Genomic DNA, 144,179 nt, shown 5'->3' with positions numbered 1-144,179 from the left:
CATAGCTCACCTTGTTGTCATCTGAGTGTATACGACATGGGAGTGTCCATTCTGCCCTGTGGGGACACCCAGCACAGCCTGCTGGGCTCCACACTGTCGACAGGGGACCCCTGAGTCTGTCTGTCCTGCTTGGTGGGTGGAGTCACCTCATGCAAGTGTGACTCCTCTCCAACCCCTGGTGTGACTTTGGCTTGACAGAGGACCCCCTTGGGTGGAAAAGGAAGAGATGGCCTGAGTTTCCCACGGGCTGAGGGAAGCCCATGCACCGAGTGTCTCCGTGGCTAGATCTGTCCCCCCTGCAGGAGAGTCACACATGTGTGGGGTCATCACACCCAGTCCCACAAGAGGAAGCTCAGCCATTTGTCCAGGAGGACTCAATGGGCTCCCCCCACTCTCTCACATCAGACCCGCAGCGCCCCCTGCTGGCCACAGCCTCACACGCTCTGCGCATGTGCACTGCACAGCTGAGCCCTCCTGGCAGATGAACCTGCTTCTGGCCCTTTTCCCACCTGGGAAAGGTAGTGGGGTGCCCTGGAGCGTTTGCTCCCTAGGGGCCCTCGTGTGGGGTCACCATGGACTGCAGGGATGCACGAGTGGCCTTCTGAACCCCAACCCTTGGACTCACCACCCCCTGCAGGGACACAGTGACCCCACGGTGGCAGGTCATGGTTTCTACTCTCAATTAGGCTTTCCACACACTCTGCTCACACTTTCAAAATGTCCGTCTTTATTGAATTTGTGTGTAATTACCTGATTTTGAGTGCGCCAGCCTTTCCTGCAGGACACGTAACTAACACTCCCAATCATGTTTGGATCACAGACACATTAATTTGTGCATATAAACTAACTGTACCATGCAAGAGTCATAACTGTCAACACACTTGTTTCCACTGGAAAGATTCTGTGTCCTGAGCAAGGAACAGCTGTCCACACACAGGTGACAAGACTCAGGATGTCCTCTTAGCCATGGTGCTGACGTCCTCCAAGTGATCGAGGTTCCATGGAAGGGCTGCGCCTCTCACAACGGGGCATAATGGCCGAAGTTTCACCACAGATTCTGCCACGAGCAGTGAGGGCCCAGCGACCTCCTGGGATGGTCCTCGGGCTCCGACCCTGATGTCAGCTAGAAAGGGACAACTTTACTTGTTTTCTTGTCTAGAGACAGGTCAGCTCTAGACTCTCCGGATTTAGGACACTTGAATAAACAGCCAACAGATCAAAGTCATCAGGAGGATTGATTTTTCCATTTCTGAGAATTCAGAAATATTAAATGGAAAATTGACAGTAGAGTCTTTTTGAAACTGAAAGTGTTTGCAAGATGAATGCACCTTTATCACAGTTATTGTAAAATTTGAAAATTATCATCAGATGAGACTCTGCACAGGCTGGGGTTTTTGTCCCACTTCCCCATCCGCCTGTGTCACTGTGACAAGCACTGTTGTGCCACACGGCACAGTAATAGTCAGCCTCGTCCTCAGGCTGCAGCCCAGAGACGTGCAGAATCCCTGCGTTGGCCGAGGCGTCTTTGGAGCCAGAGAAGCGGCTGGGGACCCCGGAGCCCTGGTGCTTATCCGAGTCTGAGTAGTATCTCAGGAGATAGGGGGGCGGGCTCCCTGGCTTCTGCTGGTACCAGTACATGTTTTTACCACCAACACTGATGTCACTTCTCAAGGTGCAGGTGAGTCTGGCTGATGCCCCAGGAGATGCAGAGAGGGAGGGCGGCTGAATCACCACAGGCTGGGACAGGGAACCTGCAAACAGACACACATGGATATGGGGCCGTGATCAGGGTTAAGCCTGGACTTAAGCCAGAAGAGACAGAGTGGACTTGGGGCTGCCCTGAGTCTCCCAGGCCTGTCCCAACCTGTGCAGTGAGAGAGGAGCACGAGCAGGACAGGAGCCCAGGCCATGGTGCACACAGTCCCTGGTCCCCACAGTGGGGCTGGGCTGCCCAGGCCTCCTTTTGTCCCCACCCTCTGCAGAGGAGGGGCTGCTCATGCAAACGTGTTTCCATCCAGGGACTGCCCAGCCCCTCCCTGAGCCCTGGGCTGGAGCTCAGCTCTCACTGCACACTGAGGAGGGGGCTTTGCTTTGCCCCTTGGGGGAGCCCTGGGAGGAAGCAGCTGCTGGGACCATAAAAGGGCCCTGCTCAGGGGACTGTGCCAGGCCAGAGAGGACACAGCTGCTTAGTCCCCATCAGTGAGCACAGGGCCCACCCCCAGACCAAGGCTCCTTGGAGTGACTGGTCCTCCCTGAGCAGCTGTGTAGGGACCACAGGGAAGTCCCCCAGCGCCCCCTGCTGATCACAGGCACAAACCTCCCCATGGCCCAGAGACCTGAGTGCCCAGCTGGTCTCTGCAGCTCCCCAGTCACTGTCTCTGGTCACACACCCATGTGCTGACTCCCTGGTGGAGTGACCCCAGTATACTGTGAGTGATCACTGGGGTTTCTCACTCCCAGAAGGAACCCTGGACTATGAGAGGTGCGACCATGTGCATATATAACTGTTTACCATGAAGCACCCCAGAGTACACTCTAGAAAATCCTAAATGACCCTCATGTGCCATCATGGTAAGCACCACAAGTACTAGAACATCTGAGCGGGTTTGTATGGCATGAATGTGTGTTGAGGGTGATGGTGTAGAAGAGAAATGTTCAAGGAACTGGCTCAGTGACATGCTTAAAATTCAGCAATACAGAGCATTATTCAACAGTGACACTTTTTAAAATGTTGATACTGACTAGACTTGATATGTGAAAAATTAGTAGTTGGGTACTTAACATTTAATAGTTTATAGTGCAAAACATTTTTTAATTTTGTGAAGTGAGATTTATCTTCCTAATTTGTATTTTCTGTTTATCTGTGTATTATATTTCATACCAGTAGTTTGTGTGTATTTTTTTGTTTTCTTTTTCTTTTTTTTATAAAGGATTTTCTGCTTATCCTTCTACCTACCAATATTTTCTTATAGATTTCCTAAATATAACTTCCCTATTTGTATTTTTTAATTTATAGTTTCCTAGGAAAATATATGTGACATTTTAATGTTTCTGCAGAAACGTTGACTGCGTGGACAGGTGAATTCAGAGACCATCCCTTCCTCACTGCATCCTGGGTGCGAATCTGCTTTAACTGTGTGAATATCCCCAGATCCTGGACTCAGAGGCTCTTTCCGTAACTGAGCTATGAGCAGGATCCCCTGCTGCCCGCTGGCCTCTCCCTGAAGCCATCCAGACAGATCCCTCCCATTTAGGTCCAGCAGGCCACCCTGGGATTAAACTGCATCTGTGACTCCCCAGGGCTGTTTGCATGAACCCCACAGTCCTCACCCCTCAGCCCCTTCCTGGTCTGGCCCCGCCCAGCCCACAGCCCTGCAGCCCCTCCCCTGGCTCTGGGGCTCCAGCCACACCCACTGCTCTGTCCTGGGCCCCCCTGAGCTCCTGCACCTGCCATGGCTGCAGCAGCCCCTGCCCTGTCTGTGGGGAGAGACGGCTCCAGCAGGAGGTCAGAGTGGGAGCCAACACTTTGGGAATTTGGGGAATTTACTAAAGTTAGGACATATAATCTTCATCACAGATATGAATGCAGATTTGGTGTTCCATATTTGCCATTGTGGACATTTTGGAAGTTACACAGATCTATTCCCCAGTGAGTTCCCTGCATCTGTCATCCAACCTCAGCTGTCTTCAATATGATTCATCTTGTTTGAATTTCTACCCTCTTTCATGGCTGAAGTATATTATAGCAAATCCAAATATTATATCACTTATTAAACTCTCCTCTCTCTCTCTGTCTCTCTCTCTATATATATATATTTATGTTATATATTAAATTAATATATATATGTTATTTAATATATGTTATATATTAAATTAATATATATATTAAATGTCTCTATTTATATATATATATAAATGTTTAAATTTCTATAACTGTTGTACATTAAGGAAATAGATTCTAACTGCTCTCACATAATATGATTTCTATTTTACTCACTAAAATAGAGTTCTCAGCTTATTTGTTGTTCTGACTGAGAGAATATAGGACATGGAATGGATCCTGTCTCACAGCTGTGAGGTTAGTGCAATGACATATTAGATTAGAATTAAGTACAGACTGGCACATAAGTTCTTTCAAAATCATTTATTGACTTCTTTCACCCACTTTTCCCAGTGCATAAGTCTCTCATCTGTGCTCAAAACCCATCATTCTAACTTCATGAGTTTTCCCCTCCAGTCTTTTGTAGGATTTTGAGATGAGGATTTGGGTATTAGCATCTCCTTGAGCAAATGGTAGATCTGAAAATTTTTCTCTAATCCCCATTGGCAGATGATCACACTGCAGGCTCTAACTTAAGTTAAATATCGGCAGTATGATTTCAATGTCCTGCTTTTACTTGCGCCATAATTGTCTTTCCAGGTTGCCAGCAAGAAACGTGGGAGTCATCCTAGTCGCATCCACACCCCTCCCATGCAACATGCAAGCAACCGCTGGTGCGTTCTGCAACCAAAGCGCATCCTGACCCTGCTCTCTCCTCTCCATCCCACTCTAACTGACCTTGATTTACCCCCCAGCATCTCCCCAGCCTGGCACCAGCCGCCCCATCCTGTTTTCTGCCCCAGGTTTCGTTCCCTCTGACTCTCCTTGCAGAGTCGCTGCCCAAATGCCCAGGTGACTCCAGTCCCCAATCGCAGTCCTCCAGCGACGCTCCTGCCCTTCTCAGGGGGGTCACCATGATCCTCCTCCTCGACCTGCCACCAGCCCTGCGGCCTCCCTTCAAGGAGCTCCCCCTGGACGCGCCCCTGCCCCAGTGACCCAGTGTTCAGGTCAGGGATAACTCTTCTCAGTTGCTCAAATGACCCATGTCTCTTTCTGTGGATGTCACCTCTGATTGGAACATTTGGACCCCACCCTCCACCCACCTCCCTCCTGCTGATGCAGCCGCTGCCCTGCGATCAGGCCTCTTTGGCCCAACTCCCCACCCACCCTCACCCACACACCACGCGGACCCTTCCCCGCGGGGGTCTCCGGTTCCACTCGTCTCCGCTCTCTCACTCCTCTCAGTGGCTGGTGAAAAGGAACTGAGTTAGACCTTTCAGGGCACAGTTAGATCTTTAAGTTAGATCTTTAGGACTGAGATTTAGTTTTGTTTCTAATTGGGAAAATATTCATAATTCCATCAGATGAAAATCACTTGCACAATGTCCTGGGGCCTCTAAACTTATTCTCTGCTTGGAGACCTCCAGCCCTCTCCACCTCAGCACACAGCACAGCGCCCCCTGCTGTCCCATGGCCACAGTCCCTCGGGGCCTATGACCCACTGAGGACAGTGGTACTGGATCCAGGACTGTGCTGATCACCTTGCATCGTCCTGGTTGGGGGCCATAATTTGGGGCCACACAGAAGACAGAAGGGACCATTCTTTGTCCTCCAGGAGGGATCTTATCAAAACACTCTTGTTGGAGAAAGGAGAAATCTTCAAGTGATGGGACAGAGGGCACGACAAACACAAGTTATTTAAACAGAGTAGCCCTCTTGACTCTCCGGGACGAGGGCTAGGGTTTGAGGCAAGAGACAACAGAAACTAAATGTGCAACCACACCACCGGCTCTTTAGGGACCCATGGTGGCCCATAGGATGGAGTGGGGAGTCCAGGTGCAAGGAGGACACTCCCATCTACGGCCTGCCCCACCCTTCTTCTACAAGTCTCTCACAGACGTTGGAATTTGGTGAACTTTTGGGGCCGGGTTTCCTGAGAGCTGACCTCCTGCCAGTGCACATCCGCCTAAGCCAGAGTGGCTGGCAGTGGGGGGCTACTGTGGGTGCAGAGCCTGCTTTATGATCCCAACCTCCCGCACTTTCTGCCCTGCCCACAGCCTGCCCCAGCCTCCAGGCCTTTGCACCTGCTGGTCCCTCTGCTGGGATGTCCCCACCCCACACCAGCGTGGCTCCCTCCACCTCTTCTGCACTGTAATTTTTGTCTAGTCGTATTTTCCCTTTTGAGTGTCCTGTTTATACTGTTGGGTTCATTCTACTCTTACTGTTGTTGATTTCCATATTTTTTTATGTGTGCTAGGTGTCACTCACGCCATCACAGGGCAATAATTGTTTATTGTTCTGCTGTGTCTTGAGAATTTTTCCCCTAGTACTGTGCTTTGAATGCTAACTAATCTGGTTTTTTTGAATATGTTTATTTGTTTTGGTGTTTTCAGCGACATAAACTCCAACTGTGAAGTAACGTAAATATTCTCGAATATTTACTGTTAGGACCTAATGATGATTTCTCTCATTAGATTTTTTTAAGACTTTATTTTACACAAATTTTAGGTTTATAGAAAAACCCATCATAAAGTACAGAGAGAGCTCATGTACCCCTCGCATCCACCCCCAAGCTCCCCTGTTTTTATATCTTCCATTGTTGTCGTACATTTGATAAAATTGTATAAATCAATATTGACAAACTAAAGCCGATGCATCATCAAGAAGTTATGTCTATGGTTTATGTCAGGGTCCAGTTCTTGCGTGGTGTCGTTGTATTTGTTTTGCCCGATGCATACTGTCACCTACCCACCCTACGACAGCGTGCTGGACAGCGTCACTGCCCTCAGAGTCTCCTGTGCTCCGCCTGTTGATCCTCCCTTCCCTACCCCACCTCCTGGGGAGCACTGGTCCTTTTACCATCTCTGTATTTTTTTACATTTCCAGAACATCTTATTGCCGCAATTATACAGTGTGTGCCCTGCTCATCTTGCCTTCCTTCTCTCAGCAGAATACATTTCAGTCCCCTCCACGCCTTCTGTGGCCCAATATCGCATTTATTTTTAATCACTGAATAATATTCCATTGTAGGATATGTCAAAGTCTGCATGCCTGTAAACCTATCGAAAAACATTTGGTTGCTGACACGTTTTAGAAATTATTAGCAAAGCTGCTATAAACATATATGTGAAACTTTTTGTGTGGACATGTTTTCAACTGGTTTGGGTGAATACCTAATGCCATTGCTGGATTAAATGTAAGAATATGTTGAACATCTCAAGCGTCACCCGGGCCGCATTGTAAAGCGGCTGTAGCATTTTGGATTCTCGCAGACAAGGAAGAAGAGTTATTCTACGGCTGGTTTAGCATCATCACTAGGTTAGCACATGTGTTCAACAGGAACTCTCTACTCTGGCAGGTTCAACTCCGATATCCAAAAAAATGTTCATCAACATCTTAACGTCAGATCTAGTTACTCAACCTCTCTAACGTATTTAATCCACTACAGCTCTGCTATTTCCTATGGGCTGGACAGTGGCTCTCTGATGGCACAAACACATCATTCAGAAATGACTACAGTGAGTAAGGACGTGGAGCCATCATTTAAAACTCTTTCCCTTCCAACTCCTACTCCATTCTCTTTCATTATTTCAACAGCTTTCTGGTGTCCTATATAAGATGATAATATAATTGGCAATTATAATTTACTAATTGTAACTTGTAATAATTCACCTATGATATAAATCTCAACAGAGAAAATATTTTACCATATGCAAGTAGAATTTCAGGAAGGTTATTGTAAAAATATGTTTCAGCCTTGGATGAAAATCTGGTCCACCTTTCTGGTCACTTGTCGCTTGGGCAAAGAATATGGAGCCCCTGAAGTCTGTCCCGTTCCCCCCCCGCATTACCCTCAGACTGATGCACAAAGTCAGGACTTCCTCCATAGGTGTCAACTCCACCTGCATTTCCTCAGTCCAGGGCAAGGGCTGACATGGAAGGAACTGTCCCCTCCCGAGCAGGAGAGCAATACCAGCCTACACAAGTAAGTGTTGAAAAATGGTGACAGCCACCAGGGGTGCTGCAGTTTACATTGAGTCTCCAGAAAAGTCCCTTCCATGACTGAACAAAAGCGCAACACACCCACAGTGCTCCCCTGAGCAGGAAATGGCCTGATAACTGGCTTCAGATCAGAAGGGCCAGACTGCTCCAGGCCTGGGGATGGTGCCCTGCAGGGCGTGTGAAGGAACTTCCACAGTACTGAGTAGGATCAAGGAGAAGACATCTGATCTCCTAACCCAAGATCCCCCGCAAACCTGAGGGTCCAGGGCATCTGTGATACTGAACATAACCCCATTGCCACATGGACAGCGACAATCCCACCCAAGCAGCTCTCCACCAAGACAAGGATGTGCCTCCCCACCCAACTCATCAGGCCAGCGGGTCCATGCTCCACAAAATCCATATTCAGGAGGCCCATCGTCCTCACTGGGCACTGCCTGCAAATGCAACAGCACAAGGCCCTGTGGTGTCAGCACCAATCAGGCTTTATTGGTGACACTTCCAAGAACGGGCTCAGCAAGGCTCATGGCTCTTCCGCCTCTAATGTACCTCCCAAGGGGCAGAGCTGGGCTGGGCTCTGCTGCTGGGTGAGATTGGTGTCGCATTCCAGGATGAGTACCCTCTGAAAGCTCTATCCTTTTATACATTGAGAGGGAATAAAGTAAGAAATGAAAGGAGAGTCAGCAGGAAGTCAAGGGAGAAGCAAAGCTAAGACTGGGCCAGTGCCCATGGCTCCTGGGCAACGAAGGGGGATTTGAGGTCACTGTGGGAGGAGCAGAGGGCAGTCCAGGTTCCCCGAGGCCAGGCCATCCTCTTAGGGCCTTTGGCGTCACCCACAGACTGTCTTCCTGACAATCACTGTTATTTGAAGCCAGGGCAGAGGCCCCACCCTGCACTGGGGCTGACAGAGGGACAGTGAAGTCGCTCCTGTGGAGCCGTTTCCAATCCCCCTTCACAGGCCCCTGTGCAGAGAGGGAGGTGAGGAGGGGAGACCAGGTCAGGCAGGTGTCCCCAAAGTCACTTCCTGAAACACCACAGTAGGGACACAGCTGTCCTATGTAACTCTGCTCATTCTTCAATGCCTTCTCGGCAGTGCATCTATCTTATCTTAATATCTTCCATCCCTGGGTGTCGCCCACAACACTGAAGACAGCATGAGCAGCAGATGACTTTAGGGTACAAAGCGGGTGGCTATTACAGGACCTGACTCAGTGGGAAAGGAAGCCTGGAGCTGGGTGTCCTTTGCACACTGGGAGGTCAGAGACACAATCACCTGTCACTACGGAGAAGACTCTTAGCCCAACACCCCTGGAGCTGCAGACACCTGCTTCCTCTGAGCCTCAGGAGGGAGGAGCAGGTCCCAGGGACAGGCTGGACGAGCAGCAACAGGGGAAGGCGACCTCACTGCTGGAGCTGGTGGGTGGAGCTGGGCTTGTGGTGTTGGGCCCAGGGGCCCCGCAGAGGCTCTCTGTCCCCACATGTCTCTGAGTCGCGCCTACACCCTGTGCTGGGCACGTGCTGTCGTTTTAATGTCCACACCAAAACTCATGGTGAAACTGAACTGTCAGTGTCACAGTACCAAGGGGTGGGGCCTTTGGAGGTGGTTAGGCCACGAGGGCTCTGCCTCCGTGAATGGCCAAGCGCCTTGTTGCTGCCGAGGGATGGTTATCACAGGAGCAGGATCCTGCAAAGGGCGAAGCTCACCCTGACTTACTCTCTCCTCCTCACACTCGGATTGCCCATTGGCCACGGGATCCAGCAACAGGAAGGCCTCTCCAGATCCTGCACCGTGCCCTTGGACTTCCAGACTGCAGAACTCTGAGCAAATAAACTTGTATTCTTTATAAATAACCCACTTTGTGGTATTCTGTTACAAGAGAGGAAAGGGCACTGAGACAGCACGTGTGCGCTCAGCCATCTCCTTCCTCACCCATAATCTCCCTGGAGGGAAACTGAGCCCGGGGAACTGATTTACTCAACTACAGACAAAATAAGCTTGAGAACATATTAGCAATAGATCAAATTGACACTTTAGCCAATAAAGGCAATATAAAAATCCCACATTTTACACACATACTTGCATACATAATTGCTAGGAAAAGCAGGTGCTGGTTGAAAAGTAACACAGAAGTCAACCCCTAGCTTGATGTGGCCCTGGGCAGGGCAGGGCAGCAGTGACTGCACTTGGCAGGGAGAGCACAGGGAGGTTTTAGTGTCACTTCCCCCTAGGTCTAGAGCACTGTGTAAGTGCCACTGTTGGCATGATATGTCATACAGTAATAGTCAGCCTCGTCCTCAGGCTGCAGCCGAGAGACGTGCAGAATCCCTGCGTTGGCCGAGGCGTCTTTGGAGCCAGAGAAGTGGCTGGGGACCCCGGAGCCCTGGTGCTTGTCCGAGTCTGAGTAGTATCTCAGGAGATACCTGGGAGGGCCCCCTGGCTTCTGCTGGTACCAGGATATGTGATAGCCGCCAACAACAGTGCCACTGCTCAGGGTGCAGGTGAGCCTGGCTGATGCTCCAAGAGATGCAGAGAGGGAGGGCGGCTGGGTCAGCACAGGCTGGGACAGGGAACCTGCAGACACAGATATCCGTGGGTGAGGAATCACTGGCAAGGTCGAGCTGCTGGGAGACCTGCGACCCAGGCCCTCACTCAGGCCAGGGAGCTTCCCCAGGATGTGGGAGGCCTGACCCTACCTGACAAGTGGCAGAGGCACAGGAGGAGGAGAGGGGCCCAGGCCATGGTGGACACAGTCCTCCCGAGGTCCAGCGCTGGAGCGGCTGCCCCAGGCCCCCCTTATCCCTCCACTGGCCTCACAGGGGAGGGGCCATGCATGCAAATGTGTCCCCTGCTGCCCACCCCTCCCAGCCCCATGCACTTGCTCAGGACCTGGGGGCTGGAGCTGGGGGAGTCTGGCAGGCAGGACCCGGGAAGAGGCAGGTGCTGAGACCTCACCCGGGTCAGACACAGCTGCTGAGTGTTGTCAGGCTCCCCTGTGCCAGCCCTGGGGAGTTTGGGGGCGCTGGCACAGCTGTGAGTGGCCCCTGTGCAGACCCTGGGAGGCCCACAGCGCCCCCTGCTGCTCGCTATGCAGAGTGCAGTGTCTCAGTGGGAATCCTGAGAGTGGAGTCACCTGAGAGCCAGGCCACTGTCGCCCACAGCGTGCGCGGCCGCACCCCGCTCCGTCCTCAACCCGTGAAGCCACACGCTCTGTCCTGCATGCTAAACACTGATGGTAGGAAGCAGCCTGTCCAGGGAGGCCGCCTGGATCACGAGGAGAGGCCGTGCGGGGAGGTGACGCCGTCTGGGGCGAGGAGGCTGCAGAGAGGGGCGAGCGGAGGGCTCTGGGGCGACGCCCTGAGCAGCCCCTTCCGCGGTGACCAGGGATGGGTGACAGTGCCCTGGGTCTGAGAGGAGATGGGCTCCCGCGAGGGACACTCGCAGCAGACACTGAGTCTAGACAGAGGAGCCTTCCAGGAACAGCAGGACCTGCCAGTGTGCAGCCCCAGGGCGGAGCTGGGCGAGGGGAGCTGCTCACCTGCTGGGCGTCTCCCTCCCGCCCGCCCTGGGCGCAGGGCTGCCGCCTCCCCTGCTGCGGTGCTCTGCCCTCCTCCCCGCCCCTGCGTGGGTGAGACGGCGCAGCCGGCACGGACCCTGAGAGATGCGAGACATCCGCCCTCGTGGGATGTGCAAGGCGTCCGTCCGTCCACAATGTGTTTATGGAGCGAGTCGTGCCCGGCAGCGGCTCCAGACACGGGCTAGTTCAGGGGTCGCGGAGGCCGCTGTGGGCCCAGCGGGGGCAGGGAGTGGGTGGGGACGGGGATGCAGGGAGACGCCCCAGTGGTGGTGCCAGGCTGTGCCATGGAGGATGTGACATTAGCGTCTCCAGTTCCCTTAGTCCCTGGACTGCACGTGGGGACTCCTGAGATGTCGGGGCTCCCTAACAGCTGGGCTCTCCTCCCTTTCTCTCTCTTTGCCGCTCCAGCTGCAGCAGGGTCTCCAATGCGGCCTTCAGCAAGGAGCGAATGTGCTACTTTGTCCTCCTCATGCAGACGGTCTCGTCTCACTCACCTGGTCAGGTGTGCTGAAAGATGAACATCTCTTCTCTGTTTTCCTTGAGAAGTTGATTTCAGTCATCGGCGCTACAGAAGTTGGACCTGCTATTTTTTAATCACCTCATGTCCAATGGACAACCCTGTTTGTGCCACGCCAACTTGGTCTGGTATTTAAAGGGTCAGCAGAGCACGCAGGTGCCCCTCCCTGCTGGAAGGAACAGGGGAGCGACTGCCTCTGTGACCCTACCCTTGTTAGATTCCAGCAGGCGGACAGCAGAAACAACCAACAGGATCGGGCCCCTCGATTTGGGGAATTCAATTGTGGAAAATCAGCATTTGGAAGAAGGTGCCCATTGCACCCTTCCATTAATTTGTATTCAACCATCTACCCAAGGAACCTTGATAAAGCATAAGCAATGTGCAGAGTTCCTGTAGGATGCTAATATTTGACTCAGGGATTAGAAGAGAAGGTCGGTGCATTGCACAGTCTTGCGGAATCATGGGGGGGGGCTTCCTCCCAGGTCCCTTCGCATTTCTCTGCAGGCAGACCCCAAGGCCTAACCCTCCCCCCACACGTCACCACTCGCCTGTCTGGAAGTGTTCAGTGTCTGTTACTTCACATCCAATGCTCCAAAAGGCACCCCACTGTGTTTATCAAAGCCGTGTAAAGAGAGACGGCGGGCCAGCCTTCCTTGCCTTAGACAAAGGCTTGCTTCAAGGAGCAGATGCAAGACTGTCGCATGTGCCGTGACCGAGCATAATGACAGGTGATTGACCAAATACTTGAGACATGTCTTTATGATTAGATGCCAACAATGAGGGCGATTTGATTGGAAAAAATAAAATGAAATAGACACATAAAACTTTCATTTCATCTAATATTTTAAATTGAAATAAAACAAAATTAAACTGTAGTCATATCTACCACTGGTTAAGCAAGTTGTAAATATAAAAAATATTTTGAAAAATCATAATTTGTGTGCAAAAGTATCATTACCTCTTTTACATGTTTGCCAACAAAGTGAAGGATGAATTTGATATGAACAACAACCTAGTATTTCAAGGTCATTTACCTCTTAGTTAAACACAAGTTCAGTAATATTAATATGTCTCTGAGCACCAAAACATTTTAACAGTGATAAAATTTAATGTATAACTGATATCACTATGGAAACAAACTATATTTCTCTTTTTTTACATGGTATATTTTAATCTAAACCTTTTTTTTTTTTTTTTTTTTTTTTGAAACAGAGCCTCACTCTTCTAACCCCAGCTTGATTGCATTGTCATAAGCCTAGCTCACAGTGACCTCAAGCTCCAGGGCTCAAGCTATCCTCCTGCCTCAGCCTCCTGAGTATCTGGGACTACAGACATGCGCCACCATGCCCGGCTAATTTTTTCTATATATTTTTAGTTGGCCAATTAATTTCTATTTTTAGTAGAGACGGGGTCTCATTCTTGCTCAGGCTGGTCTCAAAATCCTGAGCTCTAACGATCCGCCTGCCTTGGCCTCCCAGAGTGCTAGGATTACAGGCGTGAGCCACCATGCGAGGCCTAAACTTTTAATATATAATGCACTTCATCAGCTTGTGATAACAGGCGGAGTGTGTACTTTGGGAGGAAGAGGGTACACATTTTTGTTACGCAAGCCTAGTAGACATGGAAGACTTGCGTGTGCAGTTGGCATCCGAGTCGAGAGTAAATCTCTTACCCTGCATTGGAATCTGCACCTGGCGGCTGACAAAATCTGGACATCGCGTCCCTCGCAGTTATTTTCCTTTCTACTTTGTTTCTCTCATGGAAGTGACCCCTTGTCCCAGGAAGCACTGCATTTCCAAGAGCCCTGGTATTGTCACTGCTGTGGGCGCTGGACGGCGGAGAAGGCGCCTCACTGGGGACAGGTGGATTCTCCGAGCCGGGAAGGAGGCCCGGGGAGCAGGACGACAGGCTGCGCACTGCCCAACAGGCAGAGTTCTGGACATTGGGCTGCGCTCGGGGTGAGGCTGGCATGCAGTGGCAAGTGTACTCTGGCAGAGGAAATTCCTCTGGAATTGTGTCTGTGGGGTAATTGTGCTGCTTGAACAATTGTTTTAGCTGTTCTCTGATTGTTTTGAGTCTTCATAATTATCTGGCAAAAAACCTAGGAAACATGTCCGGTTTGCTTAAACGACAGTAGTGTGGATCCATCATAACATAAACTAAGTGAGACTGACAGGCGGTCTTTATCCCAGTCCCCATTTACCAGTGTCACTGTGAGCAGCATCGCTGTGCCCAGTCACACAGCAACAGTCAGCCTCGTCCTCAGCTGCAGCCCAGAGACCTCCAGAATCCCTGAGGCGTCTTTGGAGCCAGAGAAGCGGCTGGGGACCCCGGAGCCCTGGTGCTTGTCTGAGTCTGTGTGGTAGCTCAGGAGGTGGCTGGGAGCGCTCTCTGGCTTCTGCTGGTGCCAGTATATGCTGTAACTGCCAATACTGATGCCACTTTCCAGGGTGCAGGTGAGCCTGGCTGATGCCCCAGGAGATGCAGAGAGGGAGGGGGCTGGGTCAGCACAGGCTGGGACAGGGAACCTGCAAACACAGACACAAACAGGAGATGGGTTGAGACCAGGGTCAAATTTCTCTTGGGCTCCTGAGACTGAGAGGCTGATACAAGCTTGAAACTAAGACCTAGTCTCTGAGGCCTGTCCCAACCTGTGCAGTGAGAGAGGAGCATGAGCAGGAGAGGAGCCCAGGCCATGGTGCACACAGCCCCTGGTCCCCACAGTGGGGCTGGGCTGCCTCAGGCCTCCTTTTGTCCCCACCCTCTGCAGAGGAAGGGCTGCTCATGCAAACGTGTTTCCATCCAGGGACTGCCCAGCCCCTCCCTGAGCCCTGGGCTGGGGCTCAGCTCTCACTGCACACTGAGGAGGGGGGCTTTGCTTTGCCCCTTGGGGGAGCCCTGGGAGGAAGCAGCTGCTGGGACCACACAAAGGGCCCTGCTCAGGGGACTGTGCCAGGCCAGAGATGACACAGCTGCTGAGTCCCCATCAGTGAGCCCAGGGCCCAGCTCCCAGGACCAGGGTCCTTCAAGTGACTGGTCCTCTCTGAGCAGCTGTGTAGGGACCACTGGACAGTCCCCCAGCGCCCCCTGCTGGTCACAGGCACACACCTCCCCGTGGCCCAGAGACCTGGTCTCTTAAGATCTCCAGTCACTGTCTCTGGTCACACACCCATGGGCTGACTCCCTGGTGGAGTGACCCCAGTACACTGTGAGTGATCACTGGGGTTTCTCACTCTCACTACGAGCCCTGCACTATGAAAGGTGCAATCATGTGTACAAATAACAGTTTTAGGTGACAGCCCCCCAGAATTTTCTATATTCTAGAAGAACGTAAATGTTTCTCATGTGCCATCATTGTAGGAAGCACAGGGGCTGGAAGAATTGAGTCAATTACAGTGGTATGGACAGGCTGTCCATGGGAGAAGAAAGTTCCAAGAATTGGCTCAGTGGTATGTTTAAAATTCAGCAATTCATAAATCATTTGAAAAGTCACACAATGATTTTAGAATGTTAGTACTTACTAGACTTGATGTGTAAAAATTAGTAGTTGGGTAGGCATAACATTTATTTGTTCACAGTGCAACACATTTCTTAATTTTATGAAGTGAGCTCTATCTTCTTAAATTTGTACTTTTCTCATTATCTGTGTATTATATTTCTTATTAGTATTTTGTTTTAGGTAGAATACAATGTGTCCTATTGTAAACATAATTTTACCTATTTGTATTTTTTCACTCTTAGTTTTTGTATTTTGCTAGGAAGGTCAGTGTGACATTTTAATGTCTCTGCAGGAGTGCTGATGCCTGGGCAGATGAATGCAGACACCATCCCTTCCTCACTGTGTCCCAGATGCAAATCTGCTTACCTGTGCAAATGGTCCCACACTCCCAGACTCTGAGGCTGTTTTATTAAATAATTTCTGAGCAGGATCCTCTGATTCCCTCAGGTTTCTCTCCCCAAGGTACCCAGAGATCCTTCCCACTTATTTCAGGCAGGTCACCCCGGGATTGAACTCCATCAGTGACTCCCCAGGGCTGTCTGCATGAACCCCACAGTCCTCACCCTCTCAGCCCCTTCCTGGTCTGGCCCCGCCCACCCCACAGCCCTGCAGCCCCTCCCCTGACTCTGGGGCTCCAGCCACACCCACTGCTCTGTCCTGGGCCCCCCTGAGCTCCTGCACCTGCCATGGCTGCAGCAGCCCCTGCCCTGTCTGTGGGGAGAGACGGCTCCAGCGGGAGGTCAGGGTGGGAGCCAACTGTTTGAAATGGTCTCATATGCACTATAGGCGCCATGCACAGTTGTATGAATTTTTACTTCATATATAGTGTTATTATGTGTTGTCGTCTGGATGGATTTCACCTTCTGTTCCACATTTCTTCTGCTAGTGGGAATCGGATAGTAATGTCAGCGTTTTTTAGTACTTGTATAAATTTTTGTGTTTGGTTTTACTTTACAGAGACTCTGTGGGCATTGTGGGCAAAAATGGCTGACAGTCGAGCAGAGGTGGCCCGTGGGGACTTCTGGTCCACAAGAGCCTGTCACCTGCTCTGGACAGGAGCACAGCGAGGGTCTCTCTGGGAGGACGGCTCAGAGGAGGGGCACTTGCTGGGGATGCTGGTGTGAGCAGGAGGTCACCAAGAGAAAAATGGGGCTCACAGAGGGGAACATAGACTGTGGGATGCTCAGCCCTGTCCAGAGCAAGGCTCAGAGAGGGGGTGGCAGACACTGGTGTGGGGCAGAGGGGGTGGGGGTGGGGCTGAGACATCCAGTGGGGACAATGCCCAGGGCCATGAGGCTGAGTCGCCTTCATTTAAGGGGAGAGGTTTACCCACAGCTGTGCCTGTCCTCTGTCACCCTATTAGAGACTCAGCTCTGGGACAGGAATTTTAGGAGACCTTGAAGCACAGAATGGGCAGGACACATTCCTGGGAGGCTGAGGGAGATGACAGCAGAGGAAATAGGGAAGGGGAGGGAGGGCATGTGCCTCTGAGGTGGGACATGGGGACAGAAGACTGAAGCCCAGGCTGTGGGAGAGGAGGTGGCAATCCAGAGCGTGCGGTGGGGGCGGGTGACCCCAGAGAGGCCGTGATGCTGCAGCTGATGCAGGGAAGGCCACAGGGAAGAGCAGGTATGAGGCTACAGTAGCATCAGTCATACATTTGTCACCGTGATGTGACAGTGTGGAAATAAATTAGCACAATTTACAGAAATTCATGTCCGGGGAACTCATTTTCCTCTTCACAGGAATAATGAGGGTGTGAAAATAATCATCAGGCAGGGAACTGGGGCTGAGTTGTTCATTCATTCTTTAAAAGAATATTCAAGGAAGGCCTGCCATGTGTTAGATGCTGGGAATGGAACAGGAGTTTTTGGGCAGGACCCAGGTCACTGGAGCAGGAAGAGCCAGCACTCGAGCAGGATCAGGATGGATCCAGAGGACACCCCAGGCCTGAGGACTTCACTTTGACCCCAGAAGAGTTGGCTGCTGTGAGTCAGGTCTTCCACAGCCCCTGTCCCTGGCATGCAGCTTGGGCAGAGGGGGCGTCTCAGTGGCTGCAGGGCCTGTGGGTGCCCAAGGCTCCCAACCCCAGGACGTCTCAGGTTTGAACTTGCGTGGGGGGTAGGTGGAGCAGGACACAGCCCTGTCCTGAGGGTGGACACAGCAGCAGAGGACAATTGTTGTGGCCATGGAAATGCCCACCTAGACCTCCGTCCAGGAGAACCTGCAGGGAGGAGCACAGGTGACTGAGCCCCTGCCCCTGGGCTGGCTCAGACAGTGATGAGCCCGGGGTCCCTGCAGCCAGCTCCCCCTGCAGGATGCAGGATCCTCCAACGGGCTCCCCATGGGCCAGGGCCCGCTCAGCCTGCTGGGGCATCCTCAGACCTGCCTGTGGTCTAAAGTTCCCTCCCACAACAGGGAATGGAGCAAAACTGTCCCAAGGCCTTCATGTCATTGCTGCTTTTATTTAATTTTTTCATTTTTTCCCTGAGATTTTTTACTACATCATTCAATGCAAACTTACTTTACCCAAATATCTTACAGTGAATCTGTAGATGAATTTGGGAGGTGTTGGTCACAGGCAGTCATGAGGGCGACCACAGGGGAGCAGCAGCAGGTTTCTGTCTCAGTTCCCCCTGTGTCTGGGGCGCTGTGTGACCACTCAGGGTTCTGTCCCATGTTGAACAGTAATAGTCAGCCTCGTCCTCAGGCTGGAGGCCCGAGATGGTCAGGGAGGCCGTGTTCCCAGACCTGGAGCCGGAGAAGCGATCAGGGATCCCCGAGGGCGGAGTTGTCCCGAGCATCACAGTTTTGGGGGCACCACGTGGAACCTGCTGGTACCAGCCCACAGCACCGGTGTGTCCAACGTTGTTGCTGTTTCCAGCGCAGGACAGGGTCACCTTGTGTCCCACAGACCCTGACAGTGAGGCTTCCTGGGTGAGTCCAGACTGTGCCCAGGACCCTGGAACAGAGGAGGGGGAGACACAGGGGGTGAGTCTGGGCTCACTGCCCACCCCGCACTCTCAGATAAATGGGGAAAATCAACCCAGGTGTCCCCCGAAGCCCTTCTGCTGTCCACAGCCCGTCACCTGAGCAGAGAGCGAGGAGAGGGACGAGGACAGGGGCCCAGGCCATGGTGGAGGCTCCTGTGAGCTCTGGTTCCTGGGGACCCACAGCTGCCTCAGAGCTGCCAGTGTCTCTTGTACCCACGTCCCCCCTGCAGGGGACTGAGGGGCCTTCCATGCAAATCAGCCCCCTCCTGGCCTCTCCCACCCTGAGCTCTGAGGCTTGTCTGCTCTGAGCCTCCCCAGGGCTGGGACGCAGCAGCCAGCGTGTCCCAGGGGGCGGTGAGCACCAGGCCCAACAGGGAGCAGGTGGCTGGTGTCCAGCTGGGCAGGCCCACAGCGCCCCCTGCTGCCCCAGGGATGGAGTCACTCAGGTCTGGGGTCCCAGCAGGGACCCTGGGACACACTGGCCTCCCACCCTCTGCTCTGCTGTCCCCTCCTCAGAGAGAGGGACCTCTCCACCGCCCCACCTGCTCCACAGGTGCAGCTGCTGCCCCTTGCTCAGCCCTGATTCCAGTGCCAGGGCCTTCCCAGCAGGTGGCGCTGTGGCCACGTCTCCACTGGGGATCGTCCTGGAGTCAGGCCAGCAGACCCGCAGGGCAGCACAGACCAGACAGGGGCTACTGGTTGGAAAGTTCTAGAATCGCTGGTTTTCTCGCTCTTCTGCCCACGTTACTCCATGACTGGGGGTTTGTCTCTTTGTTTTTCAGTCGTGGGATTTTCTTGTGTGCTTTGGTTTAGAGCTTTCTCAGAGATGCCGTCAGCACATGGCGCTCCCATCAGTCGTCGGCTTTTCATCTCTTTGTGCCCATTGCATCTTGCTTTCTAGAAATTTCCATCAAGTCAAATTTAAATCTTTTCTTGTATGTTGTGATTTGGTATCATTGCTAGCAACCCATTTCAAAATCCTTGCTTATTAAACTTTCTGTGTTTTCTTCTAAGCATTTTATAGTTTTAACTATTGAATTTAGATCTTTAATCCATTTTGAGTTAGTTTTTGCATGTCGTGTAAGTCAGGGGTCCGTGTTTGTATTTACCATGTATCTATGCAATGACTTCAGCAAGGTGTCCTGAAGATCTGAAGAATCTGTCATGTCACCTTGGATGTTCAGTGGACTGTCCGTGTGTGGATTTATTCCTGAGGCCTCATTAAGGTCCCATCAAATTGCATGGCTGTCCTTATGCCTGTTCTACGCTGTTTTGATTAATGTAGGTTTATTGTCAGTTTTGAAACTAAAGTGGAAGTTCTTTTACTTTGTTCTCCTTTATGAGACTGTTTTGACATTCAGGATACTTTGCAATTCCACCTCACTTTTAGGGTTAACTTTTCTAATCATGCAAACAGCAACATCAAGAGGAATAATACGTGGGGATTGATAGAGATCTTATTGAATCTGAGGCTTACTGTTGGGGTACAGTTGACCCTCCTTATCCAGGATTTCCCAATCCATGGAATCAGATAAGTGCCATCAAAAATGTATAGAACAAGTAAAATGCACAATAACACAAATAAAATACAGCATAATAACTATTTGCATGCCATCTACATTTTATTTGGTATTACAGGTAACCTAGAAATGAAGTGGGATGTGCACAGGTGAAATGTAAATACTATGCCATTTTATAAATGACTGGAGCATGTATGGATTTTGTTATCACGGTGTTCCTGGAACCATCCCACATAGATACAGCAGGACAACGTAACAATATTCACTCACCCAATTCATAGAACCAAGATGCCTTTCCAACTACTTATGTGATCTTTCATTTCTTTCACAAATATTTTGTAGTTTTTTTTTTTTTCAGCATAGACTCTTTGAATGGCATTGTAGTTTTACTGTACATGCATTTTGCTTCCTTGGTTAAGTTTATTTCTAAGGATTTTCAATGCTATTTTAATTTGAAATTTTCCCTTAATCTCCTATTTAAATTATATATTGCCAATGTATAGAAATAGCACTTAATTCTTCATGTATACTCTATATTCTTCAAATCTCATAAATTTATTTATTAACTGTAATATTTAATACATTGTGTAGGAATCTGTGATTCTTCATTTGTGGATAGAAATAGGCTTACCTTTTTATCCGCCACCATCAGGGAGTTTTGGTTGTTTTTCTCTTGCCTAATTTCTCTGATGATTTAACTTTGAGTAGAATGTCGAATAGATTTGGTGAAAAGAAAGAACATTTTTGTCTTGCTCCTGATTTTAGGGAGATAACTTTTAGTCTTTTATAATTGAAAACAATATTAGTTATGACTGTTACCTAAAATTTCTTTATATTTATTATATATTATATATAAAGATATATATAAATATACAGATATTTATATATACATAAATAAGGAAGATTCCTTCGTCCCTATTTTATTCTAGAAATATTTTCCGCATCAGTGCAGATGATCAGGTTCCCCCATTAATCATTCTATTAAAGTCGTGTGTTATGGGGTTTGATATTCTTATATGGATACATCTTTGCTTTCTTAGACAAGAAAGTATCCAAGAAAGTGCTTGTGTATAACGTACAGTCCTTTTAATACCCTGCTGGATTCAGTTTGCTAGTATATTCTAAGATATTTTTCATCTATATTCATAAGGGCTATTAGTATAAATATTCTTTTTCTTTTAGTGCCCTTGGCTTTGATATCAAGTAATGCTCATTTAGTAGAATAAGTTAGTATGTATTCTCACTCACCTTTGATATTTGTTAAAAGAGTTTGAGAATAGTTGGATGTTATTCTTAAACTGTTTAATAGAATTCACCATTGAAGCTGTCTGATTCTAGGCTGTGTTTTGTTGGGATATATTTGATTACTGATTTATTTCATTTACCATAGGCATATTCAGATTTTCTATGTGCATTGAGTCATTTTTTATATTATACCTTGAAGGTGTGTAGGAATTTCTTCATTACATCTAGTTTATCTAATTTGGTGATATACAGTTGATAAGTGTGTGTGTACATATATATACATATTAAATTTCTTATTGGAGATATTAATGTCCCAATTCTTATTTTACTAATTTGAATCTATTGTAATTAGCTATCATTCAGTTTAACAAAAGATTTTTGAATTTGTTGATGTTTTTACAATCTACTTAAGTTTAGTAGATTCTATTGTTTTTCTATTCCCTATTCTGCTTATTTCTCCCTTAATGTTTATTTTCTATTTCTTATGCTAGTTTGGATTTAATTGGCTCAGTTTTTATTTATTGAAGGTGCAAAGTTAGCTTATTGATTTGAGATCTTTATTTTTTTAATGTAGGTGTCTATAGCTGTAATATTGAATCTGAGCACTGCTTTCACTCCATCCCTTTAAAATCCACATGCTTGGTTTTGGAATACCAGAAAACTTAAAATTACATAAGTGTCTGACACTATGATTCCACTGGGCAGAGATGTCCTAGACAGAGTATATTCATAACTGTGTGAGACTGTTACTTTCTCAGTGGCCTCTACTAACGTGACATTCTAGGCTTTTGTGTAAATAAAGCCACAGTGAAAAACTTTAGTATTTTGCTCCCAGTTTCCCAAGAGTAGCAATGTCAACTATTCATTAAAAATAATTATTTATTAACATACATACTCTGTTCTTATTTTCTAATGTTAAAATAACAAGTAGGTATTCAATTATATTAATGTTTTATAACATCTAAAATATTTTTTTAATGACAAAGATCTTAGAAAAAAGAAAATAATCCATGTGGATAAGAGTTAGGGGCAGCATCATTAGGAAAGAATGTCTATCTGAAAAGGGCAGAGAGAGGTGCTAAACCTGAAACCTGCTGTCTACGAGTGACCACCCGGATGGGCCCAGACCCATGCGAGTCACCCTCATCTTGACAGCTGTGCACAAACCACATCGTCTTCTTCTCTCACTGCCGTTTACCCTGTAAATGTTCTCTTCTCCAGGCAAGTACTGCCTGCCTGTGCAGAGTCGAGCAGGTTTAAAGATGGCTGTTAACAGTAACTGGGGCTAGATAAGGTTTAGATACATCCACCAGTCATAGAAACCACCAAGGTTCTTGGTGCTGATGTCAGCAGTATCTCTGCGAAGGTGTAGCTGCAGGCAGTAACGGGGAACAAGGGGCTGGGCAGGAGGGGCAGATGCCGCTCTGTGTCCACGGGGAAGAACCGTGCTGCTGTCCCAAGAGAGGCCATAGTAATGAGGCAACAGCCCAGGGAGGCTCAGGGAGCCTCATGGAAAGAACTCCAAGGCCAGGATTAGTCTCAACCGCCGAGGGTTAAGCACTGTCTGCCATCATGGTTTGGTGCTTTGTCACTGAGGGATGCAGGTTCCAGGCAGCAGCACAATAAAAATCCACTCTGATGATTCCAGCCAGCACGGAGTGACCTTGTCACAGGGCCTGAGACAGCGAGGACGGCTGAGCCAGCTGAGCACACCCAGGACCTTAGAAACTTGAGTGCAGCAACAGGGAGTTATAAGCTGGCTCGCAACTCACCCCATGCCTGTGGGCCAGAAGGAAATGGGGGTCATGAGTGTCCCCAGGGACCCTCCCATGCTCCTCCAGCAGCGGCCATCCATTCACAGAAACACAACAGTAGAAATAAGAGCCCAGCCCATAGCAAGATCCACAGGCTCTGTCTCCTAGACTCCCATTTCAGGATTCTGCTGCAACATCTGGCTCGTCTTCCATCCTGGTGGCTGAGTCATTTCAGACAAAAATCTGCCTTCCCCTCACTGTCTCCAGGCCCATCAGCAATGACACCTGGGCAAGGACACCAAAACGGAGGAGGGTGATGGCTGAAAATAGACGGATTGGGGTGCGGGAGGCAGACCTGGGCGATCACGGGGCAATGATAAAGGTTGTGCTGGCACATGGCTATCTCATATTCATGACTCATTCTGGTCCACACACGAGACAAAGTTCAGTGCTTCCTCAGCTGGCCGGTCCCATCTTTGCTGTCACCTAAGAACCAGGTCCATGGTGCTCCCTGTTGGTCTCAGGGCCACGCCCTGCAGGCCCCAGTGTCTGCGGATCTCCTGGGGGAGGACCCGGTTCCTGCAGACGGTCGTTTCCAAGTCAACCTCCTGGGGAGGACTGGAGACCAGGCGCCCCACACGCCCTCGGGGACGGGACTTTACTTCTCTGCAGGCCACTAACAATCACAGTACTTAAGTTCAGGACTCAATGGTCAGTCCTTCTGTTAATGAGGATTTGGCAGCATTTGAAATCATTGATCCTATACAAGTATTGGTTTAGTTAAAAACCTCAAAAAACACAGAAAGATAACTTTGTAAATTCCTCTTCACATCTTTAATTTCTTTGAAACTTTCCCAATCATTTTTTTGCTTCTGAGTTACACACAAATCTAAGAGCCAAGTATTTGGCCAGAGAAATTAGACTCCAGTGTTGGTCTTTCACATGGGCTAAAAGAATCCACCCAATTCTCTAATGAGACACGTGGTGTCATCTTAGATGTCTTCCTTGTTCAGGCCCCACCAGATACTCAATCCCCAAGTCTTCTCAACCGTACTTCCATGTTGACCTTAAATTGTTCCTTCTCCTCCTTCTTCAATGTCACGGATGTAGTAAAAGACATCATTGTTTCCCCATGGCGTGTAGCCTCTGTCACCCAAGTCATCTCCTGGCTCAGGGATTGCTTCAGCTCACACTTCCTTCCACTCTCCCTGTGGGGATCCCATCACAAGTGCCAGGTGAGGTTGAACATCAGCGACTGCCTGTGGCCTCCAGGGACAAGTGCACACTTCTCAGGACCTGTCAGCTGAGAGATCTGTCCCCTCATTCTGTCATACCGTCTGAGCTCATCTCAAGCTGCTTCCCCTGATCCTGTCCACATGTGCGCCCAGTGTGGGTTCCATTAATTACTAGAATGAACATCTAAATTGTCTTTTCTTCTATTCTTGGCAAATGCTGTTACCAGTACCTGAAGCATCATTTCCTCATCCATCCTCCTAGTTCTCTTGCATGAACTCTAAATACAACATATTCGTTATCACCCCTTGGGGTCAGGCTTCTGTACCCCAAATCCTTCTCCAGCACAAACCCTCTCCGGGGAGTTAAGTGAGGACACGCCATCACGGGGACCTTTGATTCTCCTCCCACAGCTGGGTACGGGCCTGGGCGGGACAGGAGGAGATGGGGCTGCAGAGGCACAAGTGAGGAGACTGGTGTTGTGCAGAGCAAAGAAGGAAGCGGTGTGGGGTCATCACTGTCTCTGTCATGGGGGTGACAGGAAGGGCCAGTCCACACTGTGATGCTGGACAATCCTCGTACTCGATCAGCACATGGGGTTGATAGGTTGTGACAAAGCTGCCAGGTAAGTGAATCAACTTTTAGCTCTTCCAGGCATTATGTGTCGTTAGTTCTTCACAGAAACAAATCCTAGGTGGGTTGTGCATGTGCAGACTCTCTGTTCTTTCTCTGTGTTAGTATCAATATGTGTAATGTCTATCCTGTGACACATCCTGCCAAGATTTAGAATTCTGCTGCATATAAATATTTGTTAATTATTTGAGATGCAATCCTAAATACTCTTACCTGCATTCCTGGTGTTTTGTTGTAGTCTCAACTTAAAAGAGATGCTTTAGCTCCCACCTGGAACCCAGGCCCTGTGTCCCCACGGTGTGTTGGCCACTCCTGGGGCAGTGAATAGGCTGGAGGAAGCGCACAGGTGTGTGTCACCTCCCCTGGGCACGCCCGATGAAGTCCCCAAAGCTGCCGTCCTCTGCGGAACAGCAATGACCAGCGCCGTCCTTATGCTGGAGCCCAGAGATGACGGCAGAGGCCACACAGTCTGTCCTGGAGCCAGGGAGGCTCTCTTGGGTCCCAGCGGGTCCGTTGTCCCTGAGGACCAGAAGTCAGTGGACATGTTCTGGGTGCTTCTTCTGCCAAGCTGTGTGCTGGTTGACAATGTCTTGCTGATTGCAGTGCTGAAGACTGTGCCCATCTGTCCTGGGGACTTGGTCACTAGGGAGGCTCAGTCCACCCTGCCTGGGCCACAGGTACTGGGAGGTCGAGACACAGAGAGGACAGTGGGCCCAGTGAGTGGGAAGAGGACCAGAGTGGGATTGAGGCCCCCACGGAGACTTCCACCCAGGGCAGGTGGGTCCTCGCCAGGCCAGGTGGGGTCAGACAGCCGGGCCCTTGATGGCCAGAGGGTCCTGGGAGGTCCTGACAGCTTCAGTCACTTCCCTTGACAGCTTGGGAAACTCACTGGTGCTCAGTTAACTGCCAAACTTCTGAGGGGTCCCACCTGGCAGGGCCAGACACACTCTGAGATAGCTACACTGTGCCCCCTGCTGGACCCCTGTCACTTGGCATCAGCAAGACACACACCTGCTGAGGTCCCTGAGGATGCACAGGTGTCCTTGGTTGAGCTGCTCAGCTCGCCAGACACGGGTGCTCAGGGAGGAGTGTGGACACCGGCGGGGCCGTGGTTAGACACTATGAGACCGTGAGATGATCAGACCAGCAAGTGCAAGGGTCTTATTTATACTTAATTTTACAACAGAAATCAAAAGGTAACATTTACAAACCTCATCTGTCCCCAGTATACTTCTACATATCACTGAGAAGTTGGCAAACCATCACCTTTGTTCAAGAGGCATCCTCAGTTTATTTTTGAAATAGGTCCCTGTTTCCTATTTTCAGTGTGGTCTCTGTCACCTCCGTTATGACAGAGTTTGAAAATAATCACTATTCTTTCTGTCTGTATGAATGTCACCAATATGGTTATTTCTCATAAACACAGTCATGCAATATCTACCTCTTTCATATTTTTTTCAGTGAGCAACATTTATCAAGGGCCACCTATGTGGAGCAAGCATCACCTCTTCATACATGTTGATGGCTGAGGTCATTACCCTGCTCGGGTGCTGGATCTATTATGCTGCCCTGCACATTGAACAGTGACCAAAACAGTCGTGTGCTCCCCTGGTCATGGCTACACGTGGCACTGCAGACTCTGGTTGGGGATTCTGCCACATTAGGTAACACAGTCTTTGCTGTCATGTTGCCTAGAATATCATTAGCCATCAAAACCACCATTTGCAGTCTGCGTTGTTATTTTTATTATCACATGGGAACCAGAAACTCAGAGATAAAAAGGCCAGGCTGTGTCCAGCTGAATGGCATGAATGGGTTCAAAGTCAAGGGCTTTCCAAAGGCTGTGGACCTGCCCTGTACCAAGCTGGCTCTGCCCTCCAGGCAGGGGACATTTAGCCATGTCTGCAGGTATTTTATTGCCATAGGCAGGGAAAAGAGGTTAACAGAATCTGGTGAGTACAGGCCCCCTTTGTTGCTAAACACATTACAGCGTACAGCGCAGCCCCAAGCACAACATCAGCAGTGCTGTGCTTCTGAAAGTTGTTTTAAACTAAGTTTACCCTATGGATTGATTGTATACAATAAATAGATTAGATGATTGGACATCAAAATATGCAAGGAGACATTTTTATTTTGAGAAACAAATTGAGGATGTTGTGAGCAGACACGTTCAACTCAAGCAGGTAGTTGGAGAGACAAAAGAGCTGACACCCCAGTGGGGACAGGCTGAGGGCAGAGCCAGGGCGAGGACGCTCTGAGGGTTTTTGTCTCACTTCCCCATGGTCTGGAGCACTGTGTGATTGTAGCTGCCATCATAAGACTGACAGTAGTAGTCGGCCTCGTCCTCAGACTGCAGCCCCGAGATGGTCAGGGAGGCAGAGTTGGAGGAGCTGTCTATGGAGCCAGAGAACCGATCGGGGACTCCGGAGGGTCTTTTGTTATGCTTGTAGATCACAGTGGAGGGGGCACTGCCCGGGCGCTGCTGGTACCACTGCACATAGTAGCTCCCAATGTTGCCGCTGCTGCGGGTGCAGGAGATGGTGACCTTCTGCCCTGGAGACCCCGACACAGAGCTGGGCTGAGTCAGGACAAAGTTGGCCAAAGACCCTGCAGAGAAGGACGGACACATAGAAAGGTGAGAGTGGACCACAGCCTGTTCCCAGGGAGGAGGGAGAAAGCCATTATCCCAGGTGACTTCCAGGAGCCCCCCTGAGTTCCCTGCAGGCACCCACCTGTGCAGTGAACGAGGAGGGTGAGGAGGAGCGGGGCCCAGGCCATGGCGGGGACACCCCAGGCTCTGCTTCCTGAGCTGACAGCCAGGACGGGGCCACCAATGCTCCTTATCTGACATTCTGATCCTCAGGGGGGGAGGTCTCCATGCAAATTTCTCCCTGTTTTAGGGCTACACAAGCCCCACCTTTCACCTCACACTGGGTCTGGCTGAGAAATAGAAAGACCATACAGGGCTGGGGAGGAGCACAGCACCCGGGGACACAGGAACAGGTGTGAGTGTGTGCAGGGAGAGAGCTCCTCTCTGGGGAGCCTGAGCAGGTGCTGAGACCACAGCGCCCTCTGGTGGACGCGGGAGACGTCCGCCCTGGGCAGGGGAGGTGCTCAGGGCTCCTGCCCTCCCCACCCGGCCCCCCTCACAATTCCAGCCACTGTCTCAGGGTCTCTGCTCAGCATCCTGTGCTCCCTGCGCATTTAAACCTCCAGATCTGTGCAGATGGACCAAGGGCTACGACTCTTGTAAAGACAGCCTCATTTACTTTGTGTCATTACAGGTGATGGATGTTTATGGGAGAATGGGTTGTGCTTGCAGGAAAGAGAGGTGACAGCTCTGCCTTCCCCAGGAGGGCCCACGTGGAGCAGCGCTGTGAGCACTGCGCTGAAAGGAGATGCAGCCATTCATGCGGGGGAGAGCCTTAGACCAGAGCCCATCTCGCCACCGGCAGCCCCATGAGATCAGAAAAAACCAGGCCAGGCTGGGAGGGGAGGGCCAGGGGGTGTCAGGGGAGAATTTCAACAGAGCCCTTCATCAGTGAGTGCTATGGAGAAAACATGGAAACTTAGCAGGCAACATGCGTGTAAAAGTGATTGGAAGACAGAATCTGCACAGCTAGTGATTGCTCAGAGTTCTGGGTAAGATGAAGATGAGTCAATATAAATTTGTAGTGCCAATTTGCAGCCCAGTCGGGTGCTACTGCTGCTGTCCTAGCAGATATTCTATAGAACCTGTTTGGGGTACTGTGGTGAGAGTTTGTTTATCTATTTTGGAAAACTATTCACAGGTGACAGGCACTGAAGCAGGTGACAATATGAAAGCAAAGCTCTGCAGGTGCTAGCAGTGGGCTGTGCTGTCACAGGGTGGACCCTGTGTGCGTGACAACTTAGAGGGTGAAGATGGAACCGTGGGAGACCCCACTGCCTACAGGGATAGAAAGATATCAAAACTCATTCTAAGTTTGAGAAAACTGTCATTTATGTATTCAAAAAGTATGCAAGTATTCATGAAAATATATTTTTAACTCAGCTACTATCCTCTGCTTGGTCACAGGTGGCAAAGTATTATGTTGAGTCAGAAGAGAACCCCACCCTCAAACCAGGGGTGCATCAACCACTGGCCCCTTTAATCACGAGGATGGAAAATCCTCTTATTTCTGGTTTGTCACGTGTGCTGTTCCCTGGGTTATGGACTCAGCGTCCCCATCCCACTAGGGCTTTTGAGGTAGTTGAAGATTTTCCACATTCTCCTCCCTCCTGCAACACCTCCTCCACCTTCTCCCTCTGATGTGACCTTTATTTCTCTCTTTGTGACCATGACATGTGCCCAAGATTAAGGTCTTCAAAGGAGAACCTTCCCAGTCTTCCCCCCCCCCCCCATTTTGCTGATTATGTAATTTTGGGGTGTAGACCCAAGATTATTCAACTCCATTTTTTCAAGTTTTCCTTTATATTGTATTTGAGTTATGTAGATGTCTCCCTAGATTATGCCCACCTAGTTAGATTTCAGTTATATTTTATTAACTCTTATGCTCCTTTATGGAAACATTTTCCATCCCGTGTTCACACGTGCATAGAAAGGACCAGACCTTTATCTGGCGCAGAAAGAGGCAGGGATGTATACGGCGAGCACTTTTCCTCCACAGGAAAGAGATTCACAAAGTCGGATAATGCCTGAAATTACACTTGGAAACAATGGGAACCTGTATTAACACACAAGCCGTGGTTCGTGTTGGAAGGAAAGGTCCCTAACAGAGGGAAGGCTAAGGTGCGAAGGTCACTGTGGACGGTAGGTCCCTCCTGGTGAGTGTCCGCCCCAGCTCTGACCTCCGTGTATCAGGGAGGAAAGGAAGGAGAACATGTGGGAGAACACGCGGGACTGCGCGCAGCCCCGGTTCCCGTGGGAGGCTCCTTCTCTGTGTGCGGGGACGTCCAGCCCGTGTCTGCGCCACAGAGGAGAGCCAGCCTCCGCCTTCCGTCCCGGACACAGTCCGTGTGGCGCTGAGGTGGCAATGAGGGGAGAAGCAAAGGCAGAAAAGGGGAGGAGGTGCGTTCAGAGGGGCGCGGAGGGATGTGGTCCTGGCAGGGCTGTGCCTGGGGACCCTGACCAAGGACAGCGGCTCCTGGCCAGGCCCCAGGGGAAGTCAGGACGCTCCTCCTGTGCCTGAGAGTGACAGTGTGTTAAGGCTGGGAGGAGCCGGTTAATGACCCTGAGGGACAAGAGCTCAGAGGTTTGGGTGAATGGGGAGGCAGAAAAGGCAACATGGGGAGGAGCAGGGGAGGGAGGAGCACCCGTGGCAGAGAGGAACCACCATGGGGTCTGCACACAGAGCCCTGCCCTCCAGGGGCCGCAGGGACCTGCAGAAGGGATGGGATGATGGCTGGTGGTGTGAGGCAGCTGGACAGACACTGAGAAGCCATGGGGAAATTGACCCAGTCACAGTGCAGTCCTGAGTCAGCTCAGTGTAGCCCAGTGGCAGCTCTGTGGGCTCACATGGCTGTAACCTGTCACCTACCTTGTACTTCCAATGAGGGACAGTCCTGCCACCTCCATACTCTGAGGACACAGTGCAGTCCCCTTTGCACTGAAAGATCCCTGTGCCCCCCTGTCCTCCCTGGTGCTCTGGTCACTCTGGGCAGGGACCTGCCTGTGCTGACTGACGCTGCTGCTGCTGCTCAGGCCTCCACAGTGGGAGCAGGTGGCCTCTCAGGATCCCGCCCGGGCTGGGGTGTGGAGGGGGTCACCTCTCTGGTAGTGGGGACAGGAACCTGCCTCTGAGCTGCCCTTTCACAGCTCAGAGTGTTGTCCTGTGAGTGTATACGACATGCGAGTGTCCATGGATCCCTGTGGGGACACCCAGCACCGCCTGCTGGGCTCCACACTGTTGACAGGGGACACCTGAGTCTGCCTTGTCCTTCTTGGTGGGTGGAGTCACCTCATTCAGGTGTGACCCTGCCATGCTCCTCTCCAACCCCTGTTGGGACTCTGGCCTGGACACAGGATGGGTTTGGGTGGAGAAGGAAGAGATGGCCTGAGTCTCCCATGGGCTGAAGGAAGCCCCTACACCCAGTGTCTCCGTGGCTAGAGCTGTCCCCCTGCAGGAGAGTCACACATGTGTGGGGTCATCACACCCAGTCCCACAAGAGGAGGCTCCGCCATTTGTCCAGTGAGGACCTAATGGGCTCCCCCGACTCTCTCACATCAGAACCGCAGCGCCCTCTGCTGGCCACAGCCTCACACGCTCTGCGCATGTGCACTGCACAGCTGAGCCCTCCTGGCAGATGAACCTGCTTCTGGCCCTTTGCCCACCTGGGAAAGGTAGTGGGGTGCGCTGGAGTGTTTGCTCCCCAGGGGCCCTGGTGTGGGGTCACCATGGACTGCAGGGATCCACCGGTGGCCTTCTGCACCCCAACCCTTGGACTCACCACCCCTTGCAGGGACACAGTGACCCCGAGGTGGCAGGTCATGGTTTCTACCCTCAATTAGGCTTTCCACACACTCTGCTCACACCTTGGTAATGTCCGCCTTTATTGAATTAGTGTGTGATTACCTGATTTTGAGTGCGCCCGCCGTACCTGCAGGACACGTATCTGACACTCCCAATCATGTTTGGATCACAGACACACTAATTAGTGTAGGTCAATCAACTGTACCATGCAAGAGTCATAACTGTCAACACACTTGTTTCCACTGGAAAGATTCTGTGTCCTGAGCAAGGAACAGCTGTCCACACACAGGTGACAAGACGCAGAATGTCCTCTTAGCCGTGGTGCTGACGTCCTCCAAGTGATCCGAGCTCCATGGAAGGGCTGAGCCTCTCACATCGGGGCATAATGGCTGAAGTTTCACCACAGATTCTGCCACGAGCAGTGAGGGCCCAGCGACCTCCTGGGCTGGTCCTCGGGCTCCGACCCAGATGTCAGCTGGAAAGGGCTAATTTTTCTTGTTTCAAGAGAGAGAGAGGGCCGGGGGTGGCGGCTCCGCTTCCCACTGCGCAGCAGAGCGGGGCCCTGACCCTCGCTGCCCCAGGGCTGCCTGCCGCGCTCGGGAAGGGGAGCAGTGGCTTGCACAGACGTGTCCCTTCAGACGGGTGGGAGGCCAGCCGACCACGGGACTCTGTGGTGCCCACTGACGCCAGGCGGGAGGGGACAGCTGGACGCCAGTGACTCGACTCGCTCCCTCTGTCCAGTGTTCTCGTCACCAGGTGGGGTCAAAGCTCCGCTCCTCCTGGATGTCAGGACCCCACGTCAGGAGTCAGGGTGGGTGCTGGGGTGCTGACTAGTCGTGCCTGGTCCCATGCCATTCTTGTCATTGCCGGGATGGGGGTGGAGGTTCAGGTCTGCCATGGGCCCTCCTGAGTCGGGCGGGGAGAGGAGGTGACAGCTCCCGCCCGCGCTGCCCTGCCCAGCCTGGTTGGTGCCGGCTGGGGTGCAGGGTTGGCCTCACTGACCCCACTGCCTCCACCCAAGTGGGCCTTCAGAGCACGGCCAGCTGCTGCTGCACAGGGAGATGTTGACAAACGTGTTTTGGAGTCACCACAGCCTGGGAGCTGCTGGTACCAGAAAAAAATGAAATACCATACAATGAAGTCAGAGTCAGCATTTCTACTGCTTCTAGGGACGGAAATGGGCTGCTGTCCCCACACTGGGAGCTGCGGATGGTCAAGTCAGCACAGACTGGGTCCAGGACTCAGAACCTCAGGCCAGACAGAGTGAGGGCTGGTCAGTGGACAGAGACACATCCTGGATCCCTGGTCCTTCATCCCCAGCCTGACACCTGGCCCAAGTCCCCAAGCAGTGAATGAGAAGTGGGAGACGCAGAGGCACCAGGACACGATGAGACCCCTCAGCCCTGTGTCCTGAGGACCCTCAGCGGGCTCTGAGCCCCCAAGTACTACTTACCCCTCTGGAAGTCCAGGGGTAGACTGAGACCCTTCATGGAAACCAGCCACCCCTGGGCTGTCCTAGCCCCACCCTGGTCCCTGCCTCTGTCCCCTGCCTGGAAAGCTGACCCTGGGAGTGGTCAGTCGGGGCAGGGCTGTTCCGTGGCTCCCCAGGGACCAGTGAGGACACAGCTGCTGGCCCAGTGAGCAGGGGCACAGGGCTCAGACCAGGGCCAGGTGGGGCTCCCAGCTGGGACCCACAGCACAGGCCTCAGGGACAGGCCACAGCGCCCACTGCTGCCCTGAGCACCCCCAAACCCATGTGTCCTGTCTGCCCCACTGGGCACTTTGTCCTCCCAAAAGGTCGGAGCTGGGCAGTGTCCCTGCCCCAACGCACCTTAGTCTCAGGTCTGCACACAGCCTCCTCCCCTGCCCAGCTTCCCGTGCGGTTACAGGACAGTCCTGGGAGCTCAGGCTCACAGAGGGGCGCCCCTGGGGACACAGAGCAGGAAGCCCAGTGGGCACAGGGAGCACCTCCATCCAGGGCACCATGAGCTACTGCCTCTTCCTCCTCCCACCAGAGCAGAGCCTGGTGGCCAGATGGCCACGAGCTGTCCCTGGTCCCAGCCTCTCCCTCGGGGCCCCCTCTCCAGCAGCCTCTTGCTGACCCACATTGCAGAATGAGGAGAATAGAAATAATGAACATTTGCCAATCCCAGACGGACACTGCACAGCGGCACAGACGCTGAGTGTGAGTTTGGGGGAGAGGAGGCAGCTAAGCCCTTTGGCGGGAGCCTCCCGGGTCCTCAAATCATTGTCCCTCCTCATTGGGCACTGAGCGGGGATCAGCACCTTGTAAGTGGGGACCGGCATCCTCCGATCACACCCTGGGCACATGGAGCAAATGCTCCTGCCACCTCAGAGACAGCCCTGCAGAGTGTGGGGACAGTCCTGGGACGGGGGCCCTGGCTGTGCAGGGCACTCAGGGCGCCCTGATTCCTCTGCTGGCCTGAGCCTCCATGAGCAGAGGGAGGGAGGAGGAGAAGGGAGGAGCGCAGGCGTGGGGAGCACCTCTGAGCTCTGCTCCCCAAGGCCCCTAGTGAAGCCCCAAGACCCACCTCTCCTCGCCCAGCCACAAGCCGGCAAAGACGGGTCTTCCTGTCTGTGCTGCTCCACGGGGCTGGGCAAGCCCCGCTCAGGCAGGGTGTGACCCGCTCCTGGGAGCTGCACAGGGAGAGAGATCACTGGGAAGGCTGTGGCCTGCTCGCCTCAGAGGCTCTGGGTGGGACAGCAGGTGGGGCAGGGAGCCATGGACAGAGCACACTGACCATGGATGTCATGTGATCTTCTCCAGGGACACTCAGGGACAGGCCAGGCCCACTTCAGCTCCAGGGCCCGGGTCCTGCCAGGTCTCTTCTTTTGCATGGCTTTAGGCCCCATGTGTCCTCCCTCTTAGGGTCACAAAGGACAATGTCCTCTTCATTGTGCACCCCTGTTACCACGGGGGCCCCACGCCTGTCCTCCGACCCCGCCCCGCATCCAGCCCCTGCTCTCTGCAGTTTGCTTTCCTGCACAATCCTGGGTCTCGGCCTCCCTGAGGACGTCTCTGCAGGAAACTCAACTGCAGAGAGCTCAGCCCTGGACAGGACAGCGGGCCTGGGCCGCCAAGCCTGAGCCTTGCACTGGCTTCCCTTCTCCACTCGCCTGGGCCACGCCAGAGCCTCTCGAACGCTGAGCCTGCGTGTCCCTAAGTGTCTGACTTCACTGTCACACCAGTTCCTGAGGGGATGTGGAGATGGCGATCTCCCCTGCAAACACCATTGGAAGTGCTTTTAATATTCCCAAACGGAAACCTCTACCTATTAGACAATTGCTCCTCCCACCCCACAGCCCCTGGTCCCCCACGGAGCATGGAGGGACCGGGGACCTGGATGAGGCAGAAGAGCCCAGGTCCCAGAGACAGCACCATGCAGGAAGGAGCAGGGAAGAGAGCAGCTCCCCTGGTGGCTCTTGGCAGGCACCAGGTGACAGCTTTCTGTGGGCCGTGCTTTTATTGCTCTAGTCCCCGAGGAACTGAGGTGCATCCAGCACCATCCCAACCAAAGACCCAGAGAGGGGAAGAATTCCATTCAAGAGACTAAAGTAGGGTAGGGACGCAGTGCTGGCCCCAGAGCCATCTGCTTACAGGGAGGGTCATCCTGCACCTGGGAATCCAGGGGCTCCCTGGGGACACACTCTGAGGGTACAGAGGACCCGGCTTCCCTAAGACTCCAGAGCTCAGTGAAGATTCCACAAAGCCTTGAACAGCTGCAGGGAACATGTAGGGGGCCGGACAGAGGGGACCTGGGTCTTCCATGTCTCACAAGCTGCATTTCTATCCCCCATGATTCCCCACCCACACGTGGGCGCTCTTATCTCCTCTGGAGTTAGGTGCTCTGGGCACACTGGGAAGCCAGTGAGAGGAGCGTTATCTCATTGACCCCATGACGATGAGCCAGGTGACGGGCATCAGGCCTTCTGGGAGCACAAGCGAAAGCAGAAGCCACAACCTGAGCACGTTAGGGTCGAAGGCAGGGACAGGGAAGGGATGGGTTTGAGTGTGGGCCACGGAGGCCACATTGTTTACTACCTCACCCTGGCATGGGAGCTCCTGGTGGCACCGGGCTGGATTCAGCTGTGACAACAGTGACACCTGAGCATCAGCCTGGAGCCCGCAGGTGTCAGGGAGGCCGTGTTGACAAAGGAGAATCAGGCTGGAACTCCAAACACCCCTCACTCCTGTCCCAGTCACAACCTCAGCCTTTCTTTCTGGGACCCCTTGGAAGCAGCTCCCATAGTCACCCCCATGTGTGTGCAGCCGCCTGTACAACAGACTGTGACCTTGAGACTTGGGCCCATCCCGAGCTCCACGGGTAGAGTGACGCATGCGCAGGTTGGGTGGTTTCCGGTCCCTTATGGCCCACAGACCTCACTTCCTGGGCTGCTGGTGACAAGCCCAGTGGGGCAGGAGAGGAGAGGACACAAGTCAGTGCCCGTGGGCTCAGGGACACCCACCAGTGGGTCCCCGTGTTCCCGAGTGGGATGAGCTGGGAAAGTCACGTTCCTGGGACCTACTGCCCCCGACGGCCCTGGAGCGGGCTCAGCCTCTGGCAGCAGTGGAGGGCTGCCCTCTCCCTCCCCTCCCCCCGGGGAGCTCTGCTGGCCTCAGGCCACAGCCACCGGTGCCCAGCCCTCCGTGCTGACGTGGTGACTGAGGCTGCAGGCACACAGAGTGGGCCAGGCCAGCCCTGTGCCTGGACCCAGCCCTGACCCGTGTCCTCAGGCAGCATGTCCCACGGCACCGTCTGGTTCCCGGGCTGGAGGGGGCCCGGGCAGCCCCTGCACAGATGGCTGGGAGGGGAGGGGGGTGTCTGCTGTGACAACTGGAAGAGCACAGTCCAAGCTGCAGGACCGTCACCTGCCAGGAGTGTCCCTGGGCACAAACCAAGATGTGAGCAGGACAGGCTCATTTTCCACCTTCAAGAAAATAAACAAACAAACAAAACAACAACACAGGGGCGCTGGTTTTAGCACATTTGGGTGAACAGGAAACAATTTAGTGTCATCAGGGTTTTTTTTTTTTTTACTGATTTCAGTTTTCCTGAGACTTCAGATACACTGAATCCAAAGGTGAGACTAGAAATATTTGAAGGCAGAGGTGCTTCCAAGTAGGTTCTGTGTACATGGAAACCCTCTATAAGTTTCATTATTGTCACTGGTAAGAAAGTGAGCAGGCTGAGGTTTTGGTCCCACTTCCCCATCTCCCTGTGTCACTGTGATTAACACCACTGCTGTCCCCGGTCTGACAGTAATAGTCAGCCTCGTCCTCAGGCTGGACGTTGGAGATGGTTAAGTAGCGGTCAGCCCCGGAGCTGGAGCCCGAGAAGCGATCGGGGATCCCGTCCCCCTTGCTCTGGCTTCCATCACTGTAAACACGCATCAAGTACCGAGGGGCCTTCCCTGGCTGCTGCTGATGCCACGCAATGGTGTAGCCACTGTGCGCACTGCTCAGGGTGCAGGTGAGCTTGGCCGAGGCTCCCGGGGAGGCAGATGCAGAGGGCGGCTGGGTCAGCACAGGCTGGGAAAGGGACCCTGGAAACACAGACACACATTATGTCCTGGAGGAAGGACAGGAGGGAGGGACAGTGAGGCATGGGTTTGGGAGGGGGTGTCAGTGAGCTGGGGGTCAGGGTGCTGGGGACCGTCCTGACCTGTGCAGTGAAGGAGGAGGGTGAGGAGGAGGAGTGGGGCGCAGGCCATGGTGCAGACACCCAGAGCTCTGCCGAGGCTGCCACGCTGCAGGTGTCTCTTATCCACCCTCCAGCCCAGAGGAGGGACAGGGGCCCTGCATGCAAATGTGCTGCTCCTCCCCTGCCACCAATCCCGCCCTGGGCCTGTGTGCAGCCCGAGTGGCTTGGTGTCAGTTCGGAGAGGGGCGGCTTTGGCTTCTCCTGGCTTGAGGCTCCCCAGGGGCCCAGTGACCCTGAGCAGAGCCAAGTTCAAGTGTCTCATTTCCCAGCTGAGCCCCATAGCCCTGCCATGGCAGGCCCACAGCGCCCCCTGCTGCCCAGGCTGAGGCCCATGGTGCCTTTGACCAGATGCCAGGGGGACCTGACAGAGGCTCCTGTCCCGACCAGGGCCTTGACCACTGCCCACTCCCTGCCTAGTGACAAATTTAGGCCCCTCCTCTAGTCAGCTGCTACCTTGTCTCAGTCCTTCGTTTGCTCTTTCTGCCTTATCAGTGGGAACAGGACACACCTCTCACTCCACTTTAAAAGAGGAAGGGGTGACCCCACAACAAACTGTCCCTGAACCCACTTCCTGGGCTGCTCCTGAAGCAGATGTCTCTCCCCCCGGGATTCCTCAGGAGGTCACACACAGGACAGAGTGGGAGTGTCTGGAGGACACGTGAGCAGGTTGGTGACTCTCTGGGTTCCCTCGGATGAGGACAGACCAGGGAGGAGAAGGGGAAGGTCCTGGAGTGATGAGAAAAGGGCATCGGCTCGCTGGGGGCTTCTTCTGAAGAGCAGGGTCAGAGAAGCTGAGGAAAGATAGAGGGTGTGAGTGAATATGCCCAAGAAAAGATATTGTGAAAGTCCTGGGCATTTGTTATACAAGAAATATTTCAGTAACTAGTTGAGGAGCTCATAGGACAGGAGGGAAGCGGAAGGAAGGAGAGAGACCCGAGGGACGAGAAGGGAGGTCATGACTCAGAGACGGGAAGGGGAGGGTGAGGACGGTCCACACTGTGGAAGGGACTGGAGGAGAAGCCAGTGGGGACACTGGGCAGGAGCCGGGTGGTTGGGTCGAGGGAGGTTTGGGGCGTGTTGTTTTCATTTCTGTTTTGTTTCCTGAGGAAGGTGGTGCCTCCCCCGGCTCCTCAGCTGCCCTCTCTGGTCACCTCCCTGCCTGGACTTGGGACCTTCTTTCATCAAAGCCCTTTAGTTCTCTCTGTGACAGGTTCTCGATAGCTTCTATTTGCCAGTGGCTTTCCTTCTTCACTGTCACCATCCTTACACACTTGGTGATACTGAAGCATGCGTGCCGGTGTTGGGGTGGGTCCCCGAGAGAGTTGGGTAGCTGTGCCCCCAAGGAGGGAAACTGAGAGCCAGGCGGGCATCCAGGACTGTCTGTTGTTTCTGTCATTTATTAACATCCTGGGGACATGGCCAGACATCTGCGGGATCCCGTGTCAACAGTGACACGGCCCCAGCATTGGAGCCACAGGAAAGAGTGACTGTCCCTCCGGGAGACACTATGGGAGGGTCCTGAGTCACCGCAGACTGAGGACAGAACCTGGAACCCGAATCAGACACGAGTTAGGACTGAGAAGAGGACAGGGGACCCTCCAAAGGTCTCTGAAGTCCCTTTGTACCTGGGCAGACAGTGAGGAGGGAGAGGAGTCCAGGCCATGGTGTGGCCTTGCCAAAGGCCCTCTGGACCCACAGGTGTTCCTGGTCTCTGGGATGGTTCCCGTGTCTCCTCCTCAGCTCCCTGGGAGAAGCGTGTGTTTGCGTCATGCTTCATGCAAACATGGGCCCGTCACCAACACCACCAGTGATTCTGTGTTTTTAGCCCAGTGGGACAGCTCTGATGTCAGAATAGTTGGGGTGGTGTCAGCTCTGAGTTTGCCCCTTGGGAGGAAACACCTGCTGTCACCTCTAACTCAGTCCGGTGAACACAGGCCCAGGGACCATGAAATTTGAACCATTTGAGATTGTCACAGGCCTGGCTCAGCTCTGAGAAGACCCACAGCGCCCCCTGGTGGGCCATGATAATGATGGCTTGTACTTTCTCTAGTGTTAAATGTCTTGTCCAATGGCCCAATTTCAGTTTGTTTGTCAGTTGTACTTGAGCTTTCTCAAAGAGATTTTGTTTTTCAATTTCATTAAAAATTTTTGGTGTTATAATTTATATTTACTTTGTTTTATGACTTGTAAATTTTTCTAATATTTGCTCTTTTCTCATTTATTTCAAGAATATGAGAAATAGCTCATCAAAGGAATTTCGTGGCTGCTGACTTAAGTATGGGAGCCATATAATTTCATCACCAAGATCATCTCAGTGTCTGTGTCAGTGGATTGTCATTTTATAGTTCACGTTGTTATTTTTCTGGTTCTTGATATTCAAGTGATTTTTAAAAATTTTATGCAAGACATTTTGGGTATTATATTATGATAATCTGAAAAGGATTTGTCCATAGATTCATAACAGTGCCCGCTTTTGGTTGATTGGTTTTGTGTATTGATGTTCCTTTTGCCATTCTAAGGAGAAGTGGGACACATTCCCCTTGGTAAGCATTTAGTTTCAGATTTTGTCATCAGTCAAACCATCCTGGAAATGGGTCCCCTGCAGTCTGCTTTCCACCTGCTGAAATGGTCCTGCAGCCTCACGTCTCTCTCATCCTGTATGATCATCCTTCTCTTTGAAGCTGCCCAAATGGGTCCCAGTGCTGCTTATGACTTCAGGAAGGGAAATGCACTCTTGATCTTAAGTGACATCTGTCACCAAACCAGCTCCCCACACCCTTAGTGACCTGCATCCTGCATTTTTCTGTGGAAACTTCAGGGCTGAAGGATGAGCTACATGTGTTCTCAACATCATGCCCTGATGATCGAATTTTCCCCAAAGCTAACCCCAGCCCCGAGAACGTTTTCTTGCCTGCACAGGTGAAATGACACCACGTCTTCTTTGTGGGTGACTAGCGGGTCCTCCTCCCTCCAGCAGTGAGCCCCCTGGGAAACCCCAGAGCCGTGGCTGGGAGTGTGAAGGGACAGGGGCTTCCCCCTGGCACAGTCTGTAAACTGTGTGCAGTAGCTACAGTGGGGGACCAGGGCTGCGGGGGTGACACACAGAGTGGCTCTGCCAGGCTGGGCTGCCGACCCTCTTTCGCTCTAAGTAACCGCCAATGACCAGGGAGAGCTTCAGCGGAGCTGCCCGCTCAGAGGAGAAACAGCGTCATCGTTACAGGAAGACGCTCCTCCCAACCCCACACGCAGCAACGCAGCACACCATGCGCCTCATAACCAGAATTTTAATATGTGTATACACACACACACACACACACACACACACACACACACACACTATGTTTGAATGATTTGTTGTGAGCATCATGGAGTATGTAGAAACTCTTCATCTCTAAACTCCCCTGTGGGGCAGAAGGAGCAGGACACGTTTGTGTCTTTGCTGTAAGGGACTCTATTTTCATCCCATCCACCCATGAATGTACATTTAGTGCAATTGCTGATCCTGTGTCTAGGTCTAATTTCTCTTTCTTAATCTGGGCTTCCTTGCTCAATTCCAGCTTTCTCATCTTTTATTTTTCATGAATCAAGCATTTCCACTAAATGATTTCACACTCCATAGCTATTTAGTTTCAGATCCTACTGTTTCAGTAGCTACCCTAGATATTGCAACCCTGTCTTCTTAGAGCCCACACTAATTTAATATTTTGTCAAATTTCCCTACAATGGAGAATATTTAAAAAGTTTACACAATCCCTGTCTCTGTCATAATCACTATTGCTAGGTGTTGGACAGGTCCCCACGTATTAACTATGAAAACTATGGGAACTGTCGCTGTTGCTGGCAGTGGTGGTGATTCTGGCTTCACTGTAACTGTGTGTTCCACACATTCCCTCCCCCTGCGCTGTGAGCCTGCAGACTTTCCAGCGAGCCTCTGGCGGGTTTTTCATCCCTTCAACACCACAAAAATGCAGACATTCCCTCCATCTGGATTCCAGAGGTTTCTGTCCTCTCTTTTGCCCCTGCCACATGTGGGCTGGAAGTCGCTATCTGTTTCCACAAGGACCTTGTGGTGACTTAAAAGCGTCATTGTCCACTTTGTTTTTACACCTATAGGGACTTGCATTACAATCAAATGTCTTTTAGTTTCCTTGGGCATCATCTAGTGGCTTTTCTTTGATTAGTCTGTTCTAAAGTGAGCACCTTCTTCCTGCCTGATATTTTGTGGGGTCCTAGTCGTCCATTCGATGGAATGTTCATGTCCAATATGACGATGATCACAGGAACCTGCAGACATCAGGGAGCTGCCTTAGGTACAGCCAGAGCAGTGACATGTGTCAGTTGCCTCTTTGACTTCACAAAACTCAAACCAAAACTCAACACCTTTTCCCTGGACCACATGGTGACCACCCTCACTCCTAACCACATGCCCGTCCTGAGTCATGGACACAGACACACAGCAAGGACACGTGCCCAGACATCTGACATGGCCAAAGGCATTTCCCATCTGATCTGCCTGTCTATGGGACAATGCCGAGACTGGGGTCTTTTATTTTAATAGCTTAATATTAGCATTGGGTGGATAGATTGTCCCAGATCCAGGGATTCCTCTCAGAATCTTAGTCGTGGAGCGAGGAATGACTGTAGGAATGTTCCCTGAGTCTGGTGTTGGCCATAAAATGACAGAGTGGGTTCATGGGTCAGGATGGGGGACCAGAGAGGAGACGTGTGTCTCATTTTCCTGTGGAGCAGGTGCCCAGGGTTAGCACGGGGCTCCTTCCACATGCTGAACCGTCATCAGCACCTTCATCCTCAGACAGAAGCCCAGAGTATTGCAGGAGTCCAGGTGGCCACGCGTGAAGCAAGACATGCAACATGGGACCCTGCAGGTTGAGAACCACCAGGTATCCGCATTTGTGGTTTCTCTCGGGAGCTGGTGGGACCAGACCACACTGTCCACCCCACGCTGCTGACCCCAGTGCAGGAGGAGGTTACGTTTCTCCAGAGGATGGCTAGTGAGTGAGCACAGCCTGTGTGCAGGACCCTAGAAGGACACGTGGGGCACATCACTGGTGGCAGTGAGAAGACACGGCCACCTGTGTGGTGACGAGTGAGTGGTGTTTGTCATGTAAGAATCCCTTTCTTGAGGTCATCCCTGAAATAAAAGCAAGAGCTCTTGGGGAAGGATGGCCTGGAACCCACATGAAGAGCTGACATTCCTCGAGCACGTGATTGTTAGAAAGGGTCAAGAGTTCTGATGAGATATCCCTGATGGTAACATGACACAACCTGACCATTCCACCGAGCGCTGTTTTGTCTTCCAGGGCAGGAGGTGTCAGCCTCTCCCGAGGACCTGGTCCCTGCATGAAGCTGGACCAGCAGGGAGAAGTGCAGAGACCTGTAGCCCAGGGCAGGGTCCCCGAGGGTGGGCAGAGCTGGGGCAGTATATCAGGGGCCTCAGACACCTGGGGCTGGGTCATGTTACAGAATATTGAGGAAGAGGTGACCCAGGACAGGATGGGGACAGCCCATAACCCTGCACCTTAGAGCACAAAGTGAAGACAGAGCTGCCTTGAATCTCTTTCCCTGCCCCATTCACAGAGCAACATTAGAGGCACTTCATACAAATCGCATCATTCTCTTTGCCTTTCTAGTATTTCCTGGGTCCTTTATGTGGAACATTCTGTGCTAATTGTTGGAGGACGGGGAAGCCCGTTTCCCCAGTTCCTACAAAACGCTGAAAGGTCTGAGTCTCACATTCCCCCAATATGCGTCACACCCCAATCTACTCCCCCCACAGGACCAGGCCAGCAGCACCAATGTGGGCAGGGACACACCCTCCAATTCTGGGACAGGCCATGACAGCTATCAGACGGGGTGTATTTGGAGAGAAAGGTCTTGTATTGCCCGTCCAGAGATTATGGATGTAGGTTCTATTTCTAAATCTAGAAAATACAGCCAAAAATCTTGAATCTCCTCCAAAGAGCCTTTTGGGTGACTGTCTTCAAACAGCTGGCAGGCCATGCATTGCTTCACTGGGGTGAAGGGAGAGTCCAAACCACACCCCCTCGGGTCACACTGCAGGTGACAGCACAGTCTCAGCCCAGCAGAGCCCAGCCCCGGCCTGCTGCTCCCACACTCTGCCCAGCAGCCTCAGAGCAGCGAGTCCTGTCCTGGTCTGGGCCTCTCCCTGCCCACCTTGTCGGCCTCCCCTGACTGCAAGCCAGTCGCCCACGCCCCCCTTCCTCACACGCCAGCAGGTCACGTGCACCCAGGCAAGCGTCTGCCAGGACTGCAATCCCACTCACATCTTTTCTCACACTTTCTACTCTGAGCGAGACATCACCTGAGTGAAATATGTTTAGTCTCCTCCAAAGTCTCCACGGAGAGATTTTAAACTTACATAAGGAATTTTCAAGACAAAACACACACAGGGTGAGAAGATTTGAGCACTGGGTCAATCCAAAAGTTGAGTTGAACAGCAGGATGTAACATTGTCACATTTATTTGCCCAAGAAAAATCAGGTATTGCTAGAAGATCTGACAATAGAAGTCACCCCTGAGGTAGATGTTGTCAGGGCCACAAGCAAAGGCTGAAATCACAGGGCCAGAAGAAGAGGAGGAGATTTTTGTTTCACATCCCCGTGTGTCTAGATCACTGTGTAACTCTTAGAGCTGCCATCCCATATCATACAGTAATAGTCAGCCTCGTCCTCAGGCTGCAGCCCAGAGACGTGCAGAATCCCTGCATTGGCCGAGGCGTCTTTGGAGCCAGAGAAGCGGCTGGGGACCCCGGAGCCCTGGTGCTTGTTCGAGTCTGTGTGGTAGTACAGCAGGTACCGGGGCGGGCTCCCTGCCTTCTGCTGGTGCCAGGCTATACCATAACTGCCAACACTGAAGCCACTGCTCAGGGTGCAGGTGAGTCTGGCTGATGCTCCAGGAGATGCAGAGAGGGAGGACGGCTGGGTCAGCACAGGCTGGGACAGGGAACCTGCAAAGAGAGACATTCTTGAGTGCTGGGGCAGAATCCAGACTGAAGTACTCCATGGGTCTTAGACAAAGGGGCTGACAACTATGGAAAATGACACTGAGTTTACAAGGCCTGTCCCTACCTGTGCAGTGAGAGAGGAGCACGAGCAGGAGAGGAGCCCAGGCCATGGTGCACACTGCCCCTGGTCCCCACAGTGGGGCTGTGCTGCCCAGGCCTCCTTTTGTCCCCACCCTCTGCAGAGGAGGGGCTGCTCATGCAAACGTGTTTCCATCCAGGGACTGCCCAGCCCCGCCCTGAGCCCTGGGCTGGAGCTCAGCTCTCACTGCACACTGGGGGGGGGGGGGGGGCTTTGCTTTGCCCCTTGGGGGAGCCCTGGGAGGAAGCAGCTGCTGGGACCATACAAAGGGCCCTGCTCAGGGGACTGTGCCAGGCCAGAGAGGACACAGCTGCTGAGTCCCCATCAGGGAGCACAGGGCCCAGCCCAGATGCCAAAGCTCCTTGGAGTGACTGGTCCTCCCTGAGCAGCTGTGTGGGGACCACAGGGCAGTCCCCCAGCGCCCCCTGCTGGTCACAGGCCACACCTCCCCATGGCCCAGAGACCTGAGAGCCCAGCTGGTCTCTGCAGCTCCCCAGTCACTGTCTCTGGTCACACACCCATGGGCTGACTCCCTGGTGGAGTGACCCCAGTACACTGTGAGTGATCACTGGGGTTTCTCATTCCCAGAAGGAACCCTGGACTATGAGAGGTGCGACCATGTGCATACATAACTTTTTTAGGTATCAGCCACCCATGTTATTCTACATTCTAGAAAAACCTAAATGACTCTCATGTGCCATCATTGTAGGCTCCTCAGTTGCTGGAACATTGAACTGATCTGAATGGCAGGACAGGCTGTTCAGGCAAATGGAATGGAAGAACCACTAGGAATTGGCTCAGTGATGTATTTAAAATTCAGCAACTCAGAAAATATTTCAAAACTCACACAATGAGGATACTGATTAGATACAATTTGTGAAAAATTAGTAGGTTGGTGTGAATAACATTTAATTGTTCATAGTCCAACACATTTCTTAAGTTTTTAAAGTGAATTTTATCTTCCTAAATTTATATTTTTCTGATTATCTGTGTCTTATATTTCTTATTAGTATTTTGTTTTACAGAGAATGCAAGGTGTTTATTAATTAATTAATTCATTTTATTTCAGCATATTACAGGATACAAATGTTTAGGTTGTATCTATTTTCTTTGTCTAGCGTGAGTCAGAGCTTCAAGCTTGTCACTCTCCCAGAGGGTGTGAACTGCACCTATTAGGTGTGAATATACCCATACCCGACCCCCTCCCACCTGCTGGACACTCAGTAAATGTCACTACTCTATGTGTACATAAGTATTGATCAATTTATACACAGGTCAATGGTGAGTACATGCGGTGCTTGCATGACCATTCTTGTGAAATTTCACTTAGTAGAATGGGCTCCAGCTGTATCAGTCTAAATATAATTTCCCTATTTTTATTTTCTTACTCATATTTTTTATAGTTTACTAGGAAGGTCAGTGTGACATTTTAATGTCTCTGCAGAGACATTGATTCCTGGGCACATGAGTGCAGACACCATCCCTTCCTCACTGTCTCCCAGATGCAAATCTGCTTGACTGTGCCAATGGTCCGACACTCCTAGACTCTGAGGTTCTCTTGATAAATAACTAGAACAGGATCCTCTGATTCTCGCAGGCCTCTGTCCTCAGGAACCCGGAGAGAGCTTTGCACTCAGGTCAGGCAGGTGACCCCAGGATTAAATTGTTAGTGACTCTCCAGGACTGTTTGCATGAACCTCACAGTCCTCACCCCTCAGCCCCTTCCTGGTCTGGCCCCGCCCACCCCACAGCCCTGCAGCCCCTCCCCTGCCTCTGGGGCTCCAGCCACACCCACTGCTCTGTCCTGGGCCCCCCTGAGCTCCTGCACCTGCCATGGCTGCAGCAGCCCCTGCCCTGTCTGTGTGGAGAGACGGCTCCAGCGGGAGGTCAGGGTGGGAGTGACATTCTGAAATTGACTTATATATAGTATATGCACCATGCACAGTTTTATGAATTTCTACTTTATATATAGTGATATGTTATGTCATCTGGATACATTTCACATTCTGTTGCACATTTCTTTTATTAGTGGAAATTATTTGTATTTCTTAGTAGCTGTGTAACTGTCTATGTTTTCTTTTAACTTTTCAGAGACTCTCTGGGAATTGTTGGCAAAAATGGGTGAGAGGAGGCCCTATCACAGGAGGCCCGTGTAGACTCCTGGTCCCTGAGAGCGTGTCACCTGCTCTGGAGCAGAGCACAGCAAGGGTCTCTCTGGGAGGACGGCTCAGAGGAGGGGCACTTGCTGGGGATGCTGGTGTGAGCAGGAGGTCACCAAGAGGAAAATGGGGTTCAGAGAGGGGAACATAGACTGTGGGATGCTCAGCCCGTCCAGAGCAAGGCTCAGAGAGGGGGTGGCAGACACTGGTGTGGGGCAGAGGGGGTGGGGGTGGGGCTGAGGCATCCAGTGGGGACAATGCCCAGGGCCACGAGGCTCCTTCATTTAAGGGGAGAGGTTTACCCACAGCTGTGCCTGTCCTCTGTCACCCTATTAGAGACTCAGCTCTAGGACAGGAATTTTAGGAGACCTTGAAGCACAGAATGGGCAGGAAACATTCCTGGGAGGCTGAGGGAGATGACAGCAGAGGAAGTAGGGAAGGGGAGGAATGGCATGTGCCTCTGAGGTGGGACAGGGGGACAGAAGATTGAAGCCCAGGCTGTGGGAGAGGAGGTGACAGTCAGAGTGTGCGGTGGGCGCGAGTGACCCCAGAGAGACTGTGATGCTGCAGCTGATGCAGGGAAGGCCACAGGGTAGAACAGGTCTCAGGACTATGGTAGTGTTGTTTATGCATTTGTCACCATGGAGTGACAGTGTGAAAAGAAGTTTGCACAATTTAGAGAGATTCATGTCCAGGGAACTCATTTACCTTTTCATAGGAATAATGGTGTGAGAATAATCATCTGGCAGGGAACTGAGGCTGAGTTGTTCATTCATTCTTTAAAAGAATATTCAAGGAAGGCCTGCCATGTGTTAGATGCTGGGAATGGAACAGGAGTTTTGGGGCAGGACCCAGGTCACTGGAGCAGGAAGGGCCAGCACTCGAGCAGGATCAGGATGGCTCCAGAGGACAACCCAGGCCTGAGGACTTCACTTTGACCCCAGAAGAGTTGGCTGCTGTGAGTCAAGTCTTCCACAGCCCCTGTCCCTGGCATGCAGCTTGGGCAGAGGGGGCGTCTCAGTGGCTGCAGGGCCTGTGGGTGCCCAAGGCCCCCAACCCCAGGACATCTCAGGTTTGACCTTGCATGGGGTGGAGGTGGAGCAGGACACAGCCCTGTCCTGAGGGTGGACACAGCAGCAGAGGACAGTAGTTGTGGCCATGGAAGTGCCCACCCAGACCTCCGTCCAGGAGAACCTGCAGGGAGGAGCACAGGTGACTGAGCCCTGCCCCTGGGCTGGCTGAGGCAGTGATGAGCCCGGGGACCCTGCAGCCAGGTCCCCCTGCAGGAAGCAGGATCCTCCAATGGGCTCCCCATGGGCCAGGACCCGCTCAGCCTGCTGGGACATCCTCAGACCTGCCTGTGGTCTGAGACTCGACTGCCCGTCCTTCCTCCCTCTCTCCTTGCACAGGGGTCAGGGCTGTGGTCTGAAGCCCCCATCCCCCCCACGCCAGCCCCGTCCCCATGTGTCTTTCTCCAGGGCCCCTCCCAAAAATAAATCACTTTTTTCTCTGAGCCTTTCTTTTCACATGATTCTCAGAGGCCCCAACTCAAAACAACTTTAACTTACTGAGGAAGCCCCCTGCACGCCGTTGTGAGAAACACTGCGTGTCACGAGTGGCCTGGAGCTCAGGCTGGCCCAGAGGGGAGGCAGGCCCAGCTGGGAGGCTTCCCTGCACCCGGAGCGGGGCTGCAACCCTGAGCCCCGGTGCCCACTCGAGTCTGCGCAGGATCAGGACAGCCCAGGGAGGCTCCCTGGCTTGCCCAGTCAATGGCGGAGCCCACGTCCGTGACGTCACCTCATTCTGTTTCTCTCAAGATCCCAGCCCTGCACGGCCTGCTGTGTGGGATGGAAAATCTGAAACTCACTGTTGTCAGTTCTCAAGTAGTTCCCGAGCAGTGAAAGGCTTTCTGTGTTATTCCACCAGGGGGGCACTGCTTGTTCTTTTAAATTAAGCTAAAATACTTTTCCTACATATCATTCTCAATCTCGCTGTGTACAAAATTTGGAAGCAATGCTTTTGTTGTGATTCATGCCTCTGTTTGGTCATTGAGTCCTCGTGTTTGCTACATGGTACTTTAAATGCATCCTAGTGCATTTCATACCTAGGACTATTTCTGAACTGTTAATGAAACTTTCTTGTATTTGTTCCAGCAATAGTCTTAGACTGTTGACATTAATATTGCTTTAGTCTGTGTCTCAAAATGTAAGTGTGTGTCCACTCATTTTGTGTTCATTTGCAAAACATTTGAGGCTTTTCCTGGATTTAAATTTTCCCATATTATTATCAAAACAATCTTAAGATTCAATAAAAATTTTGACTAGCATTTATTCAAATACATTTATTCTTTTTTTATTTTAAAATTTCAGATTACTCCATGGGAAGAAATGTCTTGGTTCCATGAATTGCTTCTGTACTGCCTGAGCCCAAGTCACCTGTGCCCATCACCCAGGTAGCGTACACTGTACCTGTTAGGTCTGATTTCTTTCTTGGCATATTAAATGTATTTTTTTTTATATTTTTGTTAACAAAATTCTACCCATTGATGTAGTCTACCTCTACACTTACTTAAATCTCATTCCATCTACAGGAACTTTTATTTTTTCCTAGAATCCTGTTCTGCGTTCTTTGTCATGAGGGTGTCTGGAAGCTGATGGGCTGTTTGGCCAATGCTGTTGGCACCGTGTGAGCACAGAGAGAAGCTACTGCAGCCACGTCCCCATCCGAGTCCCGGTTCCCAGTGGCGCATGCTCTGCTGAGGCACAGGGGACACTCGCTGGACCTGCCGTGTGTCCCGTGGGGAGGGACGGTGGCTGCGCAGGAGCCGGCTCTAGCACAGGCCTGGAGCCTGGAGCTGCAGCGCCAGCAGAGGCGGGGTCCACAGGGCGCCTCGTCTTCTGGCCTGGGACGGGGGTGTCACCTGCTCTGCCGTCGCTGCCCCTGAGAGGAGTCTGTGCTGGGACAGGCGTGTCCGCTCCGTGGGGGGCAGGCTGCGTGTGGGATTCAACCCGCCTCAGTCTAGCGTGTCCTGAGGGAGAGACTCAGGAAGGGCCTCAGACCTTCGCTGCCCTGCGTGACTGGAAGCAGGTGGCACCCGAGTGGGTCCCACACCATGAGCCACCAGGGAAATGCCATCGAGTCAAAGAGATGGACCGCTGCAGACACACTGGGGTGGCCACAAACACAGTGACCCGTGATGACAAATGCTGATGAGAATGGGGAGAAATTGGAACTCTCGTGTGTTATTCATGGAAATGCGAACTGGTGCAGCCCCTTTGGAAATCAATCTGACATTTCCTGAAAGACAGTAATTACATCACCCCGAAAGTCCACTGTTACCAATCTACCCAATAAAAATACAAACATAAATCCACAGGGAAATTGGAAACTTGTTGCTTGCAGCAACCTTACTTATAAAATGAACAGGCTTAAACAAAGTAAATGTCCAACAACTCATGAATGGTTTAACAACCTGTAGGACATACATGCCATGGAATCTTTTTCTTGGCAATAAAAATGAATCAAGTACTAAATTATGTCTTGATATATTTCGTGTATGAAAATTCACCTAGTAAACATTTTCATGTATTAATATAAGTTATGTGGGAAATGAAAATTGGATACACAAGCCAAAGTTATAGTAGTACTAGCTATTAGACTAATAGCTGTTTATTAGTAGGGTGATGAAAATATTCTAAATTCATGTTATGGTGATGGTTGTACAACTCAATAAACACTAAAGAAAATTTGAAGTGTATATTTTAAAAGGGGCTATTTATGACATACATGTTATAATATACCTTAATAAAGATGTTTTAATAAATAATATGAAAGAGGGCAAGGTCACTGACTTTGGAAGGTCAGTGAGCATTTAAAGCAGGTCTGTGCGCTGAGAGTTAGATCCTCAGACGTGAGTGCCTGGGGTCGGCCACAGTCAATGTTTTGCCTGGCGTTTGTCACAGGCAGTCGTGACAGTGATCACAGGAAAGCAGGGGCAGGTTTTTGTCTCACTTCCCCCTGTGTCTGCAGCACTGTGTGACCACTCAGGCTGTCGTCCCAGGCTGAACAGTAATAGTCAGCCTCGTCCTCAGCCTGGAGTTCCGTGATGGTCAGGGAGGCCGAGCTGCCAGACTTGGAGCCAGAGAACCGGGCAGGGACCCCCGAGGGTCTATTGCTGTTAGCATAGATGAGGGTTTTGGGGGCTGTTCCTGGGAGTTGCTGGTACCAGTTCGCATAGTTACCCCCAATGTTGCTGTTGCTCCCCAAGCAGGAGATGGTGACGCTCTGCCCCGGGGCTCCAGACACCGAGGGCGGCTGCGTCAGCGCAGACTGGGCCCAGGACCCTGGAAGGGGGAAACACACACATGGTGACTCTGGGTCTGGAGACAAGAGGACAGAGCAGGGCCCCACGGTCTTCCCAGGGCCCTTCCCTGGCCCGAGTCAGCTCACCTGTGCAGTGAGCCAGGAGGGAGAGCAGGAGTGGGGCCCAGGCCATGGCGGGACTGTCCCGAGTGCTGCCTTCTGTGCCCGCAGCTGCAGCAGCTTCCCCAGGTCTGTCCTTCCCCTCTTCATACCCTGAGAGGGGAGGCTCCTCCATGCAAATGGCCCCGGCTTTCTGCCCCCCCTGGGCGCTGGTCAGGCCCCTGTGCCTGAGGGTGTCAGGGGTGCGTGGGGGTGGGGCTTGTGTGGTCCCAAGGGCTGGGGAGGTCACAGCTGTGCCCTGAGCAGAGGGCACCAGGCAGGGCAGGTGGCTGGTCCCAGCTCTGATCAACCGGAGACACTTCAGGGAACAGCCTTGAGTGCCCCCTGGTGTCCAGACCCTGACAAACCTCATGTGACATGGTGACCACAGTGTTCTAGAGCCAGCTCTGCCTCCCCACTGCTCTGTCCACTGCCCCTGCCTCCAGGCAGGACACGCAGCCGCACCTGTGGCCTGCTGATTCCCTCAGTTCAATCTTCACGCCCTGCTGTGCTCCTCAGAGTGAACCTGTCCACGGCTCCTTGTGCTGCCCTTTGGCCAGGACTGAGATGGGGTCTCCATCCACAGTCCTTGTAGGTCAGGATCAAGTGTGGAGTAGGGACTGTCCCCATGGAGTCACTTTCCTGGCAGTGGGGGACTCCAGGTCCTTTCCTCATATGTGGTCACCTCCTGGTGCCCAGACCTCTCCCTGCTGTGGATCCTACAACTGAGGAGAAAGGGAGCTCTTCTTTCTAGGGATGGGGAGTGACAGGAGAAGGGTGTTCCTAGGCAGCTTTCTGGGAAAATCTTTGTTTCCTGTCTAATTTCCACAGACTTGAAATAATAGTCATATGGGTACTGTGACCAGTGATTCTCTCCTAGGAATCTGTCTTCCAAGACTGTAAGGCAGGTGAGCAGGGGACGAGGCTCTCAGGAATGAAAATGACAAACATGCTCAGTAGGTGAAGGTGGGACGACTTAAGAATTTAAATTGCCTTTGCCACTGTCTGATCCCAGGTGATCCTGACACCTGGTCACTGTTAGATCAACCTCTGCAAACAGGATGTTTAGAGAATAAAGATAAACGGCTCATATTCAGGAATGAGCACTGTCGGGGGTGCTATGAAAATGAGAGAAGTTATTACTCCCTAAATTGTAAGATAGCTAATATATAATATACTTGAAAAACAATTAAATAAAAGAGGATTCCTTTTATCAAAACAAAAAATAAATAAACGAAACTATACACATGACTGCAAGAGTCCCCTCTCAGGGTATGAAGAGGGGAGGGACAGACCTGGGGAAGCTGCTGCAGCTGCGGGCACAGAAGGCAGCACTCGGGACAGTCCCGCCATGGCCTGGGCCCCGCTCCTGCTCTCCCTCCTGGCTCACTGCACAGGTGAGCTGACTCGGGCCAGGGAAGGGCCCTGGGAAGACCGTGGGGCCCTGCTCCGTCCTCTTGTCTCCAGACCCAGAGTCACCATGTGTGTGTCTCCCCCTTCCAGGGTCCTGGGCCCAGTCTGCCCTCAACGCTCAACATTTTTTTATTTGGAGGATTTAGCGGGGTGAGGAAGAAGAGCGGGACTGACATGTTGATATTTATGTTGGAGAGTTTATTGCTGGGCAGTTGCAATACTTAAAAAAAATGGAACAGGGATATCTACTGTTGTCACATAAATAAAACCAGCCCACATAGATAACTGAATATAAATGGGTGCCACATTTTAGGTTTGCAATTCATGGGTGTCGTTATTTTAAATGCTCTTTTTATTTGTAATCTGTGTGCTTTATCATATTTTACATTCAATTTTTAATATATTTATTGTGTTTAAAGACAACAACAAGTAATGTTGAGCTGTATTTTTATTAAGTAGAAAAAATGTTACAGCTGTGCTTGATTTTCAAGCTGTGCTTGAAAACCCGGCTGTGCTAGGTTTTTTTTGTCATTGCTTCTTCTACCATGGTGCACACATGTTCAGAGTGAATTTTGTTCCTCTTTTCCTCCGGGTTGAATGAGCAGGATTCACCCAGACTGAAATGTCTCTCACAAGGGATGAGGCTGCCTGTGCCCCCTCCCTGCTCACACTAATAGTGAATTACAAGTTTTTCTTTTCAGGTGCAGAACAGAGATGAGACAAGATCAAATACTCTTCCACCTACCCAGGGACATCTACATAATTGATGCTTCCTTTATTCCGTTTTTTCCTCTTCTAACAATATCTTTATCTTATGTAAAAAGTAGATTTCCCAGGTCTCACAAGAATGTGTGCTCTATCAGGGATAATACAAAAGGTGCTAGATCACCATTGTTTCTTGTAGCTGGGTAGTACTCCATGGACAACATCTCTAACCATCAGGAAAATGCAAATCAAAACCACAATGACATACCACTTATCCCCAGTGACAATGGCCTTTATCACAAAGTCTTATCCCCCTTAAATCCTGATGTCCCCAAATTCCTCTTTGGAGCAACAGTCACAAATTTTTCTGTGGTTTGTATTTTTTTTTCTGCACACATCCTCACATGCTGGCTTAACACACCATCATTGATTGAGATCATTTTTGGGTTGTCAACCTCCTAATCTTATTTGGATCACTAAAAAATCTTATTTGGATCACCAAAAAACAAAAACCTCATTTTCATAAATAAATCTCCTATGCCATGTACGAATCAAAACTATGCCAACATACTTTTTATTATTATTATTATTTTTGCTTTCTCCTGGAAAGATTCTGTGTCCTGAGCTAGGGGTTGTTGCCCACATAGCGATGAGGCTCAGGATGCCCTATAGGGATAGTGCAGATATTCTGTAAGTGACGGTTCCATGGGACGGCCGCAGACTCTCACAACGGGGCGTAAGTGGCTAGCTTCTTCACCACTCACGAGGGATGTTGTCACAGGCGGTGAGAGCTGACAACACAAAATGAGTGACTGAGGAAAGGATCTCAATCAATCAAGGTTTATTAAGGAAAAACACAAGGCAGAGACGCACCTGTAACTGTTTATTTCAAAGAAATTTTTAGCAGGTTTAATATTTATACATTTACATAAAGAGTGGGGCATGTGGAAAGAGGGGCAGGTAGGCAGGAAGGCAAATTATTATAGTCTAATGAGATTTTACTTAGTGTCCAAGAAATCTGTGTGTTAAATAATATAACATGAATGTTTGAAGTGAAAGAGGAAGTAAAGGAAAACTCAATTATGCCATGTCCCTGGGTAGGTGGAGGAATGATTGACCTTCTCTTGTTTCTGTTCTGCACTTGGAAAGACAAATTTGTAGCTGATACTGTCAGTGCGGTATAGAACAGACTTTAGTTTTAGGAGCTAAAGTTACAATGTGCATTTCCTTGTTTTGGGGAGGCCAGGAAAGAATCTCTTTATGAAAACCAGTGGGGACAGTCCTTCCCTGATGCCCGAGGTCTTCTACCTTCCCCTGGGGATCTGCCTAATGCATAAAGTTGGTAAGAGCTGCTCATTTGGAAGGGAGTGTGGCATGATTTAGCCTCCAGGCTTGATTTTCCTCTTTTGCATAAGTATATGGGGGGGAGGGGGCCTGAGATTTTTACTTTCCTTTGCAGGGCCTAGTTGAGAGCCCGAGCAGCACAAGTAGGGGGTTGTCTCCCTTCCTCCTTGGCCTGGAGTGTGGTGTAGGCAGCAGCTCTGCAGCCAGCTGAGAATAATAATCAGCTTTACCCTCAAGGTGAAGCTGAGAGAGAGCTGGGAACCCAGTTCGGGGCTGCCAGGACCCCCATGCATGGCAGTAAAAGAAAATCTTGAGTTTCTTCAGGAGAAATTCGGAGCACCTAGTTGTCCTTATAACAATGGCCCTCCAGGCAAACCAGAATCAGAAGGGGTGTTTATTCCCTATGAAACTGGACGTATGTTTTTTAGTTGTGTTTCAGAAACACCTGCAGGATAAAAAATTTAGATAAGGGAGGGGCTGAGGGATTGAACTCTGATCTCTGTTCCTTGTTCTAAATTTCCTCCTGAAGTACCTGCTGCACCTATCTTAATATTCCTTAATATCTTAATCTTAATATTACTTCCCACTAATCCTAGCATGTGAATCCATCTATGTTCCCAACCCAGTTCAGGTTATCCTGCCTTTTTGGCTGGGGCAATATACAGCCTCCATAAATTGATTTGCAATTTTTCTTGCCCAAAATGTACCCCTGCCTTTAAAATCCGTGACTTGTAAGCCACCGGCGACTGTGCATCTTAAGCATAAGCTGCCTGTCCCCCTTGCTAGTGCCCTGCAACAAAGACTTCTCCTTCCCCTGCAGCTCTCGGCTTCCGTGTTCAGCTTTCCTGCACTGAACCAGCAGACCCTGGTGTGGTTTGGTAACAAAGGCCAGAGACACCCAAATAACCTGAGTGTCTGGGGCCCCCGAGCTATGGTGCCTATTAGGGTCTGACAGATTCTAAGGAGATAGTGAGCAGAGCTCCCTGATACCTGCTTATACGGGAAGATACTGCCTCCAACACTGAAGCCAGTGCTCAGGGTGCAGATGAGTCTGGTCTCCTGTGTTCCCAAGGACACAAAAAGGAGAGGGCCGCTGAGTCAGCACAGGCTGGGAGAGGGAGCGTGGCAACACAGACGTTAATGGTTACTGGGTCACCTACCGGCTGGAAGCTGCCGGGAGCTCTGAACCAGAGGGGACTGGAAAAGCCTGGGGTACATGTCCTGGACATGTGAGGCTTGTCTCTGTCTGAGAAGTGAGAGGAACAGAAGCAGGAGAGGGGCCCAGGCCATGGTGGACACAGCCTTCATGTGGTCCGGAGTGGGGGGGGGGCTGCCATAGTTCTCTGATACCTGGACCACTGGCCTCACTGAGGAGGGGTTATGGATGCAAATGTGTTCCCCGCTGCCTCCCCCCATCCCCACCCCCATGCATCTATTCAGGACCTGGGGGCTGGTGGAGGGGGAGTCTGTCCGGCAGGACCTGGAAGGAGGCAGGAACTGGGGTCACACCCAGGGAGGACACAGCTGCTGAGTCTGCATCAGTGAGTACAGGCCCCACTGGCCCAGCCCTGGCAAGTGTGAGGTAGGGGTAGGGGCGCAGCTGTGGGTGCCCCCGCCGTGCAGACCCTGGGACACAGCCATAGCACCCCCTGCTGCTCACAGGCCAGACTGCAGTCTCTCAGTTAATACTATGTAAGTGGAGTCGGCTTGGTCACCCTCAGTCCACAGCACCCACAGACCGCACTCCTGCTCTGTCCCCAGGTAACTGATAGTAACAAACAGCCTTTCCAGTGAGGGCATCTGGATACTAGGAGAAGGTCATGTGGAAAATATGTCCCTCCATAGGGAACCCAGACACACCTGAAAACTGAGTTCCCAGCTATGACAAGATGGGAGGTATAAAGCACAATTACACACGTGCATGATTTCTCTTTCCATAAATAGTCACGACTCCTATACCTTGTTAAATATGTATATTTAGCCACTCGGTTCAGTAGAAAATCCTGCTTCTTATGTCTCTACCTTGAAGCACATGTTCCTGGCTTGTGGCTGAGAGCTGCGCTTCCCAGCTTGCCAGGATGGCCACTGCAAGCTCTAAAAAGACCCTTTATGAGAAATAAAGCTCTTCTTTTTCCAAAATATAAACCTCATTATTTTTTAGTTAACACTACCCACCCCCTCCTTAGATACAGTCATGTCATGTGGAACTTGAGCAGGATTAACCTAGGGCCATGTCTCCTTGATGCCTTCCTTACACTTCTTATTTCTTTGCTGAGTGGTCTACATCATCATTCACTAAAAGCATATTTTATAGGAAGACTTTGCAGTGAGTCTATCAAACAAATTGGGAAAATTACTCATTTATCTATATTGAGTATTTGGAAACACAAACTGGGAATGTAGTATTTATTCATTTATTTATTAGAATATTTCTTTAATTTATCTTGTGTTGTTTTGTCCCGCCTCAATTTATCCTTACATACTATATTTCATTTTCATTCTATATAAATGATATTGTTTTTATTTTATCATATCTGATATTTTATTGTTAGCATATAGAATGCAGCCCATTTCTGTTGCTTGGCATTGTATCACAAACCCAGATTAAATCTCTCAGACTATAAAATTTATGAGTCACTTCTCAACTCTGAGTGGGGCATGGCTGGGATCAACCTCTTTTGATTCCTCCAATATCTCTGTTGGGAAGATATATATTTTTAATTGTGAGCAAAGGATTTCTACCTGGGAAAATATGGACGAGGCGAGAAAGTAAAAGCAATGGATCAATCTGTCAGTTAAACTGAAGAGAAGCATATGACATTGTCAGGTCCACCCTTCTAAGGATAACGAGGTGTTCACACTAGAAGTCACCCTTGAGCTAGACTTGTCAGAGCCACCAGCAGGGCTGGCTGCATTAGGTCCAGAAAGCAGAGAGGATGTTTTTTTCTTACTTCCATCTAAGTCTGGAGTACCATGTAAGCATTAGAGCTGTCATGCCATGTATGACAGTAATAGTCAGCCTTGTCCTCAGGCTGCAGCCCAGAGACGTGCAGAATCCCTGCATTGGCCGAGGCGTCTTTGGAGCCAGAGAAGCGGCTGGGGACCCCGGAGCCCTGGTGCTTACTTGAGTCTGAGTTTTAGCTCAGGAGGTACCAGGGAGGGCTCCCTGGCTTCTTCTGGTTTCAGTATATCTGATAATCACCAACACAGAAGCCACTGCTCAGGATGCAAGTGAGTCTGGCTGATGCTCCAGGAGATGCAGAGAAGGAGGGCGGCTGGGTCAGCACAGGCTGGGACAGGGAAACTGCAAACACGGACATTCATGGATGACAGGGCACAGACCAAGATCAAGCGTCTTGGTGGTCTGAACCAGAGGAGCTGACACAAGCTAAGGACCTACACCTGAACACCTGAGGCCTGGTCTCACCTGTGCAGTGATTGAGGAGCTCGAGCAGGACAGAGGTCCAGGCCATGGTGGGCACAGCCCCCTATGGTCCCCGTGGGACATGTTATCCTCATTCCCTCCATATGGGCCTTGCACAGGAGAAGCTGCACATGCAGATGTGGCCCCAAGTGCTGTCTGCCCCTCCTCTCCCTGGGCACTAAATAAGCATTGTGAGTTGAGAGTCTTGTGATGGGGAGGCTGAAGGGAAGGGAGACTCTGCCTGTCCCATGGAGGAAGAGTAGGAGGAAGCAGCTGCTGGGACAGACCCCAGGCCTGTGAGCAGGTGCTCTTCCAGGACAAGGAGGGCCCTGCCCCGAGTCCCCACCACAGCCAGGCTTGCCGGCTCTAGAGCACACCCCCTCGAGAACCCTGCATGGGAGCCGCAGTGCAGTGCATGGTGTCCCCTGCCATCCACAGTCAATCTTCTCTCTTCTCAAGGGATCTAGGGCTTTCTGTCATCTCACGTGGTCACTGTCATACAATAAACAGTGATTGGAAATCCTGTGTGTCCAGGGCTGTGACCAGCTCCCATATACTTCATATTTATATATTCCACATTTTTTTGGACACAAAAACTATCAAGCCATCAAAAGAGATGGGGATAACCTTAGATGAATATTACTAAGTTAAAGAAGCCAATCTGTATCCTCTATATTGCATACTAATGTATGACTCTAATTATATTACCTTCCAGAAATGAAAAAAAGGAGGGGGGGCGCAGCGGCTCACGCCTGTAATCCTAGCACTCTGGGAGGCTTAAGGTCAGGAGTTCAGGACCAGCCTGAGCAAGACTGAGACCCCATCTGTACTATAAATAGAAAGAAATTAATTAGCCATCTAAAAGTATATATAGAAAAAATTAGCCGGGCATGGTGGCACATGCCTGCGGTCCCAGCTACTTGGGAGGCTGAGGCAGAAGGATTGCTTGAGCCCAGGAATTTGAGGTTGCTGTGAGCTAGACTGATGCCACAGCACTCTAGCCCGGGCCACAGAGTGAGACTCTGTCTCAAAAAAAAAAAAAAAAAAAAAAAAAAAAAGGCATTCATTGTCTTGGGTTTGGGGAGAGGTAGGGGTGAGTAGATAGAAGATTTTTAGGGAAGTAAAAATATGCTTTATGAGACTATAATGGTTGATATATGTCATTATAACTTTGTCCACGCCCATAGAATGTACAACTCCAAGAGTAATCTTAGAAGTAAGCTATTGATTTGTGGTGATAATGACTTTTCAATGTGGGTTCATCATGTACCACAAATGGACCTTTCTCATGGGGCCTGTATATAAGGGGGAGGCAGTGGGGTTTCTCTGTATCTTTTTATTTTGGTGTGAACCTAAAACTGCACTAAAAATAAGTACTTACACATATCAATGCAAAATTTTAAAATTAAATATTAATTAGCTGAATTCAACACCAGATATATAAATCGATACATCATTGTCAAGTGGAATATATTTCTGAAATGTAGGTTGTGCTCAATATTAATAAAGTCTTGAATAGAATACACCATGCTATTATATCACAACATAATATCATATTGAGTCAATGGATTTTCCAAAAATCTTTGTCCAATTTTAACAACTATTCCTAATGATAAAAAGCAGCTAAGAGTAGAGAAACAGAAAAAAATCTGTTCATATACGGTAATACACACGCGCGTGCACGTTAGACCTAAAGCCAGCTTCTCACTTCATGGGGAACATTTACACTTAGATCAGCAAAATGGCAAGGTAGCTCCTTCCTGTTACCTCCTTCATAATTCAACATTATGCTTAAACTATTAGATGATAAAATTAAACAAGATAAATCAATGGTTAGGTCTAAGCTTTAAGAACAGTAGAATAGACAGTGTTAAAGAGCCAAGTGAATGTACGACCTTAGACAACCAGGTTTTTGTTTCAGAAATGCAGATATCTTTCCAATGAGCTAGAGTTGGTGACAGGTAGTGAGAGGGGAGCAAAGTGCCAGACAAAGGCAACAGAGGACAGGTCTTAGGAAATTTCCTGGGGCCAAGAGCACAGCGTCACCTCTGAGACTGTCATCCAAGTCTGCAAGGATGATCAGCCTCCTGCTCAGGGTGCAGCCCAGGGAACTGCCGTCATCACCTTCACAGAGGTTCAGGACGGGGGCTGTTGGTGCCGGACTGCACCAAAGACACCCACATTTCTGAAGCATCCGTTACAGACAGTGGTAAGCTCTGACCAATGATCAATACACTGAGACCGAGGGCTGCGAGTCTGCAGTCATGGCACACCTGTGCCTTTTCAGACAGAGTGAGAAGACAGGTCCTCTGTGAGCTTGAGGGCCCCTTCCCCTAACCCTGTGGCAAATGTCCCTTTTATAAAGGACCCAGGGAGGAAGACTCCAAGGCATGGTGGAGATGCCTCAGAGCTCTGTCTCCACAATCTCCACCGCAGGAATTATGATCCCAGCTGTGTCTCATTGCCTGGCCAAGCGATCATAGGAGCACAATTGCTCCATCCACGTATGTCCTGGGTCCTCACCATCTACAAGCACTTCCTGGACCAGATGTGGGCAAAGCCATCAAAGAGGATAAAGAAGTGATGTGTCCTATCTGAAACCATGGAATGGGAGAGTCAGACTCAAGAGCAAATGGGGTAATGGGGGTCTCACAGAGGAGGAAAGTCACACGCCAGTGGGGACACCATTTGGTCAATTTCCCAAGAGCCAGCTGAGTGGTTAACCAGCTGTCTGCTCAGCACCTGCCTCTCAGGGCTTCACACAGCGCCCCCTGCTGGCCACAGGGCTCACCGCCTGCAGCCACTGTGACAGCTCTAAGTGTGTGGGACAGTGTTCTTTCCCACACAGTAGTTTCTCCTGGTGTCACAACCCAAGAAAGTGGAGAGAGAAGGGGCCTCTGTGCATCCATCGTTGGAACCCTGATGAGTCCACACTTTGATTTCCATCTCTATGGAAAGCCATCCTTGAACTAGCTATGACTTATTCTTTCTTTGCAAAATGTCAAATTATTCTCAGCTACACCCCAAAGCTCCTACCTTGCCTGCTGTTCCCACACACTGCTCGTGGTGTGTCAGAGGGCAGTGAAAGGGCGCAAGAACACACATGTGGGGACGTTGTCCTGTATAGAGGATGGGTGTAGACAGAGGAGTGGGGCCGAAGAAGCCTCGACCAAGTGTGATGTTCAAGTTTGGGTCTATAGGATGCGTCAGGGATCCTCAGGACAGAGGGGTCAGGGTGTTTTAACGAGAGGTCAGGACATATGCCCAGGCCACAGGAAGGAAGGTGGCTGCTGGTGACCCTTTTGAAGGGACTCTCAAGGACAGAGAAATGGACCATCTGAGCACTGAGTCTAGCACCTCCAAATGGAATAGAAAAGAAGAATCTGAGAAAATAATTACATAGTTAATCCCTGTATTTCTTTATACCAAATACTAGTGCATGTGTATGTTTATATATGTGCATAGCCACAGCGATGCTGCCTACACAGGTCTGCTGATAAGATAGGTTCAGTTATTTTAATGCATGGTATTATTTTTTTTTTCATTTAAGGAATGTCTTTATTGGAATTCCACCTTACTTCACACCACAACTATCTGGCCTTCATAGCAAAGAGAGTGAGCCCTAAACAAAGCATTCATAACATTTTACAACAGACAATTTACGCATATACTACAAGAAATCTTTACAATAACATATTCCAAAACAATCAAACATTTAACAAGATTATTAAGAAACATGAATTTCCTCCTCTCTTGAGTAGCTACTTAGCTTTTTAGCTCCTACAATAAAATGCCCTCCTTCCCAACATTCCTATCATAGGAATCCCTGAATCAATTGTCATATAAGGTGCAAGTTCACGCTGAAGATGTGTCCCACTGGTTATGGATTGTGTCAAGATCCTCTCCAAGGTAGAACCCTTTATTGTAGCATAAATGTGTGAATACCACCTTTCAGGTTCTCACTCATCACACATCCATCATTCACTGAGGGGGCTGATTTGAAACTTAAAAAAAAAAGTTCCATCCATTCAACTAGTATATCACACTAGTACATTCCAATCAGTTTGCCTTTTCTATGAGTGACTCTCTCCTATCTCTGTTACATTTATAACAGTCTGCTTTCTGTTTTTCCTACAAGGAAATCCAGATTTTGTTTCAGAAATCATCACTGCCCCCCTCAAGCCGTTCAATTATATCAAGTTTATACTTCAAGATCACTATTATTAAATAAATTTATATTCCCTGAAGCCTATCTCTTCCTGAATTTGTCTGTTGGAGCCCCTTTTTAGATTTTTTTTCCACACTAACTAATGTATTATTGGGATTCAAAGGTGTACCTGAATTTCTCACATTTTTATTCACAGAATTCATCCAAATATGAACTTTCTGATCATGACTATGTGACTTCTAATTGAAGTCCTTTCCTCAATTGTGTTTTCTTTTATGTCCAGAAATGTCTGCTTATTTTGAAGATTTTTTTCATATTCCATCCCTTCGATAGGTTTTATCCCCAGTATAGAGTATTTTATATTCTATAAGGGCTAAAGTACCTTGACACTGGAGCCTTCCTTGCTATGACTGAAAAATCACATAGAAAAAATTACTCCAGATCCTTTACAGTGATTTATACTATGTAAAGTATAACCCATGAACAAGGCAGGACCTCAGACACTCTCACATTCGTAAGGTTTTTCTTCTACTTGCAATCCTTGAGACTCAGTAAACCCCACCTGCTACAGAGGCATCCTCATCCTGGTCCCATCCAGAGCATTCCCTCCCTCCTCGTAGGTTCTCCTCTGGGATGTGCCATTATGACTTCCCACATTTGTCACATTTAGAAATTCCTCTCCAGTATGTGTTCTTTTATACTTGGTGAGGTTTGATCTGATATTAAAGGCCTTACCACACACATTACATCGGTATGGCTTCTTTCCAGTGTGGATCCTATTATGTTGATCAAGGACTGATCTATAATTGAAGGATTTCCCACACTCACAATTATAGGGCTGCTTCCCACGGTGGACACTTTTATGGTTGATAAGACTTGAATGTGAGATACACACCTTCCCACACAAATCGCATTGATAGGGTTTCTCACCTGTGTGGATCCTTTTATGCACGGTGGGGCCTGAGCTGTTCCTGAATGCCTTTCCACACCTATCACATACATAGGGTTTCTCCCCCGTGTGGATCCTCTTGTGACGTGAAAGGAGAGAGCTGTAACTGAAAGACTTCCCACATTCCACACTCTTGAAAGGTTTCTCCCCAAGATGGACTCTTTTATGGCTTATAAGAGTTCTGCTTGAGAAGAAAGCTTTTCCACATTCATTACATGTGTAGGGTGTCTTGCCAGGGTGAGTACTTTCATGATTAATAAGGCTTGAGTGTGAGATGTAGGCTTTTCCACAAATATCACATTCATAGGGCTTCTTTTATGGATTCTTTTATGAACTTTAAGGCTTGAGTTGTTTCTGAAGACCTTCTCACACCTGTCACATTCATAGTATTTCTCTCTAGTGTGGACTCTTTTGTGTTGAGAAAGGAGTGAGGTGTAATTAAAAGATTTCTCACACACATCACGTTGGTAGGGCTTCTCCCCAAGATGAACTCTTTTGTGGTTTATAAGGGCTCGGTATGTGATGAAGGCTTTCTCACACTCATCACACTTAAAGGGTTTCTCCCCAGGGTGTACACTTTTATGATTTATAAGGCTTGAGAGTGAGATAGATGTAGGCTTTCCCACATTCTTCACATTTGTAAGGTCTCTCCCCAGTGTGGATTCGTTTATGTACTTAAAGGCCAGAATTATTTCTGAAAGCTTTTCCACACTCATCACATCCAAGGGATTTTTCCCTTGTATGAATTCTTTTATGCTGTTCAAGAGCAGAGCTATAGTTGAAGGATTTTTCACAATAGCTACATTTATAGGGCTTCTCCCCAAGATGGATTCCTTTGTGATTTTTAAGGCTAGAGCGTGAGATATAGGCTTTCCCACACACATCACACTTATATGGTTTTTCCCCAGTATGGAGCCTCCTGTGGACTTTGAGGCCTGCATTGTTTCTGAAAGTTTTCCCACATACGTCACATACGTAAGGTCTCTCTCCAGTGTGAATCGTTTTATGTTGAAGAAGGAGCGAGTTATAACTAAAAGATTTTCCACACTCCTTACATTCATGGGCTTTCTTCCCAGGGTGAATACTTTTATGGACTGCAAGGCCTGAGCTATAGCTGAATGCTTTGCCACAGACATCACACCTGTAAGATTTCTCTCCTGTGTGGATCCTTTTATGCACTATGAGGCCTGGGCTATTCCTGAAAGCCTTGCCACACTCATCGCATTCATAAGGTTTCTCTCCAGTGTGGATGACTTTATGCTGAATGAGAAGAGAGCTATAATTAAAGATTTCTCACGCTCATCACATTTATAGGGCTTATCTCCAAAGTGGATGCTTTTATGGTTGAGAAGTGTTCTGCAAGTAATGAAGGCCTTTCCACACTCATCACATTCACAGGGCTTCTCACCAGTGTGGATCCTTTTGTGGACCCTGAGGCCAGAGCTGTTACTGAAGGTTTTCCCACAAATGTCGCATTCGTAGTGTTTCTCCCCCGTGTGGATCCTTTGCCATGTTCTTGGCCTTGCCAACTATCTCCCTTATGCCACTGTTGTCCTCCTTCATCCTTTTTCCTGCCGGCTTTTCCCATTGACTCTCTATTTTGCTATCCCAATCACATGTTTCACCAACCTTAGATTCCTGCACAGGATCCTTGTGAAGACTTTCCGTTTTTGGCCACTTACATTCTGCATTTCCCACATTTTCAGACTTTTCGGTTGGTTCCTCATCCTCAGTCCCCATCTTCAAATGTGACAGTATTAGCTCTGGCGGCGCCGCGGGAGCCCAGCCACCGGTGGAACAAAAGCGCAGGCATGGCATTATTTTTAATTGTCCTGAATATTAAACACTATTATAACTTGGAACCAGCCCTTGTCTTTTCTCAAGTCTAGTTTGGGAAAATGCCCTATTTGGTCCCCACGTGCTGGGTGAGGCCAGGGGAGCTCATGAGTTTTGTCTCACTTCCCCACTGACCTGAAGCACTGTGCAACCCGTGAGGCTTCTGTCCCATGCTGCACAGCAGTAGCCAGCCTCGTCCTCAGGCCGGAGCCCAGAGATGGTCAGGGAGGCTGTGTTCCCCAACCTGGACCCAGTGACTCTCTCTGAGGTCCCTGAGGGCCGATTGTTGTTCCTGTGCATCAGGAATTTGGGGGCTTGACCGGGATGCTGCTGCAGCCAAACTGCTCCCTGGTGGCCGACATTGTTGCCATCCCCAATGCAAGTGAGTGTGACTGTCTGTCCCAAGCCCTGGGACATTGATGGTGGCTGAGTCAGCCTGGCCTGGGCCACAGACACTGTAAGGGGGACAGAGAGGACATTGAAATCAGGATCACAGCCCACTGTGAGTGAGAGTGAGGAGTGGGGAGCAGAGTTGGGGGGATCCTTTACTCCCCCTTACCCCCCATATGGTGCACCCTCACCTGTGTAGCCAGTGAGAAGGGTGAGGAGGAGAGGAGCCCAGGTCATGCTGCGATTCACACTCTGCTTCCTGAATCTCAGATTTGGAGACTGAGCTCTACTAATCCTCCTTAAACCTCCCTTAGTCCTCATGGGGGTGGAGTCACTGCATTCAAATAAGCCCTTATCTGTCTGTTGCTGGGCCACCTGCCTGGAAACTCACATGTCAGAAGGACAAAGAGAAGGAGGAGATGAGCTGAACCTCTGCGTGGAGGTGGCCAGACTCATGATGACCCCTGCATCCCGGCAGGTCATTCAATGTCGCAGCCAAAGCCTAGTGTGGTGAACACACTGATGGCTGGACTGCCCTGGAGGCTTCCGAGAGGGTTCCTAGCTGGGAGGGGCCATCTCAGGAGTGTCCCCCCACTGCCCCTCACTGCCCTCAGACTCCAAACACTACCTGCCTCTCCGACACACCTGGGCATTCCAGGTAGAGGAACACTGGTTCTCCTGACCCTCTTTTCTGAACTGCTCATGATGTTGGTGAGGGACGCAGGGCAGCTGGGAATTCTAAGTATAGGGATGCCAGGCTAAGTGATGGCCTTGTCACTAAAGAAGAGCTACACAGAGCTTGTCTTTCAGCTGCATGAGCACAGCATACTTCATCACTTTACTTAGATAATCTGTTACAGCTCCAAAAATAAAGAATATTTTATGTTCATTTTTCTGAAGTTTAGTCACGCTTATTTTATTAGCACTCTCATCATCAGCCTCTGGAAAGCCTCTTTAGTGTTCTAAATTATCTTCTTTTTAGAACCATTATGTCTCTTCATTTGAGACCCTCCCACTCAAGTGTAAATAATAATATTCCTGTTTACTTTCCAAGTAGCCCATTATATAATCTTGTAAATTTCATAATGTGTGTTCATGTTTTAAAATAAACAACTTGCTTTTTTCTTTAGGACTTTTGCTTTTTTATTCAGTGAGGTTGGTTTTTTTTCTTATTAAATTGATAATTATACTTTGAATTTTATCCATATTGTATGTGAAATTATTTTATTATTTCCAACTGGTTAGCATTCCATCTTCTATGTGTTGGTTATAAATCCCCCAATGTCGGACAACTAGCTTGCTTCCAATACCTTGCTCATAGTAAGGACTTTCTCATAAACAGTTCCTGCATCTCTGCACAGGGTGGACATCTGCATGACACTTGCAAACACGTTCATTTTCTTTGTGCGCTGAGGAAGTTGCCTCCAGATGGCTGAGTGTGTTTATTCACCCAGTCTTGACAGTTTGTGATTTCACACATTCTCACTGGCATTTTATTATATCTTACTTTTAAGTTTTTCAATATTATTTTGCTGGTCTACACTCTCAATCTTCATGCTTCACTTAGAATTATGTCCACAATTATGAACCCACATTATCTACCTCCTTCCCTCCCCTGGCAGGTTCCTTACCCTGTCTTTAACACTCTAAAGACACTCTCTCTCTCTCTCTCTGTCTTTTTCCCCTATTCAAGGCTTACTGCTCCTCAGCCATGCTCCTGCCCCAAACTCTTTGATGTTTGCTTTTTCTGGACAACTCCTCCCACACAGACGTGCTTGGCTAAGTCCACAACTTCTTGAATATTTTGTTTCCTTCTCTTTACTTCTCGTGGAATTGGACACACATTGACTTTTATCCACTCACAATTCAACTGTGCATTGCACATTTGTGTTTTTTCAACATTTTTTAGTTTTCTTCTCTTTTCATTGTAAAGTTTCTTCTGAATTACAAATAATATTTTGTCCTTGGACATACATTCCCACTGTTTCATATCCTCCTGAGATTTCACCTATTTTATGACTCTTTCAACAAAAATCTTTCAATAATTGCAGCCAAATACTTTCAATTTTCTCCTTACGATTAGTGCTTTGCAGGTTTATTTAAGAAACAACTTCCCACTTGAGATAAAAAATATTTACCCCTATACAAACTACAACCTTTTACTTTTACTATACTTATTTCAATTTTTTTCTGTTTGGATTATGATTTTTAATAATGTGAAATAAAAATGCCACTTATTTTGATCAATGGAGTGAGCTATGTTTCCAAAATCATATAAAAATATCAATTCTACCTACTCTGATTTTTGAAGAGAATCATATAGTGATAAAAATCCATTCATGTCATTCATGCATCGTTTTAATTAATACTGCTATGTAAAATATCTTAGTATCTGGTATCCCTTCTCTATTATTATTATTGCAAATCTCCCTAGCTATTTTACCTTATTTTTTACATATAAATTTTAACTTTAAATTTAATTTTTTGACTTGGATGTGTTTATAATCTATTACTGGCATTTTAAAACACTTGCATTAAATTGAAAGATTCATCCTAAAACACTGTCATCTTTATAATGTTGATTCATGCAATCCATGAACATGGTATATATCTCATTTTGTATTGGCCTTTGATATTCTTCAACATTGTATTTATTTTTCTGATAAAGCCTTACACTTACTTTGTCATATCATGACCAAGATATTTAATGAAATTTTAGTTAATATACATTATCTGTGCTGTATTTCTTAGCATAGAAAAGGTGAAGTAGGAAGGCCTCCAGCCATCCCAAGGCCATATTCCCAGGCAGGTGTTTCTGCTGGGGATTTAGGAGTCAGTAGAAAAAGGGAGAGTTGTGGATGAGGGAAGATACTTGGGTAAACCTGAGTCATTTTTCCAGGAACTGAGCTGAAAGGTCCTGTGAGTCCTGAGTCTATTGTGTCTAGCTCAAGTGTAGTCCTGAAGTCCTTCTTGTTTTCTTTCATGACTACAATCAGCTTCCCTCTGTTTGCACAATTTTCTTTCTTTTCCTGCCCTTTTCCTTCCTTCCTTCCTTCCTTCCTTCCTTCCTTCCTTCCTTCCTTCCTTCCTTCCTTCCTTCCTTCCTTCCCTTCAGAAAAGCATCATCATTGTCTTTCAGGAGAGATTCTGTGCCCTGGACAGGAAGTTCATGTTTCTGTGGATGTGATGAGGCACAGCATGTGTCTTTAGGAATGGCTTGGCCTAAAGCTAGGATAGGATCAGGGGATGGGACATTCTCAGATCAACAGACCCAGGGGAGGTCCACTGACCCTCAGTTGCTAATGACAGAGGTGTTGATTATCACAGGGGAGTGTTGGGTCTGATCAGGAGACAAAGAGTTTGGCTTCTGTCTCACTCTCTCATGGACAAGTAACACTGTGTATACATTGATGGCTCTGCCATATGTGTGAAAGTAATAATCAGACGTCCTCAGGCCAGCGTCCATAGGTGGTGGTCAGAAAAGACATGATGCCTGGCTTGGAGCCAGAAAATTGATCTCAAAGGGGCTAGTGATGCCAAATTTTGGAATTTGGGGGGAAGCACCAGTAAGAGTTGGTAACAACACATATAGGATCCAAAGTTGCTCCCAGAGCAGGAGATGGTGACCTCCTGGTCCAAAGGCCTTCTCCAATACTGAGGATGGCTGGGTCAGCAAAGACCATGTCCAAGACCCTGAAAGTACATTGAGTCACAGAGATAGAAAGTCTAGGACCCAACACACCAGCCAGGCTGGGCACCCAGAGAGAAAGAAAGAGCCATGTTTCCTCCCAGTGGCTCCCCTGACATCTGTGCAGTGAGGGATGAGGGTGAGGAGGAAAGGGGCCAGGCCATGGTAGAGATGCCCCAGGCATCTGCTTCCTGAGACCATCTGCTAAGACAGAGAAGCCCAAAACTTTCTTATCCCTTCCCTCACTCTGATAGAAGCATGAGCCCTTCATTAAAATTATTTTCCACCCCTCTCACTTTCCCAGTCCCTCCCTGAGACATGACTTGGCCCCTCTGCCTTGGTGTTTGTTTGTGGAGGGTGTGAGGCTGGTGAACTTCTGATGTGTAGGTTCCCAGGGACTTGGGAGGAAGGATCCACTGGGCCCCAGGGAGCACTGAGCACATGGCAGGAGCTAAGGAACCAGGTGCTGGCTTCACACCTGTGGCCTCAGCATGTGTCTCAGACACAGGCCCACAGCTCCCCCTGCTGGTGCTGGTCCACATTGCATCATATCTGAAACTCAAGTGTCCGCATCCTGCCTACTGTCATTGCCTGTTGGCAGGGGTCCCTAGCTGACCATTGTCTTTGCCACAGGCCCTTCTTCACAAAGGGGGAGGGGGGATCTGTCGTCTGTCGCACCATAGTCCCTCACTAGGTTGCAACTTCCTCACCACAACTCATCTCTCAGTTTCATAGCGTGTTCTCCTCACTGGTTGGACTGGCTGACTGCTCCTTCAGTTGCTTGTGTAAGGTGCACACATTCTGCACAGCAGCATGATAAAGGGCACAGAGACCAGCCGCGGCCTCAGTGTGTCGGAGTCCTGAGGAGCCCTGTGTCTCTCTGACCACAACTTCCACTGACTCAGATTCAGGTCCCTTAAACCCCCCTTTCTTCCTCTCCTGCCCACCCAGGTGGGGATGAGGAAGGTCCCACAGTACATTTTATGAATGTAAATATGAAACAGCCCTGAATACCAGATTAAGCTACTCTGTCCTCCAGTCTGAGAGCAGTTCTGCCCACCCAGGGGCCCAGAGGGATCACACCCATCTGTGCCCAGCAATGGGGCCTTTCTACTTTCTGTTTCTATAGTATTGACTATACTGGATACTTCATATGTGTGGAATCAAAGAAGACATAACATGGACAACAGGGATATGAAAAGATGCTCAACAGTACTAATCATCAGAGAAATGCAAATTAAAACCACTATGAGATATTACCCCACATCCATAAGGACAGCTATTATCAAAAAAACAAAAGATAGCAAATGTTGGCAAGAGTGTGGAGAAAAGAGAACCTAGTACAGTGTTGATGAGAATATAAATTCATACAGCTGCTATGGAAAACCAAAAGGAAGTTCCTATATAAATTAAAGATATAACTATCATACTACCCAGCAATCCCTGCTCTAAGTATATACCCAAAAGAGATGAAATCACCGCCCTGCATAGATATCTGCAATCTCAATATTCATTGTAACATTATTGACAATTGCCAAGATATGGGGAAAAAACCCTAAATGTTCATCGAAGGATGAATGGATAGTAAACATATGGTATGATGCATATATGTATATACACACACATACACACACACACGCACATGCACATGTGTGTATGACTCAGCCTTAACAAAGGAGGAGATCCTGCCATTTCCTACACCATGGATGAACCTTAAAAACATTATGCTAAGTGAAATATGCCACATACAGTAAGAAAAACATTGCAATATCTCACTTATATATTGATTTGTTAAAACAAAGAGCTCAAATACACAGAGATAGGGAATGAAACAGTGATTACCAGAGGGAGGGTGATGTAGGCCAAAGGATACAAAATACTGGATATGTAAGATGAACAAATTTAGAGAGCTAATGTACAAGATGAGGACTAAAGTTAATAAAATTGTATTTTAGTAAGAGATTTTTGTTAAGAAAGTAGATTTTAGCTGCTCTTGTCACAGATAAAGATGGAATATATGAAATAATAGATATGTTGAAAATATCCTAATCTTATTCACTGTAACAATCATTTTACTAAGTGTATGTATCTCATAACATAATGTTGTAAATATCAAATATACACAATAACATTTTCTTTTCAAAAAATCCCAATCTGGAAATTCTAACATCTCTGCTATAAGTGAGTCTGGTGTTGATACGTCTTTGATGCTTGCTCCGTCTCTTCAAACTTTGTCTTTTTTTGCCTGCTAGTATGCTTCATTTTTCTTTTTTTCAAAGGCAGACATGATGTACTAGGGAAAAGGCTCCACTGAATAGGCCTTTTGTGATTTGGTGGTGTGGCGTGAAGGGAGGGAAGTGTTCTGTAATTCTGTTATTAAGCCTTATTTAAAAAAAAATAATTGACATAATTGTATATATTTATGGGGCAAAACATAATTGTTTTCACACATGTATATGTTGTGCAACTACCACATCAGAGTAATTGGCATATCTAGCACCTGAAACACAGATCGTTTCTTTCTGGTGGGATCACACAAAGCCTATCTCAACTATCTTGAGATACACAATACCATATTGTTGACTACAGTCACCTACTTGTCCATAGGACCCCAAAATGTGTTCGTCCTTTCTAACAGTACTTTGTACCAATTGCCCATCTTCTCCCTATCCACCCCTTCTTCCTACACTCTCCAGTCACCACCACTGTTCCATTCACTACTTCTAGTAGTGAGATCAACTTTTTAAAAAATTCCACACATAAATGAGAATATTTGGAATTTGTCTTTTTATGTCTGACTTATTTCACTTAATATAATGAACTCCAAGTTCATCCACATTGATGAAAATGGCAGGAATGTTTAATGGCTGAATAGTATTCCATCATGTATGTATACCACACCTACTTTATTCATTCATCAGTGGTTGGACACAGGTTGATTCCATCAAGTCTTGGCCAGTGCGAATGTGCTGCAATAAACATAAAAGTGCAGGCACCTCTTTGACGTATTGATTTCATTCTCTTTGGGTATATGCCCAAGAGATTGCTGGATAATATGATAGTTCTATTTTTAAGTTTTTGAGGATCCTCCATACTGTTTTCCATAATACCTCTACTAATATACTCTCACAGTGCCAGATGGCAGCAGTGGTGGCCACTGTCACCCCAGACCTGGACCTGTGAGGGCCATTCCCTGGGCCAGCTGGGGGCCTCTGGCAGGGGCCCCAACAGTGCTAGCTCAAGTGGAGCTGAGCCTACAGCATCTTCCCATGGATCGCCCAACTGCAAGAGATGCTGGCACCTGTCTGCCACATCACACGCATACCTGGGGGGACAGTTGAGTGGTGGGTGCTCCCACTGTCCTCCCCAATCCCCCTTCACTGTGCAGCAGCAGGCCATGCTTGCCAGTCCCCCTTCCAACTGGGTCTGCCCCCCAGGGGCATGGTTCTGTGCAGTGCCTCACCTTGGTGGGTGCCCAGAAGCCGACTTAGAGCTGGGGAAGACCAGGGGAATGCGACCATCCAACTAAAACAAAGCATCGTGAGAGCCAGCGGTGGAGGGGGGCAGTGCATAAAGGGCTCATGAGAGCCAACCTGATTAATACTTCCCCAGTTCTACCACCCAGCCTTTCAGCCTCTTCATTATGTGGTGGGATGAAAGATTGTACGTATGTGATCTCATCCCCTTTACCTTACCTTTGATAAAATTATTCCAGTTGCAAGATAGTATTATAATTTAAGGTTTTATTCAATAGCCACTTCTCATACTCCAAGATGTACATTACATTACAATAACACCATTCTCTTTAGACATAGACTTATAGCTATAAGTTAGCCCTTCAGCCAAGATTCTCCCCAAAGGGCTTTCAGATGGAATAGAAATGGGGCCCCTTTCATGTTAGGACAAAACTCACAAACAACAAACACAAACAATACAGGAAATTCCCAACACAAAGAATCTCAAATGCCAAGGCCTACCGGACAAACGGGAACCACACAAACAAGAACGGAATTCTCCCAAAGGAGAACCAACATCTACTCCAGAGACAAATGAATTCCCCAGGTTCCCTGGAACTGTACACATAAGCTCCAAATCTAACCCAGGTTCCCTAGCTCCACTCAACTGTGACTTCCACCCCCAAAAGGTGCCTCCAAACAAATCCAAACAAAATGCTCTGTCTCAGAGCAAGAAGGTCTGAAAACCTCCCAAATAGGTGAAATCAAGGGTCCTAGTGTAGATGCTGGGGAACTTACTCAGACAAATGGCCAAGGTGTCTGTAAACTTCCCAGATCCATTTCCTATTCCTCAACAAAGTTAAAGCTGGTTGGAGCTGCATCTAATCCAGAGGAAAGAGAGATGAGTGTTTTCTGGAACTAATCAGGTTCCAGCAGCTGCTGGGATGTTCCCTCAATCTTTCACCTGAAAAGGCAATGTTCCTACCTGCAGCTTGACCTAGGGCTGCTCCCTGCCTCTTCCAGTGGTTGTGGGGTGTCATTTCAACAGGTCACCAATAGGCCCACCCCAGGATGCCAAAGTCTGTTACCAAAAGTTTGGCACTTATCCCCAAAGCCAAATCAGATGAATGAGGACGAGTGGTTTGAGAAGAAAGAAAGGGAGGTTTATTAATTTTCCAGCAAATTAGGAGGATGGAGACGTGTGCCTCAAAGTGCCATCATTTTATCTATCAGCAGAAATACAGAGCTTTTAAAGGGAGGGTTTTTACCTTCAGGCTATTGCTATTTAACTAAAGATGATGGTTCTGATCCATTCCATCTCCTGGGAAGACAATCTCATGACCTCTGCCTGGACAATTCTGTTGAGCCATCTCTCATGGCACAAAAAACAAAGGACATTCCCCTGCCCCTCTTATCTCTGGCCTCAGGCAGGAATGATGTGGCCTGATTACAGGACGCAGATGACACAGAACATAAAGTAACGACACAGACACACATGGACATGACAATGACTCGAGTGACCAATGCACCAGTCGCTTTATTTTTATACCCCCCAGACCCAAGGTTAGTTCCTTGTACATGGGCATCTGAGCATACCAGCAATATCAGTCAATTTCGGAGTTGTTTCAAAAGGGAACAATTTCCCATGGTCTCAGACCTCAAAACGGTTACTAAAGTTAAGGTGCTGGACAGAGCTCAAAAGCCAAGGCCTAGAGAGGCAACATAAAACAATGCAGACATTTGAAGTGCTTCTTGGTCTCGATCCCAAGTGGTGGCTCCTCCCTGCATAATGCTGCATAATGGAGCAGTAGGTGGAGGAGGTGCAGGGAAGCCCCCAAGACTGGGCAGCTGTGGCCAGAATGATGGGTGTTGGACCAGCCACTATATACTCTATGACTTCGATCCTCACAGTGGGGCTGGGCTGCCCCAGGCTATCTTATCCATCCTTAACAGGCCCACACAGGAGGAGCTGTTCATGCAAATGTGTTGTTGCCACCTGAAGGTCCGTGGACAGTGAATTGCCTGATGTGCAGGGCCTGGGAGGAAGCAGCGCTGGGACCACTCACAGAGAGGACACAGCTGCTGAGTCCGCATCAGTGAGCACTGTGTTCACCCGCCTGTAAATGCCCCACCCAGACTAAGAATCCTTTGTGGCCTTCATCTGTAAACACAATGTCTTGGGCTCCAGAAACTGTCCTATGGTGCCCCCTGGTGACCACATGTAGAATTTCAGTCTCCTCTGGGTCCTGAGTCTATTTTTTGCCTTTTCACTGTGATCCCACATGTATTGATTGAGACTTCTGTGTGCCAAGTACTGGCACACAGATCAGTATTGCTAAGCACTGTATTTTTGAGGAGCTTGTGATTTTAAGGAAAAAAAAACTTCTATCTCAGGAAACAAGTAGCAGAGTGAATATAAAAATTCCATAATACAGTAAGGTGGTTTTAGACAGTCACTACATGCGAGCATTTAGGAATCTCAGAGGGTTCATCGTCAGTTTGATCCTTGGGGAAACTTGGGAGTAGAGCTCCCCAGGAAAGAAGTAGACATTTTAGACATTTTGATAAGAGAAAGAGGTAACATGTCTCAGAGCAGGAAAGAGAGAGCAGCTCCCAGGGGGGCAGAGCCTGGGAGGGGACATTGCAGGTGAGGAGGGCAGAGGGCACGGGTGACCCTGGCAGGACTTGGCAATGATGAGAGTTCAAAGAAAAGAACTGATGGGAAAATCAAAAGGAAAGGATGGATTTGAAAGAGATTTAGGAGGCAACTTGCAGTGGATCTGTGAGGTAAGGAAGTCAGAATAATAAAAAGTGAAGAGGTGAACAAGGTGCTAAGGAAGAGGACACCAGGGCACTTGAGGACACATGCCTCCCTGCCCCAAGGAGCTCAGGCATGGCCTCCTGCCATCCTTTGGACAGGGAAATCTTTAACTCAGACATTTTCAAATTTGTCTTTAAGTGTTTGGGATTGAGAATAATTGCTTTTGCAATTCTACAGTTCTCTGTTTCTTGACTCACTTTCTTGCTTTTTTCCTTTATTTGTGGGGAAAAACCCACCATTATTTCTGAGCTCATCTCTTAAAAGTAGTAAGATGCAAACTTCCACCAATGGGAATTAACCCATGCTTCTAACCAGTTTTTTAAATGATTCAACTACAGCTATCGGTGCTCTAGAATTATTTTCCCTCTCCCATGTTTCACAGGTAACAGCTTAATGAAATATTTACCAATGAATGAAATGGAAAACCATATTTGCCACCTCCATACACAGTTTGCTCAATGTCTATTGTATGGCAGCAAGACCAAGTTTATATATTTTGTTATTTTTGTGACTGCAGATCCCTGCCTCACCCCCACATACTTTCAGTTTTAATTCCCATAGGACTCAGAATAGATGGGATGAGGTAGGTTGCAGTAACAAATTATACGAATATCTCAGTAGCTTACAAAAGCAAAAGTTTATTTCCTGTTTATACACCATTTCCAACCCTGACTGGCTGTGCCTGGGGTCCATTTGATTTTCATTCCAGGGTGCAGGCCGGTAGAGAAACTTCTCTGGGATACACCGTGGATCTTAGAGAAGAAAAACAAGAGAAACTGGCAAAGCACGTGCTAGCGTTACATCTGCTGCTAAGAAATAACACGCCTCACTGTGATCATTTCATTGGCTAAAGCTACTTATGTAACCACATCTGAGTTCAGGAGGGTTTAGAGGCTCAATATAGCCCCACAGAGAGGGGTGGTAGTGATTGTGAAAATTATTAGAGGGGTTTTTTATTTGTTTGTTTGTTTGTTTTGTTTTGTTTTTTGGGAGTAATTTTTTGGCAAGTAAAACAAAATTTACTGCACACTTGTTAGAAGAAGAGCCTATGTGATTGGGTAGCAGGTTTTCTGATCTCATAGTGCGTGGAGTATTTTTCACTCACCAAAACAATCATTTGACTCGTGTGTAATTGTGTAGTCTAACACATGCAAAAGCAAAAGCCCAGGCCGGGCGCGGTGGCTCACGCCTGTAATCCTAGCATTCTGGGAGGCCCAGGCAGGCGGATTGCTTGAGGTCAGGAGTTCAAAAACAGCCTAAGCAAGAGCAAGACCCATCTCTACTATAAATAGAAACAAATTAATGGCCAACTAATATATATATATATATATAGAAAGAATTATCTGGGCATGGTGGGGCATGCCAGTAGTCTCAGCTACTTGGGAGGCTGAGGCAGAAGGGTTGTTTGAACTCAGGAGTTTGAGGTTGCTGTGAGCTAGGCTGACGCCACGGCACTCACTCTAGCCTGGGCAACAAAGCAAGACTCTGTCTCAAAAAAAATAAATAAATAAAAAATAAAAGCAAAGGCCCAGAGAAAGAATGCATCGAGCCTCACGTCCAGTTGAATGGCAAACCAAAGGCTCCTAATAGCTAAGAATATGCTGTATTAACCAAGGAGCTGTCAAACTGGGGAGATTTTGCTCCCAGGGAATACTTAGAAATGTTTGTAGCTACTTGGGCTTTAGGTTGCTACTGGCATCTGATATGTGGGGACCAAGGATGCTTCTACACAAACATTGTAGGATCCCACCACAAGGAAGGACTCAGCCCACATTGGTAAATAGTGCCAAGGCTCAAAAAACTCTGTTTTAAACTAAATCTCCTCCATGAAGTGATTGCAAAGAGATTAGAATTAGAAGATCATTCATCAAGATATGGAAATTTGTATTTGGGGGGGGGGGAAATAGAAGGATGTTTGAACAAAAAATTTCAACTCTATCATTTCAGCAGCAGATAGGAAAGAGCAACACACCGTGGTGGGGACAGGCTGAGGGCAGGCCCAGGATGGGGAACCTCTGGGGAGTTTTTGTCTCACTTCTCCATGGGTCTAGAGCACTGTGTAATCATAGTTTCCATAACCAGACTGACAGTAGTAGTCGGCCTCGTCCTCAGACTGCAGCGCCGAGATGGTCAGGGAGGCAGAGTTGGAGGAGGTGTCCTTGGAGCCAGAGAACCGATCGGGGACTCCGGAGGGTCTTTGATCATACTTGTAGATCAGAGTGGTGGGGGCACTGCCAGGGCGCTGCTGGTACCAGCTCACATAGTTATCCCCAATGTTGCCGCTGCTGCGGGTGCAGGAGAGGGTGACACTCTGCCCCGGAGACCCCGACACAGAGTGAGGCTGAGTGAACACAACCTCGGCCCAAGTCCCTGCAAGGAGAGAGTGACACAGAGATCAGTGAGGACCGTCCAGACACTGTTCCGGGGAGGAGGGAGAGGTTATCCTCCCAGGTGGCACGTAGATGCCCTCCCTGCGTTCCCTGCAGGCAGCCACCTGTGCAGTGAGCAAAAAGCGCGAGGAGGATGGGAGCCCAGGCCATGGTGGGGACAACCCAGGCTCTGCTTCCTGAGCCTTGGCCAGAACTGAGTCCACCAACCCTTCTTAAATGTCACCCTCATCCTCAGGGTGGGAGATCTCCATGCAAATCTTCCGCTTTCTGGAGGCTGCGCAAGCCCCTCCTCCAACCTCAGCCTGGGCCACAGCTGAGAAGAGAGAGTGAGTGTGGGAGGGGTGTTCACTCGGGTGAGGGCACAGGAGCACCTGCTGGGGGTGGGTAAGCCACTGAGAAACTGGGGAGCACAGAGCAGGGGCCTGGGCCACAGCGCCCTCTGGTGGATGGAGAAGGCACGTTGGCCCTGGGCGAGTGCTGGTGCCTAGCTCCTGCACTTCCCACCCTCACCCCTCACAATCCAGCCACATGTCCCGTGTTCAGGGGTCTCTGCACATTCGTCTTGTGCTCACTGTACATTTAACCTGCAAACCTCTGCACGTGGGCCAGGGGCCACTGCTCTGGTTCAGACATTTTTAGTCACTTTGTGTTACTAGAGGTAACGGATGTCATGGTGGGAATGGGCTGTTTGAAGGAGAGGAGGGACCACATAGGACAAGGTTGTGAGTCCTTCGTTGAAAGAAGGCCCAGACATTCAGGAAGAAAGAAGGAGAGGCCCTGGGATCACAGACCATTTTTCGTCATCGTAAGATACCTCGAAAGCAGAAAAATTCAGTGGAGGCAGGGAGCAGTGGGCTGGGTTTGAATCAAGGGGAATTTGACTAGAGGCCCTAATCAAGCAGAGCTGTGAAGATTTAAAATAAGACATTAGAATGAAAAGCCAATAGGACTAGATGAACTTCAAAGAGGTTTGGAGAGAGAATCTGCAGAGCTCTGGATCAGCTGGATCTCTGGATAGGGCAGATAGAATGGTTAATGTAAAGTTCAGATTTCTCATTTTGTGGAGCAGTTGGGCATTACTACTTTAGTTTTTATGTGGAATAGTCTTAAGCCAAATTGGAGCCTAATGAAGAGATGGTATATCATTAGGGTTAGTGATTCCGAATTAAGATAAGAATAAATGGTATTTGGAGAGTCTGTGACCACCATGATGTCCTGTGCAAACATCTGTGACTTCCATTGGTGGCACAGTCACAGAACTGCCTTGGGCACCCCTACCCCCAGGCTTGTGGTTTGTGGCCAACATTCTAAGGAGACGGACATGTTCCTTTTCGGCATGAGGTCAGTGAAAATGCAGAAGATATTTCCTCTTTTCCATACTCATACAAGCAGACTGTCTTCTGTGCACCCCATGTTGGGAGCCTGTGCTTCAGTGGGTCCCCTCATCTTCAGCCTGGCTTATTTAAAAGAAAATTGGCAAAAATTATATAACATAAAACTTGCCATCTTAACCCATTCATATTGTTGTGCAACAGATCTCCAGAACTTTTTCATCTTGCAAAACTCTATACCCATTAAACAACTAATCACCCTTTCCCCCTGCCCCCAGCCACGGCCATCCTTCTGATTCATGTTTCTATGGTTTTGACCACTTTAGATACCTCGTATAAGTGGAATCATACAGCATTTGTCTTTTTGTCACTGGCCTATTTCACTTACCATGATGTTCTTATGATTCATCCAAGGTATAGCACGTGACACGATTTACTTCCTTCTTAAGACTAAATATTATCACATTGTATGTATATACTATGCTTTGTTTATCAATTCACCTGTGGGTGGACATTTTGTCTGCTTCCATGTGTTGTCTAAGAGTAAGAATGCTGTCATGAACATGGGTATACAAATATATTTTTGATATTATGCTTTCAATATTTTGGATATACCCTGAAATGGGATTGCTAGACCACATGGTAATTCTGTGCGGGACCACGGTACAGTTTTTCAGACAGCTGCACCATTTCACGTTCCCACCAACAGTGCTTAGGGTTCCAGCTTCTGTACAACCTTGCCGACACTTGGTATTTTCTGTTTTGTTTTGTTTTTTTATAGTAGCCATCCTAATGAATGTGAAATGATAGCCGTGGTGTTGGTTTGTCTTTTTGTAATGATTTGTGATGTTGAGCATATTTTCATCTTTTTATATGTTCGTTTGGTCATTCGCAAATCATCTTTGGAAAAATATCTACTCGAGGCCTTTTTCTATTTTGTAATCAGGTTATTTTTGTTTTTGTTGTTGATGTTGTTTATATATGATTTGCAAGTATGCCTCCCACTCCGTAAATTGTCTTTTCACTTTGTTGGCTGTGTCCTGTGGTGCACAGGAGTTTTTAAGTTTAATGCTGCCCCTGATTTTGCTTTTGCTGCTTGTGCTTTTGGTGTCATGTCCAAGAAGTAACTGGCAAATTCAATGTATTGAAGGTTTCACCTTATTTTTTTTTCCTTGTAGAAGTTTTCTAGTTTTAGTTCTTATATTTAGGTATTTGATCCATTTTGAGTTAATTGTTGTAGATGGTGTAAGATAAAGGTCCATCTTCATTCTTTGGCATGTGGATATCTAATTTTCTCAGCATCATTTTGTTGAAAAGAATGCCCTTTTCCCATTGAGTGGTCTTGGCATGCTTGTTGAATTTGATCATATATGCAAGAATTTATTTCGTCTACCCAAATGCAAGCTATTGTCTTTTGAAAAGCTTCTATTTTTTCCAAAATTATGCTTCTTTATTTGAACGTTATAATAAATCTGTGAAATACATAGGACCTATTTTGGGTTTTTTATTCTGTGATTGAGAAAACACCAGACTCACAGTTAAATGTGGCACTCAGTCCTCAGTGCAGTGACCTTTCCACCATGCTCAGCTTTCCAAAAGGACACATCCCAGTGGGGTTTTGTTCTGTTTGCTGCCCATTGCACTCATGTTTTAGAGGAGCAGGTTGATTATGAAATAGACAAAACAAATGAACAATAAGTTACAAATGAACAATAAGTTACACTGTATTTCCAGGTCTCTGGTACTTCTAATTTTACAGTGGTCCACATAATTTAGGAGTGTTGGTATACATATTTGGAAGCTCTGTGCCCAAATTAAACTGTTCTGCCTAAGAAAGAAAAGAAAAATTTAGAAGCCTAAGGGGAAGATTTAGTAGTGTTACTGGACTTGCACTTTTGGCACTTGTCCCCAAGGTCACAGCAGAAGGATGAGGACAAGTGATTTGATGAAAAGAAAAGAGAAGTTTATTAGTTTGCCTGCAAATGAGGAGAATGGCAGACTCTTGTTCCAAAGTACCATAGTCCTCTAAAAGCAGAAATACAGAGCTTTTAAAGGGAGTTTTCAGCTTCAGGCTATTGCTGTTAACTATAGTTGATGGTTCTGATCCATTCCGTCTCATGACAATTCTGTTGAGCCATCTCCCGAGGTACAAAGAACAAATGACACTCCCACACCCCTCTGCTACTGGCCTTGGGGCAGGGACACAGGTTTTAATTCCCAAAAAGAGTATGGGGGAGTAAAGAGACAGCTGGTAAAACATTTTACCCTTTTCCAAGCCATTCCCTCTGTGACTGGAGTGGCTAAGACCACAGGGTGAGGACTGGAAGCCGCCTGGAGAAAAAGCAAAGAGAAAGAATCCATTTGGTGGCCCATCTGGGGTCTGAGGACATCCGTGTTGCTGTGCTTGCTTTGTAAAACCTCAGTCTATCTCCCATAAAGGATCCTCAGCACAACTTACATTGCTCTTAATGTTTTGTAAGCATTGCTGATGAAGGAAATTAGAAATATTTTGACATTTTGACATGCTGGACTGACTGAAGAAGCCTCAAGTTCTAGGAAATTAGAAATATTTTGACATGCTGGACTGACTAAAGAAGCCTCAAGTTCTCTCTGACCTCCCACCACTATGGATTCTCCCCAAATCACTGAAGTTTCTTTATATGCCTGAGAGCCAGACCCATCTAGGAGAACAATTGCTCTTTTCTTCCCCTCATTGTAAGCACAGGAGTGTGGCCACACTTATGTACAGACTCTTTAAGAAAATAATTGTAAGGCTGGTGGCAGGCCCCGCTCCCCTCCCTAGAGAAAAAAGAAAAAAAGAGAACAGGCTCACTGACCAGACCCACCAAAAACGGCTACCAGGCACCACCAGCCCCTCCTCCTGGAATCTGCAGGTACCACCAGCCCCTCCCATTTCTGAAGAACAGACAAAGACCACAGTGGAATAAACCCAGCCCTTCCTTCCCAAAGACCCTAGGCTCCTCAACAGTATAAAAAGTCACACCCCTTTCAAGCGGCTGCGACTTCTTGGGACTCCCTCTCTTGGAACCCCAGAACCTTATCCGGGAGCACTAAATAAAGCCACGTTGTTTGGCCCCACTCTTTCCCTACTCTCTTTCTGCCTGTTTCTTTCACTGTCGAAAAACCTTACGTTTTTGAAAAACCTTACATTTTGGTGCCGAAACCCGGGAGAGGGTGGCTGGCACACCGGCCGCAGGCACTTGGCTGTGCCTCTCCTCTCATGGACTCCTGCTGATCGGACCGGGGCCTCTGACCTCCCCTTGGCCCTGTCTTCACCCTCCGGCCCTGGTGAGTCTCCCCTGTGGGTACTTGGTCGTCTCTGGAGCCACTGTCTGATTTCCAGGATGCTGAGTCCTCTCTTCCTCGAAAACCGTGGGCCCATGTCAGAATTTCCTCCCAGGCTAGGGGACTTCTGGGGACACCTAGAATTTCCCCTACGCTTTTCAGTTCCCTGCAGCACACCAGTCAGGGTGGAGATGTCCCCCTAGTTCCTGTCACCACCCGACCTGACAGTGAGTCAGGTTATCCAAGTGACCGGGTTACCATGGGGGCCCAAATTTCCAGAATACCACGTGAGACACCCCTGGGGTGCCTCTTGGCTAATTTCAGAAACTTAGGGCTAAACATTAGGCCCAAGCACCTCATCTTCTACTGCAACACGGCCTGGCTGATGTACAAATTAGACAATGACTCACAGTGGCCGGAGAATAGGACCTTTGACCTCAATGTCCTACAGGACCTTGACTTCTGTCACAAGAGCAGAAAATGGTCGGAAATCCCTGATATCCAGGTATTTTTTTTCTTGTGCTCCCGACCTTCCCTATGCCGGACCTGCAGCCCGAGGCAGGTTCTTCTGGCACGAATTCCCGCTCCACCAACCTCGACTCCTAGCCCACCTCCTGCTGCACCTGTGTCCTTTCCCAGAGGCCTTCCCCTTTTCCGACCCTCCTGAGTCTTTCTGGGCCCCATCCCCTGCCCACCCCCTGCAGTCCTACTCACCTTTCTCCGCTGAAAGGCCACCCCAGTCACCTGTGCAACACAACACTCTTCCCCTGCCAGGCCACCCAGTCACCCGTGCAACCACAACACCCTTCCCCTGCCAGGCCACCCAGTCACCCGTGCGACAACAACACCCTTCCCCTGCCAGGCCACCCAGTCACCCGTGCGACCACAACACCCTTCCCCTGCCACGTCACCCCAGTCGCCCGTGCGACAACAACACCCTTCCCCTGCCAGGCCACCCAGTCACCCGTGCGACCACAACACCCTTCCCCTGCCAGGCCGCCCCAGTCGCCCGTGCGACCACAATACCCTTCCCCTGCCACGCCACCCCAGTCGCCCGTGCGACAACAACACCCTTCCCCTGCCACACCGCCCCAGTCTCCCGTGCGACAACAACATCCTTCCCCTGCCAAGCCGCCCCAGTCGCCCGTGCGACCACAACACCCTTCCCCTGCCAGGCCGCCCCAGTCACCTGTGTGACCACAACACCCTTCCCCTGCCAGGCCACCCCAGTCGCCCGTGCGACAACACCCTTCCCCTGCCACGCCACCCCAGTCGCCCGTGCGACAACAACACCCTTCCCCTGCCACGCCACCCCAGTCGCCCGTGCGACAACAACACCCTTCCCCTGCCACGGCCCCGACCGCCTAAGTCCTCCCCTGTCCGCCATCATACTGGCTCACACGCTGGCCCTCTAGCCCCTCCCCCGACCAATCTTTTCTTTGTCCACTTGGAGAAGTGGCCGGGACTGAAGGCGTTGTACAGGTCCATGTGCCCTTTTCCCTTTCCGACCTCTCCCAGATAGAGAAGCGGTTAGGTTCCTTCTCTATTGACCCCACAGCTTACACCAAGGAGTTTCGTTACCTAATCCAGGCTTATGACCTAACTTGGCATGACATCTTTGTCATACTCTCTTCTACTCTCACCACTGAGGAGAAGGAATGTGTTTGGTCCCCGGCCCAAGGCCAGGCCGACCAGGTCCATTTGCTGGACGTCACCATGCACGCGTCCCTAAGAATGACCCAGGGTGGGAGTACCAGCCTGACAGCGTAGGTGGTCGAGATAGCCAAAAAGGCGAGATTGCATGTTTCAACGCATCTTGGCAGGTCTCCAAGCCACGCCCCTCGCGCTGTGAACCATAGCGAGCTCAAGGAAGTAGCCCAGAGGGCAGATGAAAACCCGGCAGCCGCCTCACGATGCTCTCACCCAATATACCCGCCTGGACCCTACCTCTCTAGCGGGGACTATAGTCTTGGCCACCCATTTCATCTCCCAGTCCTCTTCTGATATCCAGAGAAAACTCAAAAGGGCAGAAAAAGGCCCTCAGACTCCTATCGGTGACCTGGTAGATATGGCTTTCAAAGTTTTTAACTCCTGTGATGAGCAGGCAGAGGCCCAAAAGGAGGCCCGCGTTCGCCAAAAGGCACATCTGCAAGCCCAGCCCTGGCTGCGGCTCCTCGGCCAGCAGGGCGCGGTGGACCGGGCAAGCCCACCTCGCCGGCGGCCCCAGCAGCGCACCGCCTGGCAACTGCTTCAAACGCGGGTAAGAAGGCCACTGGGCTAAACACAGCCCACAGCCACAACCGCCCACCAGACTGTGCCGGCCTGTGGTCAAGGGGGACACTGGAAAAGCGACTGTCCCTCCCATCCTGAGACTAGAGGGACAGCCCTTCCAGCCCTAGAACTGCCCCTGGCAGCTTTGGGCCTGGCTGCCAAAGACTGACAGAGCTCCGACTCGGCGACCCCAATCACCCTCGCTGAGCCCAGGGTGACAATCAAGGTAGAGGGTAAGGCAGTGTCCTTCTTGGTTGATGCGGGGGCCACCTACCCTGTCCTGCTTTTTCTCTGGTCCCACCTACCCCTCCCAGGTCTCCGTTATGGGGATTGATGGCCGACCATCCCTACCCCGCACTACCGGGCCCTCACATGCCCCCTCGACAGCTGACCTATAACTCACTCCTTTCTCCTCATGCCTACCTGTCCCACTCCTCTACTAGGACGGGACCTGCTAACTAAACTGGGTGCCACCCTTCACTTCCTCTCGCGACCAACATCCCTCTTGTTACTCTCTCTCTCGTCTCCCCCACTGGTCAGGAACACTCCCCTTCTCCTCCCCTGCCATCCGTGCTGGTAGACCCTCAGGTATGGGATACCTCCACCCCAACAGTGCCCACCCACCACACACCCGTTCTTATCCAGTTAAAACATCCCTCCTTGTTTGCCTCATGCCACAGTCCCCATCGCAGCCTCCCATCGCAGGGGACTTAAGCCCATCATAGAACACCTGTTACGCAAAGGCCTCCTCATCCCCGCTAACTCCCCTTACAACACCGCCATCCTGCCAGTCAAGAAGCCAGACGGTCCTTACTGCCCGGTCCAAGACCTTAGGCTCATCAATGAGGCTGTTGTTCCTAAACACCCTGGAGTGCCCAACCCCTACACTCTGCAATTTCACATCCCTCCTTCCACCTCTCACTTCTCAGTCTTAGACCTTAAAGATGCCTTCTTTACTATTCCCCTGGATCCCGCCAGTGATAACCTCTTTGCACTCACTCGGGAAGATCCTGACACAAACACCGCCCGACAACTCACATGGACTGTTCTACCCCAGGAGTTTAGAGACAGCCCTCACCGCTTTGGTCAGGCCCTTGCTCAAGACCTCCTCAGCTGCCCCCTACAGCCTAGTTCTCTCTTCCATATGTTGATGACCTAGTGCTTTGTAACCCTTCCCTGGAACATTCCAAAGACCAGACAAACACCCTGCTCAACTTCCTTGCCTCAAAAGGCTACCGGGTATCCCCCTCCAAAGCTCAACTGTCATTACCTGCTGTCACCTATCTTGGTGTTCATCTCACCCCTACCACCCGGCATCTCACTGCTAACCGTCAACAAGCCCTCCGTGATCTGCAGCCGCCAACCTCGGCCAAGCAGATTCTGTCTTTCCTGGGGTTTGTTGGCTTCTTCTGGCACTGGACCCCCAATTTCTCTCTCCTTGCCAAGCCCCTCTATGGGGCAGCCCGTGACGCTTCAGCTAGCCCTTTACTCAATCCTCACGCCATCTGCCATGCATTCCTAAAACTCCGAGACACCTTGCTCCAGGCCCCCCTTAAGGCTCCCTCATCCAGAGAAACCTTTTTACCTTTACACGGACGAGCGCCAGGGTCTGGCCCTCGGTGTCCTCACTCAACCCCTCGGTTCTCTTACTGGTGGCTTATTTATCTAAGCAACTGGACACCACGTTCCGCGGCTGGCCACCCTGCCTGAGGGCATTAGCCACTGCAGCTATTTTAGCTAGGGGAGCCCTAAAACTTTCCCCAGGACAAGACCTCCATGTCTTTTCTACCCACCGCCTTCAGGACATCCTGACTCACCGCTCGTTGGCTTTACTCACTCCTTCTAGGGTACAGGAGTTTCACCTCTTTATAGAAAACCCCATTACCCGGACTCAGTCTCCCATTCTTCATCCTGCTACCTTGCTCCCCATCCCTTCTTCAACCCTGGCTACCCACTCTTGCCCTGAGCTAATTGATGCCGCTACCACCTCAAGGCCCGGCCTCTCGGACTGACCCCTTCCTAAGGCAGACCTCACTCTCTTTGCTGACGGCAGTTCAGCCATGGAGGATGATGGCCAGCGCCAGGCGGCCTACGCCGTCGTCTCGGCCTCTCAGGTTGTAGAGGCCTCTCGCCTCCCTGAAGGCAGAACTAACTGCTCTTACTCGAGCCTTACATTTAGCCAATAACGAAGCTGCTAATGTCTGTACCGGCTCCAAATATGCTTTCACGATAGCCCACTGCCGCGCCGCCACATGGAGAGCGCGCGGCTTCCTCTCCCCTCCAGGCTCCCCGGTCACCAGCGCCGCCCTTACCTCGCGTCTCCTGGGGCTCTGCGGCTGCGCCCAGCTGGCCACCATACGCTGCACGGGACACCAGGCTGACGCTCCTCGGTCGCCAAAGCAGACAACCATGCCGATGCTGCTGCTCGGGGCCTCACCTCCCCGCAGCGCCCCAACCCGCCCCTCTCCTTTCCCTCTGTCCCCTCCTTCCAAGCCGGCTACACCCAGACGAGCATGACAAACTCGTCGCTGGAGGAGGCTCACTCACCGTTGACAGACACATGGTGCTTGGTGACAAGTCAGCTCTCCGGGCCGCACAAGCCTCAGCTCCCACAAGCCAGGCTCACTCCTCCCCTCGTATGGCCCCAAAGGTCTCTTTCATTTCTTGCAGCCTCTCTTTTCACACCCCTCACTAGGCTCCGTCACCAAGACTGTGTGTTCCGCCGCGACACTTGTGCCTCAGTCAACCCTCGGGACAACCTCTGGCCTGCTGCACTCACTCACCAGATGCGCGGCCGTCTCCCCGGCGAGACTGGCGGGTCGGCTGTCCCCATACACCGCCCACGGGCATGTCGATGCTGTTCAGCGCCGGCAGATGCCTTCACAGGGAGGCTTGAAGCCATTCCCGCCACCAAAGAGACTGCCAAAGTCATAGCCTCCACTCTTCCCACGAAAATCACCCCCGCTCGGCCTGCCCTCCTCTGTTCAGACAGCGGCCCAGCTTTCATTTCCAAAGTTGCTCACCAGGTTTGCGAGGCGCCTAATATAACACGGAAGCTCCACATTCCCTACGGGCCACAGTCATCAAAAAGAGTCAAACAGGTTAATTAAAGGCCACTCGACCAAGCTCTCTCGAGAGGTTCACCAGCCCTGGCCTGACCTCCTCCCTGTGGCTCTCACCAAGATCAGGGCGGCCCCCTAGAAGCCCGACTCTCCTTAGCCCGTTGGAGCTCATGTACGGGTGTCCATTTCTTGGCAATCACCTTCTTCCTGGCCAGCCCCCACCCCTCGCACCCTATCTCCCCTACCTGTCTCCCCTCAGGCAGCTTCTCCAAGCCCATGCAGACAAGTACCTGCCCCAAGCTCCTGAAACTGACCGGCTGTGCCTCACACATGCCTGTTCAGCCGGGAGACTCAGTGCTTCTTAAAGTCCTCCACCGCAAGCCTTTACAGCCCCGGTGGACAGGAGCCCACACGGTGGTCCTTACTACCCCCATGGCGGTCAAGCTTCTTGACGACCCCAGCAGGTCCTGGCACCACCTCTGCTGAATCCAATGAGCAGGCACCCCCCACTGCTGTACCTAGTCCCCATTTCTGCCAGCAAGTCGGGCCAACCAAGTTACGCCTCACCTGCACTTCCTCCTATCCCAGGCGGCTCTTCCCCCATCCCGCATGGGAGAAGGCCCATCTGACAAGCCCGCCTCATCCCAAGACCTGCAGATTCGCGCCTTAAGCCCCTTGTTTATTACAGTTCCACCAGAGACATCTCCAAGAATTATCCAGAATGGCAGTTAACCAGCTCCTTCTACACCCTTACACCCCTATACCCCTTACCCCACCACCAGCCGACTCCGGCCTTTAACCCCACATTGCCCCAAGTCAGCTCAAAGAAGCCAGAAAGAGCCGGTGCCCATTTATCACTAAGAAGGTTGGAATGCAAGGCTGGTGGCTTGCCTCCCTCCCCCTTCCCTCCCCCTGCCCTTGCAGACTAGCTGAAACTGCAGCTCTTGCTGAACTGTCCTAAGCGCATCCCGTCAGCCAAGACAAAGCAGGAAGACGTCCAGGTGCAAGACATCCTGCCCTGACCCACCCCCCAGCCCCCAGAGACTGCCAAAAAACAACACCCATCCTCCGTATAAAAGCTGGCTTGCAGTCCTGGGCGGTGTGACTTCTGGGGACCCTTACCCCAGGACCCTCGAACCTCTCCCAGGAGCACTTCAATAAACACTACTTTTGTTAGCATCCATTGGCCTCATTGTACTACTTCCGCCACCACAAAACCTTACACAATTCAACTACACATTAAAAAGATAACTCACCATGATCAAATGGGATTCATCCCAGGGATGCAAGGATGAGCCTGGTTCAACATGCACAAATCCGTAAATGTGTAACACATAATGTTAACAGACCCAGGAACAAAAACTATGTGATTATTTCAAATGATACTGAAAAATAATCTGATAAAATTCAACATCCCTTCAAGATAAAAACCCTCATAAAACTGGATATAGGAGGAACATACCTCAACATAATAAAGGCCAAATATGACAAACCCACAACAAACATCACACTAAACAAGGAAAAAATGGAAAGCCACTCCTTTAAGATCTGGAAAAACAAAAGGATTGTCTTTTACTTAACATATATGGGAAGTCCTAGCCAGAGCAATTAGGCAAGAGAAAGAAATAAATGACTTCCTTTTAATTCGAAAAGGAAGATGTCATGTTAGCCTTATATGCACATGGCATGATCTTAATACTTAGAAAAACCTAAAATACTCCACCAAAAACTGTTGGAACTGATAAACCAATTCAGGGAAATTTCAGGATACAAAATCAACAAAAATCAATACCATTTCTGTATGCCAACAGTGAACAATCTGAAAAAGAAATTAAGAAAAGAATCTCATTTACAATAGCTACAAAGAATATAAAATACCTAGGCATTGATTTAACCAAAGATGTGGAGAATCTTAACAAGGAAAACTATAAAACACTTTTGAGAGAAATTGAAGAGACACAAATAAATGGAAAGATATTCCATGCTCATGGATTAGATGAATTAATATTGTTAAAATGACAATACTACTGAAAGCAATTTATAGATTCAATACAATTCTTTTAAAAATATCAATGAAATTCTTCACAGAAATAAAAAAACATAATCCTAAAATGTATGTAGAACCACAAAACACCATGAATAGTCAAAGAAATCCTGAACAAAAACAAAGCTAGAGGGCCAGGTGCAGTGGCTCACACCTGTAATCCTGGCATCCTGGGAGGTTGAGGCAGGAGGATCTCTTGAGCTCAGGAGTTTGAGACCAGACTAAGCAAAAGCAAGTCCTCATCTCTATGAAAAATAGAATCATAAAATTAGCTTGGCAACCAAACATAGAAAAAATTAGCTGGGTGTTGTGGTGCACCTCTGTAGTCCCAGCTACTTGGGAGGCTGAGGCAGGAAGATCGCTTGAGTCTAGGAGTTTGAAGTTGCTGTGAGCTGGGCTGACACCACGGCCACTCTAGCCCAGGTGACAGAGCAAGACTCTCTCAGAAAAAAAAAAAATCTGGAGGTATCACACTACCTGACTTCAAAATATACAAAACTATAATATAATAACCAGCATGGTACTGGAATAAAAATAGAGACATGTACACCAATGGAAGAGAATAGAGAACCCAGACATAAATCCACACATTTATAGCCAACTCATTTTTGATGAAGGCACCGAGAACACACAATGAGGAAAGGACAGTCAATAAATGGTGCTGGGAAAACTGGATAACCATATGCAGAAGAATGAAACTAGACACCCATCTCTCACCATATACAAACATCAAAATAGATTAAATATTTGAATCTAAGACCTAAAACTATGAAACTACTAGAAGCAAACATTGGGGAAATGCTCCAGGACATTGGCCTGGGACATTTTGTGCAAGAACTGAAAAGCACAGGCAACCAAAGCAAAAATAGACAGATGGGATCACATCAGGTTAAAAACATAGATATATGTTAATTATTAGATACACTAAAAATCTGAGAAACTTTGCATGTAACCACTTTAGAGAATTTTTCATCTACTTCTTCTTATCTGCCTGCCCAGTGAGTATTTGATTAATATTTGTGTAATATAAAATAAAATTACACAGAAAGTCATTTACCCACTTATTCAACTTGCATCTTATGAAGTTATATTAATGCTTCTATTTAACATGTACTTGTTGCCTCTGCCCTCTCCACCCCACATTGTGCCCAGAATCAGAAATGATGCTGTTTACAAAGTAGTAAATTTCTCTCTAAAATACCTGATTTGCACATATGGAATGATGTTATGAACCACCTGTTTGTAATGCTTCCCCACTGATGGACCAACAGAGAACATCACAAAATGGTTTTACATAACAAATTACTTTATTAAGGTTTAAAACATATATACATAGATACATGGGATAAGAAAAAGAAAAGAATTTCATCCAAATTCAGCAAAATCCTGCAAACATGTTAGAAAAATAGTTCTCAGTGGGATACTATAGGAAACAAAGGAAAAGGAGGGTTGAACGTGACCATGAAGATTCTAATCTCCAGTAACTTGGAGAACGGGGGAGGGGCAACTGGGAGTGTCCACGCTGGGCGGGGCCTCGGCCTCATCGTGCCCTTGTGCGTCTTCGGGAATCACGGTGCCTCCTGCTATCTCGGAGGTCTCAGAGCCTTGCAGAGGTTGCTCTGCTTTCACTGCTGGGTGAAGAACAAAAAGGCGTCTGGGTATAAACATTCTCAGATATTAGACTCATCTCGATTCCTGATAAAATGAATTTTCCTAAAGATGTCCTCAAAGCAATGAGGTGTAAATGTCATAAAAACAAGAAATGGCAGGAACAAGAAGGGACTCGTGACACACGGCCCCAGGTTCTGGGTCTAAACTCTGCCCCGCGGAACCACTTGCTGGCAGCGAGCTGTGACCAGCCAACTCCAGCGAATGCCGGCTCCCGTTTCCCGGAAACCTTTTCTAGCCCTTTGAATTTTTTTTAATTCATTTTACATCATTGTCTTATTTAATCATACAAGAGATATTACGTTGAACCATATTTTAGAGATGCAGAAACAGGCTGAGCTAGAATAGTCAGCCGAAGAGAACACAGCTGGGAAACGGTGGCGCAGGGTCTACACTGTGGACAGACTGTCCGAATCCTTTTTTCTCCAGGATGCTGGCTCCTTTCAAACCTTTTCAAACAGTGCTGTAACCCTGTGGGGTCCGAGGGACCGCTGAGTGGGAGGAGGAGAGAGAAACAGAGCAGGCCCCTCACGCCAGCTGCACCCACGGTGGACCTATGACAACTATATAAGGTTCCACTTCCAGTTCTGTTTGAGAAAGTGTCAAACACTGGGTCACACCATGACGTCTCTCCATGCCGATATCACTTGCACTAGCAACTTTTTGAAGACAAGAACCTCGTCTTATCCTTTCTTTGGTCTCGCTATACTGGAAAACCTCCCCTGACCTGTGAGCCAGAGCTGTCAAGAAGGATGGACACTGTCCAGGGTCCTGCCACTGCCCTTGGGCCTCCTGCTGAGCCTCCGGACAGCTGCGGCCTGAGCATCTCCGAAGGTCCCGGGCACCCGCTGTCTGTCTGTCACCAAAGCTAGTTACATTAGTCAAGGTACCTGACGTTGTCTCACTGTCATCACAGCTCACTGGGCTGCTCCCCAAGAGGCACGCGATGTCCTCCCCAAATATCCGGAGGGATTTTTCAATCAGGAATTGAACAAGAGAAATCTGCAACACAAAAGGGCAAAAATAGGGTGCTCTTTCCATGTGGCATATTCATAAATCACATTTCACAGACCAATCTTGAAGCTTACACAAAACATGAAATTCAGAATTCTGAGAAAAACTCTGAGTTGATTTATAAACATCTGAATTTGTTTTCTCACAGAAACGACTATAATACTTGAATGAGTATTTAGGGCACAGCTCTTAAAATACTTATCAGTGGACTAAAGTTATAACTTGTGGTCTAGCTTAAGAGCTAACATTTTCATATCAATGGCCACATCTTTAAAAGCGGGAGAATTTTTTTTTATTTATCTATTTATTTATTTATTTTAGCGTATTATGGGGGTACAAGTGTTAAGGTTACTTATATTGCCCATTCCCCCCTTCCCCCTTAAGTAAGAGCTTCAAGTATGTCCATCCCCCAAACGTTGCACATCTTACTCGTTGTGGTTGTATATACCCATCCCCTTCTCTCCCCTCCCACCCTCCCAACACCTGATAAATGTTAATCCTATATGTCCACTTAGGTGTTGATCCGTTAATACCGATTTGCTGGTGAGTACATGTGGTGCTGGTTTTTCCATTCTTGAGATACTTCACTTAGTAGAATGGGTTCCAGCTCTATCCAGGAATATACAAGAGGTTATATCACTGTTGTTTCTTAAAGCTGAGTAGTATTCCATGTATATTCCATGTATATATCCGGTAGTATTCCATACATATACCACATTTTATTAATCCACTCATGAATTGATGGGCACTTGGGTTGTTTCCATAGCTTTGCAATTGTGAATTGTGCTGCTATAAACATTCGAGTGCAGGTGTCTTTTTCATAAAGTGACTTTTGATCTTTTGGGTAGATGCTAAAAGCGGGAGAATTTTCAAGTAACTCACATAGGATGTGTGGGGAGAAGATAGATACTCTCTAACTAAAATGTAGAAGGCAACCAGATGGATGGAAACTTGGGAAGTTCCCTTCTTAAGTGGAACGTGAAGAGCGTGGGGGCAGAGCTGCTCTGTGCTCACATGCGGAGGAGGGGGCAGCCACAGAGGGAGCGTCTTCGTGTTGAGCGGGAGTCCCTGCCCAGGCACCGCCTGCCTCAGGACGCTCTCTGGGGGAGCTTGGGGAGGAGCTGCCATCCTGTCTAGGCACACTGCGGCTCCACGGGGATGTTCTGGAATCTTCTCCTAGTTTTCTCACTGCAGCAGCAGAGACAACACAGCAGCCCCGTATTGCTCTGCATGTCGACCGTGAGCCACAACGGACAGGGGACAATGACGTGTGGAGCCACGGGTGCTCCTGTCACCCAGACCCTCTGGGCAGTGTCAGTCCTGACCAGACGAGCTGGGTGTGACCAACACCGTTTAGAGGAGGGAACCGTGGCTCGGAGTCTCTGTCCACGGTTCCACACCCTCAGTGCTGAGACTCAGAGCTGATCCTTGGTTTGTCGAATTCCAAAGCCCCAGTTTCCTTTCTGTCACATCACACCCATGTCTTGTCTCTGTGGTTCAGTCAACCTAGAGCTCTGTCTCCCGGATGGGAAGGAACAGGTGACTTGCTGCTCGTAATCTCCCGCTGACCCACCCCCCCTGCCACCCCCACCCCGAGAAAAGCATAAACGACTCTGTCGCTCCAAAGGAGTGTGACTAAAGTGTGCACTTTGTAAAACAAACACCAAAGTCTGTCAGAGTTACTCTCCTGAATTTCAGGTTCAAAGCGGGGGCTCTGTCCCGGGCATGAGCGAGAGATCCCAGTACCTTTTTGGCGAGCGCTTCCAGGGACTCTGAGCCGCAGGGGTCGGCCGGCCACAGGACATTGGGCGCCACACAGACTGCGAGATTGTACGCCGTCATGAGATTTGAGGAGGAGTGTTTCTCTACATTGTGCAACACTCCAAAAAGGTGTCGCAAAAGGACAACGTTCTCTTTTGGCAGCTGGCCTAAAAGGCTAAATAGAAAAATGCACACTTAAAGCATGTAATTTTATTAAGAAGTTGTAAAGACAGAAAAGAGAACAGAGTATCTTTTTTGCGTGTGCCATTTATCAACCCAATGAAAAACAAAAGAATGGAGAAATTTGCCTTAAAAATAACTGCCTAAGATATTTCCCTGAAACCACTACAGTGTGTTTTCACTTGGACAAACTTTATTTACGTCTCCTATAAATATCTTCAAAACTCATGTAGCATTTCAATGTGTGCTCAGCTAAAGGTTTAGTGATGAAATTAAACGGCAATTAATCTTAAAAGACTTCTCTTTTTTAAGGTGGCCATACAGGGATGTGGTCTTGTGCTAAGAGACCAGTGCCTACCTGTTAGCTAAGACACCCATCCCAGGCATGACTGCACACAAAATGTTTCACTGAATGCAATTCCTGCATCAGATATGAACTTCGCTGGCTAGTTCACTATTTGACAAAGTTAAGATGATGCCGCTGCCAGATTGGTCTGTTATCATTTTCCTTGGACCAGTGGGCATCATGTCCTATCTCTGTCATATATTCAGAATGTACACAACTGTCAAGGATTCCATATTAATAACATTAGGGGGAAACAAGAAGCATACTAATGCATACATCTATTTGTAAACCGGCCTCTGTGCGTGGGACCAAAGGGAACCCTTTGGCACCGGCCGTCCTTCCAGGGACTGCGACTGTGAGACGCAAGCTCACGCGTGTGCAGGAGCATGTGGGGCGTGTTTGTGTGAGTAGAGTGAGTGCAGCATTGTCACCTCTGGATGGCAGCTACTCTCTCCTCCTCGTCCTCCTGATCAGTGACATGGAGCCATTCCTCATACAGGCTGGACGAAAACACGCTCCCCTGGATGTTTCTCAGGAAATCCTTATGTAGATTAAAAAAAATGTTATTGTTATGGCCAATATACATTGGGCAAATTACAGAAAAAAATTTAATTAAGAAAATTTTAATTGAAAACTTTCAATTTAATTGAAAAATTTTAATTGAAAAGTTTATTTTTCAAAATTCAAAAATGTATTTCACTTTGTTCACCAGCTACGCTGCGGCCCACACCGAGGCCGGCTGCAGCTCTCCGCTCACTTGCACACCCAGAGGCAAATGCTTGGATGTTTTGCAGCTAAAACTAGAAGAATAAAAGTAGAGTCTGGGCAGTGCTGGGAATGAAGATGAAGTTTCCTCCCAGCCTCTGAATCTTCTTGATGTACATCCTAGTAAACCAGTACCAAGTGACAAGGCCTGGTGACAAATCATCCTAAATGCTATTTTTTTCATGAAAAGAAATAAACATGCACTCCACCTTACCATATTTTTGTTCAGAGCTGTTAACAAGAATCAAAATGGATTTATTAAATTCTTTTTCTGTTCTAATATTTTCCTTGGTAGAAATGTACCTGGATCCTTGGGATTTAGTGGTGTCAATTCAAAATTTATCTAATTTTCATATAAATTGATATTGGATTTTCAGAATTCTAAGCATTTTATGAGACTGACGCGCTGCCGGCTGCGCTAAGAGGGCAATTCTAAGCATTTTAAAAGTTGGATTTCTAAGAGGCTTGTGGTAGGAGCTGGTTGCTGTGTAGCTATCACTGTGGGTGGGGAGTTCAGCCCAGCAAATATTAACAAAGGACGCCAAAGGGCATGAAGGTGACAGAGGCAGGAACGGTGGGGTCATTCCTACCTCACTTTTAAAGTAAAGGCTTTAAGAGAGCGAGGAAGGATGAGGAATGAATGGAGCTTTTGGTGACCACTCTGAGCATTTTTTTGTGCCTCATAACAAGGTAAATGTTTGCTGACTACGGTAAACTTCTGTAACTGTCAGAACCATTTTCATACGCTTCATAGGAATTTTCTTCTGGTGATGTTTCCTTCATGCGGAAGGCAGTGGGAAGTCATCACATGCAGGATGCTTGATTCGGTAAACACTCTGGATACGTGAGTGTGTATTTTAAAATTTATTATTATTCCTACTTATTATTATTATTTTGCATGAGTGCTCGGGAGTGAAGATGGGAGGGGGTGTGTGATGAGGAAGGAAAGCACACGAACACATGGGGCTTTCAACAATCAAGGGAACCGATTTCCTTACGTTGTGCCTCTGTGATGTGTTTTCCAGTGTCTCAGGTTCTCCGTTGCAGCGCTCGCCGCTCTGGGGCGACCGTGATGAAGACCCGACCGTGCAGCGTCAGAGTTCCACTGCCAGTGGGTGACGCCAGAACTTCACCCACCTTTAACACGGAGGCCACCACGCAAACAGACTCGCTGTCCCAGTCCACTCTGTCTCCGGAGTCCAGTTTCCTCTTCAGGGCGCCGCAGGACTTCGTGTTGGGCGAGATCCTGAAGATGCCCTCCACGGGCGGCCCTTTCTGGTTGACAAAGGAAAGCAAGTCCTGCGGGAAGAAAGGAAGGAAAAGTGGAAGGAAAAGAAAGGAAGAAGGAAGGAAAAGTGCTGGGCATTTGACACTCCCGAGCCAGGGCGCGAGGACAGGGCTGCGCCGTGCAAGGCCGTGAGCACAGGGCCCAGGCTGAAGGGACGAAGCACATTTTGGATTTTGTTGTGTGTTTTGGCATCTCTGTATTTTCTACCCATCGATCCACTCTGTAGCCAAGCACTGAGACATTTCTCATCAGCTGCTTCTTTTCAGTGAATCGACGCTGCTTCAAGACCTCTGCTCAATCGCCCTCTCCCTCCACCATCCTTTTCTGGCTGTGTCCTCACAGGGGCGGGCGTTCCTCCCCAAGCAGGGAACCCTTCCTGCCACACTGGGTCCCACCTGCTTATTCCCCGCCAGGTGACTGCATGCCCCGCCTCCCTCCTTCCTGCACTTCCCAGGCTCTTTGCAAATCAGGCTGAAGACCTGCCGCCCCCACCAGGAAGCTTCTGTGACCACGTTCTCTCCTCGCCTGTTCCCACTCCTCTTTGCTCCGTCTTCACGTCCTTTGCTTGCAGTGTAGACAGAGAACAGGAGTCACAGGCAGGGGACTGGAGGGATTTATGACCCATGATGCCACTTATTTGATGTATGTCCTTGGGCACAGGATTTTCTTTTCCTTTATTATTTACAATAAAATAGAGATGGGATCTCGCTCTTGCTCAGGCTGTTCTAGAACTCCTGAGCTCAAGCAATCCTCTCGCCTCAGCCTCCCAGAATGCTAGGATTACAGGCCTGAGCCAGCTCGCCCAGCCAGGACATTCTTACTGGGGCTTTATTTCCTGTGTGAAGTGGCGATGACAGTCACAGCTATTTACTGGCCGTGAAAGGTGCAGGTCTCGGGTGGTATTGAGCATGGACCCAAAATGATACGATTTTTCACACCTCGCATAAAATTCCCGACACCCAGTGCAGTGCTTGGACAGGCACTGGACGCTCAGCCAGTGCTACCGCTGACAACTGCATACACTCATTTGAAATAACACAGCCCAACTCTACGGCTTCAATCTGAAACATTCTGATAGGATTCACAGATTCATACCTGCCCATGGAGGAAACTTTTTGTTTAAATCCTTGGAACACAAATCAAAAACACATGAGATATTTTTAGTTGTGAGACTGAGCGGCCTCCGATGAAGATATAATTAAAGGAGACTTGAGCCCAGTGAGGGGTCAAGGCAGAAGCTGGAAGGGGCCCGGGAGGCAGCTGGACTCGGGGACGTCGCACATACAGAGCCCCCTGTGACGCGTCTCAGCCAGGGCACCTGGTCCTTCTGAAGCCAGTCAAAGACCATCCTTCCTGCTGTGTTCGCCTCGTCCTTCAATGCCTGACTCCGATTCGTACTCCTTGAAGTAACATCGGCAAACCTCCCAGCCAGAGCTAGGGGCTGTCTCGTGATCGCTCCATTCGGAGGCAGATTGGGATGAGGGCACTTGGCCCCCAGAGTTCTCCCCCAAAGGGCTCGCACCACCCAAAGACACCTACCAGCAGAGTGCCGGGCAGGCTGCCGTCCCGACAGAGCTGCGTGAGGGGGACTCCGAAGAGCTGTCCCAGCTTCGGGGCTGGGGCTGGCGGAGCCTCGCAGGGCTCGTCCGGGGAGGGGCGGGAGCCCCAGCAAAAGGCCCAGCTCCCCACAGAGCGCCGGCCTGGCCCTGCCTCCTGGTCTGAGTGAGGAAACAAGAAGTGAGGTGAGCACACGCAGCAGTTCCATTCGCTAACCTCGCCCCACTGTCGCCATCGTGGGGCACGTCTGTTGCCATGGCGAAGACAGAGAAACCGAGTCCTCGCCATGTGGAGTCTCCCACGGCCCAACATGGGCTGACCGCCTCCTCGAGGTGTCAGTGTGTTCCCCTTCCCCACATCCTGCGGCTAAACCTAGAGGCTTCATCAGACGGGGGTTCCTTTCTTCCCGTGGTGACGTTTCCACACGGTGCTGTCTACTGGCCGCTGCATCGTGTCCTGAGGGATTCACTATCTAGTTGGACAAGGTTTCTGTGTTAAGTATGATCAGTGGGTTCAGGTGCCAGATCCCGCTTTAAGAGTTAAAAATATTTGATATTCAAATCAAGCAGAGCTTAGTAATCGCCTACTGAGTCCGCTGCCACTCAGATTTCCTGTTTGGCTTTCGGAGTGCCCAACTATGGTCAGCTCTCTCCCGTCAAAGGGATGCATCTGCCCGGCACGGCGTGACCTGCCCGGCCCCTCTTCTCAGCCGGCCTCTCGCCCCTCCAGTGTGGAGGCTGCAGTTCCATGATGACTTGCTTCCCTGCTCTCTACTCTGCCTCGGTTGTACCGAAAGACCCTGGGTGGACTTGTGCCTTGTGACACCTGCCACGTACCCAAAGATGATTTCTATCTACCCAGTATCTCTGCCTAAGGAACGCTGAGAAAGAACTATTGAAAGAGAAGGTTATCAGCAAGAAGAGGCTGAGTTCAAAGTTTCTACTGTTCAGCTAGGAATGCTTTCCTAATCAGGTGCCTTAATATTGTCTTAAATGACCTACTTGTACCAAATACTGAAAAGTCAACAGAGGAGCCAAGTTGCAGAAGGATGAACACAGGGGCAACATTTCGCCAAGGTCCTTAAACTCCTGTCTGCCTGGCTTTTCCGGGACGCTGAGCGCGTCCCCGTGTGCATCTGCCTGGGCGAGGCCCGTGCGCTGGTCGGGGAGGCCCAGACGGACTCCTGCCGCTGCTACTCAGCTGGACACGCCGCTCAAACTGTCTGAGCTTCAGTTTGCTCAACTTTAACACTGATGACGTTCCCTATGCCTCACTGGGTGGAGTCACAGGACATACTACTCAGCACAAAGCGTGGATCCTAGCATTCTTGATAAGAGTAATTTTATTCCTCGCTCAGATGGCCTAAGGCACCCCAGACGCCAGGCTCCTGTCCACAGAGCAGACCTCGCCCCCGTTCCCCTTCGGGTTCTGCAGCCTCCAGGAGGTCTGCAGCCACGCAGGCGGCACCACCCTACCTGACACTCGCACCCCTACCATTTTACAATGACGTAAGATGAAAGCAAACACATTCTTAAATCCACAGGGATATTTCTGTATGTCAACATGTGCCAATGTTTAATATAGTCCTTGTTAATATGTGGGCTGAGTTGTCATACGCAACCTGGCTTCCCTCTTCTTAACCTGATTTTATTGCTTCTGAAACTATCCAAATGTGTCTGTCATTTAGCTTTACTAAAAGGATGCTCTTCAAAAGGGGGCTCTATCCCTTGACACAAAGCTGTGCATCCAGCTACTGTATGAACAAAGCCAGAGAGCAAAGTAGACACTGAGCCCTGTACTTTCTGGAAAAGTATTCTCAGGCTTAGCTGCACCTTTTGTAATGTACGTTATTTGGTGCGAGAGTTCGCGTTGCCTCTGAAACAAAGAAAACGTGTGTTATCGCAATGAAAAGTACGTGGGGATGAAATAGAAGCCTAGCCTTTCTTAAACAGCCCTTGTTAAAGGCTTGTGTAAGTGGTTTGCTCATGCTTGAATTAGGGTATGAATATTAAAAACTTAAATTTTTGAGACTTTGTGCTTCTGGACTAACAGTCACAAAAATAAAAATACTTCAAGTAGAAATTCTATTCTTGGCAAAATATGTCCAAAATTAATAAGACATTTTCTCCAGAGAAAGCAGTAGCAACGGGAGGTTCCTCTGACGGTAGGGAAAACATGGCAAGAAGGAAGATTAAAGGAAACCCCAGCCGTGGACATTCAGCCAGTTGCAGTCCAGACCAGGTGGCGCGCACCCGTCTGGCAAGCTGGCTGGGGGCGGGGCCGCGCTGGGAACTCAGTTTAAGCCGGAACCTCAGGGCACTTCAGCGCGGTCCCCAACACATCCCAGTCCCACTCCATAACTCTGCTCCTCCGGACCCTTCACTCTGGGTGTCTGAGTCCTGGGCCGTTTGATCGCACCTTCTCTGCCCCAGGCAGTGCGGAAGCCCTGGGGCGGGAAGACGCGAGTTCCCCGGCGGGACAGAGGGCGCCCCTGCGCTGGCGCGTGCGCAGTGCTGGGGACGCGGAGGGCGAGCACCGCCTGCCTACAGGAAAGGAACAGTCCTCCCCGAGTGGGCGAGGTCTTGACTGCAGACCTTGGAGGCTCCTCTAAGCCTGCCTCTGCGCAGGCGTCGGGTGCCTGCCGGCGCCCCCTGCTGCCCCGCGCGGGGAACAGCCGCGTCGGAGCGCCCGCAGTGGAGACGGCCCGCGCGGGGAACAGCCGCGTCGGAGCGCCCGCAGTGGAGACGGCCCGCGCGGGGAACAGCCGCGTCGGAGCGCCCGCAGTGGAGACGGCCCGCGCGGCGGGGAGGGGGCGCTCACCACTCCCGCGCCTGGCCGGGCGCCTGGGCTTGAGCGCGAAGCGGGCGTCCGCGGGCGGCCGCTCCGGGAAGGAAGGAGCGCCGGCCTGTCCTGGCCCTGGCGGCAGGGGCGTCGCGGCTTGAGGAAAATCCATGGCAATGTGGAACGGGTGTTCGTGTCCTGTGTGGAGAGAAATCAGAGTGTGGATTCACGCAGGCGGGGCCGGCGTGAGCAAACCCCCCAGGCCGCGAGCGCGCCGCGCCGTGCAGGCTGCGCCCCGGGGCTTGGGGCACAAGAGGGCAGCCGCACTCCCGCTGCGGAGACCCTCTCTCCATTTCTGATTGATCACGGAATGTAACTTGGTCATGCTTCGTTCAGAACACAATTACAGCAATTTTTGTTTTCTAGGGCACCAGAAGCTTCCATGAAAGCAAACAACAAACTCAAATCATAGGGATAATTAGGTGTTAATGCACCAGTGAGAAATGGGAGCACGTTGAAAGATGCACTCAGAATAACTAAGGGGCCGCCAGCCAGGAGTGACGGGCCTTAGGGTCCCTTAGAGCTGGCCACGACCAGTGGAGCTGCTCTAAGCCTAAACATTATCTACCATAGACAATGTTTTATCCAAAATTAGTACACTGTACTAAAATAAGTGTATTTCCAGTATTTGTTTTATTTTTCCCCACTTTCTTGATAACACTTTTATAGAGATGTCAATATTGTGAAAAGAAAAGGAAAAAAAAGAAAACAAGCACACCCATGACACATGGGGGTGGATTTGTCCTCAGCTACATACTTGGTGACACCTTGTATTCTAGGACTGGGACGTACATTACATAGAGAAAACCTTGGTATTTTAGATTGTTCAGATCACTTGAAAACATCTGAATTACACAGGAATGGCCTCATAAGATTGTTGAAAGGATAAAAACAAAAGATAACTCAGACAAAGAGACTACTCCGTGAATTTCCCGTAGAAACCATTCCACTCATGATGCTGCCCTTCCCTTGATTTAATCTCTCTGTGTCTATCAGCCGCACTGAACAAACTTGCTGATGCAGGAATTATTTTTTTCTTAGCTAATGTGTTCTAATCACTATTTTGAGACAGATACAATCTATTTATCAATAAATTCAAGAACAAATGCTAGAAAATTCAACCTAAAAATGGCAAAGCACAGGTTGGTCAGGCAGAGAAGACTTCAAGAGTCTCACTGTGATTCTCCCACTATCTTTATGATGCTGAGATTGTTCTGCCCATAGAGCATGTGTTAAGTAAATATTTGTACTTGGATTAAGAGGCAAGAGTGGATTTTATAAGATGCTTCTAAAATAGAGGGTACCTAATAGGAAATGGAACCAAAGACTTCAGCACTGAAATATGAAAAATAATTGTATGGAGAAAAAGAAATCCCAATCCATTTTAATTTCATAACAGAAAATAGAGATTTTTCTTCAAGAAAGCTGTTTGTCAAGTGAAAAAGCAGACAGGAAAATTTATTATTTTTCTCTCCAACCAGAACATAAGTTGCTGAATGAAGAGATGTTATCAAGTCCCTGGGATCAAGGAAGTGCTTAGTAATTATTTATTAAATGTATGAATGAATATTGCAAGGGATATTTTACTTTTACAGGTATTTAAGCTTAAGACTGAACAATCAATACTTTGAGACTTCAGAGTTCCAGTGTTGGACCCAGTCACTCCCATTTACATTGTCCGTGACACTCACCGATGAGTGGTTGTGGGGCTCCTTTCTTGCCACGACTGACACTCAGCTGATATTCTTGCTCAGATCCCTTGGAGACACAAAGAACCAAGCTTTACGCCAAATGTTTCACGGCAAATGCTTGAAGAACACGTTGCTTTATCATGTCCACATTTCCGAAAAGGAAAACCACTGGGACAGCAGAAGTGCTGCTCAATGCATTGGGTGGTTAACGGTGCCAACATCAGTGCCCCTGTGCCCCTCCCAGCCTGCAACAGACGCCCCCAGATTCCTGCCTTCTCCCCTCTGCTGGGCCTGGGTCTGTGGACCCTCACACAGTCAGCCCCTTTCTTTCTGAGAGACCCATGGAGTGGAAATCACTTCATGCTCCTTCACTAACACAGGGAACGTTAGCCCAGAGGGTCCCGCTGTCCCCAGGCTCTGTAGAATGCTGAGCTTTGCCGTCACCTGTCTCTGCCCAGTCGAGCCTGTCATCCGGGCAGGGACAACATTCGCCCACGTGACTACGCCTGAGCACAGTGAAATGTGGAAGGCATCGTAAGCCACAACCCTGAGCCAAAGGAGACAGATGCCCAAGAGTCCTGAGGAGCTGGCAGAGTGAAGTCAGGCCGCTGCCTTTCATTCAAACAAGGGACAAGGACTCTCACCTGGAGAACAGGCCAGATGCAGAAAACTATAACCTCCAGCAGAAGCGTCACCCCACTATACTGGAATTCCCACTTGAAACAAACAAACAGAGTGCCAAATCCACTCAACATTGTTTTCAAAATAGGAAGTGAGATCTATTAAAATTTTTTCCTTTCAAGGTTGAGGTTGAAAACACATTGAAATCCCTTATATCATGTATACATATATAAGCTAAATAACATCAATTTATCATTAAAATAGAAATTACTTCTTGTCTGGTGAGACTGATCATTTTAAGCAAAGGAAAACTACCAACTTAAAATAAAATTAACTTGTATTTTATTTTAAATTAATCTCCCCAATCTCATCCCTAAAATTATTCTCTCCCAAGATTTAATTCTCATTGTGGGCACATATGTGATATAGGGTAGAAAGCAACATGGTGGTATCTGCTTTACTCAGTATATATAAATTCAATTTTATTTTAAACATACTATTAAATTCCAGTAGTACAGAAATAATTGATTTCTCGTGCCAAATTCTGGTTGCCCTGAGCTGTCAAGGGGCTTCATTTTACCAGGCAGTCACACACAATTTAAATACAAATCTTGGACATCATATCAGAATAGCAAGAAATTTTCACATTTCCTGGGAGATTTATATAAGGAGCCATGCTGCAAGTGCTTCCTTTAGCTTCTGTCCACCTGAATGTCACTTTCTTTAATAAAAGTTCTCATTTTGTCAACTTTCATTTTCCCCCTTAAAGGGTCCTCATACTTATCCTCAAATATGCCTGTCTCTTCCACCAAAAAATCTCAACAACCTCTACCAGCCCCATCGAAACATAAAGGAACAGACACTTAAAGGTAAAAGAAGACGAGAATGGTGTGTACCTCAGTGCCCCAAATCCATGGTCTCATTCAAATCCTGTCTCCTTTCCCCATTCTCATTTTCAGAAACAGCACCCAGCAATAGAGCTTCTAGCCAGGCTTTCTTTATGTCAAAACTTACAACAAAAGGTGCATTTTCATGCTGATATTGAGTCCTGGGGTGATGATCAGGGTAAGTGGGTATAGCAGGGGAGAAACCAGCAGAGAAGATATTGAAAGAACCATCTAATATAAGAGGTTGGAAATTTCTTATTAAGAATTTTACCAACATTTTATTGGATATGTGTAAAATACATGTAATAAAAATACATGTTATTAGCACTCTAAAATTATAGCCTAATTTCATTATGCTATGACTTTCAGTTCACACAACAGTTAAAACAAGTAAGCAATAATAGTATGCGTATATAAACTAATATCTCTGCTGTCTTTAATTTCTAAATGTAAGGGAACAAAATATGACTCTGATATCTATAAGCATGAGCTGTCTTAACATGGGAGATGCACTGTACAAACAAAAAGGGGTGTGTGTATATACATACATGTATATTTTAATATACATGAATCTCAAAAGCCAAAGTGGGTTTTTAACTAAAAATAGCTGTAAGCAACTTACACTGAGTCCTAGCATTGCTAGTGACATATTGATGGTGTCATTCACAGTGTCTGAATTTTTCACATTTACTGTAACAGACTGTAAAAAAGAGAAACGAGAAAAATTACTATAAATTATAAATTTTAAATCATATGATTACATAATTATTGTCAAATTATTATCCATATTGTAAGAGGCAAAGCTTGTTTCTAGGTAATGACAAAGTAAAAGCACATGTAGAACACGAATCTTCATTGCAATTTCTTTCCCTTTCTTTATATAGGTGGTCCCCAGCGCCTGTGGCCTGGCAGGAACCAGGGCAGGCCACCACAAAACACCCACCCCCATGGGTGGGAAAATTGTCTTCTATGAAACTGAGGAACCGGCCACACAGCAGGAGGTGAGCTGTGAACGTGGCTGCACAGGGAGAGGGGAGCATGGGTGGGTGGGCAGGCGAGCAAGGGAAGCTTCATCTGTATTGACAGCCGTTCCCTGTCACACACATCACTGCCTGAGCTCGGCCTCCTACCCCTCCCTCCTCCCTCCCCACCCCTCCCTACACCTCCCCACCTCTCCTCCTCCTGGAAATCCATGCAAATGGCCCCTGGTGCAAACAAAGTGTTTGTGGGCCACCGAGTACATAACGTGAAGCCAGTAGAAAGAATTTTGGTAGAACACGAATTTCTCTTAAAATAAGGCATTTCTGGCACTCAAAATATAACAACTTAGTTAAGAAGGAGAAAGACAAAGACTCCAGAGAGGCCACAGGGGCTGGTCCTCAGCCTCAAGAGACTATTTTCACAACACAGGGGCGAGTTTAAAGGGGAGAAGTTGGACTCATTCCCTCTCTTCCTAAGCTGTGTTTTCCTTTATTCCTTTGCGCATCACACATTCAGTTCTAGTAGCATCGGAATAAGAACTGGCTATAAAATACATTTTTAAACTACTATGTAGCTACCACTTTCTCTGTGTCAGTCATCTCCCTTGCTAAGATTTTTATTGTTGAAATCTATTGAGACCATTAGGTCTCAATAGACCATTAGGTCTCGAATCTAGGACTCAAGACTGAAAATTTTAGATATTTACATTCCATTCTCAGCTCTGCTAGGGAATAGGAGATCCAAAATAGCTGTCTACTGCACCTCACATTGATAATCTGCTCCATAAAAATAGGAAGACCATTTGTAGAAAATGTAAAAATTAATAGGATTCTGAACTAATATCTATTGAACTTCCTGAATTTGAAAAGTTAAAGGAAACGTTTTGATAAATCATTACTTTCACTTTTGTTGTATTTTTCTATCTTACAGGCTAACTGCTTGACATGACAGATGGCCTAAAAGTTTTTAATTGGGTTTTTGTAAAGAAAGGCATATTAAATCGATTTCAAATTGTGCTACTTGTAGGCCTAACGATTGTGAAAAAGAAGCCAGCAGCAGGGCTCAGAGCTCCAACTTATGGATGTCAGTGGCTTCTATGGGCAGGTCTGGGATGGTACCAACACTGGGCTTTAGCTTGGGATTTAATTAGAGGCAAAGGTTCTATGAGTCTTTAAGATGGCTGAAAGTCCTCCCACATAATATATAAACTCTACCATGCAAACTTTTAAAGTAAAGTCTCTTTTAAAATGATAATAATCATCCCTTAATTTATGTGGTTTGTAGAACAATGACTTGTCATGGCACAAAGAATATATTAACACTAAGTTCAAGATCATAATACAAGGATATATGTTTTTCTTATTGATGCCATTCTCCTTGTAGACAAACATAAATTCCAGTAGATACAGCTCTTTGTAAACAAATAACTTTGAAAAATATTTTTAATGGAAATAACTATTTTTTCCATGTCAGCTGAAGTGTTACTTGATATCAGAAGAACCAGGAAACGGTGACCAGTTCTCAGGAGCTGAAGATAAAATCAAGATGTTCTACACGTTCAAATGATGAGACAAAAAACAGCTGTTGTAGTTCTGCTCAACGATGTAAAGAAAAATGTGCTCATAAAGCACAAATATATAGGCAATCTCAGCATAGAAATAGAAAATATTTAAAAATGGAAATTTTATATCTGAAAAATATCTGAAAGAAAAAAATTACTGGATGGGCTAAACAGCATAATTGAGATGACAAATGAAATGGTCAGTGGATTTGAAAACAGATCAATAGAAAGTATCTAGCCTGAAGGAGGAAAAAAAGTTTTGAAAATAATTAACAGAGCCTGAGGGACCAGTGGACAATATCAAATGTTTAATAACTGCATGTTGTCAGTCACATGCAAGAGCTAAGAAAAGTTGATCTCATAGAAGTAAAAAGTAGAACAAAGGTTACCAGAAGCTGAGAAGGGCATGGGGAAAGGGGAGATGGGGAGAGATTTGTTAAAGGACACACAATTATAGCCAGTTAGGAAGAAGAAGTTCTAGTGTTTTATAGCACAGTTGGATGCCCATAGTTGAAAATAATATATATTTCTAAATAGCCAGAAGAGAGGATATTGAATGTTCTCAATGATATATATTTGAAATGATAGATTTACCAATTACCCAGATCTGATCACTATACATTCTATGTATCCAAATATCACTACTTGTCCCCAAAATATGTACAGTTGTTTTCAATAAAAATAAAAATAGAAAATATATTTCACAAAGTTTTTTTTTTTTTTTTTTTTCTCTAAATGTTAGAGTTCTCGGTCGGACTTGAAAACACTTTTAAATAAGTCCTTGGCAACCTCCAAATTATTCTCGGTGATCTTGATATCCTTCTCACAAAGTTTTAATATACATGTCATTGTAACCCCAGAATCGGAGAAGAGAGAGGATGAAGAAGGAGAAAAAAGCTTGATAATAATGGCTGAAATTTTCTCAAATTTGGAAAAAGACAAAAACTTCAAATTGAATTCACAAATTCAAGTTCAGAAAATGTAAAAAAGAATAGATGCAAAGAAAACTGTGATTTGACACATCATAATAAAATAGCTGAAAGCCAAAAATAAAGAGAAAATTTTGAAAGTGATCAAAACGAAATGAAAAATATCTTCTTCATCATATGAACATCTTGGATGCTGCACTACAATGCCAGAAATCGAAATGTACTCAATAACTGAAGCTGTAGGTTTAATTTTTCCCCCGTATCATAAAATAATAGACACATACTGATCACTTGAATGTGTCACCCCTCTCAGCCCAACTCGGTGTTGACACCCGTCAGAGCGAAAGACTTCAACACTCCTCTGCGTTGGACACAACAGCCAATCCAGAGCAGGGCCGTGCTGGAAGGGGAGCTCTAGCGGGGTCAACTGACAACACTGGGACGTGAATGGCAGAGTAAAATACTATATCAACGTTAAATTTACTGAAGGTGGTAACGGAATTATGGTTATATAAGAGAATACTCGTTTTTAGGAAATACATAAGCATTAATATTTAAGGGTAAAGGGCCACGGCGTATATAGCTGACCTTCAACAATAGCTACACACACATACAGGCAGAGAAAGAGACGCACCGTGATAAAGATAATAAAGGATACAGCAAATGGGGTAAAATGTTACCAAACAGGTGAATCTGATAAAGGGTATATGGTGTTCTTTGTATTATTTTATACTTTTCCCTTTGTTTACAATTACTTACAAATAAATAAAAACATTTAAAAATGAATAAACATTTGAAAAACTATGGAAAACATGAACACTACTCTGTACGTAAGCAGTGACAACTAGAAAACAAAGGTCCATTCTATAAATAATAAGAAATACGTGTTTGTGAAAATCACTTGATTACAACAAGCCACCAGAGCTTATGGCCATTGCACACACAATGTTCTTTCCTCACTGTTGTGCTGTGGCTCACAGGGTTCCTCCTGCTTCACCTGGCCCAGCATTTACCTTTTCTGTGTACAGAGACCTGCATGCGCACATAAGAATACACTTTTCCACACAGCACTGTCTAAATGCCCTTCCTATCTCTCTCTGCTCCTCCCCTTTCTCTCTCCTTCCCTCTCCTCCCCCATCTCTACCACCTCCATCTCTATTCCTCTTCTCTCTCCTTCATTCTGCCTAATGAGGAAACTGGAATTTAATTTTGGGTCTTGAACACACTTACATGGGAATATTTCTTGACGTCCGCAGTCAGGATCTGAAGGGGAATGGTCTTTGGTTCCTCCTTCTCTTTGGCAAGACGGATGTACCTAATCAAATTCAACAGTAGCCCAAGACAGGGCAGGATGGATTAGTTAATAGCTTCTTGGCAAATCAATCTATGCTGCTAGTATGTTCAATATACATTGTGTTATTTTTTAAAACATATGGAAAGACTTCAGCACGGCAAATTATGGGTTGAAAAACCATGAAAAATGTTTCAGAAAAATAAGACATAGCCCAGAAAATAGCAGGTTGCCCTGTGATGTGAGATTTGGGCAGCAGATCCAGCTCTCAAGCACTCCTGCCTGGACCGGAGGGCCCAGAACCTTCCCGGGGCCAAGGATGGAAAGGAGCCGTTGCGTTGAGAATTGCTCAGGAGAGTAACTCCCATTTATGGAAATTTAATACATGTCTGAAGAATAATGTTAGCTCCAACTCCTAAGTTGGACAGGAGGGAAGGATGAAAGTGATATCCAGAACTCCCTCAAAAGTAAACAAAACATGCATGTAAAAGAGAGTCCATTATTTACAGAAGCAAACAGGGTATATCTAAACAAGATGTTATTTGAAGATAGTCTAACAATTTCCATTAAGAAAAAGGGGAATCGTTTGGGGACACTGCTTTGCTGAGATGTGCATTTTTCTGTCACAAATTAAAGATTTTAAATATATATACTGACAAAATACCTTTGCAGTAAAGAGATCCATTGCTTCTTTAGTTCCGAAGAACTGCAATTTTAAGAAATGGGAGGAAAAAATTAAACTACATAAGATATTCATACTGACACATTAAGACTGTCTTTCTGGATAGGAGCATCAGCAGCCAGTTGTTATTGATGTGGTTGCGTGTGTAAATTGTGCCTTCCGCACAACTGGGCACTGGAGGGACCTGCCCTTCCACAGGCAGCACACGAGGAAGGGAAGTAGATCCCAGGGAAGAAGAGAGGTTGGTGTGGAGTTGAAACACTTGATTGCAACTATGTGATGAAAGGTGTAGGATCACGGGCAAGTCACTCAACCCCTCTGAGCTGCAGTTTCCATAGCTGAGAAAGGGGCTAATTAAACCTCAGTGTGTTCTCCTAGCTTCAAGTGCTGTTCTGATGGAAAGAATATTATTATCCAGATTAAATCCTACTTAAGAAATTCAGCATTTGCATGGGACACTCTTGGCCCAGAAACAAGAATGTTTTTAGGAGGAAAAATCTCACACATTTTATCTCTTTCTACACATAGCAAAAGTGCAAGGTGTTAAGCAGTTTCTAGAAAAGTTGTTCTTCATCAGTACAATCCTCTGATGAAGATCAATTCACCCATGGCTTAGTCATGATTAATATTTAATCTGCCATTTCACTGTAGCATGTAATGTTTGAGTTAGAAAAGTTTGAAGGCACATTCATACATGGACTTATCACTTAGTAATTTTTTTAAATTGTAGTAAATTATCTATAACATAAAACTGACCAATAGTGACAGTTGGTACATTCAAAATATTGTGCCACCATCCACCTTATCTTGTTTCAGAACATTTTCTGAAAACGAAAGCAAACCCTGGTCCCATTAAGCAGTCACTCTCCATTCCCCGCTGTCCCCAGCCCTTATGCCACATTTTGTTCATCCATTCGTCAGTTGGTGAATATTTGGTTTGTTTCTGTGTTTTGGGTATCATGAGCAATGCTGCTATAAACATCAGCGTGCAAATTTTGGGGTGGTTCTATGTTTTCTTTTCTGGGGGATCTGTACCCCGATACGAAATTGCTGAGCCAAATGCTAATTGTGTGTTTAACTGGCTACAGAACTAGCAACCCGTTCTGCACGGGCTGCCACCTGTTCTATATCTACCATCGACAGCTCCCAACTCCCACCTCCGCACCGTCTCAGGACCTGACTCTGGAGTGGACCGCCCACTCGCCCCAAACCCACACACACGGCACCACTTTTAGTTACTCATGCCAATTTACCGAGGAGTAATCACAGTCATTAGCAAAAGAACCAGGTGCCAGACATTGTTGTAAATGGCTTAGACATATTCGCATAGCTTTATAGCCAATATAACACGTGTAAATCTAGTTTCCACATTTCCCCCTCATTAAAATAAAACGTTTCTTGGAAACTCCATCATCAAAGACTTCATAATTCCCAATTTAAACTGCTCTCTTTCACCTGCGACATGGAGAAGACCTAAAGCAACAGGAGCTGATAACCTTTAGAGAAATCCATCGGGGAAAGAAGACGTGCAGGGAAGGATACAAACATGAATTTCTTCGCAATGTGCTTTGGAAATGTTTTAAGTCAATGATTGCATTATTGAATTTAGTAAATTAGCAACGTGGAAACATTTCAGTTGTCTCGGCTTCCTGAGATGGGTAGGAGTTTGGCAGAGCGAAGTGAGGAGCAGAGGAGAGAAGGGTGTTGAGTGGGGGGATGAACTCTCAACGGGTAAAACTTGTACGAGACGTGGCGTGCGGCCGCTCTAGCAGCAGGCGAGCGTTGCGCCAGCTCTGTGAAGCCGAGAATGCAGCTCAGGGTGTTCAGGGGAGGAAGCCACGCTGCCCGTCCCCTGCCAGCCTGAGAACGTGTATTGGGGGACTAACCTGCACCCCAAGGATCACACCTTTGTTTCAGCTCACCGCCTCCCTGCAGATACCAAATAGGATGATCTGGTGCGCAACAATGAAGGCAACCGAGTATTTGATGATATGAAGAAATGTGTTTGTATGATTAAATACTGTTTCTTTAGGGAATTAAGTTGGGAGTAGAAAAGCAACTTTTCAAACATAATTGGACTACTGAATAATACTTGATGAAGAAAGATCTACTCCAGTAGTTCAAAAACACAGACAATACCTGGCCATGGAGGGGAGGTTATTGGAGAGGAAGCCCTAGAGCAGCTGTCCCTGACCTTTTTGGAACCAGGGACCAGTGTCAATTTTTCTACAGACAGGTGTTGGGGGGGTGGGAAGGCACAGTTCTGTGGCCCGGTCAATAATAGACTGGACTGGTGCCCGTCCACAGCCAGGGGTTGGGGACCGCAGCCCTAGAGTCTCGCTCCTCCAAGTCTCCTTCCTCAGCCCCTGAACACCCACTCGCCAAATAGCTCAAAGAGCCCTGTTGAAAAACCACAAATCAAAACTAAAGGAAATTTCCCCATTAGGTCTCATTATCTGACTATCCATTTGCACATATTTGACATAAAAACCGCTTTCGGGAAAGCACGTAGCATGCAAGTGTCACAGGGAAGCCCAAGAAGTGAGTTACTGGCTTAGGATACATCCTATTAAAGTGTTTTCCTTTTTAAGATGATTCAGGGAGAAAATTAATTACATTTTTCAATCTGTCCTAGACCATATGAAGTTGGCTCCCACTCTGCGTGGCCTTTCCTAGCTACCGCACGTTAGCACAGGCCCCTCTGTGGGACTTACCTGACGGTGGCCACGAAGTTGACCGTGGGCCAGCCCAAGATAAAGGACTGTCCGGCACCGGTGTGGCCTTTCACTTTTTTGTCCAGGTAGTCGGCTGTCCACAGGCTGCTCAGTGGTATCTCATGTTTTATTTTAAATGTCTTTTTATACCTAAAAATATAATCAAGCAAGAACTGTTAGTGTCCTAAACGACAGCAGGGAGCTCATGGTGAGAATCCTGCTCTCCCTGCTCCGGGCACAGCGTGCCTCAGTTTCTCGGTTACCATGGTGCACAGCACAGCAATGCTCAGACCGACCGTTACAACCTGTGTGCATCTGAGAATGAGTTGTGACAGGGAAGAAATGATTTTGCTATTGCAGGGGCTACTGTTATCTCGTGTTAGCAGTGATCATAATTGTACTCACATGATTACTATGCAAATGATTATAGCTCATTGCCTAAAAATTGTCCTAAAAACTTGTACAAAGTGGCAGCATTCAGCACTTACACGCGTCTTCTCAACAAAATCTGTTTTGTCCATTTCAAGGGACTTGGGCTTATAAACCAAGTTCAAATGCCTTAGATCACTGACACATTCTAATAATCTCAGTGGGTGTAGAAAGTCTGTGAAGTAATCTTTGAGACTCTGAGTCTCTTAAACAAGGACATTCTTAAATTGTTATAAATTTTATCACATCATAAAACTGTCGAGTATATGCAAAGAACTATACAAAGCACTGTGCAATAAACAAGAAATGTTGTACATCTTCCATGATAATGGGTTGATCAAACTAAAAATTCAGCTCTTGAATAGATGGAATGTTCCTAACAGACAGGAAACATTGTCCTAACATAAAATGTTATGGTAGAGTATTGTTGATTCTATAAAACTATTAAGATGATAGCAGTATCCGGGACAATAGAAATGGCTTCTGGTAAGAGAACACAAGTCTCCTCTCCCTAAATATTATCACAGTTTACAAAAAGAGAAACAGAGAAACAGAAGTGAAGGAGAACATGTTCCCCTTACAAACGCAACGTACGTGGTCTGCAAGGTCCTAGGAAACAGAGCAGAGCGTGGTTGCTGATTGTTCGTGGCTCAGGCTGAGCGCTGTTGGGTACAAGGAAACGTGGCAGGGAGAGCACAGCCCTGGGATAAAGGCGGGCTGGACTCGAGTCCCTCCCCACAGAGTCCCCGTGTATGAGCCTGGGCCACTCACTGAGCCTTTCCCAGCCTATGTTTTCATGTCTAAAAGCTGAAGAAGATAATCATCTTGGCCTTGGAGGGCAGGTAGGAAAATAACGGGAGACATCTGTGATGTTTCTAGTACGGCCAGAGAACCCCTCCGACACACTGGAGCTTCCTATATATGCTCCCCTTGGCTAAATATAGAGAACGATAGCTAGTCTCCATTTCTGTTGAAATAATGACCTGTCCTCTCTCCGTGGCTCTTTCATGTACTCCACATGACCTCATGCCAAGGCCCAGACAGTCTCTCTCCCTCTGTCCTCTTGATGACATCAGCACCTCTCTAGCTACACCTGTAGGCGATTTCTCTCACCCAAAGCATATTTTATTATCTTTGTCTCTGATTCTTTTGCTGGCTGGGCTTCCCATTCATCGCTCCATTCACTGATCCTTCTGTCCCATTTTTTACTAGATACCAACCAGAGGAGAGTTGGTCTTTTACTCACTACAACGGAAAGGTTGGTTTCCATAGCAAAAGAAAAACCATATAGTTGTGGAATCTTCTATGTAATTCAAAAGAAAAGAAACAAACAAACAAAAAGAAAGAATACAGGTGGCAATGCCACATGTTGGGTAAAAAGGCTGAGCTTTGAAATGAAGAGATCTGGTTTCAAAAGTGGACGTCACTGACCCTGATGTGCTAACTGGGGCAGGCAGGAGACTTGCGGCCACCAAGACCCTCTGCAGGACAGGCAGACGGCCCTGTCTTACCTGCAGCTGTTAGGGTTAGACAAGATTAGGTCATCAAGACCTTAGCCCAGTACCTGGCCCGTAACATGCGCCTGATACATCACACCCGTCATTATTGCCACTCAGATTACATGTAACATTTACAAATACAACCCCTTCATTTTGCTCCTCTCATGTGTCACACACTTACCCGGAGGCAGGGTGAGGGCAACAGAGAACAGTTTTCTTTTTCTCTAGTAAGAAAAGCTTCTGGATAAGATTTTTTTTATTTCAGCATATTATGGGGGTACAGATTTTAAGGTTTCAATAAATGCCCTTTCTCTCCCTCCCCCCCACAAGTCTGATTCTCCAGCTTGACCATCCCTCAGATGGTGCACATCTCACTCATTATGTATGTATATGCCCGTCCCCTTCTCCCCTCTCCCCTCTCCAATACCCTGTTACTGTAGTACCTATGTGTCTACTTAGGTGCTACTCAGCTGATACCAGTTTGCTGGTGAGTATATGTGGTGCTTGTTTTTCCATTCTTGGGATACTTAACTTAGTAGTATGGGTTCCAGCTCTAACCAGGAAAATATAAGATGTGCTATATCACCGTTGTTTCTTAGAGCTGAATAGTACTCCATGGTATACATATACCACGTTTTATTAATCCATTCTTGGATTGATGGGCACTTGGGCTGTTTCCACAGCCTTGCAATTATGAATTGTGCTGCTATAAACATTCGAGTGCAGGTGTCTATTTTGTAGAGTGTCATTGGATCTTTTGGGTAGATGCCCAGTAATGGGATTGCTGGATCAAATGGTAGATTCACTTGTATCGCTTTAAGATATCTCCACAATGCTTTCCACATAGGTTGAACTAGTTTGCAGTCCCACCAGCAGTGTAGGAGTGTTCCTCTCTCTCCACATCCATGCCAGCATTTGTTATATGGAGACTTTTTTATAAAGGCCATTCTCACTGGAGTTAAGTGATATCTCATTGTAGTTTTGATTTGCATTTTCCTGATTATTAGAGATGATGAGCATTTTTTCATATGTTTGTTGGCCATTCTTCTGTCTTCTTTAGAAAAGTTTCTGTTCAAGTCCTTTGCCCACTTTTTAATAGGGTTATTTGATTTTTTCTTACTGATTTTCGTGAGTTCTAAGTATATTCTAGTTATCAGCCCTTTATCGGATACTTAGGATGCAAAAATTTTCTCCCATTCTGTAGGTTGTCTTTTTACTTTCATGACTGTTTCTTTGGCTGTGCAGAAGCTTTTTAGTTTCATCATGTCACATTTATTTATTTTTGTTGCTGCTGTGATTGCCTTTGGGGACTTCTTCATAAACTCTTTGCCTAGGCTGATGTCTAGGAGAGTGTTTCCAACATTTTCCTCTAGAATTCTAATGGTTTCATACCTTAGGTTTAAGTCTGTTATCCAGCGTGAGTTGATTTTTGTGAGAGGTGAAAGGTGTGGGTCCTGTTTTAGCCTTCTACAAGTGGCTATTCAGTTTTCCCAGCACCATTTATTGAAAAGGGATTCTTTTCCCCAGCGTATGTTTTTGTCTGCTTTGTCAAATATTAGGTGGCTATATGAGGATGGTTTTATATCAGGATTCTCACATCTGTTCCACTGGTCAATATTTCTATTTTTGTGCCAATACCAGATTGTTTTAATTACAACAGCTTTGTAGTATATTTTGATATCTGGCATATTAATGCCTCCCATTTTGTTTCTGTTGCCTAGAATTGCTCTTGATATTCGGGGTCTTTTTTGGTTTCATACAAAGTGCATAATTATTTTTTCTATATCTGTGAAGAATGCTGATGGGATTTTAATAGGTATTGCATTGAATCTGTAGATCGGTTTGGGTAGTATAGACATTTTAATGATGTTGAGTCTGCCAACCCACGAGCATGGAATGGATTTCCATCTGTTTACATCCTCTGCTATTTCCTTCCTCAGTGTTTCATAGTTCTCCCTGCAGAGGTCTTTTACCTCCTTGGTTAAGTATATTCCTAGGTACTTTAATTTATTTGTTGCTATTGTAAAGGGAATTGAGTCTTTGATTTGGTTCTCAATTTGATTGTTATTGGCATATATGAATGCCTCTGATTTCTGTGTATTGATTTTGTATCCTGAGACTTTACTAAATTCATTGATCAGTTCCAGGAGTTTCTTGGTTGAATCTTTGGGGTTTTCTAGATATAATATCATATCATCAGCAAAGAGTGAAAGTTTGATCTCTTCTGCCCCTATTTGGATACCTTTAATTCCATTTTCCTGTCTGATTGCTGTAGCCAAGACTTCCAGCACTATGTTGAACAGAAGTGGAGATAGTGGGCCCCCTTGTCTGGTTCCAGTTCTAAGTGGGAATGCTTTCAATTTTTCCCCATTCAGTATGATGTTGGCTATGGGTCTGTCATATATGGCTTGTATCATTTTTAGGTATGTCCCTTCTATGCCTATTTTATTAAGTGTTCGTATCATGAAAGGGTGTTGTATTTTGTCAAAAGCGTTTTCTGCATCTATTGAAAGAATCATGTGGTCTTTGTTTTTGCTTCTGTTTATGTGGTGAATTGCATTTATAGATTTACGTATGTTGAACCATCCCTGCATCCCTGGGATGAAGCCCACTTGGTCGTGGTGGATTATTTTTTTGATAAGTGTCTGGATTCGGTTAGCTAAGATTTTGTTGAAAATTTTTGCATCTATATTCATTAGGGATATTGGTCTGTAGTTTTCTTTTTTTGTTGCATCCTTTCCTGGTTTTGGTACCAGAGTAATATTCGCTTCATAAAAGGTGTCGGAGAGGTTTCCGTTCTTCTCGATGTTGTGGAATAGTTTCTGCAAGATAGGTACTAGTTCTTCTTTGTAAGTGTGGTAAAATTCGGGTGTGAAGCCATCGGGACCGGGACTTTTCTTTTTAGGGAGATTTTTAATTGCTGTTTCTATTTCAGCTCTTGAGATTGGTCTGTTCAGGGAATCTATTTCTTCCTGATTGAGCCTAGAGAGGCTGTGTGTTTCTAGAAATTTGTTCATTTCCTCCACATTTTCCAGTTTGTGTGAATAAAGATTTTTGTAGTATTCATAAGTTATATCTTGTATCTCTTTGGGATCAGTTGTGATATCTCCTTTTTTGTTCCTGATGGAGCTTATTAGAGGTTTCTCTTTTCTGCTTTTCGTTAGCTTAGCCAGTGGAGTGTCAATTTTGTTTATTTTTTTAAAGAACCAATTTTTTGTTTTGTTAATCTCCTGAATAGCTTCCCTGTTTTCAACTTCATTTAGTTCTGATTTGATCTTATTGATTTCACTCCTTCTGCTGGTTATGGGGCTGATCTGCTGGATAAGATTTTGTTTGTTAAAATATTCGTTGTCTCTCACAGTATTTCACAAATGGTACAAATGGAGCCGGACAGGCAGACAGAGGGCAGACCGCCCAGTCCCCTCCACCTGCGGCCTGCAGCTCCGCCCGCACTCAGCACTTGCCAGGCTGGCGCCGCACCTATGTGGCCGCTGACAGCAAAGTGCCCCCGGCTGGTTCTGTCGCCAACCTGTGCGCCAAATCTGTGTGCTGCTTTGTTCGTTTTTCCTGGCACTCTGGAGACAAAGTCCTTGTCAACACCACGTGTCAGGGCTCCTGCCTCCCCTCATTGTCTCTCTGCTTCCAATCGTCCCTACCCAGCAATCTAGCAACAGCCAGGACAACCTGCTAAAGGACTCACCTGATTTGGTCACTCTCCAGTGTGCACAGTATTCAACCATTTCCTACGGCCTTCGGGGATCCTGTGTGACCAGACCCTCGACAGCCCCCCGGGCTGTACCCGACCTCATGCTCCCTGCGTCAGTCTCCCATCGCACTGGCCGGCCTGGGCCCCTCCCTCCAGAGGGCCAAGCTGTGCCCACCTTAGGCCTGTTGTTCCTCAGCCTGGAAGGTTCAGTCCAACATCTAGACATGGTGGCTGCTTCTCAGCCCTTGGGTTGGGTTATAGATGTCACCTCACAGGGGCCCTCTCGGACAACTCCTCTTCAGTGTCATCCATCTTCCTCTCCACATGGCCCCTGTGCTGTCTTCTTATCAGGGCGCTGGTCAAACTCTGCAATTCCCCCACCCTTATTGGTATCATCTGTGTGTCACCCCAAGCAAGAGTGACCCTGTCTGTCACATTCTCCACTATATTCTCTACAGGGTCACAGAAAAGAACTGGACTTCTGTGAATATCTGTTGAATAAATGATCAAAGTATTTGTAGACACAGAAGAAAAAATTACTTTACATTTTCTTACCAAAAGAGTTGGTGGAAATGCAATTTGGTACTGAAAATGTGTTTCATGCTAATCATGGGAGCGTGGAGCGTATACGTACTTCGTGTTAGAAATAAGCAGCACATCAGTGAACAAGAAGAGGTGGCGCTTGTGCATCCTCCACCCTCTTTTCAGTTTCACGGGGCCCTCAGTGAGCAGCGTGTGGTCGGCGGCCTGCAGTGACATCATCTTCTCATTGCAGGCATCCATCTCAGGCAAACAGCTTCTCCTACAACACCCTGAAAACGACAGCATTAGTCAGTGGTCACATATGTGACAGCGCTGTATGCCAAATTGTAAAGGTGACAAAATCTAAAAATTATACTTGATCTACCTCCACTGGCGGTAACCACATGCAAGAAGTACAGGCAGCCCATAGGAGCCAACACCATCCCCCAGGTGACAGCGAGCAAAGAAAGGGGGACCTCAATGCTACAACCTCAAGTAACTGAATGAAGCCAAACACGTGAGCTCAGAAGCAGACTCTTCCCCAGAGCCGGAATAAGGAGTGCGGCTCTGCACACCTCCACCAGCATTCTGGGGTCCCCACACAGAGGACCCAGTCAAGCCCGCCTGAGTGTCTGGACTACAGAACTGTCCCATATACTCCTATTGTTTTAAAGCACGAAGTTTGCAGTGATGTGTTATAGTTGCATAAAAACCAAATTAGTTTTTGTCAGCTTTGTCAAAGATTAGATGGCCATATTAGGGAAAATGACACAAAGACTCAGTGTCAAAATGGGCCACTTTCCATGGAAAGGAAAAGATGACACAGAAAGCAGTGACAAAAGTCCAGAGGGCAGAACCAAGGCCTAGAAGGTGGAGCCAAGAGTTAAGAGAACTATGTTGCAAGTAACCTTAGAGATACTCTCTTATAGTCGATATCACAATACATAACATGTCTTGTATACACATTATATCTCAAAAGACTATTTAAAAATTTAAAAATTAGAGTAGCCATTTCTCTAATCTGGAAAAATGTCAATGACAGTAATAAAATAGGACAGTCACCTGGAAAAATAGTATCTATTTCTAAGATTATAATGAAACTTAAAATGATGTAAGGTAGCAAAAGCATTCTCAAACTTTAAGTTCTCCATAAATATTTGCTGTTAGTTCATTCTGATAAGAGTGACCATGACACCCTTAGAGAAAAGTTAACACTGAATTTTTAGAAAATAAGTCACATTTGCCTGATATTTTAAATCAACCTACACACTTCTTTAAGAGGTGTGTTTGTTTCCATTGAATCACTTCATATTTACTCTACCTAAGCTACAATGCTACACTCTGCAAGGAAGAAGGAAGACTCAGATAAAATCTAATAGTTTTTACTCACCAAGCATTTAAAATCCAGTAAAAGAAAAAAAAAGGAAACACAAGACAATTTATAGCCCCACAAATATAAAACAAAATGCCATGAAGATTTGCAAAGAAATAATTACAATTTGGTTTCAGATTAGCAAGAAAATTTAGATAACTGATAAGTGTGGGCCATTGACTCTTACTTTATGTAAATCAACAATAAATTTTGGGAAAAATTTGCTATGGAAAACTAAACAATATAGGAAACATCAAAATGTTTCTAACCATAAACAAGGGCTTAGGTATCATTTGGTTGGGCTATAACCAAGCCCTAGCAAGACTCTGTGGTCATAGTAGGTGAGACCAACTCATTTCAATAGAACACAGAAACACTCAAAAATACACAGACATTTTCACACATCTGCAGAAAACTGTTTCCCACAGAGCCAAGAATGTTTCCCCTGAGAACAGGAAGCCTGCTCTCTTCAGCTCAGCATCACTGAAGCCTTCCCATGCGAGGAGCTGTCCACAAAGCCAGTGCTGAAGTTAAGAAGTAGTTCACATCTTTTCGAGGAAACAACTTGGAACACTTCTTTGGATCACTAGTCTTTTTCAATGATCAAAAACAGTATATTAAAAGACTACCTGGTGCTGTGAGAGCTTGATTACCCCCTTAATACTTAGAGCACTTTTGGATTGATGAGAACAAACCTTTCCCTCCAGCCCTCAGCACCTGCTAGAGAGCAGTCTTGAAGGAAAAGTGTTAAAGCCCGAGGACTCATCCGTCGTCAGGACCACTGACCATTGTGATGTCACGGTTCTAAGGCTCACGCCGTAACTGACAAACTGACATACTGGCTTCCTTGATTTTGCCACCTTCTTGTATCCTTTTGAGATTAACTGTTTTTATTTTTGATCACTCTAGATTCACACTCAGTGTTAAGAGCTAATACAAAGAGATTCCATCAACTTTTAATCCAGCTCCTCTCAAAGGTATCTCCCCAAATTAGAGTAAAATATCACAAGCAGGATATAAACCGGACACAATCCAGTTACAGGACGTTTCCATCAGCACGAGGAGATTTTAAATGCCCCTCCTCCAGCCACACTAACTTTTTCCCTTCTCCACATCGTTTATAATTTATGGCAACCACTTATCTGTTCTCCATTTCTGTAATTTCATCTTTTTATAGACAGAATAATACCATCTATCACCGTTTGGATTGTTTTCTTCATTCAGCAGAAGTGGACGTTCATCCACATTGTGGCCTGAGGTACTTACACTTCATTTATTTGAATTGCTTAGTAGTATTCTATGGCAGGGCCCTACTTCAGTTGGTTTAACCATTCACCTGTTTAAAGATGTCAGGACTGTTCCCAGTTCGGGCCTATAGTGAATAAAGCTGCTATAAACATTTGTGTGCAGGTTGTGGAATCAACATAAGTATTCATGTCTCTGGAATAAGTCCCGAGGAACGTGATTTCTGGATTCTACAGTAGTTGTAGTTTACTTTTTATGGAACTGGAAAACTGGAAAACTGTCTGTTGTCCAGAGTGGCGATACCATTTCACATTCCTACCAGCACAGTATGAGTATCCACACTCCCCACACCCGCACAAGTATTTGGTGTTGTCATCTTTGTATGTCGCCATTCTGACTGGTGTGTAGTGGTATCTCATTGTGAATTGAATTTGCATTTCCCTGGTGGTTAGTGATGCCGGACATCTTTCCATGTGCTAATTCACCATCTCAATTCTTCAATATTAAGACACTTACAGTATTCTGCTAAAAAGATTTCATTTAAAAACATGGTTCCCTTTACACTAGAAAACTGACCTTTCACAGGCGAGGGTCCAGCTGCAGAGACAGGTTTAAGGCCTGCAAGCCCAGCACCCATGCTGTGACACTATGCATTCAAATCCAGCTGACTTAAGGTGTCACACAAGCCTAGGACAGTGAGGCCACCTCATTCTTCTCACATGGAGAATCTCCTTTATTTGGTAACTTTGTAGGAGTGAAATTAGACCTTTCTAACTATGTTTATTATTTCCCTTACACTATCCTATAGTAGCTATTTCTATACATATCTTTAATTTCCCACTAGGCACTAAGAAGTTCAAGGAAAGAGTCTATATCTGATTTGTCTTTTGATTCTCACACACTTTCATACATTCAACTTTGTTGAATGAATACATCAAACAGTCTTCTGCCATGGATGGGGAAAAGAAACTCTTCCATTTACTTGATTCATTCAACAAATGGTATTTGAACCTGTCCTAGGGGAAAGGCACTTGGTTAGCTCTGGGCAGCAGACAACAAAAGGGACCCAGGCTCCACTCTCACAAAACCTAGATATGGATGGGAGAGACAGAAAATTACTAACTAACCTAACCTGCCTTAGCCCATACCTAAATCAGCCTAAACAAACTGTGGAAAGACAGGAATTTTATGGCTGGGTATGATGGCTCATGCCTAAAAGCCAGCACTTTGGGAGGCCAAGGTGAGAGGATCACTTGGGCCGGGAGTTTGAGAGCAACCTGGGCAACATGATTCTACGAAAAAATTAACCAGGTGTGGTGGCTATGCTTATAGTCTCAGATATTCTAGAGGCAAAGGCAGGAGGATCACTTGAGTCCAGGAGGTTTTGGTTGCAGTGAACTATGATGACACCACTGCACTCTAGCCTGGGTGTTTTCCTTGGCAGAAGACGAAAATACACAAGGGACTATCTCAGACAAACTGGGGGACCTGACTCCTATCTAGTGAAGTGAATGCCAGTCACAACCTTTGAGACCCAAAAGTTCTTGAGAATTTTTCTATCAGCAGAAACAGTCTGACAGACTAGACTGAAAAAGAAAGAAAGACCTGACAATAAAAGAATCAGATCCCCAAATCCTACCGACAGCAAACATAATGAGACAACCCCTCGTTGGTAAACGTGCCACTTTTCATGGAAAGGAAAGGATGACACAGAAAGAAGTGACAAAAGGCCAGAGGGCAGAACCAAGGCCCAAAGAGTGGAGCCAAGAGCCAAGAACTATGCTGGAAGTATCCTTAGAGATACTCTTATAATTGAAATCACAATACATTATATGTCTTGTATACACAATATGTCTCATAGACGATTTAAAAATTTAGATCATCCATGTCTGTAATCTGGCAAAATGTCAATGACAGTAATAAAATAGAACAGTAACCTGGAAAAATAGTATCTATTTCTAAGTTTATAATGAAACTTAAAATGAAGTAGGATTGCAAAAGCATTCTCAAACTTTCAGTTCTCCATAGATATCTGCTGCCAGTTCATTCTGATAAGAGTGACAGTTAAAACTAATTTTTCAAAAGAAATCATATTTCCATAATGTTTTAAATCAATCTATACCCTTCTGTATGAAGTGTGTTTGTTTCCATTAAATCACTTCATACTTTCTTTACCTAAGTCCCAATTCTACACTCTGCAAGGAAGCCTCAGATAAAATCTAATAGTTTTTACTCACCAAGCATCTAAAATCAAGTAATAAAGAAAAAGGAAACACAGGACAAGTTATAGCTTGACATACATTAAAAAATTTCGTGGAGATGTGTGAAGAAATATTTACAAATTGCTTTCATGTTAGCACCAAAATTCAGATAACTGATAAATATGGAAAGTTGGCTCTTACCTTATGTAAATCAAGAATAAATTTTGGGACAAAATTTGCTATCGAACACCAAATAATATAGGAAACATCAAAGAGTTTCTAATCAAAAAGAAGTACTTAGATATTGTTTGGTTGAGCTATAACCAAGCTCCAACAGGACTCTGTGGTCATATACTAGGTGAAACCAACTAGTTTCAATAGAACATAGAAATGCTCAAAAATAGGCAGACATTTTCACAGATACAGAAAACTGTCTCCAACAGAGCCAAGAAAGTGTTAACCCTGAGAACAGGAAGGCTACTCTCTTGAGCTCAGCACCACTAAATCTTATGAGTATGAGCGACTGTCCAGGAAGCCAGTGCTGAAGTTAAGAAGTAGTTCACATGTTTTAGAGGAAACAAGATAGAACACTTCTTGGGATCACTAGTCTGTTTTGATGACCAAAAACAGTATATTAAAAGACTACCTTGTGCTGTGAGAGCTTGATTACCCCCTAAATACTTAGAGCACTTTTGGATTGATGAGAACAAACCTTTCCCTCCAGCGCTCAGCACCTGCTAGAGAGCAGTCTTGAAGGAAAAACTAAAGCCCGAGGACTCGTCCGTCGTCAAGACCACTGACCATTGTGACATCACGGTTCTAAGGCTCACGCCGTAACTGACAAACTGACATACTGGCTTCCTTGATTTTGCCACCTTCTTGTATCTTTTTGAAATTAACCGTTTTTATTTTTGATCAATCCAGATTCACATTCAATGTTAAGAGGTAACACAAAGAGATTTATAATTTATAATTTATGGCAATCACTTATCTATTCTCCATTTCTGTAATTTCATCTTTTTATAAACAGAATAATACCATCTATCACCATTTGGATTGTTTTCTTCATTCAGCAGAAAGGGACGTTCATCCACATTGTGGCAGGTATTTACACTTTATTTATTCGAATTGCTTAGTAGTATTCTATGGCAGGGCCCTACTTCAGTTGGTTTAACCATTCACCTGTTTAAGGATGTCAGGGATGTTCCCAATTTGGTCCTATAGCAAATTAAGCTGCTATAAACATTTGTGCGCAGGTTGTGGAATCAACATTAGTAGTCATGTCTCTGGAATAAATCCCCAAGAGCGTGATTTCTGGATTCCACAGTAGTTGTACCTTTACTTTTTAATGAACTGTGTAAACCGGAAAACTGTCTGTTTTCCAGAGTGGCGATACCATTCCACATTCCTACCAGCACAGTGTGAGTATCCACACTCCCCACACCCGCACCAGTGTTTGGTGTTGTCATTTCTTATGCCATCCATTCTGATTGGTGTGTAGTGGTATCGCATTGTGGATTCAGTTTATGTTTCCCTGATGGTTAATGATGGCGCACATCTTTCCATGTGCTTATTCACCATTCTAAATTTTTCAATATTAAGACACTTACAGTATTCTGCTAAAAACATCTTGTGTCAAAACGTGGTTCCCTTTCCACTAGAAAACTGACCTTTTCACAGAAGAGGGGCCAGCTGCAGAAATAGATTAAATGCCTGCAAGCCCAGCACCCATGCTGTGACACTACAGATTAAAATCCAGCTGAATTTGCGTGTCACACAAGCCTAGGCCATTGAGGCCACCAAACTCTTCTCACATGGAGAGTCTCCTTTCTTTGGCAACTTTGGAGGACTGAAATTTGACCTTTCTAACAACGTTTATCATTTCCCTTACACTATCCTATAATTGTTATTTGAATGCATATCTTTTATTGCCCACTAGACTCTAAGAACTTCCAGGAAAGAGTCTATATCTGATTTATCATTTGATTCTCATGCACTTTGATACATTCAACTTTCTTGAATGAATCAATGAAAAAGTTTTTTGTGCCATGGATCAGGAAAAGACACTCTTTCATTTACTTGATTCATTCAACAAATAGTATTTGAACCTGTCTTAGGGGAAAGGCACTTGGTTAGCTCTGGGTAGCAGACAACCAAAGAGACCCAGGCCCCACTCTCAGGAAACTTAGGTTTCAATGGGAGAGACAAATTTACTAAGTAGTCATTCCAATAATAGTAAAGCACAAGACTCTGATAAATACTACAAATAAACATTAACTAGTGACAGGAGAGATTAAAATAACTGAGACATTCCTTAGACTGTGGAGAGGGTAGGCATGGAAGGCTTCCTGGAAAAAGCTCAGGTCACCTGCAATGAACTTTAAAGAATAATTTGGAATTAACTAGGGATGGAGAGCAGAGAAAGAGAAGAGTATATGTGTTGAGAGGTGATATTTATTTGTTTTTTCTATTCAGATTTTATGGTAGTACAAACATTTTGGTTACATATAATGTGATTGCCTCACCCAAAATATTTGAAATGTCTACTTAATATATATTCATGATTTGTGAAACGTTCCAGTTTTCTGCTGTAACTTTGTCCCATGTGTTGAATCAAGCAGAAATGTATTGAGCTTTGAGCACAAAGTGATTTTCTCTACATCATTTTTGTGGCTAAAAGTTTATCTGCCTTGCTCAGGATGAATCATGGAACAGATACTCAGGAGGCCTTGATGGTTGTTAACTGAATTTGCAGGAGGAAAAAATGCACACAGTGTGTCTGCAGCAGACACCTTATGAATGTAAAGATGTGGGATCCACCGCGAATGTATAAAAGGAAATGGTTCCAATATCCATATCCAGGAAAATGCATACTCGGTATAACAGGTGACTCGCCAAGAAGGTAGTGAGAGGTGCAGTGCTGGGCTGCAAAGGGCTCTTCGTTTCTCACCCACAGTCAAGAAGCCAGACTCTGAAGACAGTAGAACTGACCCTTGTCGATGGACAGATTCTTTGCAAACACCCAGGTCCCATTCTTTGCTTGTCCCCAAGTCCGCTTCCCAGTAATGATGAGCAGAGGTGAATCGAGGGGAGCACAGGACACATATTACATGTTTGAATCTCTCAGCACACTCCCTCCAATTCTGTCTGAGAGGTCCACAATGGAAGGACCACATGTCAGCAGAAATGAGGAGTCAATTGTTGGCCATGTCAACATCCAAGGTCATGCCCACTGTGGAAAGACAGAACAAGGGAAAATCATCAAATACACAGACCATAAACCACCTCTACATAAAGGCTCAATTATCTCGTTCACTTATACTTCTTTAAGCTACTCTTCTTCCCTTAATCAGGATTTTCCTGAAGAAACTTCCCAAAATCCCCAATTAAGTAAAATTTCATATACAGAATGAATGAATATATTTGTCACAAGCCCTTCTTATAGTTGGCATTCTTTATACTTAAGTTTTTTTATTTTATGAAATATTTTCCCTTTTAGGGCATAATATCCATGAAGACAGAGACCATGACTGTGGTTTACTCTCAAAATGATAAAACTGAGCACAGACTTAGTCCAAATATAGTCATCTATTAAATATCTTGAATGATCGAAAAACAATTGTGCTTATGGTAAAGTAATGTGAAATATGAAAGCATCAGAAATCCAGATTCTCAGAACAGCCCGGTCCTATAGAATCAGAATCTGCATTTAGCAAGAGCTCCGGGTAATTTAAGGCATGCTCAGGTTTAATTAAGACTTCGTGTTTTAGGTAAGTACTGCCCAAAGAAATACAATGAAATCCACATGTCATTTCAAAATTTTCTCTAGACATATTTAAAAAATAATAAGAAACATGCAGGAAGTACCTTAAATAACATATGAGCCCACATATCCCATTTCCATGTGGGGCACTACCCATGTTTCAAGGGCTCAGTAGCCCCTGGCTGCACAGGGCGAGGACGTGACCTAAACAGTATATTTCCTTCAAAACCTCCAGCTGTCTCTGATCTGTGCTCAGACGTGAGAACTGTCACTCAGAGGGGACAACAGTTGCTTTGTCCGGGGTCACTGATGGGCTGAGAGCGGGTCGCACAGATTCCCTACCTTGGAACTTCAGCATTCTTGGGTTCTGGTATAGAACTGCTCTCAGCTGGGGCTCTAGCTCCTTGATTTTGGAAACCATCTTCCCTAGCTGGTAATTGGGCCGGATGTCATTCTTCTGAGTGACCACAGAACAGGAGAGGCATGAGACGCCTTCCCCACTGGGCTCCTTCCGGAGTGCGCTGATACATCGGAGGCAGCAGATAAAGCCACAATCGAGGACTATGGGTTTTTCAAGATAAGATAGGCAGAGGACACATTTACTTGCTTCTTTAAATTGTTCAGCCATGGCCACTGTCTTCGGAAAAATGCACATGACATTGGAGTTGCATGAGATGAATGAAAATACTCCCTGGCTCTTTCATCTTTACACGCATAGCGATGTCAGTGCCTAGTAACAGGTAATGAAAGCACAACATAAATACATCTATGTAAGACTCACGGCCTTGAACTTCTGATATTTGATGTGCTAGTTGGAATGAAGGACATGGTTCTTTCTTTGGGAAGTCGGTGTGGTGAAACAGCCCTATAAACTGGACTTAGAGGGCTTATTGGAATGAGGTGTGCTTGCAGTGTAAAACACGTACACTGGATTTTGACGATGTAATGAGAAAAAGATGATGTAAATTATCCCATTAAGAACTTTCAGAGATTGATTAATTGCTGAAACATCACATTTTCTGTATTAAAATTTGATTTTTTCCACTTAATTTGATGTGGGAATTAGAAAATGTGTAATTCCACATGTGTGTTGCTTTCTATTTCTTCTGGGTAGCTGTGGAGACCCAGAGACTCTCCAAAACTGCCACCCCTGAGCCCAGCTGTTCCAATCTGGCTGTGGCAAAACCCGCATCCAGTAGCTGCGAGGTCGGATAAATCGAAGGGAGAAATTCCATCCGTCATCTCACAGAGTCTGCCAAACTATGGCAAAGCAAATTGAAGAAAGTGATTTATTTCTCCAGCCTGGGCACTGAAAATCTAATCTCTGCTCCTACGAGAGGATCCCGTATCCCTAAGTGCCTGGCATTGAGTCGGCCTCAAATAACACTTGCTGAATAAATAGCCACACATTCTCCAGACCTTGCTCTCTAATATCTGTCATCTGTAGTCGTATAATAAGTAAATAAATCACAGATCAGACTCACTTGTCCTCCACTAGTTCCTCCGGCCTCCACCTGTTTCCACCGACAGCTCAGTCGTGGAGTGAACAGCACTTACCAGGGCTTTTTATATAGAGGGTCCCTCCTCCCTCCCTAGTCACGCCCTGCTCGTCTTCCTTAACCCAATCAGGCTTTGATTTGATTATGCCAGAAATTGGATTATTACTGACGTTGTAAACAAATTGCCACAAATAAAGGATATCATTTTGACTTCAGGGTTTTTTTTATATTGTCATTCTACATTAGGTCTGGTAGATTACAGATGTTGCTAAGATTTGAGATTAGGAATGAAACTCTTGAAATACAGGGCATCAAAATTAATCTATGAATGGAGCTAGTTTCAAATGTTTTGATCATGGAAATGAAATCTCATATTTTGATCAAGGAAATTAGTCAAATTTACTCAGTGGTTTTTCCTAAAGCCACACTCATCAGAGCAGTAATTTTATTAAAGGGACTTTTTATCCAAGATTCTGAAGATTCATGTTTACAAGTTTGGTTAAAAAAACTCTAAAACTGCCAACTGCCAGGTGTGGTGGTGTGTGCTCGTATTCCTGCTATGGGAGCACTGAAAGAGGAGGATCCCTTGAGCCCAGGAGTCTAAGATAAGCCTGGGCAACTTACAGACACCCTGTCTCAAAACAAAACAAAACAAACACTTTTTTTTGCTTAGTAACAGAGTCTTGCTCTGTCGCCCAGGCTGAAGAGCAGTTGTGTGATTGTAGCTCACTGGAACCTCCAAATCCTGGGCTCAAGTGCTCCTCCTCCCTCCATCTCTCAAAGTGCTGGGATTACAGGCATGAGCCACTGCGCTAGCAAAAAAAAAAAAAAAAAAAAAAAAGAACTTTGAAAAATGTCTGTATCATCAATGTAAACCCATGTTGAAATGATAAAAAAAAATTACCAATTAAAATCACTTTTATTTGTTTGTTTTTACTTCATTTAATGTGGCTACTAGAAAAGTTCTAATTACATAGGCGGGTCACATTATATTTCTACTGGGCATCTCTGGTCTAGACTCAGAGCCCCTCCCTCTCCCAGGCTGGTCCAGCCTGGCCGTGGCACAGACCCACAGCAGTACCTGCCAGCTTGAATTAAGTCACCGCGGGAAACTCAACTCATCATCCCCTAGAGTAGCCAGAGCTGTGGTTTGATTGAGAAAAGAAGGAATATGACAAACCTCCAGCCCTGGGCATGGAGAGACTAGGCCCACCTACAGCCCCTGCAGCAGACGACCCTGTGGCCCCCAGAGCACACACTGTGCCTGGCACTGAGTTGGACTCACATGGCACTTGCTGCATTAGTACAGTAATCACTTCTCAAGACCTTGCCCTCCTATATTTAACTTTTGTGAAAATCTAAAAAGTAAAAACAAAATAACATTGGACTCACCTCTCCTCTACTCACCTCCCAGAGATGGCTCAATTCTGAAGTGAGATTGACCTATGGGGGTTTTTTTATAGAGAGAGAGGGAGTCTCCTCCCACCTATTGACACCTGGCATCACCTCTTTAATCTGACTATATTTTGATTTAATTTTTGCAGAAACAAGATTTTTACTAATGATAGAAAGGTTACCACAAACTTGTTCAAATGTTTTAACTCAACATTGAAACAAATTTGAAGATGCATTGCATTTTCAGAAATATTTTGAGTACAGTTTACCCTTGAACTGCACAGGATCCACTGATAATGTGGATTTTCTTCTGCCTCTGCTACCCTCGAGAGAGCAAGACCAATCCCTACTCTTTCTCCCCGTCCTCAGCCTACTCAACTTGAAGATGACAAAGATGAAGACTTGTATGATGATTCACTTCTACTTTAGGAATACTGAATCTATTTTCTCCTTGTTTTGATTTTTTAATAACATTTTTCCTTCTCCAATTTTCTTTATTGTAAAAATACAGTATATAATACATATAACATGCAAAATATGTGCTCATGGACTGCTCATGTTATCATTTAGGCTTCCAGTCAACTGTAAGTTATCAGTAGTAAAGTTATCAGTAGTAAAGTAAAGGAGTCAAAAATTATACTTCAATTTTTGACTGCACAGGGGATCGGCACCCCTCCCCCTCCCACATAGCTCAAAGGTCAGCTGTATTTATAAATCCAAGAACATTGCCTGTGGTCAGTATTTATAAAGTTTTTCTTGGCTTTTAGACAAATCTCTTCTGTACATTTAACTTCATTTTTATTACTCTCTATAGATGTGGAAATAGTCCCTGCTTACTCTGCAAAGCAGGCAGTGGTAGGTAAAACTCCCATTTTAATTAATTAGACCATGTTATTTTCTTAAGAGGAAAAAGCTTTAGCTTTATTAATTAATATACACTCTTCACTAATCCCTAATAATAATTCCTCACTCACTTTAGCTCCACTATTCAGAATATATAATATAGGTCCAGGTTTACGCACACACAGCTAAGGTCCCAAGGTGAAGATATCCAGTCTATCCTTGGAGATAGATTCCTCTCTTTGATTTTCCTGCCAATCAGCGTCTAGACACAAGAAATCTCTTATTGGCATCTTGTTTTACTGTGCATTATAAAGTAAAACGGTGTACCAAAAATCATGAAGCTTCTTTTAAATATATGTGAGATTCAAAATCTGGAAGGTCATAACAACAGTTCATAAAGGACATAGTTTAAATATCCCTATTGCTAAACCCTCAATAAAATTTGCGGGTTTTTAAAAATTATTCTTAAGCATTTGCCCACTGATTTTGGCCGTTGTTACTCAAAATAAAAAGCGTGGTCAGTTGTTGGAGTGACTATTGCAGATATATTTTATACTGTTTGATTAATGAAGTAGCAATGAAACTGGGGGCTCTCTCTCAGCTACCTCCCCCTTCGCAGCCTCCAGCTGATGCTATGTTCATTCCTGTCCCTAGCAAGATCCCTGTCTCTAGTCTACCTTCTGAAACACCCCCCAGAAGTCATGGACCCCTGAGATTCCCACGACCCGCTGAGTTTAGTAAACATTTCTCTCTCGATAGCTAAGGATATCCTGACTACCTGCTCCTCTCAAGATTAATACACAATTTATAGTAGTTTAAATTCATATGTAAATGTTTAGCTTTCCTTCTTTCTGGAAGCCTTTAGTCCTGAATGACCTGGCTAAACTCTACAACACCCAATGCCCCAATCAAATATTCCTTCCTGCAGAAACCTTTCCTTTTGTCCCAAGACAAATCATTTCTATGTTGTCCTCATGTGACAATTTATAAACACTTTTAACAGAATCTGCATTGTGAGTACTGTTAATACAATTTCCCCAAAATAATTAGTCATGCTCATCGTGAAAAGGCAATCACCTCGTCACGTGGTTATCAGGCCAACCGAAGTAACCGTGAAAGAAGCAATCCTCTGTGCAGTGAGACCAAAACAACAAATAACCTATAAAGGAAAGGCTATCAGAGTAACGACAGACTTCCCATCTGAAACCTTATAAGCCAGGAGGCATTGCGTGCCTATGCTTAATCTTCCAAAACAGAATAAAGCCCAATCTACAATTCTTTTTTTTTTTTATTTCAGCATATTATGGGGGTAGAGATTTTAAGGTTTCAATAAATGCCCATTCCCCCCCTCCCCCACAAGTCTGAGTCTCCAGCATGGCCATCCCCCAGATGGTGCACATCTCACTCATTATGTATGTATATACCCGGGCCCCTCCCCCCTCCCACCTGCCCAATACCCTATTACTATAGCACCTATCTTCCACTTAGGTGCTGCTCAGTTAACACCAATTTGCTGGTGAGTATATGTGGTGCTTGTTTTTCCATTGTTGGGAGACTTCACTTAGTAGTATGGGTTGCAGCTCTAACCAGGAAAATATAAGATGTGCTATATCACCATTGTTTCTTAGAGCTGAATAATACTCCATGGTATACATATACCTCATTTTGTTAATCCATTCTTGGATTGATGGGCACTTGGGCTGTTTCCACAGCCTTGCAATTACGAATTGTGCTGCTATAAACATTCGAGTGCAGGTGTCTTTTTGTAGAGTGTCATTGGATCTTTTGAGTAGATGCCCAGCAGTGGGATTGCTGGATCAAATGGTAGATTCACTTGTATCGCTTTAAGGTATCTCCAAATTGCTTTCCACAGAGGTTGAACTAGTTTGCAGTCCCACCAGCAGTGTAAGAGTGTTCCTCTATCTCTGCATCCACGCCAGCATTTATTGTTTGGAGACTTTTGGGTAAAGGCCATTCTCACTGGAGTTAAGTGATATCTCATTGTGGTTTTGATTTGCATTTCCCTGATGATTAGAGATGTTGAGCATTTTTTCATGTTTGTTGGCCATTCTTCTGTCTTCTTTAGAAAAGTTTCTGTTCAAGACCTTTTCCTACTTTTTAATAGGGTTATTTGATTTTTCTTGTTTATTTTCATGAGTTCTAACTACATTCTAGTTATCAGCCCCTTATCGGATGCGTAGGATACAAAAATTTTCTTCCATTCTGTAGGTTGTCTGTTTACTTTCATGACTATTTCTTTTGCTGTGCAGAAGCTTTGTAGTTTGATCATGTCCCATTTATTTATTTTTGTTGCTGCTGTGATTGCCTTTGGGGACTTCTTCATAAACTCTTTGCCTAGGCCAATGTCTAGGAGAGTGTTTCCAACACTTTCCTCTAGAATTCTAATAGTTTCATACCTTAGGTTTAAGTCTGTTATGCAGCGTGAGTTGATTTTTGTGAGAGGTGAAAGGTGTGGGTCCTGCTTTAGCCTTGTACAGGTGGCTATCCAGTTTTCCAAGCACCATTTATTGAAAAGGGATTCTTTTCCCCAGCGTATATTTTTGTCTGCTTTGGCAAAGATTAGATGGCTATATGAGGAAGGCTTTATATCAGGATTCTCAGATCTGTTCCACTGGTCAATATTTCTATTTTTGTGCCAATACCAGATTCATTAGGGATATTGGTCTGTAGTTTTCTTTTTTTGTTGCATCCTTTCCTGGTTTTGGTATCAGAGTAATATTCGCTTCATAAAAGGTGTCAGGGAGGTTTCCATTCTTCTCCGTTGTTGTAGAAGATGTTGTAGATGTTTCTGCAACATCTTGTAAATGTTGTAGATGTTTCTGCAACATCTTGTAGATGTTGTAGATGTTTCTGCAACATCTTGTAGATGTTGTAGATGTTTCTGCAAGATATGTACTAGTTCTTCTTTGTAAGTGTGGTAAAAATTCGGCTGTGAAACCATTTGGACCGGGACTTTTTTTTAGGGAGATTTTTAATTGCTGTTTCTATTTTGGCTCTTGAGATTGGTCTGTTCAGGAAATCTATTTCTTCCTGGTTGAGCCTAGGGAGGCTGTGTGTTTCTAGAAATTTGTCCATTTCCTCCACATTTTCCAGTTTGTGTGCATAAAGATTTTTGTAGTATTCATAAGTTATATCTTGTATCTCTTTGGGATCAGTTGTGATATCTCCTTTTTTGTTCCTGATGGAGCTTATTAGAGATTTCTCTTTTCTGCTTTTTGTTAGCTTAGCCAATGGTGTGCCAATTTTGTTTATTTTTCCTAAGAACCAACTTTTTGTTTTATTAATCTCCTGAATAGCTTCTCTGTTTTCAATTTCGTTTAGTTCTGATTTGATCTTGTTGATTGTTGATTTCATTTTTCTGCTGGGTTTCGGGTAGGTCTGTTTGTCTTTTTCCAGCTCTTTGACTCGTTTCGTTAGATTGTCTGTTTGTGATGTTTTTGACTTTGGGTTATAGGCATTTATGGAGATAAACTTTCCTCTCAGAACTGCTTTAGCTGTGTCCCACAGGATTTGATAACTTGTCTCTCCATTGTCATTTTCTTCATAGAATTTTTTTATTTCCATGTTGATTTCTTCATTTATGAAGTAATCATTTAGTAGGAGGTTGTTTAATTTCCACGTTTTTGTGTACAAATGTGAGTTTCTGTTAGGGTTGATTTCTACTTTTATTCCACTGTGATCCGAGAAGGTATACGGTTTGATTTCTATTTTTTTAAATTTCTTGAGATTTACTTTGTGTCCTAGGATATAGTCAATCTTAGAGAATGTCCCATGAGCTGATGAGAAGAAGGTATATTCAGTGGATTTTGGGTAGAATGTCCTGTAGATGTCAGTCAGACCCAATTGTTCTAGAGTTTTGTTTAAGTCCATTATTTCTTTGTTAATTTTCTGTTTGGAGGATCTGTCTTGTGCCGTCAGTGGGGTGTTCAAATCTCCAGTGATTATGGAGTTGCTATTAATCCATTTGCTTAGATCCAGCAAGGTTTGCTTTATGAAACTGGGTGCACCTAAGTTGGGTGCATATATATTTAAAATTGTTATCTCTTCTTGTTGAAGTGTGCCCTTCACCATTATATAATGACCCTCTTTGTCTTTCACTACATTTGTTGGTTTAAAAACTAAATTGTCTGAAATTAGAACTGCCACACCAGCCTTCTTTTGGCTTCCACTTGCCTGGAATACTGATCTCCACCCTTTTACTTTTAGTCTATATGCATCCTTGCAGGTTAGATGTGTTTCCTGAAGACAGCATAAACTTGGCCTTTATTTTCTTATCCATTCAGCCAGCCTAAGTCTCTTGAGTGGAGAGTTTAAGCCATTCACATTTATTGAGAGACCTGATAGGTAAGGTAGATTACTGTTCATTCTGTTGGGTTGGATGTTCTTGCTTTGATTTCTCTCTTGAGCCATTGTAATATCTGGCCTTTAATCTTTGGGTTTTGGTTGTTTTTATATTTGTGAGTTTTTATTAGGGTGTTCCGTGCATAACACTGTTTTGAGTACTTCTTGTAGGGCTGGTCTTGTCTTGCTAATTCTCTGAGACTTTGCTTATTTGAGAATTTCTTTATTTCTCCTTCATATGCAAAGCTTAGTTTTACAGGGAATAAGATTCTAGGCTGGGCATTGTTTTGTTTCAGAAGAGTGAGAATGGGGCTCCAGTCTCTCCTTGCTTGTAAAATCTCAGTAGAGAAGTCTGGTGTTATTCGCCTTGTTTGTTACTTGCTTCTTTCATCTTACAGCTCTTAGAAGGGCCTCTTTAGTTGATATTTTGGTCAGTCTGATGACTGATATCGTGACATCTTCCTGTTTGCATTGAATCTCCCAGGGGTCCTCTGAGCTTCTTGAACCTGTATATCGAGATTTTGAGCAAGGCCTGGGAAATTTTCCTCTATTATATCTTCAAATAGCTTGTCCAACCCTTGAGTGTTGTCTTCTTCCCCTTCTGGTAACCCTATGACCCTCACATTAGGTTTCTTCACATAATCCCACATCTCTTGTAGGCTTTGCTCTTTTCTCTCGTTTCTCTGCTCTATCTCTGTGATGGTTTTATTTAGTTGGAGGGTATTATCTTCAATCTCTGAGAGTCTTTCTTCTGTTTGATCTACCCTGTTCTTGAGACTTTCCACTGTATTTTGTAGTTCCCTGAATTGATTCTCCATTTCCAGGAGTTCGGTTAAACTTTTCTTCATTGTGTCTATTTCTTTAGTGAACTTTTGTTCTAGGTCCTGGAGGCTTTTTGTGGTTTTTTTGTGTTGGTTTTTGAGTTGTTCTTGCAGGTCGGTGTTCTTATGATCCACATACAAAATTCCTCTTCTGTCATTTTGGTTGCCTGATTTTGATTGGTGTCCATTTCTAGGGGGCTGGTGCTCCTCTTTGGGGGCGTGTTTTCCGTTTGGTTCTTCATATTTCCTGAGTTCCTTCACTGATTTTTTCTCATGTCGATCAGTTGTTGTTTCTTTCCTTTAGGTTTTTGTTTGGGTATAAACATGCCTTGTTTAGTTTCTGAGCCAGTAGGTGGTGTCTGTGGGTGAGATTAGACCACTCCCTGTATAATGAGTCAGTAGGTGCTGTGAAAAAGGTGTGCAGGATGTCCTCCCTGTCAGTAGGTGGCGCTTGCTTAGAGGAACAGGCTACGCTGTTGTTTTTGTGTCCTGTTGTCAGCTCTTGTTCCTGTAGAGAGGCACTCTAGTGCCTCAGGTGGTCGGTGGGGCCCTGGGACTTCTAGGTGTGTCCTTTTCTCCCTCTCAGTGAGGGCTTATCTAGGAGAGAGTCTGGGCAGAGCTGGGTTGGGTAAGCCTGCCCTCAGGCACCACCAATGCCGTTAGCAGGGGTCAAAGTTTTCTTCTCTGCTTCCAGGAAAAGCCGACAGGGAGGGGCTGGAATGGCCCGGCTCAGTCAGAAAGTCTGCGTGTGGGGTTGGTGCTGTCTGAGACCTGCAATCTGGAGCAGGCCTCGCTTCTTTCCACCCTCCCCAACTCCGCAGCTACCTCTGGGCCTCTGCCAGAAGACCAGACCACACGCCACCAGGCCTCCCCTCACTGTGATGCCGGCGGGGAGTTTCCCTCTGCAGGAACACCACCTGGGCTGGGCATACGGCCTCCTTTTGGGAGGAGGGTTGCCCTCTAGGACGCTGATCTGCCCCTAAAGGCACACACACCTCAGTAGGCTCTTCACGTATATCCCTTCTGTGCCCCGGGCAATGCGAGAACTTGGTGCTCAAGATCTGGTCTACAGGTCTGACCTCTGGGCCCCAGAGTTCAAACTATATCCCCACAAGGGAGAGGAGTGCCAGTCCCAATTCGCCCATAGGGAGCTCAAGTGGGTCTATGTCTCTCAGCCTCAGGGTCTGCACCATTCTCCTAGGATCACTATGCCAGCAGCACCTGGGAGAGCTGGTGGGTAGGGAGCTCACAGTCTGAGTTCCCCTTAGTCAGCTGTAGGGTCCCAAAAGTGAAGGTCCCATTCCCTGGAGGTGCCTCTGGCTGGTGGCTATATTGTCTCTTTGGCAGCCGCGGTCTGGTCCGCAGAGGGGAGAAGGAGGCAATATGGCACCTCCCACGTGGCTTGGGTCTGGTCACATGGAGGTGCCCCGAGGGGTTTGGGAGCCTGGTGGCGCGTCCCCTACAGGCTTACCGCTTGCTGGCGTTGGCTGTCTCTGGGCTGGCATCCGCAGGTCTCTTCACCCGCTAGGGAGCCCACCAGCAGTCCCAAATGCAGGGGATTGGAAAATTGACCAAGTCACCTACCCTTCCTGCTGGTCTCCAGGCTGCTCCAGTGGTCTCAGCTTCTAGTTCTCCTCTGCAACTTCCTCCTGTGGAGTCTCCCGTTATCTCAGGTACCCCTCCTTCTGGACCTCGTCTGCTATATGCTCGTCTTCTTGCTTCTTTTTTCTAATTTCTGCTAGAATCGGTCTTTTCTGCAGAGACACTCTGTCTGGTGGTGTTTCTCGTCCACCATCTTGATCCTATTCCTACAATTCTTTATCTGGCAAAATTAAGTTTCATCTTTTAGGAAGAAATAAAGTCCTTCTCAGACAAGCAATCACTGAAGGAATTTTCAAAGACCAGCCCAGCCCTACTGGAAGTTCTCAGACTCGCCTTTCATACCGCACAGGGCAATAGACACTCCTCAAAGGAAAATCTTTAAGAGTTAAACGCTAGAACTTGAACTGCATGATGGTTCAAGGAGTAAGACAAAGCAACAGGACTTCACCCAAAAATATGAATGGTAATCTTCCTCCAATTTCAATCCTCTAAATACATGTAAATGGTTTAAACTGCCCTCCAAAGAGGCATAGACTGGCAGGCCTAGTATCTGCTGTCTAGAGGAAACACATATAACCCACAAAGATGCCTTCTGGCTGAAGGTCAAGGGATGGAAAACTGTCATCCAGGGAAATAGAAGTCAAAAAAAAGCAGGGGTAGCTATACTATTTGCAGATAACATAAGCTTTAAAATAGCAATAGTAAAAAAGGATAAAGACGGCCAGCTTTATAATGCTGAAAGGGAAGATCCAACAAGAAGATTTAACAATTCTTAATATTTATGCACCCAATGCACCCAATTACATAAAGCAAACCTTGTTTAATCTAAATAGCATGTTAAACAATACTGCCATACTAGCAGGGGACTTCAACACTCCACTGAGTGAACAGATAGATCCTCCAAACAGAAAATAAGCAAAGAAATAATGGGCTTAAACAGAGCTCTTGATCAAAATTTCTGACAGATCTGTACAGAACATTCCACCAAAATAAAGTTACATTTACATTCTTCTCAGCAGCCCATGGATCCTTCTCCAAAATTGATCACATACTAGGCCACAAATGAGATCTCACAAAATTCAACAAAATAGAAAGTGTACCATGTGTCTTCTCTGACCATAGTAGTATAAAATTAGAGTTCAATTCTTATAGGAACACTCAACACTTCACAAAGTCATGGAAACTAAACAATCTATTATTGAAAAATTATTGGGTCAAAGAGGAAATTCAGAGGGAAATCAAGAGTTTCTTCCAACAAAATGATAACGGAGACACGTTGCCAAAACCTGTGGGATACAGCAAAAGCATACCTGAGAGAAAAACTAATAGCAATAAACGCTCACATCCAAAGAACAGAAACTTAGATAATGACAACCTAATGAATAGACACAAGAAATTGGAATAAGTAGAGCAAACCAACTCCAATCCTAGTAGAAGAAAAGAAACAACTAAGATCAAAGCAAAACTACATGAAACGGAGAACAAGAGAATTATACGGAAGATCAACAAAACCAGAAGCTGGTATTTCAAAAGGATAAACAAAATTGATGGCCCTCTGCTAGATTTGCAAGAACTCAAAGGGAAAGGACTCTAATAAACTCAATAAGAAACGAAAAAGGAGAGGTCACAACAGACACCACAGAAATACAAAACATGTTTGACTACTATAAAATACTATATGCCCAAAAACTACATATCGAGGAAGAAATGGACAAATTCCTGGATTCATACAACCTCCCTAAGTTCACCCAGGAGGAAACAGAATTTCTGAATAGACCAATCTCAAGCTCAGAAATTGGAGTAGTAATTAATAAGCTCCCCATACGGAAAAGTCCCGGACCAGAAGGCTACACTTCAGAGTTTTACCAAACACACAATGATGAACTCATGCTGATACTACAGAAATTATTTCACTATATTGAGAAAGTTGGTATCCTTCCTAACTCATTCTACAAAGTCAATATCACCTTGATACGAAAGCCATGAAAGGATGCAACAAAAAAAGAAAATTACAGACCAATATCCCTCATAAATATAGATGCAAAAATACTTCACAAAATTTTAGGAAATAGAAATCAGCAGCACATCAAAAAAATAATTCACCATGACCAGGTGGGCCTTATTCCAGGGATGCAAGGCTGGTTCAACATATGCAAGTCTATAAATGCAATTTGCCTCATAAATAAAAACAAGAACAAAGACCATATGATTCTCTGAAGACACAGAGAAAAAGCATTAGACAAAGTCCAATACACCTTTATGATAAAAAACTCTTAACAAAATAGGCATAGGCAGCACATACCTTAAAATTATCATATCCATTTAGGACAAACCCACGGACAATATCATACTGAATGGGAAAAAATTGAAACCATTCCCACTTCGAACTGAAACTAGACAAGGATGCCCACTATCTCCTCTTCTATTCAACATAGTGCTCAAAGTCCTAGCTATAACAATCAGGAAAGAGAAGGGTATTAAGGGGGGGGGGAACAGATGAGATCAAACCCTTGCTCTTCACTGATGATATAATATTATACCTAGAAAACCCCATGGAATTGTCCAAGAAACTCCTAGATTTGATAAATGAATTCAGTAAAGATACAGGTTACAAACTCAATATACATAAATCAGAGGCATTCATACATGCCAAGAACCTAGCCCCAAAGAATATTAAATATCTAGGAATATATTAAATTAAAGATACAAAAGGCTTACACAAGAAGAACTATGAAACACTAAAAAAGGAAATTGTAGAAGATGGAAACACATGGGAAAATCTACATTCGTGGATTAGTAGAATCAATATCATTAAAATGTCAATATTACCTAAAGTGATCTACAGAATAAATGCAATCCCCATCAAAATACCACCATCATTCTTTACAGATCTAGAAGAAATAATATTGCATGTTTTATGTAACCAGTAAAAACCTAATATAGCCAAACAATGTTAAGTAAAAAGAACAAACTGGGAGGCCTCAGTCTTCCTGACTTGAAGCTGCACTATAAAGCAATAATAATTAATTCAACCTGGGACTGGCACAAGAACAGAAGCATCAATCTTTGCAATAGGACAGAGATTCCACAGATAAAACCATCTGCATATGGTAACCTAATCTTTGATAAAGCAGACAAAAATATACACTGGAGAAAAGAATCTCTCTTGAATAAATGGTGCTGGGAAAACTGGATAGCTACATGCAGAAGAATGAATCAGGATCAATACCTCTCACCTCTCACAAAAATCCACTCAAGATGGATAACAGACTTAAACCTAAGGCATGAAACCTTCAGAATCCTATAAGAAGATGCTGGGAAAACTCTTTCAGACATTGGCCTAGGCAAAGAATTCTTCAAGAAGACTGCCAAAGCAATCACCACAGCAACAAAAATAAACAAATGGTATCTGATCAAATCAAAAAGCTTCTGCACAGCCAAGGAAACTATCATTAGAGCAAATAGACAGCCTACAGAATGGGAGAAATTATTTGCTCTCTATACTTCCGATAAAGGCATGACAAGAATCTATCTAGAACTCAAAAGAATTAACAAGAAAAAATCAAACAACCCCATCAAGAAATGGGCAATGGAAATGAACAGAAACTTTTCCAAAGAAGACAGAATAATGGCCTGCAAACATATTGTAAAAATGCTCAACATCGCTAGTCATTAGAGGAATGCAAATCAAAACCACAATGAGATATCACCTAACTCCAGTGAGATTACCTGTATCAAGAAATCCCAAAACAACAAATGCTGGTGAGCATGTGGAGAGACAAGAAGACTCTTACAGTGCTGGTTGGACTGCAAATTAGTGCAACCTTTGTGGAAAAGAAGTTGGAAATACCTCAAAGAGCTAAAAATAGAAATACCATTCGACCCAGCACTAACATTAGTAGGCATCTACCAAAAAGAGGATAAGACATTCTATTATAAAGGCATGTGCACCCGAATGTTTATGGCAGCACAATTCACTCTTGTGAGGACGTGGAAATAACCCAAGTGCCCGTCAATTCATGAGTGAATTATTAAAATTTGGTATATGTTTATAATGGAATATTACCCAATTCTAAGAAACGACAGCGATCTAGCACCGCTTATATTATCCTGGCTTAAGCTTAAGCCCATTATCCAAAGTGAGGTGACACAAGATCAGATAAACGGGCTTCACTTGTACTCACCATCAAATTGGTACTGATTAACACTATGGTGCTCTAAGGGTGGTGGTGTTCACCAGGCATTTGGGGGTTGGCGGTTTAAACACACATCTGAGGGATGTGGTGAGCATTATGGAAAAGAGTGGCATACCTCTAACCCTTGCTAGGGAGAGGCAAAGATACAAAATGTAACCAAAATGTTAAAAAGAAAACCACAACATTTATGGGGTGTCAGGCAGGCGGGAGGGAGGGGAAAGGCATCTACACACATAATGAGTGCCATGCGCACCCTCTAGGGGATGGACACACTTGAAGCCCTGATTCAGGGGGGTGGCGAGGCAAGGGCAATATACGTAACCTTAACCTTTTTACCCCCATATATGCTGAAATTAAAAAATAATAATAATTAGTCACGGACTATGGCCTGGGGATATTCCAAAAAATACAATTTAATTTCTGACTTCAGCAGAAATGGCAGGATAAAGACCTCCAGAAACTTCTCTCCTCCAATAAAGAAGTGAGAAAACTGGCAAAAATGGTCACCATCAACATTTTCCGATTTCTGGAACATCACATAACTTGTAGCAATTGGGAGAAAATTGATGACAAAAATAAAAGACCTGAATTTTAGTAAGAACCATGAGTTTTGTGCAATTTTAACTCGTCCTAGTCTTACTCTTTGTCCTGTAGGCCCAAAGTAGGTCAGAAAACTCAAAGCCCACATTCCTGGTGAAAACCAGCAACGCGGCAGCCACTTGGCAGAGCAGAATGGGGCTGGAGTGCCCTCAAAGCCTCATTTTTTTAGAGACTCATCACTCATCAACCTGTCTGGTGGACCCTGTAACATCCTACTTGTCTGTATTTACCCTGATTTGGAGCTTTCCCAGAGCAAAAATCCTCTCCCCTGGCACAAATGTAAAAAACAATTACAGGCAAATGTGTCACTTTGTTAAGGTTGAGGTGGTGGATAACAGTTGGGGCAAACAAGTGGCCAACAGAAAGCCTGCTCTCAATCGGTTTAGTGAAAGAATCGACAGGGCGTCAGTGGAGCAGGGTGTATGGGATGGCATCTGAGGCTCAGCCCTGGCATTTGTTCCTGCCACATGTTCCTCGTGATGCTGCTGAAAGACTCCTGGGACAGGCAGCGTGTTCTCTTCACCGAGGATCGATGTTCAACATTTGTTTGAATCCATTACTAACGTTTGCTTTTCTTTCTTGCATTCTTGCAGCAAGGTAGTGGAAACACATCTGAGGAGTCACCTGAACTCAAGCAGGGCTTGGGAAGGTCTTGCAGTTCAGTGTGTGTTAAAAATACCCCCATGCTGATTGTGTGGTTCTAATCACTTCATTTAGATGACACAATGTAGGAAGTGTTGGAATAATCACTTTATTTAGATGAGACAATGTAGAAAGTCAGCACAACGCAGTGACTGAGAGTGTGGGTGCTGGGGCCAGGTGACCTGAGATCAAACCCCCGTGTCTCGGGAATGTCCCTTAGCCCCTCTGTCCTCCCTCCCCTGCTCTGGGGTGTGGAAATGTGGATGGGGTGGGGTCTGCTTGTTACCATTGTGTGAAGGGGCTAAAAATAAGTAAATACAAAGCCTGAACAAAATGACTTGTACCATAAGTACTACCTACATAAGTGTTCAATTTTCAGAAGAATAACCAAGGCACCTAGCACTGGTGACCTCCAGGGAGGGAACACGGGAGGAGACAGGTCAGGGGAGGACCGAGCCTCATTCTTCCCCATGGGCAGGGGTCTGACTCTTCATAGCTCGTGGAAAACATCTATCTTGTGATGTAGGGTGGGCAGAGTAGGAGCTGTGACTCCTGTTTTATGATTCAGGGTGCTGAAATTGACAGAGGTTAAGTGACTTTCTCAGAGTCACCACACTGAGGACTGATGAGTCTAAGGCAGAGAATATAGTTGTTTCCCTGGGGGCAGAGATCCCTGACCACCGGGGACCACTAGGTCACTCCTGGACACAGAACCTAGAGCCCTCCTCACTCCCTTTCCCAAATCCTCCTTCCCCCAAGGATGCTGCAGGGAGACAGGTGAGGCCCTGGGGGAGGTGTTGACCCAAGAGAGTGGTCCACGTCTTGTCTCAACTCCTGGCTTGACATTTCAATCCCTGACCCCAAATGCACTGCTTCCCCCAAATGCAGCCCTCCGGAGGGACCAGGAGCGTCCCATTTTGTGTTCATCTTCCCAGCATTTGACACTAAAGCTGCCTCTTGGTGAGACTTCCCTGTGATGAGGCAACCTCCCAAATGACTAGTGTCTCCTCCACTCCCAACTGACGCAGAACCCAGGACATTCCGAGCCAACTGCCCCCATGACAGTTGCACAAAACATAAGCTGTGCCTCCAACTGGCCAGACTGGAAGCTGAGCAGTTACGACTATTTAACTGAAAAACTGGCCTGTTGGGCTGGTGCTTAGGTGGGTCAGTGAATACAGCCCACAAGCTCCCAGTGTCCCTCTGACTCAAGTTCTGCCAACTGTCAGAGCAGCCCAGACTCAGGCCTAGCTGGGAAGGGGCAGTGGCTGCAGCAGCTCTGAGTGTCACCTTCCTGCTCATGTCCTTCCTCACCAAAACTCAGTCCTGCTATGTGAACTACCGTCCCCACTCCGCCGTCTGCTTAAGGGCTTCATGTCCACAGTCCCTTCCATGAAG

General features: G+C 46.9%; 1 protein-coding gene, 2 pseudogenes and 4 gene segments (V, D, J or C); all 7 read right to left on the bottom strand.

Annotated features, from left to right (window-relative positions):
- Positions 1-26,904: 26,904 nt before the first annotated feature.
- On the bottom strand, positions 26,905-27,604 carry LOC105879350 (immunoglobulin lambda variable 6-57-like). The segment is given in 2 exon segments: positions 26,905-27,398; positions 27,524-27,604. Coding segments are annotated over 2 exon segments (384 nt in total).
- Positions 27,605-36,285: 8,681 nt separating this feature from the next.
- Positions 36,286-37,019, bottom strand: LOC105879317 (immunoglobulin lambda variable 4-69-like). The segment is given in 2 exon segments: positions 36,286-36,808; positions 36,928-37,019. Coding segments are annotated over 2 exon segments (429 nt in total).
- A 6,442-nt stretch (positions 37,020-43,461) lies between these two features.
- Positions 43,462-44,143, bottom strand: LOC105879327 (putative non-functional immunoglobulin lambda variable 5-48). The segment is given in 2 exon segments: positions 43,462-43,954; positions 44,076-44,143. Coding segments are annotated over 2 exon segments (387 nt in total).
- Positions 44,144-50,028: 5,885 nt separating this feature from the next.
- LOC105879309 (immunoglobulin lambda variable 1-40-like) lies at positions 50,029-50,868 on the bottom strand (annotated as a pseudogene).
- Positions 50,869-62,295: 11,427 nt separating this feature from the next.
- On the bottom strand, positions 62,296-65,176 carry LOC142863507 (uncharacterized; annotated as a pseudogene).
- A 10,762-nt stretch (positions 65,177-75,938) lies between these two features.
- Positions 75,939-77,477, bottom strand: LOC105879449 (immunoglobulin lambda variable 6-57-like). The segment is given in 2 exon segments: positions 75,939-77,273; positions 77,398-77,477. Coding segments are annotated over 2 exon segments (369 nt in total).
- Positions 77,478-109,090: 31,613 nt separating this feature from the next.
- Positions 109,091-123,849, bottom strand: LOC142863506 (rho GTPase-activating protein 20-like). The gene is made up of 5 exons (XM_075996822.1): positions 123,771-123,849; positions 118,353-118,530; positions 112,085-112,234; positions 109,353-109,394; positions 109,091-109,103 (listed from the first exon to the last, which is right to left on the bottom strand). Exons 2-5 carry the CDS (start codon positions 118,499-118,501, stop codon positions 109,091-109,093), a joined length of 354 nt encoding a protein of 117 aa, XP_075852937.1. The 5' UTR covers positions 118,502-118,530; positions 123,771-123,849.
- Between the last annotated feature and the right edge of the window lie 20,330 nt (positions 123,850-144,179).

This window comes from Microcebus murinus, chromosome 22 (genome assembly GCF_040939455.1).
Source record: "Microcebus murinus isolate Inina chromosome 22, M.murinus_Inina_mat1.0, whole genome shotgun sequence".
Lineage (NCBI taxonomy): Eukaryota > Metazoa > Chordata > Mammalia > Primates > Cheirogaleidae > Microcebus > Microcebus murinus.
Note: the sequence above shows the minus strand (reverse complement) of the source record. Positions and strands in the feature narration are given on the sequence as shown.

Bases quoted from the DNA above. Each gene is read 5' to 3' on its own strand.
- LOC142863506 (XM_075996822.1), bottom strand. From the start codon at position 118,501: ATGGATGCCTGCAATGAGAAGATGATGTCACTGCAGGCCGCCGACCAC. The intron at 112,235-118,352 runs GTACGTATACGC...TTATATTTTTAG, and splicing joins CTGCTTATTTCTAACACGAA to GTATAAAAAGACATTTAAAA. The intron at 109,395-112,084 runs GTAAGTCCCACA...TTAAAATTGCAG, and splicing joins AACTTCGTGGCCACCGTCAG to TTCTTCGGAACTAAAGAAGC.